General features: G+C 34.7%; 3 protein-coding genes and 2 non-coding genes across 6 annotated transcripts; 1 reads left to right on the plus strand and 4 right to left on the minus strand.

Annotated features, from left to right (window-relative positions):
* Positions 1-59,720: 59,720 nt before the first annotated feature.
* Positions 59,721-64,931, minus strand: LOC137835080 (ubiquitin-NEDD8-like protein RUB2). Its single transcript, XM_068643420.1, has 3 exons — positions 64,618-64,931; positions 61,215-61,474; positions 59,721-60,033 (listed from the first exon to the last, which is right to left on the minus strand). The coding sequence occupies exons 1-3, from the start codon at positions 64,708-64,710 to the stop codon at positions 59,922-59,924; spliced, it is 465 nt and encodes a 154-aa protein (XP_068499521.1). The 5' UTR covers positions 64,711-64,931; the 3' UTR covers positions 59,721-59,921.
* Positions 64,932-73,528: 8,597 nt separating this feature from the next.
* On the plus strand, positions 73,529-76,673 carry LOC137836237 (protein EPIDERMAL PATTERNING FACTOR 2). 2 transcript variants are annotated; one of them, XM_090302523.1, is made up of 4 exons: positions 73,529-73,738; positions 74,313-74,362; positions 75,288-75,395; positions 76,456-76,673. In XM_090302523.1, exons 1-4 carry the CDS (start codon positions 73,639-73,641, stop codon positions 76,480-76,482), a joined length of 285 nt encoding a protein of 94 aa, XP_090158649.1. In that variant the 5' UTR covers positions 73,529-73,638; the 3' UTR covers positions 76,483-76,673. The 2 variants fall into 2 exon arrangements, with proteins under 2 accessions (XP_090158649.1, XP_068501176.1); XM_068645075.2 differs by lacking the exon at positions 76,456-76,673 and having other exon boundaries at positions 75,288-75,692.
* An 18,380-nt stretch (positions 76,674-95,053) lies between these two features.
* TRNAK-CUU (transfer RNA lysine (anticodon CUU)) lies at positions 95,054-95,126 on the minus strand. The gene has a single exon. It is a non-coding gene; the product is annotated as a tRNA-Lys (tRNA).
* Positions 95,127-95,479: 353 nt separating this feature from the next.
* TRNAK-CUU (transfer RNA lysine (anticodon CUU)) lies at positions 95,480-95,552 on the minus strand. Its single transcript has one exon. It is a non-coding gene; the product is annotated as a tRNA-Lys (tRNA).
* A 5,947-nt stretch (positions 95,553-101,499) lies between these two features.
* On the minus strand, positions 101,500-102,343 carry LOC137835081 (auxin-responsive protein SAUR71). The gene has a single exon (XM_068643421.2). The coding sequence runs from the start codon at positions 102,161-102,163 to the stop codon at positions 101,741-101,743; it is 423 nt and encodes a 140-aa protein (XP_068499522.2). The 5' UTR covers positions 102,164-102,343; the 3' UTR covers positions 101,500-101,740.
* Positions 102,344-144,179: the final 41,836 nt, after the last annotated feature.

Consider the following 144,179-nt stretch of genomic DNA (forward strand, 5'->3'; position numbering starts at 1 on the left):
ATAGATTCATCAAGAAAAACCAGGAGGGGTTTATGTAGTTTAAGTAAAATAATCAACATCTCCACGGTTTTGTGTGTTAGAATATATGGCCTTAAACGAGAGGGGGGTGAATTGTTTAAGGGAGGTTTTTGAAATCTTTTTAAAGTTTAACAAAATTCTTTATATGAATCCAGAACAGAAATCAGGTTAGCCAAGAGCAAAAGCAATAAAACAGCAAAGCAACAGAAAAAACAATCAGTTGTTTCAGCGAAACAATTGGTTGTTTATACCAGTAAAACTTAAAACAAAATTTAAATGAGTTTAAGGATAAGAGAAAGATACACAAACAGTTTATACTGGTTCACTCTTAAACCAAGAGCTACATCCAATCCCCAGAAAACCATTGGGTAATCCACTAAGTAATCAAACCAGATTACAACACACAATCCACCAAAGTTTACCTTGAACCCTTCAAGAAACACACTCACTTTGGCAAATTACACACCAAAAGTATTGATCTTAACCACCTCAAGAGCACACAACACTCCTTGGTAACACAACACCAGAAATACAGAAGGTTGAGAAGAGATTACACTTGTTTACATAACAATCTGAAATCAATACAAATGCAATCCTATTCCACTCTCTTAGAAAACCTAAAGCTTTGATGTGAATGTTCAAATCTTGAATCAACTCTTTCACAACTGAAAAACTCAAATTTGTTTCTCTTTCTTGTTTGAAAACATAAACAAACTATTTATATTTTCCAAAGATTGGTCAAAGCATTTAATGAAGGAGCGTATTCAGTTGGAAATCATTTAAAGCACATTCAACCACCAAAACAGAATTCTGTTAGGATTTTCAAAGAAACAATCGGTTGAAACCACGAAACAACTGATTGTTGGTTTGGCAGTTAAGTCAACCAAACTTAAATAGTTTTCAACCTTTTCAAAAACTCCTAAGAGTAAAACAACCGGTTGATTCAACAAAACAACAGGTTGCTTTTCACTTAGTTGGAAAAACACTTTATTTCAAAAAGGATTTAAAACACATTAGCTTTTGATTCAACAAAGGAGAGGATTACAAATAAAACTACCCAGATCCCTCCCAAAACACAGCAGCAACACAGCCTTGCATCAAACACATAGGATTTGGATTGTAGAGAGAACCGCCTTAGCAGTTTTTTTTTGGATTTACCAGTCCCCTTAGGTGGTCTCCCTGATTTTCTTTTAGTGCGAACTATTTCCTCCCAAGTATCATTGGCATGCTCCTCCATCTCATTAGGATCAGCCCAAAATTTGGAGATGACCCGATTTTCAACCATGGTCAGAATTAAATTCAACAATGGCAATCGAAATAATTGATGAACCAATATGAGGATCACCTCCCACATTTGTAGTTTCCAAACCATCAAGAGATGAAAAGTGTTTTGCAAGACCAACGTATCATTATCGGGGAGTACATCCCCAAGAGATTTAGCCATCCGAAGGGAGGTATGACACTACAGAGATGGTACAATCACAATAGCAAAAACCTCCACATGATGACCATCAATAGAAGTCTTAATTGGTGCTTTAGTATCTCCAGGTGATTTAGCCCTCTGAGGAGTGGTAGGACGTGACGGAGATGGTACAACCACAAGAGCAAAGACCTCCACATGATGATCATCAAAAGGAGTCGTAAGTGATACAAGTTGTGACTCTAAGCCCTTAGCTTGCATAACCGCAAGTGCATTCCTTACCATCCCCAGTTCTTAAATATCTGAAGTGGGAGTGAACAACCCTTGCCTGGGTGAGGACCTATCATGATCCATGATTAGAGGCATCCTCGATAGGAGGCATATCTGTAAAATCATCCTCCCCTGCATCAGTTTTATCAGAAGCAAGGTGACCTAAGAGTCACCGTGCATTGGCCTTGCCAAGAGCATCAGTTGTTAATTTATCAATAGGTCCTTCCACGAGCTTCGGCTACGGATCTTTCTTCCAATACTTTTTACGTGCTTTAGGAACCGCGACCCTCCCCTGTTCCCGTTCATCAGGAGATGTCTTTTGAGAATGTTTATGTTGAGGTCCAGGATCATGAATCACGCAACAGTGAGCAAGCTCATGCCCAATTATCTTATAGTGAGAGCAAAATAGAGAGAGCCATTCATATTCCCCATTAGCTACAAAAGCAAAGTCTGGACGCTCAACCAATATGTGATCGGGAAGAGTGGAAAACATATCAATATCCAACAGCACTCTATAAAACAAACCCCTATTCTTTCTCAAGGTGTGATCATCCAAAGACAAAGGAGTACCAAAACCTCTGATGTTGGAAAATATCGCCCTTGGTCAATACTCCAAAGGCAAATTGTAGATTCTAACCCATGCCTGAGTTTTAGTACTCTTCATAGTAGATGGAAAAAAGCCTTTTTTCCAGGAAAACAATCTCAAGAAACCAGGATATAATTGCAATAAACCCATCCCGAGGGCCCATCTCATGTCTTCTAAAGAAGCGAACTCAAACTCATAGAAACCCTTCCCAAGAGGAATTATTTTCCACGGTCCAAGAGTCTTCCACACCGGCTGCAACTTTTTAGTTAAATCAAGGTGTGTGAGAGGTTTATCCCCCTTAGATAGAATAATCTGACCATGTAGATGAGTCTTACAATCCTCAAGACTAGCCAAGTAATCAGGCGCAACAATCCGAACAACAACCATGTCTCACTTAATACAAGGAGTAGGTAGCTCGGACAAAGGAATGTCACATGTATTTCCCAAAGCCTGAGCAAATGTCTTCCTTTGGCCTGAAATAGTAGACGATTTCTTATTAGGGAACACTTCTCGATCCATCAAACAAGCCCATGGGATGAGAAAACCCGCAAAGCTCCATCATTCCAAAAGGCTGACAAGCCCATGGGATGAATATTATTAATATTTTTACTAATATTATTAATATTGTTATTAAAATTATTAATATTATGATTAACATTATTAATATTGTTAACACTTTTAATATTATTATAAATAACAATAAATACTAATATTAATATTTTTATTAATATTACTTATAATATTATGATTAATAATATTAGTATTTTTATATTACTATTATTTTTAATATTATTATTAATATTATTTACATTATTATTATTAGTAATATTATATTATGACTAATATTATTAATATTACTCACATAAAGTATTATCTCTGAATTCATATCCACATGTATTACCCACAAATTCACATTCGTAGGTATTATCCACGAATTCACATAAGTAGATATTATACATGGATCCTCATCCGTAGGTATTACCCACGAATACAAATCTGTAGTTATTATCCATGGATCCACATTAATAGGTAACATTAAAATTTTTAATGATATTTTCAATAATTTAATAATTTTTATTAGTATTATTATCTATACCAATATATAAAGAGGATTTCCCCTCTTAACTTTTTCTCTTTTTACATAAATTACTTCTTCATTTTACCCTCATTTCAATATTTATTTTATTAATTTATTTTGGATATTTCAGTCAATTTGTCATTTTTTTAGCAATTACTAAATATACTACAATTTTTATGAGATTTGATTTTGAAAACTTTTTCTTTCTTTTTAAAATTAATATTTTTTAATTTTTAAAAATCAATATCGGGTAAGTTTTGTTTCTGCACATCACGTTCTTGGTTGGTTCTCTTTTATTATTTTATTTAATTATTTTGTAACTACTTGAACAGTTACAACAATTTTGAAATGGTAAAATTGAAAAATATTACTTAAATTGAAAATTGAGAAAAAAAAATGAGTCTTAATATTAAATTTGGAAAAAACTGATTGAGAAGCTAGAGGCTTATTTGAAGAGAGTGGAGGAGATTGAACTTTGGATTGAAAACATTCTCCTTTTCTCACTCTATACGTTTTGCTCCTTTTCTCTATATTCATGTTGCTCTTTTTTCTCTCTTTTGATTTTTCCAATCCTCATTCATTTGTTGTTTTATCAGGATTACATGTCCCCATTTCGTTCGAGCAGGGCATAGAAATTCATTCTGGAACGTAAACGTCAGATCTCGATGGCATTGGGGTTTCTTCTGAAAAATTCTCACTTCGCAAAAGACTTCCTTTCCTGTTATCTGTTTTTATCTTCTATTGGATGAAAATTAGTCACGCACTTTTCGTTGATTGTTGGTGGATTTTTGGGATTTTTTCAGTGGCTTTGGATCAGTGATTGGGAAAATCTCGAGAAACTATGGTGTTTTCGGTATGTTCTGGGAGCATCTCTCTGAGGCTTATTTGTTTTCAAGGAACAAAATATTGGTTTTTTCTAATGACTATGCAGGTTTTGTTGTCTAATGATTATGAAAGTTTTTTTGTCTAATGAGGGGTCTAGCCTATACTCGAGAATGAAAAAGAGATTGATGTAAGTTCTTCAGAAGAAGAATTTGTCGAAGACCTTCCTGACCAACATAACAAGATTGAGTTTGTTTTCTGATCATTAGTTTAACATCATCTACAATTTCTTTCTTCGTATTTGTAATATAATTTTCCCACTTTTATTTTTCAACTACCACTGTGAAGTCCAAATCAATGACATATGATCTTACCAACCTATCTTTGCAAACATTCTTTCATTGTTCCCTTTTCGTTTTTTTTTCTTTTCTTATTCTTTGGGCAATTCATTATCTACCATGAATTTGAATTATATACATATATATTGTAGTATGTGGATGTACACTACATTTAGTTGTTTTGTGAGAGAAGGATAATGCAATTTTGAGAGAAAGTTGGTTGCGAAACAATCCTGTTTTAATGGGTATAAAAAAAAGTGCAACAAATCTAATACATATACCTCAAATTTTTATATCTCAATTATAAAGCATTAAAGTTAAATACATATTAATTATTGTTTCTATGATCATTTTGTATTTCTTATTTGTTTTTAAAACTAATATCGGTTGTGATTTTCTTCTACATATCATAATTCTTTGGTTTTTTTTTAATCTTCTGAGTGAGTTTTCTCCTTTCTCATTGAATTTTCTCTCTCTCTGTAATTTGATAACATAGAACCTGTATTTTTTCAATATTGCATTACATTATGATTCAAACCTTTTTAACTTTTTTGCTTTGCTTTACACTAAATTATAAAAAAAATGGAAAGTGATAACTTCTCATACTCTAATTCCACCTCCCCAACCATAGAATAATGTTTTTTCATCATCACTCTAATTTAAATTTGGACACTAAAATTAGTACGTTAAATTTTTCAATTTTTTATTTTATGTATTATCTTTTTTTGGTTTATAATTTTCTTTATGAAGATCTGGGTTTTTTTATGTTGTCGAACATAATTTAAAGGGAGATCTTTTAAAATTATTGTGTAAACTAGAATAAACATAATTTTACTAAATTTAATGAGTTTTAATAATTTTCAATCAATATATATTTTAAAAAAATATTTTTATGACATAATTTCACAATCTATTTTAAAACCTTAACAAAATGAGTATATATATCATCGTCTATATTCTTGATTTAAAAAGTTAAATATTATTATAATCACTAAAAAAATTGTATTAATTAAGATCTAAGTTCCTTTTTAGTTTGAAATACTAATTTTTAAGATAAATAAAGTAATAAATTATTTAAACTAAAATAAATAAAAAATTAGTTGCAAAATTCATTCAAGTGATTTATCTAATATTAATTAAGATAAACATATCTTTTTTATTTTTTTATGATATCACAATATAAAAAAGTAGAAAAATAGATATAAAATTAAAAAATTGTTACAATTATGAGAAAAATGTGATAAAAATATTTTAATAGATTAATAGTTCTTAACAATTTCAAATTTTAAAAAGAAAATTTCATTCTAAAACGTTTCAAGTAACATCCGATATAAAAACCACACTAATTTAGGTTTATTTGAATAGCTTCATTTAGATATTAAAATTGTTGTTGCATTCGATAAAAAATAAAAAATATTCAAATAGGTATAAATGGAATCATATCATATGTGGAAGTTTTTATTTAAAAAAAATATAATTTTTTATTAAAAGTTGTGCATTAATCCTCAGAAATACACTTCTTAATCTCCTTTATCATTCTCTACTCTTTTAATAATCAATTCTACTCACAATATAGTGTTGCATTCATTTTTGTTATAATATTAGGTAATCATTTCATTAAAAAAATACACTAAAAAAATCAAAATAGAATTAAAAAAATGATAAAAATAAATTGTATATTATGTATTATAGTTTTTTTTACTAAACAAAAATACAAATGTGGGAGTGATAAAAATAAAAATACAGATATATAATAATGATAAAAATAAAAAAAATGTGAATACACATGTTAATAATTAAAAATACAAATACACATAAGTTTACGATGAATTAAAATATTACAATATGAATTTATGGATCATTTTAATAAATACAAATACACATATGATAATGATAAAACTAAAAAATATAGATATACAGTTGGATATCTAAAAAATACAAAAGCACATAAATTTATGATGAATTATACATATATGATAATAATAAAAGTAAAAAGGGCATATAAGCAAAAAAATCTAAATATCTTTGATCATCAAGATACATATAGAATTGTCAAATGTAGTAATTAATATTAACACAATAGAAGTAAGTGAATCAATCAAGTAGTCAAACTCTAAAAAAATATCATTATTTATTGTCCAAGACCATACATATTGAAAAATCAAACTACTCTAGATTTGATAAATAGACAAATCCGTAGAAATAAAAAATGTGGATATATAATAATAATAATAATAATAATAATAAAATAAAAAATAAAAATAAAATATAAATATATATTAAAAGCAAAAATAAAGAATGCACATAGACAGAACACATGTGTTAATAATATTAATATTAATATTGTAATTAGTATTATTAATATAACTAATATTTTTATTAGTATTACTATTATTTTTTATATTTTTTAATATTATTATTAGTATTATTAATAATTAACATTATTATTAACATAATTAATATTATTATTAACATAATTAATATTATTAATATTGTTATCAATATAATTAATAATATTATCAATATAATTAATAATATTATTAATATAATTATCATGGACCACATTGGCAAGATTAAAAAATTTAATGATATTATTATTTTTATTAATGATATTTTCAATAATTTAATAATTTTATTATTATTATTATTATTATTATTAATATTAATATTAACATTGTAATTAGTATTACTAATAGTAGCAATATTTTTAATATTTTTATTACTATTACTACTACTATTATTGTTACTAGTATTATTTTAGATATTATTAATAATTAATATTATTATTAACATAATTAATATTATTATTAACTTAATTAATATTATTATTAACATAATTAATATTATTATTTACTTAATTAATATTATTATTAACTTAATTAATATTATTATTAACATAATTAATATTATTATTAATATAATTAATATTATTATGAATATAATTAATATTATTATGAATATAATTAATATTATTATGAATATAATTAATAATATTATTAATATAATTATAATTATTATCAATATAGTTAATAATATTAATATAATTAGTAATATTTTCAATATTATTTTTAATATAATTAATATTCAATTAGTATTAGGTTACTAGTATTATTATGATTTATATTCATACTATTATTTATAAGTATTATTATTATTATTATTATTATTATAATTTTTTATATTAGTATTATTAATGTTTATATTTAAATTAGTATTTTTATAAAAATTATTAATATTATACTTAGATTTATTATTATTATTTTAATTATTATTAATATATATATTTTTAATATTATTAATATTTGTTTTAATATTATGAATATTTTTAGTAATATTATTTATATTTATATTAAAAATGGTTTTAATACTATTAATAACAATATAATATCATTATTATGATTAATATTAATATTATTGATAATATTACTATTAATATTGTTACTATTATTATTTTTAATAGTAATAATATTATTTATATTAACATTATTAATACTATTATCAATAATTTTAATATTATTATTGTTAATAAAATTAAAATAATATTAATAATATTGTAAAAATTATAATATTAGTAATATTAGTTACATTAGTAATATTGATAATATTAATAATACTTATAATATCAGTACTATACATAATATTAATAATATTTTTAATATTAAATAATATTGATTATATTTATAATATATAATATTAATAATAATATTTATTATATTCATAATATTAATTATATTCATAATACTGAGAATATTAAGAAAATTCATAATAATATTAATGATATTTGAAAATACTAATAATATTGATAATACTCATACTATTAATAATATGAATAATAAAAATAAAATAATAATATTAATATTAACAATAATATTAATATTAACAATATTATTAATATTATTAATATTAACAATATTATTAATATTAATATTAAGATTAATATTAATTATATTAATAATAATAATAATATTAACAATATTAATATATAAATCATAAGAATAGGTATAATCATAATAAATATAATAATAATTCAAATTTGACAATAAAACATTGTGTAATGGTTGAAGCTTGTTTTTCATTCGAGGAACTTAGGTTTGAATCCTAAAAAATAGTTTACTATTAATATTAATAATAATTATAATAACATGAATAATTTTTATAAATAATAATAATTAAAAAATAAAAAAAATGTAGGATTACTTGTGGACTGAAGTGAAGTGGGTGGATAATGCTTGATTTAGCGACGGATTTTTGTTGTAGTTAAAATCGTGTTTTAATGATATCTAATTATCTCTTTTGCTCTTGCCATTCCAAACAATACTAAAAAATAATTATTTTTTGTCAACTTCTTTCCGGCAAAACATAAAAATTTATCTCATGGTGTCCCTAACTCAGATTTGGGTCCTTTTTAATGTTAGCAACACACTTTTTTTTATAAAAACTTTTATATAAGGTATCATTGTGTAATTTGACATCTCAGCTAGATTGACATCTCTAGTAACAACAATCATCTGTGATCACATGAAAAAAGTATTATTAAAAAAAATACAAAAAAAATATGGAAGGACTAGACCACAACTCATATGTTAACAAAAATAATACATAGGTAAACTATACCTATTTATAAAGAATTCTAAGAACAGGCTAGATGGAAGTCTATTATACCAATGAAATGATTCTCTATGAATAAATCTTAAATTAGCCAACTTAATGTATTGTAAAATTCACTTTTTAATTAGTAAGAAATTGATGCCAAAATGTGTTTTCTACATGTTCTAAAGTCTTCATTAGGATAGTCACCTAATTAGGCTAAATCCTAGTGTCCCGACCAGTCCTCATAAATGGACTTAGAGGTTGACCTCAGACATCGCGCACCGATACTTGGTAATGGGAGGGGGCCACGCAAAGTGGGCCCCAGATACATACCCGGGAATCAATCAGTCTTTGAGGTTGCTATCCTAAGCCCGATGTTGGAGATCGATATCGGACCTCACCAGTAGAGGGATAAGATCGGACATCGACCGCCAGGATGAAGTGAAAGGCCCCGTAAGGTGGGCCCTAGAGTTTCATTAAGATAAACAGTTAAAGACAAGAGATGTAGGGGAAGCCTAAGGCACGAGGGATCCATGCATGTGGGATGTATGACGCATGAAGGCGCAACATCATGGATAATCCTAGGAGGCGTAAGGGCCCGATAGAATTAGGGTTTCCAGGGAAGTTGCATGCATGGCACGTGGATACTTAGGGCACCTGCGAAATAGATGGCGCTGATATTAGGTGCACCAAGTTGGGACCTAGGCGGCCAGTCTGATTATTCGTTGCACTCCAGTTAAAGGAATTTCATATGCCAGATACGCTAAGATTACACAATAGCGGCACAAGGACACTTCCCAAAGAACCCTAGACAGTGGTAACAGAACAGAGGTAAACCCTAGTTTCAATTTATATAAAGGGTGCTAAGAACCCTAGTAAGGGACGCAATTTTTGAGACTGAAGCTATTTTATACACTTGGTGTTCTTTGCCCTAATACTGACTTGAGTGTCGGAGTGCAAATGGCCGCTAGGGCGCCCCTTTGTCTTTGTAGGTGAGAAGTTCCTTGACGGAGACGACACAGTTCTCAGGCAAGGATAGAAGGGCCAAAGAAGTCATTGGAGTCGATCGACGAGGCGAGTCAACCGGCGAGAACACCTAGCCTCCTTCCTAGAAGAGTTTATTGACCTTCTCCTCTAGAAATTACTCCTCTCATTCTACTTCAAATAATCGAGAGTTTATCTTCTATCCACTACAAAAAAATCAGATTTACCTACAAATTTGTATCCTAAAGTAAATTCAGTATTATCCACAGATTTTACCCACAGATTTGTATTTGTAAATAAATTCATAATTATCCACAAATTTGTATCCGTATGTAAATTCAACTTACCCACAAATTATTAACCACATACTTGTATCCGTGGGCAAATTCAACATTACATATGGATTACTACCCACATATTTGTATCCATAGAAAAATTTAACATTACATATGGATAAATAATTACTCACTAATTTTTTTATTTTATTTTTTTATAAAAGCTTTCATGTTAGGCATTACTATAAAACTTGACATCTCAGCTAGGCAGACACCTCAAGTAATAACAATCATTTGTCATCACCTGAAAAAAGTATTATTAAAAAAGAAAAAAAAAGAAAATACAATAAAAAATACAGGGGGACTAGACAAAAATTCATATGTTAACAAAAATGATACATACTATACCTATTCATAAAAAATTCTAAGAACAGACTAGATGGAAGCCTATTATACCAATGAAATGATTCTCTATGAATAAATCCTAAATTAGCCAACTTATCAGCACACGGATTCCCTTCACGAAAAATATGAGTAACCTTAAACCTGATTTTCCCACAGTAATTAAGACAAGTATTCCATCGATTACGAAGAATCCACAAAATATTAGTCCTAACAATAAGCGCAACACAAACAAGGCAAAATCACATTCAAGCCAGACATTAGTAAGCCTCATCTTTTGAGCTTCCTCCATAGCATGTATAACTCCATAAAACTCAGCAACCATAGCAATCTGAACTTCAAGAAACGCAAAGAAAGCACTAATAAACTCCCTCATACTCCCACGGAAAATACTTCCACAAGTAGCAAGACCAAGATATCCCCTAGCAGCCCCATCAGTGTTAATTTTAACCCAGCCTAGTGAAGGAACTCCCGTCTAACAGGAAGAGGACAAAGAACTTTAATGTTAGTGGCACACTTTCTACCTTTGGGAATCCAAATATAATTCTCTCTTGGTACAACTTTTCTAAAATAAAATATATGAACAATATGCCCTTTCTTCATACAATAGAAGCAACATACTTGAGATGCAAATGACTTCTTTTTGAAATTGTTTATTTTTCTAACTAGTTAAAATCCTAATCCAATTTTGTAATTTACAAGTCCTCACAGTCTAAAAGTTTACCTTTCAACTTAGCATCAAAATTGCAAGAGGTTTTGTAAATTATTTCAAGACCTTCCATGTTTGTTTTTAAATTGAGATTTTCCGCTTCCAATTATTTCAAGTTATTTTTAAGTCATTTATTCTTACTCTTTAATCTATTGTTTGAGAAAGCCAAAATTTATTTTTCTTCATGCATTTCATTATATGCATCAAGAAGTTGAGCTTTATTATTACTTTGAGATGAATTATAGGTACTTACGGATTTTGCACCAGAACTATGATAAGTTATTAATTACAAGTTTGCCTCCTTTCTATTGCTACTTGGTGAGAATGATGCATTGTCCTCCCAGGAAATGTAGATCCTTTTCTTCTTATGTCATTTCTTAATTTTCCATTATCAAAACTTTTATAATCTAATAAAGGACAATGAAGTTTAATATGACCTAGTTTTCTCCACTCATGTTGAATATGGAAATATTTGTTTTGTTTGTCGCGTCATAGGTTTTCTCAATTTCTTTATCTTTTGGGAATGTTGATCTGATTTATCTTATGTTCCTTGAATCTTGTTCTTCATAGCTTAAATTACGTTATTTGCTTGGTCACATACTTGTTCTTCACACATCTTCTTAAATCATCTATTTTCAAACGTTGTATTGACTCTTCGTTATATTAGACACTGAATAAGGAAAATTTTGACTTGCGTCTTTAATGCTCATTCACACTTGTTCTCTTCTCAATTTAATCTATTTCAAGATTCTATTTTACTAGTTATGTGAAACATCTTGAATGTCACCAATGACTTCCCAAAAAATGCGCTTTGCAATAACTTCATTATACTTGTTAGACTTTCAACAAGGAGACTTGTCCTTGTTCTCCTTTGTGTCTTGATGGTTTCTAAAATCATATTCAGCATTCTTGTGGGTAACCCAAGTTTTTCCACCACTCTTGTGCTTGCCACATTGGTGCAGCTACCCCTTCCACAGTTAAAGAACACAATTTGTTGTTGATAAGGCACCTTGTGTGAAAAATGTTTTCCCTTTAAATTGCGTCAAAAGGCTTTTGAATGTGACCAAGCATGCTCCTTATCACTAACAAATCTCCCTCACATGGTAACTCACACTCTTCCTCACTTTGGCTTCTTGGAGTGGTAGGGGACCTAGACCTTTGGGAGCTATGGTCACTCATGACAACCCCCCCCCCCCCCACCTTTAACCATCATGTTTCTTTTTTAAGGACAATTGGTTGCTATATGCCCAAAACCTAAACATTTAAAACATTTTTTACTAGAGGTTTTGGTGGGTAACTTAGATGTAAAGGGTGAGGGTTTAGAAACTCTAGGATTATAAGTGGTTTCTTTTACTAAGTTGGAAGGAAAGGTTTTTGAAGAAGTTTGATTTTTGTCCTTCCATGATGTTTTGTAGAAACCATCACTATAAGTAGTTTTAAAAGAAGTTTTATTTAAAAATTGTGATTCAACCTTGATGGCTAGGTGAACCAATTTTTCCAAGGAGGAATACTCATATAATTCTACCATATCTTGAATTTCTCTTCTCAAGCCACTTACAAATCAAGCTATCTTTGACTCCTCATTTTCATGCATATCAATTTTAGTCAAAGTAGTTTCAAGATCTTTGAAGTACTCATCTACACTTCTAGGTCCTTGTTGAAGTCGTTGGAGCTTCAACAAGAGTTCCTTCCTATAATGAGGTGGAACAAACCTTGCACACATACATTCTTTCAAATCATACCAAGAGATCACGATTGGCTTTTTGTTTAGCCCAATGTCCATTACAACTTGGTGCCACCATTGCATGGCATAGTCTAAAAATTCTAGGGAGGCTAGTTTTACCTTTTGGTCCTCTTGGACCTCATACACATTGAAAATTTGATCAACCTTAGCCTCTCATCCTAAGTAAATATTGGGGTCACTTTCCCAACTAAAGCTAGACAATTTTACACAGGGAAAAGAAATTTTAGAAGGATGGTGTTGGTGGCGCCTTTCATCATATTGGTGAATTCTCCAATTTTCATCTTCCTCTTGGCTGTCGAAATGGTTGTAGCTCCTTGAAGCTCTCCTTTGCTCCCACCTCCTTCCTCATGGTTCTCCTTCATGTGTCGTTTTAAGTCTTTGAAGTCTTTCCTCTAAATGCCACATTTCTTCCTCTTTTTGGGTTAAAGATCTCTTTATTGCCGCAAGCTCACCCATAAAGAAAGCCTTTTGGGGAGATTGAGGTTTTGATGATTCCCCTGAAGAAAGAAGAGCCATAAAATTGCACAAAGAGTCAAAAAATTAGTGAAAGAAAAAAGTTAATAACCCCTCCTCACTTGTGTCACTCTTTTGTGTAGCAAAGAGGAGAAAAGATCCAAGCACTCCAAAAGAATTTTCTCTCAACAAAGGTCTATCTTGGGGTTTCAAGCTCTCAAATGAAAAAGGATAAAGCCTTTAACACTTGATCTCAAAAGAACCACAATAAAACTAAAGAATTTTAAAAGACAAACAAGAAAAGCTCAAAACAAAGAAGTTAAACCAAGTTGGGAAAAGAGATTATGAAAAAACTTTTAAAGAAAGACAATCAAGAAAAGACACACCAAAAGACTCTAAGATACTTACTTGACTTTTAACAATGAATTTTTACTCTTGCTAGAAATTGTAAAAGCAAAATGATCAAATTTGACAATGTTGAAATCAATTTTCCAAATAAAATGAATTCCCTTTTTAGAAATATTGGTCTTGCAAAAGAAGTTTGCGCAATTTGTCCTTTCTATTCTTTTTTTATCTTTGTTTATGGTTTATGGAAATAAGATGTCCGTAATTCTTGTCATGCATATTGTCATTCATTTCCAATTTTTCACAAAAAAAAAAAGTTTGGGATTCAAATTAAATGAACACTTGAAATCTATGTTCGGAACAAAAATCTACATCCACTCAAACAAATTTCTAATTACTTTTTATACCTCCACAATTAAAAGCAAAATAAGTAGAAGCAAAATAAGGACTCTTAGAAACACTAAAAAAAATATGACTCAAACACAAAGAGGTAAGAACAAAAAATTGGACACAAAATAACATTCAAAAGTGAATTGAAAGCTATTGAATAAGAGAATGCCGAATTGAAAAAGCAATAAAGTAAAGGCTGAATTTAAATTTGCTATAATGTAAAGGCGAGAATTTAAAGTGCCAAATCAACTCAAAGCAAATATGCTAAAAAAAACAAAGCTCTGATACCACATGATGTGAGTTGATTTTAGATTGTTCCATTTTAGAGGTGACACTTTCCTTATGATTGAGATTCTTAACAAGTATATGGTGAGACCTAGGGAAGATCCCCACTAGACACGAACTTAACCAAGTGGTTAAGTAAGTGTGAAGGTTCATATTAAAAGGAAAAGAAGAAAATCAAGATAAGGTGATAGTGATGATGCATTGTGGAAATTGAAATACATGAAAGGAAACAATTAAGATGGCCATGACCGAATGCTAAATGGAAGAACAACACAAGAACACAACGGAAAAATGAATTATAACAAGTATAGGAACACGAGAATAAAGTGGCAAAATGGAAATGAAGGAAAATAATGGAAGAAGAAAGCTTATCGTGTGAATTGAGAAGGGACACGCCACTTGGAGTATGGTTTCCTCCAAAATGAGTGTAGAGGGTCGCCACTTGAGAGGTCTTGATGTGAGTTGATTTTTAGATGTTTTCATTTATGGTGACACTTTTTATTACCGGACAAAATCATTATTAGACTTAATTACAGGAATATAATCACTATTAATGAGTCTATAATTAGACTTAATTATAGGAATATAATCACTATTAATGGGTCTATAATTAGTCTTAATTACAGATGTTATGTGAGAAAAAGAATCTGTACGGTTCTGTACGGTTCTAATGCTATGGTTATATATATGTATCATTGCTATAGATGAAAGACAGATTGAATAAAACAGGGAATATTCTTTCATGGTATCAGAGCACAAAACTCTGATACCCGACAAACACAAAGCAAAGGCAATGGTGCACAACCATGGCAGATGCACCAGAAAAGAATAATGCCAACAAAGCAGAGCACGAAGGAGGAGGTGCTAAGAAGACCTACTCGTCATATGATCTCAACGCGAGTGACAATCCCGGAAACATAATCACGCAAGTCCAATTGCGCGGAGAAAATTACGACGAATGGGCAAGAGCAGTAAAGATCTCGCTTCGTGCCCGGAGAAAATGGGGCTTCATTGATGGAACACATATCCAACCAGAGGATGAGGCACCCGACCTTGAAGATTGGTGGACCGTGCAGTCCATGATTGTATCTTGGATTCTAAACACCATTGAACCAAGCTTACGATCCACAGTAGCATATGCTGAGACTGCACATAACTTGTGGGAAGACATTAAAGAAAGATTCTCGGTCGTGAATGGACCTAGAATTCAACAACTAAGGTCGGACTTGTCAAGATGCAAGCAGGAGGGAATGGTGGTGGCAACTTACTTTGGAAAATTGAAGGTCCTTTGGGATGAGCTTGCTAACAGTGACAAAATTCCATCTTGTACGTGTGGTGGATGCAAGTGTGGGATTGGTGCTTAGTTGGAAAAACGAAGGGAGGAGGAGAAGGTTCATCAACTCCTTATGGGGTTGGATGACGCAAGCTACGGGACAGTAAGATCAAACATTCTGGCCTCAGATCCATTGCCGTCTCTGAACCGCGTATATGCTATGTTGGTACAAGAAGAAAGAGTGAGAATGATGGCCAAATCAACGGAAGAAAGGGGGTTGGTCGTGGGTCTCGCGATGCAGGCCAACTACAAAGAAAAAGGGCGTGGAGATATGGTAGAAAAATTAATGACGTGCAGTCATTGCGGTAAAAATGGTCATGACATGAAGGGATGCTTCCAATTGATCGGATATCCCGAATGGTGGGGTGACAGACCAAAAAGTGAAGGCAAATGGAACGGCAGGGGACGCCAAGGGATGCGAAACAAAGGTAACCCGACACGTGCAAATGTGGCACACGCTAGTGGAAGCAACAGTCAAGCCAACAATGACGACAAGAAACTTGAGATGGCAGGTCTGACCAATGAACAATGGAAGGTACTGGTTGATATGATCAGCAAACAAAAATCAAATGAATCAGAGAAAATGACTGGTAAGAGCATTTAGGATTTGTGGATTATTGACAGTGGGGCATCAAACCATATGACTGGGTCACTGGAAAATTTGAGTGAAAAGGAAACTATACAAAGGTGCCCCGTAGGGTTACCCGATGGTGAACGTGTTCTAGCTTGCGAACAGGGAACAGTGACTCTTGAAGAAGGACTTGAATTGAAAAATGTCCTTTATGTTCCCAAATTAAAATGCAATTTACTTTCAGTACCTCAATTGACGGATGAAGAAAATTGTGTTGTAACATTCACTGATAAATTGTGTATTATACAGGACCGCACTTCGAGGACGCTGATTGGAGCAGGTGAACGGAAAGATGGGCTTTATTGGTATCGTGGGGTACGGAAGACTCAAGCATGTCATGTCAAGATGGAAAATCAACTAGCACTTTGGCACCAAAGATTAGGACATCCGTCATTTCAGATTGTGCAAATGCTTCCTGATATAAGTGGGAAATGTACTCGTGATGAGTTGAATACAGTTTGTGAAGTTTGTGAAAAATCGAAACAAACGAGAGATAAGTTTTTCTTAAGTGCGCATCAAGCTTTGAATATTTTTTATTTAATTCATTGTGACTTATGGGGTCCTTATAAAACTCCTTCATCCTGTGGTGCTTCATATTTTTTGACAATTGTGGATGATTGTTCACGGGCAGTTTGGATCTATTTGTTAAAGGAAAAAACAGAGGTATCAGTGACTTTGAAAATTTTTTTCACACTCGTTGAGAGGCAATACAACAAATGTGTTAAAATGGTTCGCTCTGACAATGGAACCGAATTCATGTGTCTAAACCACTATTTCATTCAACAAGGTATCCTTCACCAAACTTCCTGTGTCAGGACCCCGCAACAAAATGGACGCGTCGAACGCAAGCATCGGCATATTCTGAATGTTGCTCGGTCATTACGGTTTCAAGGCAATCTTCCCATTAAATTTTGGGGGGAATGCGTTTTGACTGCAGGCTACTTAATCAATCTCACACCATCCTTCATTCTAAAAGGAAAAACCCCTTATGAAGTGATCCATGGATGTGTACCCAGCTACGCGCACTTACGAGTATTTGGTTCATTATGTTATGCTCATAATCAAAATAGACAGCGGGATAAATTTGATAGTCGTAGCCGAAAATGTGTGTTTGTCGGGTATCCATATGGCCAAAAAGGATGAAAATTATTTGATTTGGAAACAGAAACTTTCTTTGTCTCTCGTGATGTACATTTTTTCGAAAATAAATTTCCATATTTTGAAGCCAAAAAGATGGACACTGCACCACCATTGCAAAACCCAATTATTGCCAACTCTTTAGAAACTGGAACGGACCCACATTTTCTTCATGAAGTTGCCTCCTCAAACCTAGATGAATGCATCGTCAACCAACCCATTGCATCTCCCATCCCATCCAAGGAGGATGCTACCCTCACAGATGACTTCGACCACACTATCAACGACTCCGATCCGTGTATAGAAGCCTCGACGCTACCCGCGGATCCACCGCCGCGTCCGACGGAGACGGCGCCGTCGGTTTCTTCACCACCGCTGACGGCCGCGGTTCCCCTTGGGCGAGGGCATCGCGCGAAGCTGCCTTCCGTACGGTTACGCGATTTTGTCGCAGCCACCACGATACCGTCAAGCCCCTCTGTTCTGTCACCTCCTTCAACAGAATCCTCAGGTGTTTCGTATCCTATACATAATTTTGTGAATTGTGATTCCTTTTCTAACCATCATCAAAGTTTTCTTGCCTCTTTACACACCGAGCAGGAACTCCTGTTCTTTTCTCAAGCGGTCCGAGAACCCCGGTGGCGTGATGCTATGGCACAGGAGATTCATGCTCTCGAACTCAATGACACCTGGAAACTCACCGCTCTCCCTCCTGGAAAGAAGGCACTTGGGTGTAAATGGATCTACAAAATCAAATACAACTCGGATGGAACAATTGAAAGATTCAAGGCTCGATTGGTAATTCTTGGCAATCATCAAGTGGAGGGATTGGATTACAACGAGACGTTTTCTCCTGTCGTAAAGACGGTAACCATTCGCACAACTCTAGCAGTAGCAGCCGCAAAAGATTGGGAGCTTCATCAGATGGACGTTCACAATGCGTTTCTCCATGGTGATCTTGATGATGAGGTTTATATGAAACTCCCTCCTGGCTTCCAAGAATCTCAACCAGGGGCAGTGTGCAAGCTTCAAAAGTCTCTATATGGCCTCCGACAGGCCCCCAGGTGTTGGTTTGCTAAACTATCTTCTTCTCTCACTCGTTACGGCTTCCAACAATCCCCGAAGGATCATTCCCTGTTTACTCTCAATAATAATGACATACAGTTGGTTGTGCTAGTCTACGTTGATGATCTTGTGATTGCAGGGAATAATGGTACTGCCATCCAATGTTTTAAAGGCTACTTAAATCAATGCTTTCATATGAAAGATTTAGGCCGCCTCAAGTACTTCCTGGGGGTTGAAGTTGCTCGCTCCCCCAACGAAATCTTCCTTTGTCAGAGGAAATATGCCTTAGATATCATTACTGAAGTCGGATTGTTGGGTGCGAAGCCCGCCACTACACCATGTGAAGAAAATCACAAATTGAGCTCCGCTACTGGTTCTTTTCTTTCTGACCCGGCTACTTATCGTAGACTTGTTGGGAGGTTAATTTATCTGTGTTTCACTCGACCTGACCTTGCCTACAGTGTCCAAGCTTTATCTCAATTTATGCAAAATCCACGCTCCGAGCATTGGCAAGCTGCTCTTCGTGTTGTTCGATATTTAAAGGGGCATCCTGGACAAGGAATACTCCTACCTCGAGAGAACAACTTACAACTCTTTGGGTGGTGTGATTCTGATTGGGCAAGTAGTCCACTAACACGGAAATCTCTCACCGGATGGTTTATTCAACTCGGCACTTCCCCAATCTCTTGGAAAACCCAGAAACAACAAACGGTTTCTGCCTCCTCTGCTGAGGCTGAATATCGATCAATGGCTAAGACCACCCGAGAATTAAAGTGGATTAAAGACATTCTCGCTTCTCTACATGTTCCTCATCCTGACCCAATTCGTCTTTATTGTGATAGTCAAACAGCACTTCACATTGCTAAAAACCCGGTCTTCCACGAACGCACCAAACACATTGAAGTTGACTGCCACTTTGTTCGAGATGAAATCATTCACAAGCGCCTTCTTCCATCCTATGTGCCCACACATACACAACTAGCTGACCTTTTCACCAAAGCTCTCGGTGCTAAAAATTTTGGAGCCATCTTGGTCAAGTTGGGCATTCAAGACTTACATGCTCCAACTTGAGGGGGGATATTACCGGACAAAATCATTATTAGACTTAATTACAGGAATATAATCACTATTAATGAGTCTATAATTAGACTTAATTATAGGAATATAATCACTATTAATGGGTCTATAATTAGTCTTAATTACAGATGTTATGTGAGAAAAAGAATATGTACGGTTCTGTACGGTTCTAATGCTATGGTTATATATATGTATCATTGCTATAGATGAAAGACAAATTGAATAAAACAGGGAATATTCTTTCACTTTTACTTAAGATTTTGATTTTAACAATTAAAGGTGAGGACCTAAGGAAGATTCCCACTAGACACAAGGAAGATTCTCACTGGACACGAACTTAACCAAGTGGTTAAGTAAGTGTGAAGGTTCACTTCACAAAGGCAAAGATGAAAAACAAGTTATGGTGAGAATGATATGCAATTGCGAAATTGAAAATGGACACAAGGTTAACATCAATGGTTGTCCTGGCCTCCCAAATGATGCACCATACTCATGATTATGAGCGAAACCAAAGAGCAACAAAGAAGAGAAACTAAGAGACAAACACATAAAATGGAATGGAGAAAGGGAAGGAAAATGGAATGAGAAAACTTATGATGGTGGGTGAGAAATGTCACGCCACTTGGAGGGTGATGTGCTCCAAGATGAGTGTGTTGGCCGCCACTTGAGAACTTCCCAAATCACTCAAGATAAGACCTCAAACCTAAGAGGACATAAGCCTCACTAAGAGCTCACACAATTTGGCAGAATTTCTTTACTTCATTCAATTTCAACTTGGAAAATACAATGGTAGGCCTCCTATTTATAAGTGAAGGAGCCTTGGAAAACAAGAAAGAGGGGTAGGATGGGAAAAGGGAAAAAAATGGGCAGCCTTAGGGTTTGACTAAGTCAAACCTGCACCTTGGGCTTGTCCTTCGATAAACTAGGTCAAATTGTCTTCCTAAAGGGCTAGGAACAAGTTAAAATGATACCTACACCCCCTATTATGCTAAAGGCACCTTATTCTAGCCTATATTTGCTATTTGGACGCCTAAAGTGAGCCCAAATTATTTACAAACATATTCTATTTTTTAAGAAGACCAAAAGGATGAACTTCTAATATTCGGGTTTATAGCTTCTTCTTCTTTTGCTGATTCTTTCTCGAGGCTTGGTGGGGCCTGGCTTTGTATCTTGAGATGACTGACCCTTTTGGGAAGTTCTTTTTGTGTCCTTAGTTATCTGTCGGTTTGTATCAGCTCTCAACTCACTCAAGATAAGGCCTATTGCTAGAGCAAACAACCCTCACACAATTTGTGCAGAGTTTTCCTTCTTTTATAAATTTCAACATGCAAATACAAAGAGGAAGGCACCTATTTGTAGGAGATGGTGTCTTGGAAAACAAGAAGCAAGGGTAGGATGGTAAGTGTGTGAGGGGGTTGTCTTTAAGGTTTGACTAAGTCAAAACCACATCTTAGGCCACTTCTTCTAGAATTTAGGTCAAAAACAAGCTAAAATGATAATTACACCCCCTTATTATGCTAAAATGATAACTTTCTCTTTGGAGCAAACTCGCCAAGGACTTGCCCATACTCGCTCAGGCTCGTTTAAGCAAGTTTGCGCTATTGAAGTTGGTTTTTATTTTTTTTAAACTCGCTTGAGAGGTGTCACTTAACCTACATCCAAATATGTTAAATAAGGGCATGAGGGAGAGGGAAAAAAGGAGAAAGAAGGATAATCAGAAATAGGAAACCCTAAAGGAAACAACCGTCAAGGAAAAACACTTTGGATCTTCTTTTCCTGCTTTCAATACTTGTAATGGCAAACATGATTGGCTAAGTCTCCCCTTTGGGATTTGGAGTAATTTTTTCAAACTTTTATGTGTTGAGGTGATATTCATGTATAATATTATCTTGATTGATATTGGTATTATCATTTTATTCTTAAATCTTGAATCTTCATTCTTGATTTTGATCCATAGATTTCATTGGAAAGTACTTCTAAGTATTTGACCTAAATGATAATGCTTAACATATTTGAATTCTAGGAATAGATTTGAAATGTTAATTCCCTTATAACATAAGTTCTTAACAATAAGAATGATTTTATAAATATGTAAGGAATCAATATTTAGGACACAATCTTAAAAATTTTATATGTGCATCAATGTCAATCAAGTTAGAATGATATATGTTTTTATTCATTGAAAATACAGATGAGTGAGAAGAATTAATCTCATTCCCAATTTTCTCAATTGAATTATCTTAATCGTTTACTTTGTTTTCATTTAATTTCTCACGTAAATTTATATAACCAATGACCTTTCAATCAAACTTTTGCACATATTTTAATATTTAGTGAATACTATACATTGAGATTTTAAAAGAATTATTTCTTCTGGGTTCGATATTCGTCCTTAGGGACAATTTATTACTTCTGACTTGGTACACTTGTCAAAATAAGTCATCACTACCATCCTTCAATTGTTCCAAATGGTGCAAATTCTCCCAAGCATGTAATTGCTTCTTTTTACTCTATGTCCTATAGATAAACTTCATGAACTCTTAAAATCCCAAGTAGCTCATCTCAGATAACATTTTTAATATCTCTAGCCTCAACAATGGTGTTCTTTTTTAGCTCCTGAATCTTAGGCATGTTTTGGAGAAGCATTTTCCAAGGGCTTCTAAACTGTTTAAATAATTTGCATTCTTCTAAACATGATGTCCATGCTTTCTCCATCCTTCATGGTAAAAGATTCATATTAACAAGTAAGAGTGACACAAATAAGTGTATACCTCATTTTTTGGAAAATGCACAAACAAGTATATTCAATTTTGGAAAGTGCACAAATAAGTGTATACCTCGCTTTGTTGTTAATTTGCATCTTGTTGTAGTTTTCTTCATCCCATTTCTCCTCTGGAGATGTGATCTTTACGTCCAATTTGATGATAATTTTTCATAATTGATAATGTGTGGACTTTATATACATCTTTATTCTATCTTTCCAATATGGAAAGTATTCTCCAAGGAATGTAGGAGGTCTGGCGAGAGAAGTTCACCATGCTTGTAGTAGGATATTTTGCCTCTAATGTTGTGAGACACTCAACTCTCTAGAGGTTGAGCTTTGATACCAACTGTGAAAAATAATTAAAAAACATAAGGGAGGGTTGAATTATGTTTTAAAATTTTCTTTATTTTTCACAAGTATCATGTGATTTGTCACAATTGGACAATAGATTCAGATTTTAACAAAATGAAAGACTTCTAATTTTTTTGCAACTTTTGTTTTAACCATTCATCCGGTCTAAGTTAGTTATGCAAATAAAATGAAATATACAAAGAGAAGAAGGAAAGTGTTTACACAATGTTTTTAAATTGGTTCGTTTATTGCAACAAACTATATCTTGTTATTGACCAACCAGTCAAGTTTCACTAGGCAAACTACCACTACGAAGTGCAAATGAATATTATTTGATCAAGTCACTCTTGGCTAACACTTAATATTATTTGGGCTCGTAACCACTCTTGCCTAACCCCCCATCAAGTATTCTTTACTCAATCCACTTCTGATTGACCATTAAGTATTCTTTACTCAAGTCATTCCTAGTTAACACTTAGTATTCTTTGGACTCATAGTCACTATTGGCTAAACTCAATCAAGTATTATTTACTCAATCCATTCCTGGTTGACCACTAAATATTCTTTACTAAAGTCACTCTTATCTAACCCTTAGTATTTTTTGGACTCGTAGCCACTCTTGGCTAACCTCAATCAAGTATTCTTTACTCAAGTCACTCCTAGCTAACACTTAGTATTCTTTGGATTCGTAGCCACTCTTGACTAACCTTAGTCAAGTATTCTTTACTCAATCCACTTTTGGTTTACCACTAATTATTCTTTACTCAAACCACTCTTGGATGATCACTAAGTATTCATTCACAGGCCACTCTTAGCTCAAGACAATTACAAAGGTTAAATGATCCACATATAATTATTTTAACTAACTAGAGAGGGTAGTGTCTTTCGACGTATACAACGTTTAAGCTCCATCTAGTAGTACACGGGATGAACAAAAAATTGTGTTCTTGCAAAGCTTTTGGACAAAAAAAATTTCGCAAAATTCCAGCACATGCAAATTATGACTCATTAATTTTTTCTTCTTTTCGAAGTATGTCTTCTTACAGGCTAGGAAAATGTAGTCGTTGTATTCCATTTTTTTGGTCATTGAGTAGCTTTGAACTCTCTTCATTGTATTCTTCTTTTTTTGTTATCGTTTGATGAGCTTTTACGTTAAAAAGCATTAAATGTATGACATGCAACATTAATTTTTCTTCTTTTCTTTACATAATCTCTCTAATAGTTGGAAGTACTTATCCTCCTTAATAGCAGAACCTTTTACACCAAACAATGGTTAAAAGTGCACACCGTACAGGACATGTTGGTTGTCCAGAGTTGAAAATTGCTTGTGCCAGGAGAGTTGGTGAATGTTGCAGTTTTAGCTCTATCCTCAAGATATATTTAAACTTGTTTGTTTGGCACAAATCTTTTTAGGGCAGAAGTATATGACATTCTCTATAATACATACTCAAGTTTCAATAATATTTTTCATGAATGTGTTAGGTTGGTCTTTGACATCGCCTCATCTTCAATTTTTAACATACGCTATGGTTGGTGAATCTAGTGCTCTTATCACTCGATAGACGATACACTTGTATGATCTTATTTTCATATATCAGACGCAACTTCATTCCTTGTTGGTTTAAGCACTTAATCAAAATTATACAAGGTGTTAGACTTTTGCTCTAACAAAGCTCCAATCCACCACTCCTCCTCCCATCTCATCCTCCACTCCAATCGATGGATTCAATTTCTACCTACAAGTTCATCCATCAACTACCCTCTTAAACTTAACAATATTTTTCACATCTAGTCCTTGTTTAATCTTCTAAAACGTTTAATCTTAGTTTAGAGTCTTTGTCCAATTATTTTGTGCTATGAAAAGATATATGATATTTGGTAGACTTTTTTTTGTTATGAATGCCTATTTTTTTACTTTTACTTAAAATAAACATGATTAAGTTGAGTAAAATTTAATATTATTTTTATCATAAAAAAATATGGATAATTTGAGAAAGAATATAATGATTAATAAAAAATAGAGTGTCGTCTATTCATACATAAGATTTTTTTAAATTTTAATTATAATTACTAAAATACTATTTGAAAAACAGGTGATTAAAAGTTTCTTGCAATGGGATTGGGAATCCATTAACTAAAATGAATGCGAACTTTATGTTTTATTCAATTTTTTCCCAGCTGATGGGATCTTATAGGTTGAGTCACTTGTTGTTGGTAGATATCATGGTTTTAGCTTTTCCTACAAGCCAGTGTTCTTTTTCCTTTTCTTTTGTGCTATTTTTACTTCATATATAATAAAACCAAATGAACACTCTTATTGTCAATATCAACCCTCAAATTATATTAAAAATAATAAATCCTAATATTAATGCCTTACTATGAATATTGTTATAAAGAATTCAATATGATTACTGTTACAATTGTTAAATAACAAGGACTAGGTAAACAAATCAGTCCAATCCAATCAATTTACGACGTTTATACTTTAAATAAATTGGATAAGTTCACTGATCTTTTTAGTTAGTTTAATATTTCATTTTCAAAAGTTTGAACAAATGAATTAATCCACATACCCAAATAGTTATTTAAAGAATTGTTAAATATATTTTTTTCACTCTACTTTGTATGTGAAATTGGTTTGATTCAAACTTTAAATCTCTTTGATATTTTTATAAAATTATTAGTGGAATGAGTTATTGATAGATTTTTAGTAAACTGCATTAAAAATTAAGATATTAAAATATTTCATATTGATAATAATATACATATTAAAAAGTAGACTTTAGATCTAATTCAACTCTATAAAATCGACTTGTAGGATTGAGGTTTACACTCACTTATATACTATAAAAGGCTTTAATCTCTAGTCGACGTGGGATCTCCAACATTATTGGGAAAAAAAATTATTAAAAGTTCTAATAGGTTTAAAGTTTCAATTAAGAAAAAAAACTAATTCCGTGTTATGATAGAATAACAAAAAATATATTTAATTCTTTAAAAAAAATACCTACCGATATAAGAGAAACTTTCTAAATTTATTCATTATATTTTTATACAAAACTGAATTTTTTTTTCTTACTATAGAAAGGTTTCATAGACGTACGTGCGCGTGCTAATACAGGTGAAAACCGTGGCCATGAAATAATACTATATTTCAGTCTAATTAGTCTACCTGCATGAAAACGACAATGAGAACGCGACATTAAAAAAAAATAGCAAAAAACATTTAGTCTGTGTTAGGGAAACTAACATTACAAGGCTTTTGTAAACATTGGTACCTAATTTTGACATATTTCTTATGGGGTTAGTGAGGTTTACTTACCATTAATGACTTTAAATGACCACCCAACTTAACAATTCCAAGGAGACAGAACAAGAAAATTCAAGAAATTTGAAAAACTATAACAAAGAAAATTAAAGAATACACAAAATTAATATGTGATGTAAACAGATGATCATTTTGTTTACTCAACATGATAAACAATTATGCTATTGTTATCATTTGCCAAATTATATTCTCATTAAAATGTAATGTTTAAATATCAATTTAATATTAAAGATGTATTTGTACAAGTTTATTCATAAATAAGTTGAATAAAATAAATAAATAACTTCTTCATAAATTAAAATTAATCTATATACATAAATTAAAATTAGTTTATATACAAATTATAAAAAAAAAGTTTACATAAATTATGTAAAATACATTAGTTTATTTACGAACTAATTTTAATTTATGAAAAGTTTAATATTTTTCTTTAACGAGATAAAAGTTAAGCGTCTTATAATTGTAGAAAACAATGTAATTCACACACTTTTTACTTCATTTTAGAGTAAAACATATTTTTTTAAATGACTAAATTATTATTCGTTTATATTAATGATACTTTACTTATATATATATTACATATGAATGACGTGTGACTTATGTGTTAAAAGGTATTAGTCCATATTCCAATGTCTGAAGCTGTTTGATGTTTTTATCAGTTTGGTGGTTGTGAACACAACCTGCAAAGGTCTATTCAAGGGTGCTTGGACTTTTTTTATGCAAAGAGTTTAAGTTTGACAAGATGTTCATTGAACTAACAAAGCCATGTATGTTTTCACTTCTATTTTTTGTCTTTTTTAAGATAAACATATTTTCTTGTTGATAATGAAACCAAGCAGCCTACTATGCCATACCAGGTTTTGGGATTTTTCTTTTGGATTTTTAAAATTGAAAATCAAGGTGAGGTGAGTATGTATTTTCATATCGAAAAAACATTAACCCACAATTACGAATCAATTGCAGAAAATAAATAGTACAGAATTTAACGTGATTCGATCGTCAATTTATAATTTACATTCACGAGCAATTAATAGGTTTTCATTTTTTTTGTTACAATTTTATTACAAACACAAATATCTCTTAAATAGAGATCATAGAGGACACACAATAATTAAGCTCACTCACTAAAATATGGTGTCTAGTCAGTCCAACTCAAATAGTTCTGATTTCACACTCAACAATTTCTTTTATACCAGTCAAGAAAATTAACCACATTTTACTGTTCAATTATAAAATTTATTTATGAAATAAAGCATCAATTTGTAATAACGAGTAGTATATTTTTTTACCCAACCATTTAATAACAATAATTCCTTTTATTGTGACCTCATATCAGTGAACAGGATTATGTAGTGTATGAAGTAAATTATCATATTTGTTTCCGCATGTGAGCGACTTTAGGTTATAGTTTCTGTGTATTTGAACTCATTGATTTGTAAGTAAGGAAAGATGTTGAAATTTGATTTTGTTATTTCTCTATTACATCTGCATATTCATGAACAAAACAACATAGGCTCTCTTACATGTGGAGATTCATGAGAAAACAACATAGAATAGATTGAATTCACTTTCTTACCCTTTATATGTAGTATTTTTTCATTATAATTTCATAAAAATTGTTCACATAAAACTAAAAAATCATAATCAATTATTATTATAAATATTAAATCTTATAAAACAATAATAATATTTTAAATTAATTTATAAAATAATAATATTAATTAAAATAAAATTTTAAAACTATAATAATAAATGTAAATTAAAAAATTAATCATGATTAAATAAATTTAGTAATAGTAATTATAATTTTATTTTTAAAAATATTTAATTATATTAATAATAAGAAAGAATACGTATAAAATCAATTATACAGGTAAAATAATTAATTATATTACAAAATGAAAATACAAGTATATCTATAATAAAAATAAAAATATTGTATATATTTATAATAAAATAAAAATATTATATACATTAAAAAAAGAAAAAATAAAAATTAATTATCTTATATTATATTATAAATTTTATAATATAAATCATTTATGTATATATAATTAATAATATATTATACATAATTATTATAATCGACTATATATTATATATAATTGACTATATATATAACCGATTATATATAAATTTTAGGATATAATTAATTATAATAATATAATATAATAATAAAATAAATATATTTATATATTTAAATAATAACAATATTATTAATATTGATAATATAATTTTTAAATATTAAAATAATAATAATTTTTAAAATTAATTTTAAAATAATAATAAAATTATAAATAGTAATATTAATTAAAATGTATTTTTAAAATAATGATAATAAATATAAATTAAAAAATTAAATTGATTAATAATATCAATAATAATAATAATAATGTTATTTTAATTTTTTTGTATCGAATATTTAATAATATTATTAATAAAAATAAATAATAATTAGTATTATTATTATTATTAATAAAAATAAAACTATAATATAATAAAAAATATAGTTATTTATAAAATAATAAATAAATTTATATACTAATAATAGTTAGAAAAATAAATGTATGAATTAATAAATTATTTAATTTAATTATTTTTAAATATAAGGATAAATTTATAATCTTAATTGGTTTATTAATTAAAAAAATTAAATATCAATTACTCTCATCACATCTCTTACAAATTTATTTTTATGAGAACTTTTCATCTTCCCAGAATGTAATCCACTTCAAGTAGTCAATGGAATTAAAAGCAAGAAAAGCTCAATTTACAAAGTATAACTTAAAAGAGAGTAGATATGAGACAAACTCAAAAAGTGGTCGAGAAATACGATAAGCAAGAAATTAAAGGTAAGAAGCACTAGTGCAAAAAAGACTTTGTATGACAGTTCTACATGATTTTTTTATGACGGTTCTGATGGAGATATAGAATCAATATAAAAACTCGACACTTTCTATGTCAGTTGTGTAAGAAATGTAGGTCTTAAACAAGAGGGGTGAATTGTTTATGAAAGATTTTCGTAAACGTTGAAGGTAGATTGAAAGGCAATGAAGAATCAAAGAAGTAGAAATCAATTCAGGCAATTTCAAAAACTGTTTTTAATGTGATTCCAGAAAATCAACTGGTTGTTTTTGCGAAACAATCGGTTATTTTTATCACAGTGTTTAAAAACAAAGTAAAAGAAGATTTAAAAGAGAGTATGGATAGAAAGATCAATACCAAGAGTTTATACTGGTTCACTTTTTACCAAGAGTTATATCCAATCCTCAGAAACCTCTGAGAATTCACTAAGCAATCAAACACCTTGATTACACAAACCGACCAAAGTGGTGATCTTGAACCCTTCAAGAACACACACCACCTTTGGCAAAAAGACCACAAATCTCATAACAACCTCTGAATCCGCACAACACCAGTCTTTACAGAAATATAGTAGTCAAGAAAGAAAGGAATGAATACACTTGGATACAATCTCATATTGAAGTAAAACGAATACAATGCAATCATATTCCACTCTTATAAAAAGATCCAAAACCTGAAGCAAACTTTGAAAAACTATTTTGAAAGTGTTATCTTTTTAAACAATAACAACCAGAACCATATAACCACTTATCTATACTCCAAACAATTGTTAAAAGCATTTAATGCAAGAGTCAAAACAGTTTTAAATCAATTAAATCAGATCAAATCAACTTAACAGAATTATGTTATGATTTTCACAAAATCAATCGATTGAAAACACGAAACAATCGGTTGAATTGGCTTGACAGCAAGGTCAACCAATTTCAAGCTTTTTCAAATCCTTTTCAAAATACTCTAAGTTCAAAACAACCGGTTGAATCGAAATTTCAACAGGTTGATTTTCCACTTTCTTTAGAAAACATTTTTTTCTCAAAAGAACTTGAACCAAACAACATTGGATCATAACTTTGACTGGATTAACAAATTCAAACTACATAAGACACATACACAACCAGCAGCAGGGTCTTCAAGCAATCCACTTGGATTTGGAGACATCAAAGCCTGTGTTCAACAATCTCCCCCTATTTGATAAAGACAAATCCCTGGTTTGTTTGTGTTGTCCTTTTCGAATTTGAAAGCACCTGCAAAATAGAAATTGTGCATGTACAAGATAACGGAATAACTCAAGTTTTAAGAGTACCCAAGAACCGTTCATCAATAGGTTTCCAACATGAAAACTAGTAAAAATCAGTGTGAAAACCAGTGTGAATGAGGTTCAGATCAGAGCATTCAGCAGCAACACAATAAACCAGATTTAAAGCAATGTAACAGCAACAATACAACATTAAAAACCACATCATTCCCCCCTATTTGTCTTCACAAATAGAGTAAGACAAGTGATAAAAATAGAATTAAAAGTAATTGTTTAGCATACAAAAACAGGATAAGAAATAAAGCATTAAAATTCTTCAATCCTCTTTGTCATGTTGAAGCTCAAAGAGCTAATTCTGAACAACCTCAATTTGTTCATCAAGGTTCTGGAACCTTTCCATTCCTTTGGTCATCTGCAAAGTTGTCCATCCTGCTTAACATCAATCTCTCAATGGGTAACATAGAAGTGTTCACCCATGTTTCCAACACTTGGACTATCATCACCTTGCCCAGCTTGATGTCTATCATCGGCATTAACTCTAGTAGCAGCAACAACCTCTTCTCCATCATCTTTAACATGAATTCCACTTGAAGAACCAGCTTAGTCACCATCTTTGCTAACCCATTTTCCTCCAATTTTTGTGAATCGCATCTTGCTTAAGGATCCATTGTTGACTTCATGTGATGCCTTGACCACTTCAGTTAGCTCCTCCTCGATATTAATTTCAAAATAATGCAAAAACTTAGAGATAAGGATAGCATATGGATAGTGATAATCACTTAACCTCTTGTATTTTTTCATGTGTTCCTTGATAATGAGGATCCAATTAATCTTGATCTTGTTCATGATGCAGTAAATGAGGACAAGATCTTCCTCAACCAAAACAGAATGATTGCTTCCTCTTGGAGTCAGCATCCAAGATACAATGAAACCAATAATTCTTTCATTTTGCTTCAAGCCTCCCACCAAAAAGTTCCTCACTTTGGATTGCGATTCTTGAGACAGCTCCTGTAGTACTGCATTTTGTTAAACTCTTCTACAACCCTAATGTTTCCTTTCTTTATTCTTAGTCCAGCATATTTCAAACCAGCTACATCATATCAAACTTCTGGAGTTATCTCCATGTCAATGCCTTTCACGTGTGAGCAAAGATTGTCTTCAACCACATGAATAGAAAACCTTCACTAGGTCAACATAAATGTTTCCAAACAACTCCAAAAACCTTTTTAGTAGCTGCTCTTTCAAGACATTCCTCACTTCAGTGAGATTCTTCCTTTTCAGCTAGTTGAAGGTGATAAGTTTTGGCTTGTTGATAGCCTTCCTACTAGATTCATGTAGGAACTTCTCAATCTTTTCATCATCCCCTGAAAACTAGTTTTCAAGGTGCCCTCCTCGCTTTACAGCACGGGCCTTCATCCTTTTTTATGAGGGAGGAGTTGAGTCCATGATTAAAGGATGATATTTTAGAGATGGGAGAAAATCCAGCAAATGCAAGATGCAACCAGAGGAAAAATAATGGGTTAATTCTGTGAGAAAAAACAATTGAACTAGCACATGTATTGAAGCAGAAAAGGTAATCAACATGTATTGGCATTTAGTGGGTTGTTTTTCAACAAAGAAAGAATCTGTTGCAGAGAGAATATGACATACGTCATCCCCTAACAGATTAGCCAGTGCAACACAAACCAAATTTAACCATTCATAAAAGCTCTTAAGTTTCCAAGAAGTTAAGAAACATATTTCATTATGACCAAAATAACTCCCAATCAGATTGTATTCAAAGCCACAATAAATGTAATTTTGACCCATAACAACTTTGAATGAAAAGCAACAGTTGTAACAATGCACAGGTTTTTAAAATAGCTTTAATACAATGTTACCAGAGGTAAAACAATCGGTTGTTTCGTGAAAACAATCGGTTGTTTTTCTGTGACAGCAATTGTTCGTTTTCATAAACCAAGAAACTTTGTCCGAGATGAAACAACATAGTGTTGATCATATAAGCCTTTGAATAGAGATTTTTCACAACAGATTTACTCAAGAGAAAGAATCAATTAATATTTTATTTAATCAAGGAGAACCAAAATTACAAATTAAGAAGTAAGAATACAAAAGTTCTTAGCTTTTGAGGATTTTTCTCTTAAAACACCACAACACATGGGTCAAGGATATCACTTGACTTTCAAGAATTTATTGTGCAATTAAGAACTGCCCCCATGATTCCATATCAGATCACTTCTCTTAAGGCTTCATACTTCATATCAGTATGATTCTTTACTTCCAAAGGTGCCACATATGTTGATTTTCCATCAAATAACCCTACAAGAAACAAAATCAAGATGCAAGATTTGGTCCCCTTACAAATGTGGGTCCATGAGCATTAACAGATTAATTAGGATCCTTAGAATTCTTAGGAACCCATTTCAAAACACCCCTGAGAACAGAAAATTTTCTAACTCTGAAGAATCTAACAGAGTGGCCCTTCTTCATATAGCAAAACATGAAATAACCGGTTGTTTCGACTTTTCAATAGGTTGTTTTTCAAAAAAAACTTGAAAAATGCTTTGAAACAAATCTCATTTTTTTAATGTGATTGCAGAAAATCAACCGGTTGTTTTTGCAAAACAGTCTTATTTTTATCAGCAGTGTTTAAAAGCAAAATCTGATTTAAAAGAGAGTAGGGATAGAGAGATCAATACAAAGAGTTTATACTGGTTCACTCTTTACCAAGAGCTACATTCAGTCCTTAGAAACCTCTGAGAATTCACTAAGCAATCAAACACCTTGATTACACAAATCCACCAAAGTGGTGATCTTGAACCCTTCAAGAACACACACCACCTTTGACAAAAAGACCACAGATCTCATAACAACCTCTTAATCTAGACAACACCAGTCTTTACAGAAATACAGTAGTCAAGAGAGAAAATGAATACACCTGGGTACAATCTCATATTGAAGTATAAAGAATATAATGCAATCATATTCCACTCTTAGAAAAATATCCAAAGTTTGAAACAATCTTGGAAAAACTGTTTTGAAAGCGTTATCTTGTTAATCAATAATAACAATGAGCGTATAACCACTTATTTATACTCCACTAGTGAAAGAAAATGCTTAAGGAAATGAACTATAATAGATCACAAAATTAAAACAAAAGCTAAGATTATATGATGAACTTGTCCTTTATTATTTTTGGTGTTTATCAAAGTAAATGAACAAAAACTTGAAGGAAAATTTTCACTGGACACGAATTTAACCAAGATAGGTTATATAAGTGTGAAGGTTCACTTCCAAGAGTGCGTTCAATTTTAATCTCTTTTTGTATTTTTGTTTTAGGTTTTGGCTGAATTGATTTAGGTCCTTTCAGTCCAAAGTTCTACTCCTTCCTTTGGCTTTTCCTTTTGTTCAACTTTTATTGTCATTCAAGAGGAGTATTGCCTTTTCATTTAATGTTCAAATCGACTTTTGTAATGCACATACACAACCACTAATTACACTTCATTCGCTTTTCATTCGCTTGATATTTGAACTTGAAAGCAAAGAACAAGTAACACAACATTGTCAAATAACAACATAAGGAAGCAAATCAAAATTATGGATGAATGTAAGGAAACAAAATAGAAAATTAAAACTAGAGAGCTTGCTTATGATGCAGTAACGAGTAAGAACTCATAAATGAAACACAAAAGCATTCAAAGGCATATGATATTTGTGAATTCAAATTAACACTTCAAATTAAAATTCAAACGATTAACTAATGGAATTAACAACAATTAGGACTAAACAAAACTCCAGACAACATTTATAGATCTTAAAAATCAAAATGACTTCAAAGGAAAGTAAATGAATCAATTAAAAGTTGAGGCAAGATTAAAAAAATTCAAAAACATACTCGATTATACAATAGAACACCTAAAAATGCACGCATGGATGGTTCAAGATGGACAAGTAATTTGAACTGAATTTAAATACATATGAACACAATTCAATCGATGCAAACTAAACCAGACAAGCAAAAAGTTATGTAGAAAACTTGAAAAATGAGCTACTTATCTTTGAATAACCATGACTCTAAATACCAAATGATAGCCTTCTTCTTCACACATTGCTCTTTAAATGGATGTAGATGGAGGAGGTTTGCGGAAGCTTGGAAAGAGAAGTAACTTTCGGTGGAATGAAGTGGAAGTAGGACAAGAATTCTATATGCGAGGTGAGGTCAACTCTTTCAGGAATGAGAGGTTAAGGTAGTCGGATTTAGGAAGATCTCTTAAAGTCACTAAAGAACAAGTAGAGTACTAACTTTGCCAACATTTATTTACTCCATCAAAAGTGAAAAACTACATTGCATTAAGGTCCTATTTATAAGAACCATGTTGGTAATTTAAAGAAGCAATAAGGGTGGGATAATTTGAATTCAAAATTGTACTGGTTGGACGTGCTTGGGTCTCAACCCAAGCACTTAAGTGTAGTAGCTCGGATTAGACAGACCCGTATGAAAAATCCCTCGATCGACTTGAGGCGATCATGGATCCAATGACACGTCACGAGATCGGCCCAGATGATTGGCAGTCCATATTAAGAGGATAATTAAAAAAAAAAACACATGGTGAATAATTGAGGTAGTTAGGCATATATATACTTTCAATGTAAAATTTGTTAGGAATAATGTTGCAATGTACCCGAAAAATAAAGGTACACATTAACGAAATACTCGTGTTGTTAAGATTATATTCTTGTTGTTGAAATTATATTCTTGTTGTTGAAATAATATTCTGGTTGATGAAAATTGTTGAAGGAATGTATATAAAAGGGTTTAAGACCCTGGGTAAAGGTAAGTTTTTTTTTCTAAGAACTCTAGACTGAAACAAATTTATAGTTTGAATGTTCTCACTGACTTGATTGTCGGAGTGTGATCAACAGGTAGAGTCTCCTTTATCACAAACTATCGGCATTTCGGAGCATCACGTGAAGACGAATCAAAGCGGAGCTCACCACCAAGTCTGACCGAAGTCAACCGGCAAGAACAAAAACCCTAGAAAAGTGGCACATAGAGTGGATCAAGTGTCACTTGTCAAATCATGATTTCCACATTAGAACATATGCTAAAAACATGGGAAGCACGCACTTCTCATCAACATAGACCCACCTAGGGTTTCTCCTGGGTCTTTAGAAGCTCATTTAAAGCCCTAACTAGGTTAAGGAAACCCTAATCTAACCTTAATTTTCACAGGATCCAAAATACAAGCCCAAAATCATATACTACTTAGCCTAAATATTCTACATTACTTGGCTCAAAATAAGACCCATGAAATTCTATTCTATTATGTACAATGTCTTACATATTAAGGTGCATGATGATAGTAGCTTAGACTCATTGAAGTCGGTTGAGATTCAATCTTCCTAAGTCCTTGGAATCATAGCGTAGTTGTTATCCTCTAGATCAAAGGTCTTTCATTCATCTATTGTGTGATTTATCATACCTTGGGGTTGACCTCTTCAAATATGATCTTGGTCCAAAAAGGATAGGTGGAGCCCAATCTACTTGTAGGATCCTGGTTAAGACTATAAATCTTCGACCTCTTTATTTTGTGGATGTTGTGGTTGAATGTGTTTTCATCAGAATCAAACTATTTGGTTATAAAAAAATTAAAACAATTAAAAAAATTAGCTTTAATCAATTGTCTATTATTTTTATAAGTTTTTAGTTATTTTTTAAAGTTAGTTTGGTTAGGAACATTCGTATATTATATTAACATAATACAATAATAATAAAAAGAAGTTCTCATTTGTGACGGTGTCTCTATGAATTAAAATAATTTGTTTGGGAGTACTATGTATACGTGTATATTTTATATGTATACATAAATTAAAGTATAGACATCCTTTCACATACATTATTTACACACAATATCTAAATTCTTCAATCAATTCCTATATGTTAAGATATTATTTAATTTTGACTTCGGAACAAATAAAAGAATTAGCCACGACATGCTTGTGAAGTTTTCAAAGAAATGGAGAAATTAATATGATTGAGAGAAGAAGGATGAGATAGTTGACGGTAATCGAGTACCTAAATGAGTGAGGCATCAATGAAAAAAACCCTAGTGAGGTATGGTTTACGTTAGCCTCAAACATGTAACTAGGTAAAGTTGCTTATTCCTGCTATAACTCAACAGCGTGCTGCATGCAACACCTAACTTGCGGCAGAAGATGGCAAGAGTAAGGCAATGCATGAAGCAATGGTTGCAACTTTAATACTATACTTTGAATCATCAATTGGCCAAAGAAAAATAACACATGTATCTATGCATGAACACTGCCAAACTCTTTCTTTTTATTTTTCCTTCCTTTCAATAAATACCAACAAGAATTTCTAGTATAAGAGATACAAATTAGTAAGTAATGCAAAATTAATATTCAAAGTTAATGATAATATAAAATAATCAACCTTAATTATACCACTCACTGCGGAATCAACTTGCACGAAATTGTTAATGATTTTTTTGAATCTTGAATACGTAGATATCATGAATGAAAGGTTTGTCAACCTTATTCAATCTTGTAAAAGATGTATGTGATTAATTTTAAAATAAAAATTGACAAATAAATTTAACATATTCGGTTTATTAAATTAGCTATAAACTTATTTAATATTATTATTGAAGAATTAAAATTTTAAAAATAAAGTTATTAATTTTTTCATATACATATTTTCTCCATATATACCCTACAAGAAAATTATTAAATAGAAATCAATTTTAAATATCATAAATAATTAGTTACTATATTAACTAAATTTGATAATATTTTAAAAATTAAAAATATTATTAGTATTTAAAGTAGGTTGTAATGAAATTTATAAATTAGTTTCACTAATTAGTTATCAATGTTTTAGTTATCAACATTAGAATCTAAAATGTCTAAAATAGTTGCTAACTAATTAGATATTAATTTAAAAATTAATTTAATTTTTATAAATAATAGCAATTATTTAAAAAATTAATAATTTTTTAATATTTAATTAAATTAATATAATAATCATATTATCATATTTAATAATTTCTTATAGTGAAAATATAAGAAAAATGATGATCAAAATTTGATAGACCGGATATAAGATCACTTTTAACTAATTCAACTCTATTTAATATGATAATTTTAAAAATACCCTTAAGTTAATTTAAACGTAACCGTGATCTTTAATAAATATGTTGAAGATAATTTAGAAAATGTAATATATATAAAAAAAAAAACTAAATGAACTTATATAGCAATTTTAATCTCTATGAAATTAGACTCTTGTTTTTTACTTATCCACGAGTCTGAGTGAATAAATTAGAATAATTTATCTTAAATAAGAGTATTCCTAACCATCATTATTCAGCAAGACGGTTTTTATGAGTGCTATGTAATTTTTTTAAAATTATTTACATCTTTCAATATATTTAGTTATAACTTCAATCTTATATTTTATAAAGGAAATTATCAATACTTCAAAATAAAATTAATTATATTACAATACAAATTATTTAATCGAAATCCAAAATATAACTTAATAAATTTGAATTAATAAAATTTATATATTTAAAATTATTTATTATTATAGTTTTTTATTATATAAAATAAATATTTATTTAATTCCATGTATAAGATTAAAAATTTGTGTAAATATGTTAACATCGAGTCAACCTATATCAAGCAATTACTTAATTTCTTTGGGAAAAATTATATATCAGTATAACCCGAGCAAATACTTAAATAAAAATATTATTTTAATGTAGACAGAAAATCATTAAATAAAAATTAATTTTATATATAAAAAGTAATTAGTTGTTATATTAACAAAATTACATACTATTTTAGAGACTAAAAAAAATATTGGTATCTAAATTAATTTTTATTATTAATCAATGGTTTCTAAATTGATATCTAATTAGATATCAAGGTTTTACATACCAACTTTAGAATCTAAATAATTGATATTTAAAACTTAGGTAGGTATTTAGATATCAATTTATAAACTATTTATTATTATTTATTAAAAATAGAAACTAATTTAGATAAAAAAAATTAATTTCTAAAATAGAATCTAATTTTATTAATATAGTAAGTAATTATTATTTTTTTCTAAAATTAATTTATATTTAGTGATTTTTAAAGAAAAATACTTATAAAATATAGAAAGTTTTATAAATGTTTTCCTTTAATTTATAAGAAACAATTCATATGTATAGAACTCATATTAAAATAATACTTTTATTAATAATCAATTATTTATAAATAATATCCAGTGCTCTTAAATAAGTAAACATGTGAATTAGTGCTTGATGACTTCATTTGTTAAAATAAGTCAAAGTCTGGCCAAAGTCAACTTACACTTGACTAAATGTAACTTTTTATATAAAATAAAAAAATGTAAGAGGACATCACAACTAAGGTGGGAACACGTAATAGGGTCCGGAATACAATTTTTTATGTATTATGATGACACAAGTGTTAGGTTTTAGTCTTTATCCTTTTTATTCTACGTAGATCATATATTTAATAATTTGTATCTAGAAAGCACATAGTAGAAAAAAATATTATTAAACAAAAATTGATTTTAAAAATAAAAAATAATTAATTATTATATTAACTAAATTAAATATTATTTTATAAATTAAAAAATTATAAATATTTAAAATAATTTTTATTATTAATTAAAATTTATAAATTAGTTTATAGTTGATATTTAATTAAATATTAATCACTTTAAATTTTAAAGTTAGTACCTAAAATTTTATAATTAATTAGATATTAATTTAAAAATAATTTATAAATTTCGTTTAATAATATAAACTACTTAGATATTAATAATTTTTTTATTTTATAAAATTGTACCGCCCTGGTGGTCGGATGCGATGACGTGGCATCCTGTTACAGTGTAGGCGTGTTGACAAGGCGCCAGGTTGACAGTTGGGAAGGAAGTCGGGAGGCACGTGTAGTCGCCGATAGTTAAGTTGGCGTGTTCCGATCTCCAGCTTACCAGAATAGGCGATCGCCAGGTTGAGGACGAAGTCGCCAGATGCAGACTCAGGCGACCAGGCAGTCGGAGATCGCCAGAACAAGCACATCGCCGAAGTTAAAGGAGAAGCAGATTATGAAGGCGGCCGGCGAGACCACAGGGAAGGTGTATGAAGGCCCTACCTCGCCAGTTTCAGTAGAGATCGCACTCCTGAGTTAGCTATGCACTGGGCAGCACCATGCATAGGTAACTTAGCCAAAATGAGAGTAGAAGTAGCGCCAAGTCAGGGAGCCTCCAGATGATGGCACGTGTACAGTTGGATACGAGCCACGTGTCCAAGTCTGTAACTGCCAGGAGAGAGAGAACCACCAGGTATATAAGAGTTCCTAACAGATTTTCTAAGGTACGCACGTTCAGTTCATACACTTTACGCTTGCGAGTGACAGAGCTGTTTGTGAGAGAGATTTGCACGGTTCCAGTTCTTAGTATTTGGTGATACCGTCACTGACTTGAGCGTCGGAGTGCGATCGGCCGCAGCGGCGCCGTATCGTTTCTTTGCAGGTTCTTGAGATAGATCCAGAGGAGGAACGGAGGTGGGAAGCGGCGCGCACGTCGATCCTTTGACGAGGCATTCTCCAGCGCTCCGGTCAACAGGCAGGATCATCAGGCGCCCACCGTGGGGCCGTGTAAAACGTGCTCCCATCCGCAGCGTGAGTTCGCGGAGGTTTTCGAGGTTTTCTGCGCGGTTGTGTGCTGGTGCAACCGTCGTTCTTAGTTTCTTTGAGTTTCGTTCGGTGAAGTTTGTGTTTTAAACCGTTCGTTTGGCTTTTCGATCGGTGGATTCAAGTTCTTTCGAGTGGTTGTTTGGTTCGCGGGGAAACGGTGGTTTTTGGTGGAGCTGCGATTTTCTTCGAAGGTTTGCGGTGTTCTTGAAGTTCTTACGCAGTTTCTTGAATCTTCTCCGATCGCTCGCTGATTTGTTCGTGGTTGAAGTGTTATTTGCTGTACTTCTGTGGTTCGCTGAAGTTAATGAGAAAGATGAGAAGCAATCGTTCCAGTCCCGTGGCTCCCGTCGCAGCTGAAGGCGACGCCGCCATGACCATGGCGCAGATGGCAGAAATGATGCGCTCATTGCAGGCCACTGTAGAAGCTTCGCGCGTCGAGCAGGCAAGGATACATGAAGACCTGGTCGCCTCTCGCGCCAGAAACGAGGAGCTCGGCAAGGTAGCTGAGGAGCTACGTCGAGCTCTTCAGGAGCAGCAGGTTCGTTCTTCCGCTGAAGAGGTGGCACCGTCGACGCCGCCTCGTGTTTTCCCAATGCCTTTCACTCAGGCGATTACCGACACGCCAATTCCCACGAGCGTGGTCCCGGTTAAAGCTGTTTTTACTGGCGTGGAAGATCTAGAGGCTCATCTGACCACGTTCCACACACAGATGATGCTGTCAGGGGGGTCGGATGTTGTCTATTGTAAGATGTTCGTGAGCACGCTCCAGGGAACGGCGATGGAGTGGTTTGTGAGCCTGCCTAATGGCCACATAACTAATTTTCAGCAATTCTCGAAAATCTTTGTCGAGCAGTATATTGTGAACAAGGCACCGCCCAGAGTGTCCTACGATCTGTTTGATATAAGGCAGTACCAGGGGGAGTCCCTCAGAGACTACCTTAATCGCTTCGGAGCGCAGATGGTCAGATCGCCAGCCAAGGATGAAGAAATGCTGGTTTATGCCTTCAAGAAGGGCGTGCAGCCGGGGCCATTCTGCGAAGCCTTGATCAGGGCTCATCCAGCGACGTTTGCTGAAGTCAGGCGACTTGCGGTGGCTCACATCGCCGACGAGAGTGAGGTCGCCGAGAAGAGAGGCAGTGTGGCTCCCGTCAGGCCACGCGCCCAGACCAGGATCCAGCCACAGAGGGTGCTGGAAACGGCAGCGGCGGCCAGAAAGGATCAAAGGACTCGCTATCCTTACGATAGGAGAAACAAGGGAAGAAGCCAAGCGCGCCAACCGCCAGCACGCCAACAACCAGCACGCCGGGAATACAATCGCCTGCCTAAGCACAAATTCGTCATGGGACTAGCGGACCTGATCGCTATCCCTAACATATCTGCTAGGTTGAAGGCGCCCGAGAAGGTGGGCGACAAGGTGTTAGGGTCGAAGCCGGATGTCTGGTGCGAGTTCCACCAGTGCTTTGGCCACAACCTGGACTCGTGTTTGTCTTTAGGGTACCAGCTCGACGATCTGGTTAAGAGCGGGTTCCTAAACGACTATCTGCTGGACAGAAGGACCGGAGGAGCGTCGAGTTCCCAGCCGGCAGGGGGAGAAGCCCAGCAACACGAGATGCCTATCCATGGGGAGATCCACGCCATTGCAGGGGGTTTCTCAGGTGGTGGATGCACCGCATCGCAGAGGAAAAGGTACGCGCGATCGGTGATGTCGGTGGACATGTTTGAAGATCACTCGCCCGAAGTGGACATTACGTTCACCAAGCAGGATCTTCGGGACGTTGTGCCTCACGACAACGATCCCATTGTTATTTCGTTGATCACGGCGGGGAGGAAGGTTCACCGAGTTCTGGTGGACCAAGGAAGTTCGGCAGACGTGATGTTCTGGCCGACTTTCACGCAGCTAGAATTGCCCCTTGACCAGCTGAGGCCCTATGGAGGGTGCTTGTATGGGTTCGCTGGCGACCAGGTGGAAGTCAGGGGGTACATTGAGCTGAGAACCACGTTTACCGATGAGGCTGGGTCGAGGACGGAGAAAATCAAGTACCTCATCGTAAACGCCCCTTCAGCATATAACATCCTGCTGGGAAGGCCCACCCTTAACAGGATAGACGCAATTCCATCGACTCGGCACATGAAGGTGAAGCTGCCGTCCATGGAAGGGGTGGTAATCACGATAAAGTCTGATCAGAAGGAAGCGAAAAAGTGCTATGAAAATAGCCTGAAAAATAAAAGATCAGTGAGCTATGTCACAACCACCCCACCGCCCGGTGTGAAGCCCAGACCGCCGATAATGGAGGAGGCCGCCGGAAGGGACGTAGAGATGGTAGATGCTGAGCTGGGGGAGAGGAATGCTGCCCTGGAGGAGGAAGAGGCGCGGAATCGCCCGGAGGAAGCAAGGGAACTCGGAATCGCCAAGGCGGTGATCGCCAGAGAATCAAGGCCCAAGCCCGTCGAGCAGTGGCTCGAGAAGGAGATCGGGGGGAAAGTTTTCAAGCTCGGAAGATCTCTGGAGGTCGATCTCCAGGACCAGATCGCCAAGGTGATTGAACGGCATCTGGACGCGTTTGCCTGGTCCGCTTCGGACATGCCCGGGATCGATCCCGACTTCTTGTGCCATCATCTGGCGATGGACAACATGGTGAGACCGGTGCGGCAAAGAAGGAGGAAATTTAATGAAGAGAGGAGGCAGGCGATCAAGGATGAGACCCAGAAACTCCTCGCTGCAGGCCACATCAGGGAAGTCCAGTACCCTGAGTGGTTGGCGAATGTCGTACTGGTGAAGAAGAGCAACGGGAAATGGCGCATGTGCGTCGATTTCACCGACCTGAATAAGGCTTGCCCAAAGGATTCGTATCCTTTACCAAGCATTGATGCCCTGGTTGATAGTGCTGCAGGGTGCAAGCTGCTGAGTTTCCTGGACGCCTTCTCGGGTTATAATCAGATCAAGATGCATCCCATGGATGAAGAAAAAACAGCCTTCATGACGGAGAGGTCGTGCTACTGCTATAAGGTGATGCCGTTTGGGCTGAAGAATGCGGGGGCCACGTACCAGAGGCTGATGGACCGAGTACTTGCACCAATGCTGGGAAGGAACGTGCAAGCTTACGTCGATGACATGGTCGTGACCTCGCAGGAGAAAAGCAAGCACGTTGCAGACTTGGAAGAATTGTTCACGACGATCGCCAAGTTCAAGTTGAAGCTCAACCCGGAGAAATGCATTTTCGGCGTAGAGGCTGGAAAATTTTTGGGTTTTCTCTTGACTGAAAGAGGGATAGAGGCCAACCCGGACAAGTGTGCCGCCATCTTGGCGATGAGAAGCCCGACTACAGTGAAAGAAGTCCAGCAGCTGACGGGTCGGATGGCGGCCCTATCCCGCTTCGTGTCAGCGAGCGGAGAAAAGGGACATCCCTATTTCCAGTGTCTGCGGCGCAATAACAAGTTCGCTTGGACGAAAGAGTGCGAGGAAGCTTTCGTCAAGCTGAAGGAATATTTGGCGAGCCCGCCGGTTCTGTGCAAACCACTGGCGGGAATCCCTCTCAGGTTGTATTTCGCTGTGACTGAGAGGGCGGTGAGTGCGGTGCTCGCCCAGGACCAGGATCAGGCTCAGAAGCCTATTTATTTCGTGAGTAAAGTGTTGCAGGGCCCAGAAACGAGATATCAGGCCCTGGAGAAGGCTGCATTGGCTGTGGTGTTTTCGGCGAGGAGGTTGCGCCACTATTTCCACAGTTTCACAATACTGGTGATGACTAACCTGCCCATCCAGAAGGTCTTGAAGAAACCTGACGTTGCAGGAAGAATGGTGAAGTGGGCAGTCGAGTTGTCAGAGTTTGACATTAAATATGAGCCTCGAGGCCCGATCAAAGGGCAAATCTTTGCAGATTTTGTAGTCGAGCTCTCTTCAGAGGCGACGCGGGTTGAAGGAGATGATTTCCGTTGGGTACTCTCGGTGGATGGATCGTCAAACCAGCAGGGTAGCGGTGCTGGAGTCATATTGGAAGGACCCAACGGCGTGCTGATCGAACAATCGTTGAGATTCGCCTTCAAAGCCAGCAACAATCAAGCAGAGTATGAGGCGCTGATCACCGGGATTCTGCTGGCTAAAGAAATGGGAGCCAGAGTGCTGATGGCTAAGAGTGACTCGCTGCTAGTCACAGGGCAAGTAACAGGTGAGTTCCAGGCTAAAGATCCACAAATGGCGGCTTACTTGGCGTATGTGCAGGAATTGAAGAGTTCCTTTGCCTCTTTTGAAGTGGTGCATGTGCCCCGAGAACAGAATGCCCGAGCTGACTTGCTTGCTAAGCTCGCCAGCTCAGGCAAGGGGGGTAGGCAGAGGACAGTGATTCAAGAAACTTTGAAGACGCCGAGGGCATTTGTAGCAGATCACCTGGTCCTTCAGATAAGCAGGTCGACGGAGAGAGCAGCGAGAAGCCATAAGTCTTTGACGCAAGAAACTCTGAGATCGCCAAGAATTAGAGCATGTCGAGGAGAGAAGGTGGACGTGATGCAGGTCTGCGCCACCCATGAGCCAGACACTTGGATAACACAGTACAAGCGGTGCCTGGCGGATGGCCTCCTTCCGCTAGATCCAACAGAAGCTAGGAAGGTAAAGAAAAATTCCAGCAAGTATACGTTGATTGATGGCGATCTGTACAGGTTTGGATTCACTCACCCACTCCTGGAATGTATACACGGCGAGAAGTGCACGAGGATTATGGCAGAGCTCCACGAAGGAATATGTGGAAGTCACGTCGGGGGTCGAGCTCTGGCCGCGAGGACTCTCCGTGCAGGCTACTATTGGCCATCCATGAGAGAAGATTGCAAGAAGTACGCCCAGTGCTGTAAACAATGCCAGCAGCACGCCGATTGGCACAAGGCACCTCCCGAGGAGTTGAAGTCGATCTATAGCCCTTGGCCGTTTCATACTTGGGGAATCGACATCCTGGGACCTTTTCCACTGGCGATCAGGCAGATGAAGTACTTGGTGGTGGCGATTGAGTATTTCACCAAGTGGATTGAAGCAGAACCAGTGGCCCAGATCACCGCGCACAAGATCGAAGGCTTTGTATGGAAGAATATTGTGTGCCGGTTTGGAGTGCCTAAGCGCCTGGTATCAGATAATGGGACTCAGTTTGCGAGCCACCTGTTGAAGAAGCTTTGCGAAGGGGTCGGAATTCAGCAAGTGTTTGCATCCGTCGAGCACCCTCAGACTAATGGCCAGGTGGAATCAGCTAACCGGGTGTTGCTGAGAGGTTTGAAGAGAAGGCTCGAGAAAGCCAAGGGAAGTTGGGCTGAGGAGGTACCCCGAATAGTTTGGGCGTACCACACCACCGAGCAGTCAGGAACCCATGAGACCCCGTTTAGCTTGGTCTATGGGTGTGATGCCATGATTCCAGTCGAGATTCAGGAGAGCTCGCCGAGATTCCAGAACTTTGTAGAGGAAGACTCGAATGAAGAGAGAAGACTAAACCTGGATCTGCTGGACGAAGTCAGGGAGGAGGCAAGGCTGAAGGCTGAGGCGGTGAAGAGAAGGGTCAAGCGAAGGTACAACTCAAAGGTGATGCCAAGGCAGTTTAGAGAAGGCAATCTGGTGATGAGAAAGGCCCACCAGTACGAGATGGAGAATAAGCTATCACCCAAGTGGACTGGACCGTTCAGAATAACCGAGGCACTCGGGAACGGAGCCTATCGCTTGGAGACGTTGGAAGGGGGGGCGATCCCTCGTACCTGGAACGCCACACACCTGAAGTTGTACTATAGCTAAGAGCTTTGTAAGTAAAGACAAACACAAATATTACATTGCAATGTCTCTGTTAAAACAGTTTTAAGGGGGCACTCTTTTTTCCCTAAGGAGGGTTTTTAATGAGGCCACCCAATAAAAGAAGAGTTTTCGAAGTATAAGGTGTTTTCAGATTGCATATGTGTTATTTCCAAAAGTTTCGAAGAAAGACCTTGTCATTCGTACATGATTTAAGGCACGAAAAGATATGTCGCGTGTTTTCTAAAGTTTTAAAGTCCTCATCGTTTTTCGGCGATTAGAGGCACCAGTTAAGTTTTTGAAGTCCTCATCGTTTTTCGGCGATTTGAGGCACCAGTTAAGTTTTTAAAGTCCTCATCGTTTTTCGGCGATCGGAGGCACCAGATGGAAGACCTCAACGCCCTCGCGCGTTTTGAGGCAAGGTAAAAGACCTCCTCGCCGTTGAGCGAGTGCAGGCGAGAAAGAGAAAAAGTCCTCCGTGTTTCTGGGAGCGAGAAGATGTAACTCCCGGGGCAACGTAGAGGCAAGTTAAAGACCTCCTCGCCGTTGTACGGGCGCAGGCGAGAAAGGTCCTCAGTGCATCCAGGGGGGAGGAGATGTACGCCCTGGGCAAGTTGAGGCACCGGATAAAGTCTTTATCGCCGTTGTGCGAACCAAGGCCCATCAAAGACCTCCTCGCCGTCGAGCGAGTGCAGGCGTGAAAAAGAAAGGTCCTCAGTGCATCCAGGGGGGAGGAGATGTACACCCTGGGCAAGTTGAGGCACCTGACAAAGTCCTTCTCGCCGTCGAGCGAGTTAAGGCCGTTTAAAGTCCTTCTCGCCGATGAGCGAGTTCAGGCGAGTAAAAGTCCTTCTCGCCGATGAGCGAGTTCAGGCGAGTAAAAGTCCTTCTCGCCTGTGCGCGAGTATAGGCAAGATAAAATCCTTCTCGTCTTGAACGAGTTCAGGTATGGCGAAGAGGGTGGAAGAAGCTTAAAAGGTGGCTAAGGTAGGTTCGAAGAGAACGCCTAGCCAGCCAGTCTTTAGCTCTGGGGTTTAGGGAGGTAAAGGAAGATCCCAAAGGGCATTTCTGCCTCAGATAAAGAAATGACTGCCAAAGCCTGAGGCTAAGGAAAGCTGGTGTTGCCAAGGGGTCTAGGTGATCGCGAAAAGTTCAAACACGGCGAGAAGGTTGAAAGACTTGTTTGATAAAGCGGGTCAAGTGGGACGTTGTTTGAACCAATGATTGAATCACAGTTCATTGCTTGGAACTTTTCTCGATCAGGTTAGTGCCTCAGGGGTACAAGTTGTTTAAAGCGATTATTGCTTAAGTTCGAATCGGCTCGAAGCGGTTACGCCAAAGGTCATGTTTGCAAAATCGCTAAGTTAAACGCAGCAGAGTTAAACATACAAAGAAAGTAAAGCGCTCAAAAGGAGTCAGAAGAAATGTCCAAGTTTCGCTATTGAAGTAAGTAGCTGTTCAAAATACGTGCGCAAGGGTTTTTACAAAGTAAATACAAGTGAATTCATAAAGAAGCAGATGAGGTAGAATTGGTTGAGCCTTCGGCGGGAACGACCTTTCCATCTACTACTTCATTGTTTAATGACACCATGCTGAGGTCGAGATCAGGGAATAGGCATGCGAACTGTTCTCGAGCGGCATCAAACCCGGCAACCAGAATCTGAGCGGAGCTTAGCTTAAGTTCTTCAATTTGCTTTTGAAATCCTTCAACCTGCTGCTTAAGCTCCTTGTTCTGCTGCTCCAGCTCTTCGACCTGTTTTCGGAGTTGTTTGTTGGTCTCTTGAGCTTGAAGAAGGTCGTCAGCCACCTTCTTGGATTCTGATTGAGCTTGAGCCAACTCGGCAGCCATCTTCACCTTCTCTTTGTTTGCCTCGGAGAGATCAGCCATGGCGTCGTCTCTTGCTTTCTCTACTTGCCCAAGTAGCTTCTCGCGGTCGATCGACCTTTGCTCCAGCTTCTGTACCTTATCGGCATTGGCTTGAATTTGAGCCTCCAGGTCGCTCGCCTTGGTACGCAGAGGCACGATTCTGCTTTCAAGTTCGACCTTTTCTTGGGCAAGTTCATGGACTTTGCGGCGAAGGTCAACAGCTTCCTTGCGCGCAAGCCTAAGCTCGGTGCTTAGGGCATCCTCCACTCGAGAATGTTCCATTTCCGCGAGCGTTAGGCTGAATGACACCTTCTCCACCTCGACTTTCATTGTGCTGTTCTCGGTCTTGAGGTTGTAGATGTCATCCTGTAGCCGCCTGGTGGAGCTCTCCACAGCTTTCGTTATGATTGATGGGATATCCTCTGCAATGGTTTTGAGTTTAGCAGTCAGAGGTTCCCACATCCTCGTGACCTCGAGGGAAAGATTTGCAGCTTGGAGAGGCGCCAGGGGGGCTTGTTGGGGGTTCTCGTCGCCACCTTCCTTAGCAATGTTTTCGGTGGTTGCTTCTTGGCGTGGCGACTCAATCGGGGACTCGGTGATTAGGATTGGAGAGGTGTGAGCGACCTCATCCCCGATTGGAACGGTTCCTGCAGCTGAGGTGTTGGAAGGAGGGCCCCCTCCTGCTGATATATGTGGTGTAGAGGCGCTCGGGGGGTCCTCTAAGAAGTTTGGCTCTTGGGCCCCAGTTGCAGGTGGCGCAGTGGCCAATGGAACTGCTTGGACTGGTGGTGAAGGGGCTTGTGGTGCTGGTGGTGAAGAAGGAGGAGCGGGTGTTGACGGTGGTGTTGAAGCTGGAAGAGGGGGCGGGGCAGGTGGAGAAGATGGTGCCACCCTCTTCCTTTTCGTGACAAGGCCATCCTCTGTGACCTCGTCGTCCTCTTCCTCATCCTCTTGGACAATTTGGGGGGCTTTCCGCTTTGGCCTCTTAAGGACCAGTTTCTTTCGTTGGGTGGGCGCCTTAGGCGGTGATCGCCCCTGGATGATGGCCTTCTCGACCGCTGAGTTGGGAACCGTCTGGGAGCCGGTCGCCAACCCATGATTGCGGGCGAGCGCCTTTAAATCGGCGAGCATGTTCTTACCCAACATGGTGTCTGCATGAAATGAAAGTGCATAAGTTAGCTCAAAGGAGAAAGGGGTAAGTATACAAGACAATAAGACAGCAAAGCAGGCATATGCAGAAAAGATAAAACCAAAGTCTTGTGTGTATTGCACAAGACGCCCAGAAACAATATCAGAAGCAATGTCAAGACAAAGATGTAGCGTCCTAACCTATTTGAAATTCCAACTGGTTCTCAAAGAACTCGAAGGAAATCAGGGTGGGGGTCAAGAATGTTATGTGGGCATCTGCCACCCTCTTCCAGAAGAGACAAAGGTCTCTGTCCAAAGCTCCCATGCTATCAGGACTTCTGGGCCTCCTGAAGCAGCTCTTGGACTCCTTTTTCCCCTTGTCCACCCAATACAAGGGGAAACCGTCGAGAAGGGAAGGGTCTTTGTCGTTTGCACGAACCTGGATGAACTTCCCCTTCCAATCCTTGTACGACTGCTGGAAGATGGTGAAAATGGATCTCCCAGCAATGGCGTTCAGGCTGACCCACAGGCGATCTCCTGGGTGCTTGGCCTCAAACAGGAATAGAAACACGTCCACTGACGCGGGCAACCCCAGGTGGGCGCACGTTACCTCGAAAGCTCGGACAAACGCCCAGCTGTTGGGGTGAAGCTGGGCGGCAGCGATGTTGAGCTCGGTTAAGAGTTCCCTCTCAAATCGAGTGAGAGGGAACCTGAGTTTAACCTTCTTGAAGAGAGTGGTGTAGACGAAGCAGAAGGGCCCGTCAGCGCTCACTTTATCATCGACGCACACTGGCAGAGTGGCTGGGCAAGGCAGCACCATCATTCTCTCATCGTGCTCCTTGTGGAATGATTGGTGGGCCTCGTCCCCATTGGTCAATCGCAGAACCGCTCCCGCGGTGTTCACCGACGACGTTTCCTTTAAGAGGGTTGAGTTAGCCCATGAGTATAACGTCTTGAAGTCTGGCAGTGGGGTGGGGGCTCCTCCAGCGTTTGGTGGAGTCGCCTGGGCCAGAGTGGCTTGAGAAGACGCGGGCCTCACAGCCTGCGAAGAGGGAGCACCACGAACTTGCGTAGAGTCGTGTGCTTGTGAAGGGGGGTTTCGCGCTGACGGAGGGGGGTTCGGGGTGATCTTCGTGCGAGTCATGGTAGCAACTGCAAACGAAGGAGGAAGGAAAAATAATCAGGAGGGTTACAAAGGCTGACTCAATCATGAATGGAAGGTGAAAGACGAACGAATGTGAGTTCGTTGCGACAATCGGCAAAGCCCTAAGTCACGCAGAAGGAGAAATGGAAAAACAGCCCACAGCGTATGCACCAGACAGTTACAGGATGATGCAAATCGGTAAAAATGCAAGAAAACCCAGCAGATGAAGGAAAGTAGTTACCTTTCGATGATCGGGAGAATGTTGAAGGGAGGTGGTGATCTAGAGCGTCGATGAACGTCGAGAGCTTTCGCAGAAAGGAGTGAGAGCGTATGCGAGTGTGAAGAAAGTGATGGAACAGTAGGAGCGTAAGGGGTTTAAGGGTTTTCGAACGGTTTTGGGAAGCGCTAACGGCAGATGAAGATGGCCGTTGATGAGAGCCACGTGTCGAATGATGCGCGAAGAGTTTGGTGGAGCATCAGAGCAGCAGAAAGTACTACCGCTTGGAATTCTGCGCCCATGCCACGTAGACCGGTGTTAACGAAGGCTTTTTCAGTCTTTTCGCTAGACAAGTCTTCGCTTAAGACTGGGGGCTTGTGTACCGCCCTGGTGGTCGGATGCGATGACGTGGCATCCTGTTACAGTGTAGGCGTGTTGACAAGGCGCCAGGTTGACAGTTGGGAAGGAAGTCGGGAGGCACGTGTAGTCGCCGATAGTTAAGTTGGCGTGTTCCGATCTCCAGCTTACCAGAATAGGCGATCGCCAGGTTGAGGACGAAGTCGCTAGATGCAGACTCAGGCGACCAGGCAGTCGGAGATCGCCAGAACAAGCACATCGCCGAAGTTAAAGGAGAAGCAGATTATGAAGGCGGCCGGCGAGACCACAGGGAAGGTGTATGAAGGCCCTACCTCGCCAGTTTCAGTAGAGATCGTACTCCTGAGTTAGCTATGCACTGGGCAGCACCATGCATAGGTAACTTAGCCAAAATGAGAGTAGAAGTAGCGCCAAGTCAGGGAGCCTCCAGATGATGGCACGTGTACAGTTGGATACGAGCCACGTGTCCAAGTCTGTAACTGCCAGGAGAGAGAGAACCACCAGGTATATAAGAGTTCCTAACAGATTTTCTAAGGTACGCACGTTCAGTTCATACACTTTACGCTTGCGAGTGACAGAGCTGTTTGTGAGAGAGATTTGCACGGTTCCAGTTCTTAGTATTTGGTGATACCGTCACTGACTTGAGCGTCGGAGTGCGATCGGCCGCAGCGGCGCCGTATCGTTTCTTTGCAGGTTCTTGAGATAGATCCAGAGGAGGAACGGAGGTGGGAAGCGGCGCGCACGTCGATCCTTTGACGAGGCATTCTCCAGCGCTCCGGTCAACAGGCAGGATCAAAAATAATATTTCATTTAATTAAATATAGTAATTAATTATTTTTTTAAAATTAATTTTATTTAATAATTTTCTACTAATGATATTTTATTTTTTTTTTTATCAACTTGTTACTCTAGTTATATAGTCAAGAGAAGATATAAACGCGAAGAAGACATAGAGAAATTATTCAATTTATTTAAGTATATAGGATAGAAAAATACAAATAAATATACCAGTATTTGTCAAAATACACTTATATTCTTTCTTTCTTTTTTTCATTGAGTGACTTTTCTCATTAAGTGTGGTAGAAAAAAAGTATTCCTACTTTTCTTTCCTTTTTTTTACTATCGAGTGACTTTCCTCATTAAGTGTAGTATAATGTTTTTAAACCTTAATATATAGTATCGATATAAAAGAAAGAGGAGTTAAATATAATGTTCTTTTTTCTAAAGATAGATTTGTGTAGAACGTTGAAAAAAAATAACTATTAATATAATTGGAATGTATCTATGGAGTTGTGTTTTGGTACTGCCAATACAGTCTCACGTCGCTCAGAAGTTGAGGTCAAGGGTAGTTTAAATACATTTTCATCCCTTAATTTACCGAGGTGCCTTTTAAGGACAAAACCGTGACGGAACACCGACCTCCAAAGCAGACAATACTTCAGATGCGGTGATTGACCCTAGCGATGTTATCTTTCGGACTTGAGGTCGGCACATTAGCGTCATTTGTGGGAACGAAAATGTTCCTTAGCCCTTCAACTAGGGAGAAACCACTCCCCTTAGACCTCGACTGGGGACTTGTTCCACTAACGTCAAATAGTCCCATATCGCTTAGGAGTCGAGACAAATGGCAGTTTAAATACACCTCTAACCTCCAAAATGGACAATACCTCGGATGTAGTGATTGACTCTAGCGATGCTATCTCTCGACTTGAGGTCAGAAGAAGTCGTGTGGGTAATTTCCTTAAAAAAATATATTATTTGCATATAAAGGAAAATTTTATCAAACAACCATAAAATGTAGGAATGACTAGACGGGTCGGGTCCGGTGGGCCAGTCTGCCGACTCGCCATCATTTAAGTGGGGCAGACTAACTTTTTGAACCCACCAACTCGTATTGGTCCGATTCGTCTAACTCGTCAACTCGGTGGGATGAAACGGGCCAGTCCGCCAACTCACCCTTTTTTTATGTTTGACACTTTTAAAGAGAGATCTCATACTTTTGGAATAAAGATGAGTAGTGGTCAATGTTTTATATAGAACTTTATTTACATTAATTTCTTTATACATTATTTGATTCATTAAATATTTTTTATATTTACTTCATTTTGTTAGGTATTAAACTTTCTTTCATTAGAATTTTAAAATTTGATTTAATTTTATTTTTTATGTCCAAAAAGTAATATTAATGATTATAACAAAGTAAATAGATTTAAAACAAAATAAATTAAAAAATAAAAGTGGCGAGTCAGCCTGTCCTGTGACGAGGGAAATTACTATTTCCAGCCCGCACAATTTTGACGGACCAGCCTATCCCACCTCGTTTTTGGTGCGCCAATGATGTGTTAGGCCAAAACAAGCTGAACTAACTTATTTTCCACTCTTAATTAAATGTGTGTATTGAATGATAACTATAATAAAAAATCATAACATATTAGAGCGTTATGTGGAATGAATTATTCAATAACGAATATAAGAATAAATAAATATGAAGATTTGTTATCAATGTAATTTTACACACTAATTAACAAAATGAGTAAAATTTTAAAAATTTATCAAAATGGGTAAGTCATATTAACGTGACACAACCTCGTTATGAAAAGGTTGTATCAAGTTAATAAGAGTATAATTTTAATGTAATCATATTTCAATTGAAATTATATCACCTTATCCGTTACGATAATTTTTTAAAATTTTATCCATTTTAATAATTTTTTAAAATTCTACACGTTTCAACGGTTACATTTCACAACTGTTAAAAAATCCAAAATATTATATTAGTTGTTGAGCTAATAATAGAATATGTTGAGGTTAATAAAAAAAGTAAAAAAATAAATAAAACGTGCGAAGAAATATCAGCGGCTTGCGAACTTCGGCATCTCCTTCCGCAGCTTCATTGGCGACTATTTCCTTAACACTTCCGTTAACAAGATATGATTTCAAAGTTTCTTAGTCTAAACCATTTAATTGATTTTACTTGTGCTAATTACGGAAGCAATCAGAAATATATCCTTTTGCAATTAAGAATATTGAATATTTATGTACACATTTATATTCGGACCTAAATAGTCATTTATATAAGATGTGATGTGACACCACTACTTGTCCAACAAAATGGTTCCTAGATATCATAAATAAAATGGGTAGGTAATAAAATTAGTATGTTACATACAAATTTTACATATAGATTAAAACATATTAATTATTAAAAATATTTTTTTATTATTTAGGATTTTTTTATACGAATTGTTAAAAAATAAGTTAATTTTTTATTAATTTTGTTCCCTAATCCAAAATAACAAATTAAAATTACAAAATCCACCAAATTGTCGTCGAGCGCAAGTAGAATCTGAAAAGAGAGGACATTGTTTGTTGGAGAACGACGTTTATTGTGTCTCTTTCTAAATACACTATTTATTAAATTCTTATCTAATTTGTAAAATAATATCAACAGAAATTTCCCAGACGAAAGTGTAGTATATAATAGTTGATTTTTTTTATGGATACAAAAATTATTTTCCATGACATATTTCTCACGAATATTTTTAATTTTTTTACGCATATATTTGTAGGAAACTTAAATAGTACATTGAGAAAGATAAGTATTGAAATTAATTGTGGGTGATAATATAATTTCCCACATATACGAACTCATGACAATATTAAGTAGTTTTATATTAGAAAAATCATTTATGGGAAATTAAACTTCCCACGAATTGGATTTTGTAGGACTTCCACGCTTATACTAGAACATGATTTCATCACAAAATTCATAAAATTTAATTAAGGTAAGTGTTTCACTTATTCTCTCAAGGGATGACAATGCAGAGTGGGTCATGCAGACTGCTTCACGATCTGTTACCAAAAAGTGTGAAACAGACTCATTAATCTAGTTTGTTGATCCGTTTAGACTTGTTCCGCATAACTCGCAGTCCGTGCGGGCCAATAGTAAGACATGGTGGATTGGCCTGCTGACCCGCATAAATAAAAAGATAATTATTTTATTTTTTCTGCAAAAAAAATCATATTTCACTCATTCATTATTACAATGTGACCTTTATTTTATTTTAAGTAAAGTCTTCTATTTAAAATTTGTTAATAATTTTAATAAGATACTCTTTAAAAAATTAATAAGAAATTTCAATAAGATATTTTTAAAAAAATTAGTCATGCTCATTAAAATATTTTGTAGCAAAATTTTGATAAGATACTTTGATACGTTTACATACATATAAAGAAAAAATAGATGCAAAAAAAAACTTCAATTATTTTTAATCAAGTCTTCTAATACTTAAATAAAAAATACTTGAATTCATATTTTTATCTTAATTGAATGAATTAAAACATGGATAAAATTTAATTTTTCAATAGGAAAAATCGTTTTTTTTTATAATTAATGAATTTCTTTTTTTAAAAATAGTTTCCTTATGCAGGTTGGTCCGCAAGCCCACAAGCTACATCTTATACAAGATTGACCTAAAGGAGCAGACTAGCCTGCATTATCATCCCTACTCAAGTGGTTATCATAAAAACACATCACGAATGCAAGTATTCTCGTAGGCTTGAAAAACCTCTAATTTCCATTGCTTGAAAAAAAAATGCAGCTCAAAATTTTCTCATCAATTGTAATTTAACTGAGATAATTGAAAGTATTCAAGGCTTAAAAGGAAATGAATAACAATGTGGAAAAGTTCAAAGATAGGTAGTAGTCTAATCAACTATTATACCAAAATTTTTCTTTTTATTTAACTTCTATTTTCTGTTTTTATCCTCTTTATTCTACTTTTCTTTCTTTTCCATATCACTATTATTCTTATTTTCTTTTCTTCCTTTTCATCTTTTTTCTCTTTTTTCAATCTACTTTGGAACCCATTTTTACATATTCAGATTTATTCCACATCTCATAAAGTTAAAGGTAAACACCCTTACACTTATCTTTTCAACCAATTTCCAATACAATTCAATAGCTCAAAATTCCAAGGCTAGGTTTATCATGGTTTTTTAGGATTAAGGCTTGTAATAAGCTTCAAAAATTCTCATAGATGCTTGAGTATGAAAACTCTATATTTACTTGTGTGCGAATTGATATTCTAAAATACATTTAAAAACATTTTTGAAACTCAACAATCAATATAATTTCTATATTAAAGCATAAGTATTGTTGAAAACAATATCTTAATATTTCTATTCTCATATATAAATTCATAAATATTATCAACACTTTCCATATTAAACTTAAACTAAAATGTTTGAACATAACTAGATTTAATCTCGTTTTATATTCTTCTTGACATGTTATATATTTTTATACTTTGTTTTCTGAAAACTTTCCTATACAGCCTTTGAACTAATCAATAATTATATAGTTGTATACAAAATCAATTTGTAAACCCTCAGAATATATATATATATATATATAAATTTTTTTTTCATAAACATTTAAGCATAATATATTCATGAACATAGTTGTGCCCTGTATCTTTTCTTCAAATACATTTTATTTTTGGATTCAGCTATTCGTTTTGATTAGAAAAACATTTTCAATAGTTTCATAATATTAAAACAAGTATAGAAAGGATATAATAATCATTTGAGTAATATATAGAATAGAAATTCCAAGTTTGGAAACTTCACTGTTAAATCGCGCATCACTGTCTATCATGTGCATGACTTGATCATTGTTTGGTGCATTGTTGATGCTCTCTTCGTCTTTCAAGTGTACCGCTTAATAGCATAGTTCATCGAGTTCTTTTCTAGACATCGTCTACTATCTTGATGAGACCTTTCAAACAATTTTTTCACAGTATGACTATCGTTTGACTAGTTCATTGAAACATCGTCTGATATTTCTAACTTAGTATTGTACTCATTCTTGTCATTGTCTGTTACTTTGTGTAAAATCATCTTTATTCTTTCTTAGATAGTATTTGATGTGGATTCACTATATATTCTAGCACATGCATTCATTGCATCGTCTGATCTATAGTTTCTAATAGTTTTGTAAATGAGTGAGCATGGTTATACATCACAACACATCTTATAATATTTATTATCATCAAAACTCTTAGACTTTCAGTTTGATGGGTAAAAAATGGTCTGGTATCTTTACAAAATCATCAAAGAAAAGGTTAATGAGGCTCAAAGGATGTTAAAAGGAAAATTATAAGAGGTGAGTCATTTTCGTCAAGTAAATGAAAAACAAATATTGCTTAAATCATTTCAAGAATATATAAAGATCAAGTATTTCAAAGGAGTCAGATCAAGTTTTAGAAAACTTACAAACATGAGTGAATCACACAATAATAAAACAAGCCCTAGTCTCTAGTCTCACTAAGATTAATTCTATCAAAAATTAATCCTAACATCTAACTTTTTTATGAAAAGCTAGTTAACTTCTATGTTATGAATAATTCAATCAGGTTTAAGATTTCAAACTATGATTGCTAAATAAAAAACTACTCACAAATGGTTTAAAAACAAATTTTTTTCCAATGAAAACAGTGAAAAAGAAAAAGAAAAATTGTGTATCCAAATTTAGACAAAAATAGCAAATTAAAACAATAAGCTATTATAAAATAGCAACATAAACTTATCTTATAATTGAAGAACAGTTTGCAAATGGTAAGAACAATTTGTAAATGGTAGGTAAACTCAAAAAAACAAATTAAAAATGGTAAATCAGAAACTAAAGCTAACTTAAAAGAGAAAAACATGACAAGCTTAAGTAAAATTGGAACATCAAACGAACCAAATTAGCAAATCAGTAAGGTTAGAACAAATAGATAATGCACAAAATCTAATCAGTACAACTATAATGATTACTTAAAACATCATTCTAAAACCAGTACACAAATATTTGTTTTCAAAATAAAAAATATTACAAAATAGAAAACATAAACTAAAAGACTGAAACCAAAACAAAAACTAAAAAAATGAAATAGAAACTAAAATCCTCCCCCACACTTGAGTCAAATGGTGTCCTCAATGTGAGAAAGAGTCAAAACATAAATAGAAAAAAAAAAGTTTTAGAAATGTTTCTATAGTGTTGTTGCACTGGTCTGGTGAGTGGGATGCTAATTGTATCCGAGAATGCCGCCATAGATATTTGTTGAAAAAAATTTAGTTGATAACCATTAACTTTGATGTGGTGTAAGTAACTGAAAAATTTGGATGTAGTTCTTATATAGAAAAGTGAACTAGTATAAAAAAAGTGTGAATTTTTTTTTGTTCTAATTTTTTTTTTTATGTTTCTTGATTGAACGAATTTTTAATTAATTAAAATTTTGATAAGAAAAATTTAATTGATTCATTTTATTGGTTTTTAAAAGTGTAATTGGATTTTAATGTGTTATTTTATATTTTAAAAATATTTTAATCAGACATTTTTCTGAAAACTTCATTCTAGGCTATTTTTTAATAAAATTTTGAAAGTTAAATTCACCATTTTAAAGTTGATCTATCTTTTAACGATGTGAAGTTCATCAATTATGCAGAAGGTATCTTCTTTCACATAAAAATGTGGATGTGTAAAGACATGGAAACAAATACACTATAAAAATGCATATGAGAGACAGCCTCCTAACACTAAAATTTAAAATAATCTCCAATTACCACCATTTCAAAACGAAACCACAAACATCAACATTCCTTTTCCTTAAGTCACCGAGACAGGTAAAATAGACTTCCATGTCAAAATTGGACCCGACAAATTAATCCGTGAAACTCACTTATGAGTTAAATTGGAAAATTCAACGATCAACCTGCGCAACCAAACCGGTCAAAAGTTGCATGGAGTTGTGTAAACTCATCAACTTGGTCACTTTTCTTCTTGGAAAATTTCTTCCTGCACTTCCTATACTTTCTTCCTACTCCTCCATAAAAGAACTGAATAAAAGATGTGAGATGACAATTTTGCTTTTTTCTTTATCCTTTTTCACTGACACTCATCTTTCCCTTTTTCTAGATTATAAAATTTTGAACTTTAGAATTTATAATACAATTTTGTATGCAAAATTTTAGAGTTCAGAAAGTATTTTCTAAGTTCAAAATTGTATTTCAAGTTCTAGATAATAGAATACAAAATTGTATTCCAAATTTTGGAATTTGAAATGTATGGAATTAAAGATTTATGGAGGTGCAGGAAGAAAATATAGAGGTGGAAGAAGAAATTGTTTTTTTCTTGAACTAAATTGAAGTTCAGTCTTAAAAAAGAAATCCACAATTTTTTCTAACTCGTTACTGTTTAAAATTGTAAAGATCCATAAAAAGAAAATTTTTATAATCAGCTATTAAGTTTCAAAATTAAATTTTCTTGATTTACTAATTTTGTAATACTATTTAAAAATGGATTCATTCCTAACCCATATTTCATTGGGGACCGAGTTAATATGTTGGGTGCTTTCTACCTGCACCTCGGGTAGAAATGCCCTGATGTTAACATAAGGCTGATTCTTCCACACCTCCCCGTAACTTCTCCTTACACTTTAGAACAGGAAGAAAAACATTTTGTCCTTAAAAATTACATTCTAAAAATTACATTCTGAATTTTATAATTTAAAAATATTTATTTTCCTATTTATACCTCCCAAATTGTACAATCCAAAAACAGCATATTCTTAGTTATACAATCCAAAAAAAAAATCTATTAAAAAATACATTTTAGATTACAAAATTTGAAAAGTATTCTCAAATCAAAAATACTTTTCAAATTCTATAATTCAAAAATACTTTTCAAATTCTGCAATCTGAAAATATCCTGAAAATACCTTCAAAATTCTATAATCCAAAATATATAAAAGTTGAAAGGCATTTCCAAACCAAAAATACCTTCCAGATTCTATAATATAATTTTTTTCCAAATCACCCATTCTAAAATAAAATTAAAAAATCAATAAAATAAAGGGTATTTGTGGTATTTTAAGAAGTATAGGATGCCAGAAGAAATTATGGAGGTGCAGGAAGAAAGAAGCTTAACATAATCATGTTCGAAACTAGGGTTATAAATCATTGGTCCAGATACTCATTTTAAAGGCCAACATAGGGTTTTGAAGAGCATACAATTCGAAAGATACCGAGTTACTGACTACCAATAGTAGCCTCAATTACAAAACCAAGCGCATAAAAGAAAAGTGATGTCTTCGGAGAAGGACAGGTATAGAGCTTCCTTTCAAGCCTTTAGGTTCTGATATGCATCTACATTAATAAATACCACCCCTCAATGCAAGCACCAAATGAAGTACTGAACCACCCTCAATGTTGTACTCTTTAGCTGTTTTGTCATCAGCAAGCTGCTTACCTGCATATATGAGTCTGCAGCAAAATGCAACTCATAAGATTCTGATGTTTCCAATACAATAAAATACTTTCTCTATTTATATAGTAGTTAAAGTGAAACCTCAGATATAATCAAATACTTCAGATAAAAGAACGAGGATAAAATTTCACTGGTACCCTAAACCCTAATTTCACTGATACTCTAGAATATCAAGCAAATCAAATGCAACTGATATACGACATTGGCAATTAGGCATTCACCAGAAGATTCACCGTCATCAATGAGTATGCAAGCTTTACAATTTGACGGAACTTCTATGAATATAACAATGACAAGAAGCAAGCAATGTACTATTAACAATAACTTTCAAATTCAGCTGGGGCATAAATTTATGGATGAATAAGGATAAGTAAGCATTTCCAACTTTTTTTTTATATAATACACTAACCTAGGCTTAGCGTTTGTAACCCAACTTTTGTTTAGGATTCTCTTTTCTATAAAAGGAATGGTCAGGCTGAATACAATCTTAGAAATTTTTTAGAAGAACCTTCGGAAACTACTACAAAAAAGCTAGCCAGTCTAGTTGAAGAGTTCAAGGCATACACCAACACTAGAGTCCCATGTCTAAGTGAGACTTGAATTCCATACCTTACAGTTGAATGCAAACAGTTGTTAAAAATTAAATTAAATTTTTCAATGTACAAAGCCCCAAGAACAAAACAAAGACCTCTATAGAAGCTGATTCGAGGAGCTTCTACTTCAAAGCAAAATCTGGAAAAAGCTAAACAAAATACCAACATTGGTGTCCAGAAATCATATTAATATAAACAAAGTGATAAATGAATTTTATTAAAAAGCCGAAAAGAACAAGGCCAAATATTTTTTTTCTTTTTCTATCATTTCATTTCATCGGTGGCAAGATTGCTTATAAATCTATTTCACTAGACCATATGATTGTCAATCATAACCCTTCTACAGGAAGCTCAAAATAACGTACGCCAAGATATTGAATCAATGATGTCTACATGCATGGATCTAATATCTATCTTTATGTATCAAAATAATTGACAGGTAATGATTCAAAAATATAATCAGAAACATAAGCATTTTGTAGTTTACAAGTGACATGCACGTTTCCATGTAAGAGTTCAATCATGTGCTGTTGAATTACCAAAGGCAGTTAAGCTAAAAATAAATATACAGAAAGAGAGAAAACCTCTGCTGCACAGGTGGAATTCCTTCCTTTTCTTCTACTCGTTCCTTGATCCGATCAATCGTATCAGTTGGCTCAATGTCGATTTCAATTTCTTTTCCAGTCAGAGTCTTCACTTTAATCATGGTTCCTCCCCTGAGCCTCAAAACCAAGTGAAGGGTTGATTCCTTTTGTATGTTATAATCAGCAAGTGTGCGACCATCTTCCAGTTGCTTACCAGCAAAAATCAACCTCTGCTGATCAGGAGGGATACCTTCCTTGTCCTACAAAACATATTCCACCCAAAGTTATTAGAAACTGATGATATAACTCACACATAAAGGCTCCCTTGGAAGAGAAGCTCAAGTGTATTTGGACCTATCCATCTGCAATACATATTTATCAAGTATTTTCAGTCCAGTCAAGATGAGTTTATCAGCACATAAGGGAGAACACTGGAAATGGAACGGGCAAGGGTAAAAGATTAAGCCCAAAAAATGATTAATGTTGTTGGTAATGAGTGGAAGGACAAATTACACGGTCATGCCTGTCAGTCAATGACTGAAAGAAAGAAAAATTTGCAGGCAAATCATCCCCCAAAAATCTTTGTTGGAACTCATATATTTCAAGCCCAAAAGACTACTATTTCCAGGTAAGTCATAGTTGATAAATCCAATATCAATATATATAAGCAAAATTTCGTTTAAAAAATCTATTTATTCAATTAGGTTAATAATGAAAAACTTCAGATAACATTGGATAAAAATAATGATTATAATTCCATTTGGAAACTTTGATTAAAAGAATCCAATATCTAAATGCATGAGATGTGACCACCTATAAAAAAAGTTCTTAATTGTGTATAAATAAATTTTGGTATGATTATTAAAATAAATTAAAAAAATAATTTATAAGCATATCATATCTTGAATTTGATCATGCATACATATATTTTGGGAAGATTATTAATCTTTTTGTTGTGTTATTTAATAATGAATTGTGATTTTACACGTTGACTATGAAATTATCCTTAGTAAGATATTATTTGAAATTTGGGGTAGATTAGTCAAACTATGTCAGATACATATATATTTTTCTTTTCTATAATATAAACCCGGTTAAACTGTACTAAGGACAAACAGTCCAACCTCTAACTCATTAACCCATTCCCTCAACCAGGTCAAGTTTCACAACACTTATTAAAACAACTGTATAGCTTTTGCATTCATAGGATTCAATATAATTCTCTTATATTTGATACCATGAAGCCTTTATCAATAAGCTGTCCAACTGGATTAATAGAATACTCTATTTATCCTTCTTCAGTCTAGATTTTTAGAATGCTTCTGTTGTAACACTCATTGTTTAATGGTAAATGTTCACAGAAACTACCACTTTAGTCAAAGTAATTTTGCTGCATGCATTTGGATATGAATTCCAACATATTATTTGACTGCAGTACTGTGTAACCATTCAGACTGATTGATTTAATCAATATCTTGGTTGATTGATACTGGTTTTAGCCAGGAACAACAGTGTGCCCTTAACTTTCATTCTTCCTCTACTGCTTTAGGATAATATCCTTAAAATATATCAATTTGATAGATGCAACTGTGTCAAATTAATTTTAATCTATATTTATATTGCAAATATTTCCCTAATTCATTTGGTGAAAGTTCCAATGCTTATACATTGGTTTTTTGGTTCATTTCAGGGAAATCAAAATGGCAACGAAAGACTTAATAGACATAGTACATATAAGGTGCTGCCATTTTTGTAAGGAATATAATTACGGCTGAAATAATGGAAACAAAAGTAAATGCAATAGGAAAATGTTGTAGAAAGTTTGTATATGAATATATAGTGTACTTAGGGTACTGCATAGCTAGAAACTAGAAATAATAAGTTTTAAAAGACCCTTACTGATCTGACCTAGTTACTTAACAACAAACCAGATTACTAGATGATTTATATTTTATAGTATTCAGAACCACTCATGCCATTTTTTCTTATGTCATACTGTTACTATTTCAGTGACCATGTCAACAATAAAAAATAGCTCTATATGTTATCTTTCTTTGGCCTGGTTTGTCCACATTTCAAAAAGGCAATGTTCAAGTGAAGAAAAGGAAAGTCTAGTATATACTTCCAGAGTTGGAGATTAGGTATAGACTAATTGCAACCTCTAGGGTCTTGCAAACTTTAAAACTAGATAACAGGATACAAACTGGTTCTATATCAGTGGTAAACTGGTTTAAACCCAGTATGTAGAATAAAACCAGATTTAAGGGTTCAATTTTTTTTTTAAATGGGTTTGAAATGGATACAGGTGCTTAAAACTTCTAAATTTTGTGACTTTCATAAAACTGTGGGCAAAATATGAAATGCATTTCATCTAATCTATTAAGTCTCATTATTTTAGATTATTTATTTCTTCAATTAAACTCTGATATTAGTCCCTTTGATGGGTTTTTCACACTTTAAAATCATTCACAAGTAAAAGATAAGTTTTTCACTAATTCAATATTGGTTCATCGTCAGCTACTGAACACCCAAAACTCATTTGCCAACAATTAATCAGATTCAGTCTTAAAAACCACATGACATTTAGCAGTTTAGCTTTCCATACTAAACTCAAGTCCAAACATGTCCAGCCTTATTCAGAGAGTTACATACTACCCAAATTTGTCAAATGCAACAACAAATAGAGGAAACACGCAGAACACTTGCAAAAAATTGAATTAAACATATCTAAGTCTACTAATGTGTATCAAAAAACTTATTTACTGAGATCTGGATACAAAAGAGATCATTCCCGGGTGATGGTGATTCTGACATGCTTTCCAGACTACCTAAATTCTTAGCAGCGTGCAAGTTCGCTTATAATTGAGCATCAAGTATATCAACCCGTAACAGTCATAGACTATTACAAGCCTTTAAATAAATAATATCTATAGCAACAGAAATCAACAAACATAGTGTCATTCAACTTCAAATCTCTGCAGACAAAATACAACAAGTATCTTACAATCCTTACATAAAACTGTGTTAAGGTTTAGCCACTCATACTTTTTAATTATAAAGACACTTTTTAAACCTGTGCTCCTGCACACACTTTTCAATTTAACCATTTACATTCTTATAATGGCACACGGACTACATCAAATGGTTTCTAAAACATACATATTGTGCAGACATAACAATCAACCCAGTAATTAGGCCATTTTTAGAATAAACTAATCCAATAGTACCCAGAATTCAACTCCAGACCTCCCACACACACGCATACTGAAGTTGGAATTAGAAACCCTCGAATTGAATGAGTGCAAAAGAAACGCAGAGAAATGAAAGAATAAAACTCGTAAAACCCTAGGCCAAAGGAATCAAAAGCTGTTATCAAGGAAAGAAAGTGAGATAGAGAGAGAACCTGGATCTTGGCTTTGACGTTGTCAATGGTGTCGCTGCTCTCGACCTCCAGCGTGATGGTCTTTCCGGTCAAAGTCTTAACAAAGATCTGCATGTTGATGGAAGGGGAGAGAGGGGGAGTGAGAGAGAGAGATAGAAGGGGAATGAGAGAGAGAATGAGAGTGAGAAATTGTTTGGTTAGTGCCTCTGAGAGGGGTATTTGTAGTTCGTAAGTTGTAAGCAATGTTTGTGTTGTGTGTTGTATGGGGACGGGGAGAAAACAGTAAGGAGATCGGATCCTCAATTATACACTCTTTGTTTGGAAGCTCACACAACTTGTTCAATATTTTTATTTTTATTTTTTACATTTTTTGTACTTAAGCTAAAAGACTTCAAGCTTATTTAATTTTGAGTTATGTAAAGTCCTACAATTTCATAAATATTATTAGGTTTTTATTTTTTTTTAAAATTTATATAGAATACATTTTTTAATTAAACCATCATTAATAGTAGTTTTATTATATAATAAAAATATAAATTAGTAACCAACAATCTTCTAAAAAATAATAATCTCATAACATCTTTTGACTAGTAACCACTAAAAGTTTTAAATAATTTAAGAGTAGATAAGGATATTTTGAACTGTCAAATTGTTTACTATTACATGCAATCATTGCACATCATCCTTACAAAATTATCATATTTTAAAGTTTTTTTAAAGCAATATTATTTGATGTAGTATAAATTTATTATTTATATTTTATAAATTTATTTATGTTTAAAGATATAGATTTTATAAAATTTATTATATAAGTTACTAAATAAATCATAAACATATATAACTTTAAAAATTATTTCATAACAGAATTACTCAACTTTATAAAACTTACTATAATTATAATTTATAAAATAAATTTAATATAAATTCTAAAAACCTTAATTTTTTTATAAATTATAAAGTACATATAAATTACATAATTATATATATACATATATTAATTATTTCTATAATTATGTAATAAACTATATAAATTTTTATAAGAAATAATAAATTATATTATATTATAAAATTCTTATTTATCATATAATTATAAATTTGGTACTGGACAGAGTGCTCAGTGTTCAGTAGTCGGAGCTTGGTGCACGGTGTGGGTAGGTCGGCTTGACTGTTGGGCTTATAAAGTGGGTCATGAGTTTGACTTAGTTATGTTAGTAAGCCCGTTGGAGAATAATTGAAATAATATTTTGATATGCTAATATAAGGTTATTAGTAAAAGATATTTCTTAACCTAAAGGTGTGTGTTAGTGCACATAGTGGTTAAGTCACGTAAATATTTTAACCTAAGTGAGTGTTTAAGGCACATAGTGGTTAAGTTGCATGCATAGTGAAAGATAATGTTGCACTATGAGTAAGAGTGCCCACGTAAACATAATGTTTTCCTACAGTTAGCAGCTAAAGATAAGTGGTGCCCCGTTAGCAGGTGGTTTTTCTATTGTTATTTTATATTCTCATTAGAGATAAGATTATTTTTTGTTGTAGCACCCTGAGTGGAGGTACCCTTAAACATAATGTTTTTTGTTACGTATGCTTTCGGTTGAGATTAAATTCTCATGAGGGAAAGTTGTTACAAGAGATAAGCTATAAAAGGGGCTTGAGACCCCAGGTAAAGGTACGTTGCTTCTGAGACTGAAACTGAATACTTATTTGATTTTAGTCTCACTGACTTGATCGTCGGTGTGTGTGATCAACAAATAGAGTCTCATATGTTTCAACGAAGCCATGCTCCAATGCAACAAGACATATAATAGATTCCAGAGGAGACAGACTGAAACTAGAACTTGTCACTAGAGTCAACCGACGAGAAAGTCAACCAGCGAGAACATTTGGCACCCATCGTGGGGCTCGATAAAACTTAATCCCATCCACAGTTGTGTTTGAGTTTTCCAGCGATACGAGGAACACTAGGCAAGGACCGTTGGGATCTAAAGGGAATGACGCCCCACCCTACAACAACTCATGGACACTATGAGAGCTCTCCAAGAAGCCAACGAGTAGTACAGGCGAGAACAGGAGTGGATCCAACAAGAGGCCAAAGCCGAGCAGGAAAGGCTGATGGTAGAAGCCAAAGCCGAGCAGGAAATGCTAATGGCAGAGGCTAAAGACGGACAAGAAAGCTTATTGCAGAAGCTCGAGCCGAGCAAGTGCTTAGGCAAGGTCAACTGATGGCGGAGATAGATGCGTCATGAGCAAATAGTGAGGAATTGCGCAAGGCCAACGAGGAATTGCGCAAGAATCTACTGCAACTTGATCAACACTCTACAAGGGAGCGAGGTTCAAATGCGCCCCTGAGATCTCGTCTCAAGCTATTTCGTAGGTAATCATGGATGCGCCTATGCCGTCACACTACATCATGCCTAATATCGTTTTCACGGGAGTAGAAGACCCTGAAAACCATCTTACAACGTTCAATGCCCAAATGATTATTTTTGGGGGAACAAATGTTATCCATGCAAGATGTTCATAGGTACATTCACAGGTACAACCCTCCAGTGGTTTAGTGGGCTTCCTGATGGCCACATCACCTTCTTTGACCAATTTTTTGAGTTGTTCAGGGAACAGTTCTATGTCAACCAAGCTAAACCTCTGATTTCATTTGACCTCTTCAACGTGAAATAGAGACTGTGAGTCTCTTAAAAGCTATTTAAACGAGTTCTAGGCATTTACAGTGAAGCTCCAAACCCATGATGAGGCCCTAATGGTCAACGCCTTCGAACAGGAAGTCATGGTAGAACCATTTAGTGACTTATTGATCAGGAATCCGGCAGAGACATTTGCTGAAATACGATGATGGGTTGTCACCCATATCAACGCGGAGGAGGCAGTGTCCGTGAAGCACAACAACTTGTATCTAGGGCAGACCAAGACCAATGAGGGTAGTTGATCCCGATCTCTAAGGGTCAACAAAACCACAATCGAGTAGAGGACAAACTCGAGGTGCGCACCATACCCAACCAGGAAAAACGTGCCCAAGGCAAGAGAAGATTTGGCATTTCGACCCATGTTTCGAATGTCTTACAAGGAATTTCTTAGCATCTCAGGGGTCGTGGAAAAGCTAAAATTCCCTCAAAAGTCTGACAGGAATCTAGGGCCACGAAAGGAGGTTTGGTGTGAATTCCACAAGGAATTTGGGCACGACGTTGAGTGATGTATAGCTCTGGGTTACCAATTGGCAGGTTTGGTGAAGGACGGATTCTTGAAGGAATATCTTGAGGGGACCAGGAAGGGTCGAAGGAAGAGGTTGCTCCTAGGACCTAAGTGCATGAGGTACCGGTCCATGGAGAGCTGAACACCATCTCAGGAGGATTCTCGGGAGGAGGGTGCACTACCTTCAAACGTAAGAGATACGCGAGAGAAGTGATGATAGTGGAGGCGAGGAGACCTGACCATTCATTAGAGCTCACCCTTTGCTTTACAAGCTCTGACTTGGAGGACATGATCCCTCACGAAGATGATCCGGTGGTGATATTTGTCATCACCGTTGAAAGAATGGTACATCAAGTTCTCATCGACCAGGGGAGCTCAGCTGATGTGATGTTCTGGTCGACATTCAAAAATTGTTGTTGTCTCCTGACCAGTTAAAGTTGTACGATGGTTGCTTGTTTGGCTTTTTGGGAGATCAGGTGGAAGTACGTGATATGTCGAGCTGAGGACGACTTTTTCAAATGGCACCTCAACTCGGACGGTTAACATCAGGTACATTGTAGTTAATGCCTCTCAACTTATAATTTGCTTTTGGGGAGACCCTCTTTGTACAAAGATAAGTTATAAAAGGGGCTTGAGACCCCACGTAAAGGTACGCTGTTTCTAAGTCTGAAACTGAATACTTATTTGATTTTAGTTAGTTCTCATTGACTTGATCGTCGGAGTGTGATCAATAGGTAGAATCCCCTCTGTTTCAACGGAGCCACGTTCCAATGCAACAAGATGTAGAACAAATTCCAGAGGAGACAGACCGGAGCTAAAACTTGTCATTAAAGTCAACTGGCGAGAAAGTCAACCGATAAGAACAAATTATGTTTTATATTTTACTATATAATAAATTATATTTATATTATAAATTATAATTTATAGAATAAATAATAAATTTTAATTTTAAATTATATAATGAGTTATAAGTATTAATTATACACTAAATATAATTATATATTTATATGAGAAATTATTTAATTATTACTATAAATTATACAATCATAAATTATATAGCAAATGTAATTATATAACTATTTAAGCATAATTATAAATTATACAACTACACCATTTGTTATATAATTAAGAACTAAAATATAGCCCATAAACGAAGTGTGGCTATTTGTATAACCGCCCTCGTAACTCAAAGCGTTTTGATTTACAAGAGCGGTTGTACAAATAGCCGCCCTTGTAAATCCAAACGCTTGATTTATGAATGCGGCTTTACAAATAGCCGCATTCTTAAAACCTTTTTAACCCTAATTCAGAAACGCGCCACTTACGTTTTAATACTTTCCTTTCTCTCACGCTTCGTTTCTCTTATGTGCTTCCTCTTTTCTTCCTCTCTTCTTTGCATTGCCTTCGTGCCATCGGTAAGCATTATCTTCCTCTCTTCTTCTTCACCATTGATTTTTGTATGTTTTGTGATTCTCTTATGTTTTCTCTTATGCCATTGCTAAGGTCATGCTTGGGAAGGTTTTTGTTTGCACTTTCTGCTATGCTTTCCTCGTCGTTGTTGTCGTCTTGCTCCGTCATATATTTGCGTTTCATTGGAGAATTTTTATTTGCGTTTTTTGGACTTCCATTGCGATGAAATACGAAGATGTATAATATGCACCAAGAGATCAAAAGAAATGCTAAAATAATGACCATGTTTTTTCGGAAAAGATCAAAGTTGAGAACTTTGATTAGAAACCCAAACAACAGCGAAAAAGAAAAGAAACCCTAAATGCCTATCGTAAATGCGATTTATAAATGCGGCTATGTAAATAGCCGCATTTATAAATCGAATTTACGAATGCGGCTATATATATAGCTGCCTTTTTATCTCTTCCATTTACAAATGCGTGCTCATCAAATGCGGTTATATAGCCGCGCTTATAAATGTAAAATAGCCGCACTCGTTTTGCTTTTCTGCACCAGTGATTGTTGATACAGGTACTTTTGTTAATTTCTAAAATGATAAATGGTGTTCTACTACTTCTTTAGCAAATATTGCAGGGTTATCTGATGGTGCTAGCATTCCAGATACAATATCTTAGTTTTGGACTGGTTGTGATTGGAATATTCTCTTGTCTTTACAACACATGCCTCATTTTTTTAATCATATCATGGTTACGAAGAAACAGGATATTCCTAATTGGATTCTAGATGAGTCTGGTCGTTTCACTCTTAAATTGGCTAGGACTTTTTTCATGGAACCAAGAGCTCCCTGTGGTTGGGGTAAATTCATTTGGTCTTCATATATTCCGCCTTCAAAAAATGTAGTACTTTGGAAAGTTTTTCACGGGCGGCTTCCTACAGATCAACATATTCAAAATAAAGGTTTACATATATGTTCTATGTGTACACTTTATGAAAAACAATAGGAATCTATTCAACATTTATTTTTGAATGTTCTAATGCTTTGCATATTTGGAGTTGAGTTCGACAGATTTTTCTTACTTCTCATTTCTCTAATAAGGATGATCTTCTTTGTTTTATTAAGAGTGATGATAGTCCTTTGGTTAAATTGATTAAGCTTGTTGTGATAACTTTTTATGTTTGGAAGATATGGCGTATGAGAAATTATGCTAGATTTCAGGATAAGATTGATGTTTCTAGGACTATTTCGGTAATTAAAGATTTAACTTGTCTAGTGGGAAATTCGTCTGAAGCTTCAATGAAGAATGCATGTTGGATTTCAACGTGATTAAGTTTTTTGGTATTAATACTCGTATTGGTAAAGTTCTTCATCCTCTTCCTATTAGATGAGAGTTCCCTTCACTAGGCTGGGTTAAAATTAACACTGATGGGGTTGCTAGGGGATATCCTGACCTTGCTACTTGTGGAGGTATTTTACGTGGGAGTATGGGGGAGTTTATTGGTTACTGAGTTTTATGGAGTTATACATGCTATGAAGGAAGCTCAAACGATGGGGCTTACTAATGTATGGTTTGAATGTGATTCTGCCTTGGTTTGTGTTGTGTTTACTGCTAGGACTAATGTTCTATGGATGCTTCATAATCGATGGAATACTTGTGTTAATTACCGTGGGAAAATCGGGTTTAGGGTTACTCATTTTTCGTGAAGGGAATGCATGTGCTGATAAGTTGACTAATTTAGGATTTATTCATAGAGAATCATTTCATTGGTATAATAGGCTTCCATCTAGTCTACTCTTAGAATTCTTTATTACTAAGTATAGTCTACCTATGTATCATTTTTGTTAACATATGGGTTTTGGTCTAGTCCCCCCATTTTTTTTTCTTTTTTATTAATAATATTTTTTTTCATGTGATGGCAGATGATTGTTATTACTTGAGGTGTCAGCCTAACTGAGATATCAAGTTGCATATTGATGCCTAACATGAAAACTTTGATAAAAAAAAACTTCACTTTAAGAGACCTTTTAACAGTTCTAATACTACATGATTGTATAAAAGATTTAATCTTAATAGACCATCCAATGTATTTTCGCCTTATTCTGCATGTTTAGTAAGATTGTTAGAAAATATTTCACACCTTATTACAAAATTGTCTAATGGGTCTTAGACCGTCTAGAAGGTACTGAACCGTTTAAAGTGTTAATAGAAGATGAAGATATCGTATATGTGTCTAAAATGTTTTGGCTTTGTGTGTAATTCTTATTTGAGAAAACATAAGATCACCACACAATCAATTTAATGAGTTAAAAGTTTTTGAAAAGAGAAAAAAATTTACAAGATTTTAGAACAAAATAGTCAGTTACATTTTTTTGTTTAAATGATTAAGTTGTTCCTGATGAGGTTTAGAATATGATATAATTCATTATCTCATGTTTAATCGATTAAAATAGAAAGTTGGAAAATATTGTCTTAGTGGTTTAATTGATTATCATACTTTTTAATCAATTAAATTAGAGAATATTTTTAATTGAGTTTCAGAATATAATCGATTAAAAGTATCAGATTCAGTTTTAGTATGAGTTTTCGAAACTCTAAAAATAGAGCTTTTTGATCAATATTTTTACACAATCATATTATGATTTTAAATCACGATCAAAGCTTTTAATCTATTTTCTAATAGTCAGCTTGTGCTATAAATATTTACATAAAGGTTGTGTAAATTATTGATCTTGAGACTACTTCTACTATGAGAAAGTTTGGTAACATTGTTCTTTGTATTGTAACTGAAGTGTTCTAGTGTTGTTGTATGCAGAGTTCATAATATGTATATCATCTTATAGATTTGTAAGAGTTGATAAAGACTAATATCCTCTTCGTATCAAGGGTTGTAATGTATCCTCTTTGAATTTGTTTAGGAGTTGGTTATTTGTATATTTGTGAAAGTTAGTGGAACCAATAATTTTAGGGTTGACTTTGTTGAGACTGGATGTAGGATATGATCGATGGATCTAAAATATTATTTTCTTGTTTATCTTGTTTTAGTATTACTGCACCAATTTTTAAATAAATCTTGCTTCAAAATAACTATATTCTATTTTCAAGTCTTAAAAGAATTTTGAAAAATAATCTCTTAAGAAAGTGAAATTTTGTTAGAAAAATAAATTAAAACCAAATCACCCCTCTTAATTTAATTAAACCATTCTCTTTTTCCTAACACTTATGATACATCAACTGAGCTACTATTAGATTTCCAAACAACTCAATAATTCCATAATTTTCTTCTACTGCCTCCGAAAGATCAAATATGCTTCAAAAATAATTGATCATAAACTCATATTCCTCACCATCAAAAATTGGTGATGAACTCATTGTGTATATATCTCCCTCCATTGCTGTTTCTCTCAACTCACTGATCTCTCAAAGATAAAGACTCTAATTTAAATTTATTATTAAAATAATACTTAATAAATTAAAAGAAGAAGATATATAATATAATTGGAGAAAATGATTTATACTCTATTGATTTTCTCATTTAATAGAGTTCCAGAGTTGAAAAATAATAACATATCATAATATCACAAGTTTCTAGACATAAATATAGGTAAATTATGACCAGATCTTCAACAACTAAAAAATTCAAACAACTAATAAATATGAAAAAGATGAATAAAATATATCTATATTACATTTATTCTGCGCATAGTTTCAAAGTAACTCTGTTTACATTTCAAACCTGTGCAATAATAACACCCTTAGTTGAATTTTGTTGTTGTCTCTCGTGATCAAAATACACAAATTCATTGATATCATACAATCCCAATCAATTTTTAAATCTTGTAGAATTGATGACATTAATTATTATTCATATTTCAAAAGGTTACTGTTTTTTACTTGAACATCTAGATTTCTGTCCTTTTGGTAGTTTTTACCCCTTCTGTTTTTTCATGTGTGAATTATGGCTAATCAATGCCATCTTTCAAGAGATTTTTCTGAGCTTCTTCTCTTTTATCTGATAGGTGAAACCGTGCGTGCGTGGCAGAAGACTTTCCAATATGCTTGGTGTAAACCAGTGTCACAGTACACACATCAAAAAGGTTAGAATTCATTTACTGAAATTCATAATCAAATATCCCCTTCATTTATTATCTGATAAATGCTTTTTCATTTTTGCTTCTGCAGACTCACCAAAACTTGTGAAATCTTTAATACAAGCCCGTGCATCATGTGAAATGCTGCAGAAGTACTACACTGAACATTAAGTATGCACCCTTTCAATCTTCTTATATATTTTTATAAAGATTCTCTTGACTCATCAAGGAACCTCTTCAAAGTACACCTTCTTCTTCTTCCTTTTTGTTCACAAACCTTCTTTTCCTCTACTAATGAAAAACCGACTTCAAGTTACTTAGGTTTGTACACTGATGCAAATATGACCACTTTATCTCTTGGAACCCACAAATGTTTCCTCATTCTGATTTTCTTCACTGTTGTTTCTATGACTTGGAGCCTTAGGGTGATTCCAAATCATTGTAAGTAACATGCATTTTAATGTTCTTTTTCTTTAATTTCATAGCTTTATGCTTATGCACATATTATAATATTGAGCATAGCTTATTAACATTGCCATATATCATGTTATATCCAGTATTATACATCTAATTTTTATTCTAAAATCACAAGATTCTATATTACATTTTTTTTTAAGTTGTTCTCACATATATTTATAACAAAGTAAGCCTCTTCACACCTACAAGAGAGAGAAAGGTAAAACGATGTTACTTTCGTATATTAATATTATTTTATAAGAAATTAATTTCAGCTGAAAATAAGTTCAGTTCAAATTTTTATTAGTTTTAAAAAAGTATTTGCAGAAAAGATTATTCAAGAAAATTAGAATGATATAACTTTTCAAGAAAATGACAATTCGTTGTCTTTCGGTTAATCTCAGCACCAAAGAGTTTTGAGATTGAAATTCAAGTTGGAAAATCCATTCAAAGATTATGTTATCTCATAAAAATTGGCTCTCTTGTATAATTGAGTTACTGGTGAAAGGTTAAAAAGGCTAATCATTTTTATTTTTTTTTGCGTTTTTCAAATTTGCAGCCGGGTTGGCCAGCTTACAAGAAGAAAAAACAACAATTAAAGATAAAAAGGTTAGAGAGTTAAATTCTTGTCTGAGGATAATTAATGTTGTTTTTTTTTGGCACCATTCCTTTATGTTTAAAAGGAGTAATACCGAGAAAAAAAATGGTTAAAAGGAGTAATGAGAAATTCAATTGCTCCTTTACCTTTATGTTGAATCTGATTTGATGTAGTTTTTCTCTCATTGTCAACTAAAATGTGAATTTCTTAAGGATTATTATAGTTCGTAAAAGTACTTTCTATATATTTTGAGTTACTATCTTTAATTATAATTAGAAAAATATTACTTTTTTTTCTTATTGTTAAATGTTTTTATAAGAAAAATTAACAAAATGGCATGTTTTTTAGCAACCTTTTTTTTTCTATTTATTACTTCATTGTTATTTAATGATGCAATTTCTACCTCCATTGTTCTTCAAAGGGGGAGTGAGAGATTTGAATTTTCACTACAAGAAAATCATGAAATAGAAATCAATTTTAGAAACAAAAAATAATTAGTTGTTATAGTGACTAAATTAAAGACCATTTTAGGGACTAAATAAATTTTTGGTTTCTAAATTAGTTTCTATTATTTTTTAAATTTTTTATAAATTGTTATCTAATTAGCAATTAAGATTTTTGCTACCAAATTTAGAATCTAAATAATTGGTAGTTAAAACCTTGGTAGTTAATTAGATACCAATTTAGAAACTATTTCACAATAATAGAAACTAATTTAAAAACCATTTTTTTTTAGTTTCTAAAATGGTCTCTAATTTATTACTATTACAACTAATTATTTTGATCTCTAAAAATTAGTTTCTATTTGATGATTTTCTTGTAGTGTTTCCTCTTCCATAAAATAAAGAGTTAGAGTTAGTTGTGACATGTTGGTTGTGACATGGAAATATAGTTGGTATCTAAAAAATGAATGATTAATTAGTTGTGATCTTATAGGAAGAAGTAAAGGAAGAGAATATGGGAATGGAACTCTATCCAACAGGCTCAACTGTACCAGATTGTTCCCATGCATGTGGACCATGCTCTCCCTGCAAAAGGGTGATGGTTAGTTTCAAGTGCTCCATTGCAGAGTCTTGCCCCATTGTTTACAGATGCATTTGTAAAGGAAAATACTACCATGTTCCCTCCAATTGATCACTATAATTTTCTTTTTCTTTTTCTTTTTGAGTTAGTCTAGGATGTTGTAATATTCTTAAGATGATTATGTCGTTTTTTCCACATTTTTACCATTTGGATTGGTTTGGTACGATCAAAAGGAGGCATAGTGTGAGTTTTCTAGCTCGTTTTTGCATCTGATTTTAACCTCTTCTCTAGTAAGAAAAGATTTAGATGCAACATTTATTCATAGGCCTAACAAAAACATCACGTTCATGCTTTTAGTGACTTGTTTACGACTTTCATATCAAGATATTTATAGTATATACAAAATACGTTTTAAAAATCAGATTGGTCGGTCTAACTGAAATTATTGAATAAGAAAAGTCAAAAAATTGGTAAAAGGAATTACCTAGTGATATTGATTAATGACTAAAAATTAATAAAAATATAATGAAATACTAATTAATGAACAATGCTTAAGACGTCATTTTTAGTCTACGTATAGCCAAACTTGTTATTAATTGATATTATTGTGTCTTACCAAAATTCTTTTCTCACAGAAGTATACTATTAAAAATTAATGTGTACTTAAACATTAATAATTATATAATAATCTTGTCTTTTAATGTTATAAAATTATAATGTTATTTTTCTTTAACATTATTTAATTGTATTATTTTATTAATATTGGATTGCCTAACATTTAAAAGAAATCAACTATTAATTAATAAGTTGATTAGCTCAGTAACTTATCCATTTCTGACAAAACTATATATATTTAACTATTACACTTTTTACTTATTTTTTTTATAAATATAGTAGTATTTTTCTTCTTGACAGGTAAAGGTCTTTGTCTGTTTTTTTGGAAGCTTTTGATTTTCTCCTTCTTTCCTTTCATTTTCTAATTAAGTTTTTTCTTTTTCCTCACGCATCTTGTTCCTTGTACCTAGTCTTGATTGTATTTCTAATTCTTGAATCGTGATCTCATTTTTCTTGTTTTTCACAGTTGACGCTCGCACCATGTTTCCTTTGACTTCTCCTAATCAACAATATAAATTTTTCGTCCAAATCTTGAACAAATGTATGTAATATCCCCCTTAGTCAACTTCTATTGCCTAACATGAAAGGTGAATTAGTAGCAGTGTCTATATACTTTGGAGAGGATGGTTATTAGAATCTTGCATTTACTCTTCTTGTAGTTTACATTGTACATTACTTTTCTTGCCCTTTATATTTTAACTATTTATAGTTCTTGTAATTTGAATTTTTGTCATTTATTTTCTTATATTTACTTTTAACGTTATTGTTTTTTTTTTCTTGTTCTCTCTTTATAGAATCATTAGATAGTCTAACTTTTGTACATAGATTTTTTTTTTCTTAAGTATTTTTACTTTCTACCCAACTCATTTTACTTTTTGCATATCAATCGTTAAACGGTCTAATAAGCTATTGTAGACTAGATAGTCTAACAATTGTAATTCATTATTTTTGTTCCATTTACCTTGTCTTTATTTTATGCTACAATTTACTTTCATGTTTTTAATATATTTTACATCTCAGTCTTTACATTCTCAAGTGTTGTTAAATGATTCATTAAAAATAGTCTATAAACGATCTAGTCTTCATTTGGCTTTACTTTCAATTCGTTTTAGATTCCAATTTCAATACCAACTCTCCCCTTGTTAATTTGTGAAAGAACGAATACATACAATGATCTCACATGACATTTATCTTTGAACTGGCCTATGTTGACCCTAAACCACATTAGGAGAAGATTTAGTTTTATTTTGAAAACCTGACATGCCTAAAGGTTCATCAAATTGGCATTGTTGCCAAGAAAATTTATTATATCATAATCTTTTTTTCTTCGATTATTTTTATTTTTGTTATTTCATCATAAACTCTATTTGGTGTTTGTTTTACCATGTCTTCGTAATAACTTGTACTGATTAGACAGTCCAAAAGAGGTGTATGACAAAAAAATAGACAAAATTCATTATACACTTTGGATCAAAAAATTGAGAGAACTTATAGGTGATTTAATAGTGAGGTTGAGGATAACCATTTTGATTTATTATACTACTTCTTCGAGTTCAGAAATTGAATACCTAGAACCTAAAACAGTGTCGTTGAACAGAGAGAGAACTTTGAAAGAGCTTGTCAACCCAGATATTGGATACCAACTATTGTGCATCCAAACACCAATAAGTTTTATGAAGTGGTTGGAGAAGATCCTCATAAGCATTTTATGGAATTTCATGTTATATGCTCAACCATGAGACTAACTGATGTCCTTAAACATTTCGTAAAGATGAAGGCATTCTCATTCTCACTAAGTGGCACAACGAAAGAGTGACTATATTACAATGAAACCCAATTACCACTTGGACTTAAAAAGGAAAGAAAGTTCTTAGAAAAATTCTTTCCAGCCTAAAGAAGATAACTGGAATAAGACAATTAAATTGGGAAAGTTGTATGAATATTGGGAGAGGTTCAATAAAGTTGTGCTACATGTCCCAATCATCAAATTCATGAACAATTGTTGATTCTGTAATTTTACGAAGGTTTTATGCCAATGGAATGAAGTATGATTGATGCGGCTAGTGAAGGAGCACTGAAGTATAAAACTCCAGCTGCAGCTAGATATCTTATCTCGAACATGGCATAAAATTCACAACAATTCAATAAAAGAAATTCTAGGAGATTAGTACACGAGTTAACTTTGTGTCATATTGGAGAAACTGAGGTAAAAAGGCTAGATGATAGAATCATTGAGTTAGATGAAATAGTGAAAAAAAATGATGTTGGGTCAACAATCAAACGTGATACAAAAAAAGTTGTGGTATGTGTCCTTCCATAGAACATTTTACAGATTATTTTCCTAAACTACAAGAGACAGTTAATTCTTCTGTGGAGTGACTAGTTGGAATTTTTCAGGGATAATCACAATAGCCACACAAATCCTACTCCAATACATACGACCCAGGGTGGACATACCATCCCAATCTGAAATATGGTCCATCTTCATCCCAGCCATAGAAGAATCAGTACTTGTAATAGCAAATGAAATATTAGCCATCTCCAACATAACAAAAATTTTCAACAAAAATACATGTCACCTCAAATGAAATGGTCACAACGGGTTCAATAAAATCAGCAGTAACAACATATACAAAATAATTCTTTGAAAGAGATGGTAAAACAAAACAATTTGCAGATTTAGAAATAACAACAATAGACTAGACAATTTCAACAACATATATATGCCATAGTGAATGATTTGAAGACTCTGGTGGGACAAATTGCTACTATAGTAAGAGAATTGAAGTAGAAAAATTCTAGAGTTATTCCTTCTCAACCATTGATGGACCCGAGAAGTAATGTAAGTGATATAACCCTAAGAAGCAGAAGAGTACTACTAGCCTAGAGAAATGAGAATATCTCAACTGATGAGGCAATTTCAGCCAATCAACCAATCTAGAAGGAGTAGACAATTTAGAAAGTTACATTACCATTTTCTTCGAGAGCTACAGTAGCATAGAATAAACCAGAAGCTAATAGAGTTGTTGGAAATTTTTCAAAAAGTGGAAATCAATATACCTCTTCTAGATGCTATGAAATAGATAAATTTATGAAAGAACTATGTACATTTAAAAGGAATTTAAAAAAGATAAGTGTTCAAACCATCTCATTGTCTCAACCTAGAATACCTAAGAAGTGTGAAGATCTAGGCACTTTCACTATACCTTGCACTATTTGAGAATTAACCATTGTTAATGCTTTATTGGATCTCGAAACATCTATCAACGTAATTCCATAAACCATTTATAAAGCACTCAAACTGGGAGACTTAAAACCAACCAATGTGAACAACTTGCAAAGTAGAAGCATTGTTCAACCTTTAAGTGTGCTTGAAGATGTTTTGGTGAAGGTCAACCAGTTGATTTTTTCATTCTAGATATTTAGGAAGAAGCTCCACTCAAAGGTTAACACTAATTCTAGAAAGGTCATTTTTAATGTCTGCTATGATAAAGATCGACGTTTATAGAGATAATCTTTACACTTTGGAGATGACTTAGTTCAATTTAATATTTTTAAGGCAATGAAACATTTAATAGAATATCATTCCATGTTTAAAGAACAATTTTCTTTTCTTTGTGATATCATTAATTGTATAGAAGTAGAAGATGACATTTTTAAAATTTTGCTTGAAAACAATATTGACAATGATTTCGAAAGGTGTACTTGTGAGGATGATTCATGTGCCATATGCATGGAAACTAATGTTGTTTTATTAAATGTTAACCCTTTGTAGGTACAGACGAAACGTCTAACCTTCCACCAATAACCCAAGCATCTACCCCTTCCCTCCAACCGTCTAACGTAGCGTCTAGCCCAGTAAAAACTAGTGATGTATCTTCTAACCATCCATCCACCATCTTTTGACTACATAGAGCCTTATACACCTGTTCCAATTAGGGTCACAACAAGACGACAAAAAAACTTTAAAAAAATAGAGGGAGTTGTCACCATAGTTTATTACAAAAAATACAAAAAAAAAAAACTAAAAAGAAAGGTTTGTGGAACCGAATTTAGGATCTGAGAGTTGTATATGTTTAGGGGATGTGTTAGCATCCTACAACACTCGTTCTAAGTTGATACTTTAATTAAATATGTGAAATGAATGTGATTTTTTGAAATATTTATTTTTCCCCGAAATAGAATTAAAAATGCATGTAAAATAAAGAAAATATTTTTGACATATTTTATTTGGGCTCGACAAGGATTAATATCGGTCCTATGTATTTTCATTCGCAATGAAAAATCAAGGCTACGTATTAAGGTCAAAGATGTTTTTGAAGCCTGTGCTAGTGTGAGTTGAACTTTTCAATTGAAACTGGGCTTTTGAACAAGTAAACCCGATAAGAATTGACCTTTCTCCTACATATTTACCTTCATAATGGAAAATAAAGGATCACGTAATTCTAAAATTCAAATATGTTTTTTAATAAAATGAAGTTTATGCCAATGTGGTCTGGACTTTCTGAAACTGTTTTTTTAAGAAGTGAAATTCATAAGGATTTACCTTACTCCTATCTATTTTCATTTATAATGAAAAATTAGGAATCACGTAGTTCAAAAATTCAAAGATATTTTGGTTGGTGGTGATATTTTTAATTTTTGAAATGTTTATATATTTTAAGATTTTAATTTTTTTTATAATTTATGCTAATTAGAGAATAAAATAGTGCAAACAACTATACTTAATACTCTTTATAAATCATGCGGTAAGCAAGATAGTGTAAATTATGCATTGACACCATATTATTTCAGATTGACACTCAATATGTTAATGTGCATTGACTATCTTACCATCAATGAAGTACAAATTAGGTTAATTTTAAGATGCACCCAACATTGATGCAAAAAATTTTGTGTTCCAGTATATCCGAAAGTGTTTTTTATGTTCTAGATATGTATATCCATAAGTGTTTTTTGTGTTCCAAAAGTGTATATCCCAAGGGGTTTCAGATGGTTATGTCCATAAGGTCTTTTGTGATTTATTGCTTTCAGATATGGATATCTGTATGGGTTTCGGATGAGAAAATTCAGAAAGTAGTGTTGAAAAAAAAAGCTCTAAAGTCGGTTCAATACAAAAGAAGTCTTGATACGACTCTTTAAGGTTTAATTTCGAGTGTTAGAGGCATTGCTAACATAAAAAATGAATATGCTGCAGCATATTATTTAGTATTAAAAAAATTCATTTTGTTTTTGTTGTTGAACCTAAGAATAGTTACACAAATGCACAAGTTTTTTTTTTATTATCTCAATTTTCGCTAGCCTAAGCCTTTTATGAATATTAAAGTGGTTAATTTGGACTGCAGGTTTCAATCTCCTAGTCAAAATATTGATGAATTAGGACAAGTGGGATTTGGTTATATGGTGAGAATTTTTCTGATAAGGTTTCATAGAGATATGAGTATAATTTAAAACTGATGTATAAGTTTTCTTGAATTGACGACAAGGAAACTACATATCTATTATGGGTGGCCATACATGTCAAACATTGTAGGAAACAATACGATTTTTCCTAATATTACGAGTAACCTATCTATACTTAATGTTAAAATTTTCAGAATTAGTATTTGAAGTTTCTAACCTAAGACATGTAGAGTTTAATATGGTTAGGATGTTATAAGAGATAACATGATTTCTACTATGCACATCAAAGTACCAAAATCATCACACTACCAAAAAAAATACTGAGGATGATTAGTTTCCGGATATGTATATTTGGAAGCATGATGATGCCTTATGGATAAAGATATCCGTAGTCAAAGAGTACAATTCCGGATGACAATACCCATAGGTAAACATGACATTTTCGAATACCAATATCCATAAGCAAAACTGACACTTCCGGATACCAATATCCATAAGCAAATATGTGACTTCCAGATATTAACATTGTGGTGCATATAAAAAATATATGGTGCATGAAGAAATTGCCATTAAAATAAGGTACAGAAACAAAAGATTCTAGTGGTATATAGAAAAACGTTTGAGCCCGCTAAGTACATCCATGCTTTTTCAAAATGGGTAGTGACGATATAAAAAGCGTGAGTGTCAAATAGTAGAACTGCTGGACCGAATAGATCCAGACTTTTGTAAAATGATGGCGCAGATATAAAAGCGCGAGTAGCAAATAGCAAAAGTATCGTGCCAGCTGAGTTGATCCAGGCTTTTATAAAAAAGATGGTGCATATACAAAAAGCGCGAGTGGCAAATATGAAAACTGCTATGCCAGCCGAGTGGGCCCAGCCATTGTAAGAAAGGTAGTGCGGATAGGAAAATCGCGAGTGGCAAATAAGAAAAGTATTTGGCCAGATGAATGGATCCAGGCTGCAGATACAGTAAATGCGTAGTAAATAGCAAAACTGTTTAGCCGGCTGAGTGGATGCAGGCTTTTGAAATGTGATGGTGCGGATATAGAAGGTGGAGTGACGAATAGTGGAACCTATGGGCCAGGTGAGTTGAGCCGAGGCATTATAGAAAAGGGTGTGGGCCGGATATGAAAACAGGAGCTGTAAATAGCAAAACTTTTGCGCCAGCTGCATCCAGGCTCTTGCAAAACTGATGGTGCGTATATAGAAAGCGCTAGTGGGAAGTAGTAAAACTGTTGTGCCAGCTTAATTGAGTAAGGCTTTTGTAAAAAGTGTGCAGATATAAAAAACGTGAGTAGTAAATAGGAAAACTGTTGGGCCAGCTGAGTTCACCGAGGCTTTTGTAAAAGAGATGGTGTATATGCAAAAAGTGCGAGTGGCAAAGAGAAAAACTGATGCGCAGCCGAATGGACCTAGATCTTTTAGAGAAGGTATTGTGTATATAGAAACCGTGAGTGGCAAATAGCAAGAACGTTGGGGTAGCCGAATGAGCCAAAAAATGGATGGGGTGTTTATGTAAAAAACGTTAAATGTAGTAGAAAGGTTGGGGAAAGTATGGGTGCATATAAAAAAGACTAGTGGGGTGTGTATGCAAAGAAAAAGAAGTGACTAATAGTGAAAGTGGTCGCCGACATATTATCCAGATTCATTTCAAGAGAAAAAAATTGTGGAGTTGGGAATATCAAACAGTGGGGGGCCTAAAAGCAAAGAGGCCCAGGTAATAAAAGCTAAATTCATAAATGCATGGAAACAAATGGAAATGCCAAAAAACGTTACAAGGCAGAGAAAGCAAATAATAAAAACTGCGCAGATCAAATAATCAAATCGGAATAAAAAAGTAACGGCCCCCACAATGGAGAAAAGAAAAGAAAAACTCAATGAGTTGAAATTCACATCACTTTATACTATTCCTCCAATCAGAACTGAATTTGCATTTCAGCCAATGAAAACCTGCAAGCTACAAAGAAATTCTATACATGAAGTATTGATGGTAGAGATAAAGTGGTAATTTCTTGTGAAACAAGCGGTGGCGGAGATGAGGAGGGGATGGGAGTGAAGGAGAAGGGGATGTGGAGGAGGACTACGTTGGAGATTGTACCGGTCAAACCCTGGACGACTGAGGATATAAATTAATAATATCACATGATAAATACGTGGTAAGAAAGCAGTTACAACTAACGTTGAATGAGTCAATGACACATCGCGAAAGACTCGCGAAAGACACTTCTGCGATATCAGGAAGCCACTACACACGACCTGGAGACCACTACAGATGTCTGGGTGAACTAATTATCTGGCCCACACAGATGGAGGCCCAAGTCAACATATAAGTAAGACTTATGAAAGGGGGAAAGGTACGTTTTTTGACATCCTGAGAGAACAAACTAATCACTAGCACTGACTTGAGCGTCAGAGTGCAATTGCAGGTACCCCCACCGACCTGTGGAGCATGCGCGTAGGAGAGGAAGAGCTTTGAAGAATTCAAAGACCACCAGCACGACAACGAACTGTGTATCAAGTGGATCAGCATTACTCAGGCCCTAACATCCACACAGGTACAATTGGCACCCACTGTGGGTCCCGAGTAATTTTTAGCCTTCATTCTTAAGGACTTCAACGAGCAACGATGGTATCTGCCATGAACAACACGAACAATAACAACACAGCAGAAGAACAAATGTCATGCTACAGGCCCTTCAAGCCCAGATGCAGGAGCTACAACAGAAGGGAGTTGCAGATCAGCTACGGCACGAAGAGGAACGACATAAGCAGGAGGAAGAGCGGCGCAGGCAGGCAGAGGAGATGGCTCAATTGAAGGAGAAAAACAAAAGACTGCTTTAGCGACTTGAAGAGTCCGAGCGGGAAGGGCATTCCCGCACGCCGACATCAACACCGCAGACGCATCAATCCAGGACGAAGCCACAAGCTCCTCAAACTCAGTTGGTGCATCACACTTCACTTACGCATCACACACACCAAAGCGTTAAATACGCCGCTCCCGGCAGAGTAGCAAATCCAAGGGGTCATCCTTTCACGGATGATATCATTGTTGTACCCCTCCCTAACAAATGGAGAGACTTAACGATGAACCTTTATGATGGCTTCGCTGACCCGGACGAGCATTTGAAAATTTTTAGAACACAAATGACTTTATACACCGTAGATCAGACAGTGTGGTGTAAGGTTTTTCCCACTTCACTAAGAAAAGAACCCCTGAGATGGTTTACCGAGCTTCCGCCAAACTCTTTAACTAGTTTTGATGTTTTGGAAACAAAATTTACCACCCAGTATGCTACAAGTAGACCCCATCGTACGTCCTCAATGTCAAACAGGAAAAAGGAGAATCGTTGAGGGCTTTTATGGACAGATTCAACAAGGTTTGCATGGGAATTAGGAATTTGAATCCAGACATAGCAATGCACCATTTAGTCTCGACCATACTGCCAGACCGGTTCACTGAGAGCCTTATAAAACAACCACCATACAACACGGATGAATTAAGAACAAGAGCAACCAAATTCATGAAAATAGAAAAACACGTTGACTAGCATAGGAAAATGTTGGTGGAAGCTTCTGAAAAAGAAAGAGAGAAAAATAGGGGTATCCATCCTCCCGCAATGGGGACCGAACGAGACCGATATCGTCTGAACAGAGGTCCTCGTTTCCATAACTACACTCCTCTAACGGTACCTAGAGGGAAGATTCTGGATGAAGCCTTACAAGCTGAACTCATCCCAGCGCTCAAACAAGCACAAACACCACCCAATGCAGATACGGCTAAGCGTTGTCAATATCACCGCAATTAAGGTCACACGACCGAAGGCTACCAAGCATTAAAAGATAAAATAGAAGAACTCGTTCAAGCCAGCCATCTCCACAAATTCATTAGAACGTCTGCCGCAGTGCCACGATCACCCCAACATGAGGTCGACTATCCCAGAGATAAGGAACGCCCTGGACGAAGGGATAACCGGAATCGTGATGGTTATCGTCGCACCACTCGGTAGAAACGAAGTGAAAGTCCGGTCAGACCCGACCATGGAGTGAAAGCCATGAGAGGAGAAGTCGGACCAAACAAAGAGTTCGTGAAGTTATTAACACCATTGCTGGCCCAGTTTCACTCGGCATACCACCTCAGGAGGTTAATTACATCGTAGGTGGCTTTGCGGGCGGTGCATGTTCTAACTCTTCCAGGAAGAAACATTTGAGGGCGATTCAATCCATCCATTCAGCTTCTACGCATAAACGTCCGCACATACCGACAATCACCTTTACCGACGATGACTTCACCGCGATCGACCTCGCTCAGGACGACCCATGGTCATTACAGTAGAAATAGACAAATTTGCAATCACTAAAGTTCTGGTAGATCAAGGTAGTTCGATAGACATCCTCCATAGGGAAACATTTAAGAAAATGCGAATTTTGGAGGCAGAGATACAACCTTACGATGAATAGATAGTTGGATTTTTAGGAGAACGAGTAGACACCAAGGGATACATTAACCTATTCACCACCTTTGGTGACGATTCTCTCAGAAAAACAATTAATATTCGATATCTGTTGGTTAACGCCAATACATCTTATAATATACTACTCGGACGACCTTCCATAAATAGGTTAAAAGCTATTGTTTCTACCCCTCATCTGGCCATGAAGTTTCCCTCCATTAATGAAGACATCGCCACCGTGCATGTTGATCAGAAGACCGCGCGAGAATGCTATGTAGCGAGTTTGAAAGTTGAGCCAACTAGACAATTGTACACCACGATGAACGACCGATCTCCGACCAATAGAGGACGGTCACCTGAGAGGCGGTCTAAAGGAAGAGGCCCAAAAGGCACTTAGTTGCGCTTGTAGATCTGGATCCACGATTGGATGATAAGTTGGTGCAAGCTGGTTTCATCCAGAATGACCGCTATACCACATGGTTAGCCAACATTGTAATGGTTAAAAAGTCAAGTGGTAAATGACGAATATGTGTAGACTATACGGACCTTAACAAAGCTTGCCCGAAAGACTCGTATCCCCTACCGACTATTGATTGGTTGGTGGACGGAGCGACTGGTCATCCAATTCTCAATTTTCTTGATGTGTACTCATGTTATAACCAAATCAAGATGCACCCACAAGATAGAGAAAAAACAACTTTTAGAACAGATTCAGACAATTTTTATTACGAAGTCATGTCGTTTGGCCTGAAGAATGCCGGAGCCACTTATCAGCGTTTGATGGACTACGTCTTTAACGACATGATTGGAAGGAACATCAAGGTATATGTTGACGACATCGTTGGCAAATCTGACTCATGTGAGCAACATTTTTCGGAACTGAGGGAAGTTTTTCAATCTCTACGCAAGTATCGCATGCGTTTGAATCCTGACAAGTGCGCGTTCGGCGTGGAAGGGGGAAAGTTCTTAGGTTTCATGCTCACCTATCGAGGCATAGAAGCAAATCCTGAGAAGTGTAAAGCCATTGCGGAAATACGAAGTCCTCACAACCTTAAAGAAATCCAACAACTAGTTGGCCGACTCACTTCCCTGTCTCGGTTCGTACCTAAACTCGCCGAACGAATGAGACCCATTATCCAGCAATTCAAAAAGACGTCTAGGTTTGAGTGGACGGCCGAGTGCGAACGAAACTTTCTTCAATTAAAAGCATTTCTAGCATCTCCTCCAGTTATCCAAAAACCAAACACACGAGAGCCTATCATTATTTATCTTGTTATTTCGAACGAAGCAATAAGTTCAGTCCTGGTGCAAGAAATAGAAGTGGAGGAACGACTAGTATATTTTGTTAGCCGAGTATTGCATGGCGCAGAAATCAGATACCAAATGGTAGAGAAGGTCGGATTAGCCTTTGTCATCACCGCACGACGAATGCGGATGTACTTCCAGAATCATCGGGTCATAGTTAAGACTAACTACCTCATTATGAAGATTCTGACTAAACCAGATTTAGCCAGACCGATGATAGGATGGCCAATTGAGTTGTCAGAATTTCATATTCAATATCAACCCAGGGTGCAATCAAATCTCAAGCCCTTGTCGATTTCGCGGCAGAACTTACTCTGCAATCAACTGAGGAAGGGGATTCCGAATGGACATTGTATGTAGACGACTCTTAGAACAGTCGCTCGTGCAGAGCGGGGGTGGTATTGGAAGGACCAGACGAGATTGTTATTGAACAAGCCATGAAGTTTGAGTTCAAGACCTCGAACAACCAAGCTGAATATGAAGCCATTATAGTCGGTCTCCACCTGGCGACTGAATTAGAGGTAACAAAGTTAGTTTGTAAAAGTGATTCTGGGTTAGTGGTAGGACAACCCATAGAGGAGTACGAAGTTCAGGAAACGTTGCTTCAGCAATATTGTCATTTTGTGCGAAACCTTTTAACCAAGTTTGAAGGGATCTCATTCTAGCACGTCTGGCGAGAAAATAATACTCGTGCGGATGCGCTTTCGCGATTGGCCACCACCAAGCATAAAGGAGTTCACCGGTCGGTTATACATGTAACTTTGGCTAAACCTAGCGTTAGTGCAGAGGAATGTATGACGACTAACACCCAACCCAATTGGATGACTCCCATCAAGCAGTACTTGACTGATGGAATGTGTGACCCGCATTTAGAAAAAACCATGAAACAACAGGTCGCTCGGTTCATACTTGTTGATTAGGATCTTTATAGGCGGGGATACTCTCATCCACTCTTAAAGTGCCTTACTCCTGAGCAGGTCACATGCGTCATGAGCGAGTTGCACGAGGGAATATGCGGAATCCATTATGGGGCACAAACCATGACTGCTAAAGTGTTGCGGGCCGGGTACTATTGGCCGACCGTGCAGGGAGATTGCACAAAATTCGTCCGAAAATGCTTAAAATGCCAGGTGTATGACACCTTGACCACAAGCTTGAAAATTTACATTACATTTTGTCTCATTGGCCATTCGTACAGTGGGGAATGGATATAATTGGACCCTTTACACTTGGCAAGGGACAGTGTAAATTCCTATTGGTCGGCATCGATTACTTCAGTAAGTGGATCGAGGACGAACCCTTGACAGCGATAACAGCCCGAAATGTCCAAAATTTTGTATGGAAGAATATCGTTTGTCAATTCGGATTACCTCAAGTCATCATCACTGACAACAGTCGACAGTTTACCGACCGAGGGTTAGCAAAATTCTACGAAAAGCTCAATATCAAGCATATTGCGAGTTCGGTCGAACATCCGCAAACCAACGGTCAAGCAGAGGCCACCAATAAAGTCATTCTCAATGAACTCAAAAAGCGGCTCGGTCCGGCCAAGGAAAATTGGATCAAAGTGTTAATATAGCCTTAAACGACAGAGGGGGTGAATTGTTTAAAGGGGGTTTTCGAAAACTTTTTCAGCTAGAACAAAATCCTTTGTATGAAACTCGATCAGAAATTCAGTTAGCCAAGATAAAAAGCACAAAACAGCAAAGCACCAGAAAAATAATCGGTTGTTTCTTCGAAACAATCAGTTGTTTATACCAGCAAAGCAATAACAACTAAATTTAAATGAGTTTAAGGGAAGAAAGAGATACACAAACAGTTTATACTGGTTCACTCTTAAACTAAGAGCTACATCCAGTCCCCAGAAGCCACTGGGCAATCCACTAAGCAATCAAAACAGATTACACACAAACCACCAAAGAAGTGACCTTGAACCCTTCAAGAAATACACTTCCTTTGGCACAGCAGACACCAAGAAGTATAGTTCTAAAGCTATCTTTAATATGATAACATCAACTCCCTATGGATTCAACAACCCTCAACTGTACTATAGTTCACTCGTTTCGTTTGTCGAGTAAAAGAAGTAGGACTTAAACAATCCTACCCCCAATAGCCAGGAAGCCTTGCAGAGGATAGAGATGTAGTTTTTAAGAGAAACTTAATCCAATTCATCAATCCTTGTAGCAAGAGTATAATGAGAAGTTAGAGTCTCTTCATTCTTAACAATAGACTCAGGGAAAACCTACCATTTTTTGAGGTTGTTCGAGTGAGCACAAAAGGGAGTTGAGTTGTTGTTGCAAATCCATCAGCGAATCATACTCACATTGGACAAAACCAATGCTAGTAATATGTTGAAGATAATCTACCACATCTAGTCGCACTTTGATGACAAATAAAGGGAGGGTTAACCATTCATGGTGTCCCTTTACAATCTGATTAGACGCGGGTGGTGGTTGATAAATCTCGAGATGCTACTACTTGAGTACTCTGCTCACTATAGAGGTTTAATTGTTGGGGGATGTTGTAGGCACGTTTTTGGCATGGCTTACACATCTAGTCAAACTAGTCTCAACACAACTATATGTATTAGATTGTGTTATTTTCTATTTAGTTATTATTGCTATAATTTCTATCAATGTTGAACTAATATTTTGCTTTTGTTTAAGACCATATCTGTCATGGTAAGAACATTATGGAGAACCTACTAGGGATGATGATGTCATGGTAGAAGTTGACGATGATCCAATATCTTAGCTTCTAACCATATTACCTAGGTTTTTTAGGAAATCATTGCAGGTACATTGGGATAAAAAAAAATTTGAATTTGATACTAGTGTTGTTCCTTTATACATTTCCTTACCAAACACATTGGAGGTTGTTGGGAGAACCTCCATGTTAAACATTTCAGTGATACATCTATGTGCTATGTAAGTCATTTAATGTTGTATATGTTTTCCATATTATAGTAATAACATTTAACTTATAATTCATTGTGTTAGGTTCATAGATAAATTGAGTGTGGACCAAGACAAATAAGAAATATATGGATTTCTTGAGCCTCAATCCATCCAAAAATCTTGGAACACAAAGGTTCAGGACAAAAAATACATGCAAACATGGATGAGTGAGTCCTAGAGACATATTTACTTGGCTCCATACATTAAATGGTTACTTTTCTAACTTGTATTTTTTTAATATTGGTAGTTATATAATTAATTGTTTGTCATTCACTATAGGTCTCATTGGCATTTGATTGTAATTACTCTTAGGGATTACATAGTAGTGTGATTTTTTTTGGTCCACCTAAAACTCAACCAAAAAATGAAAAGCTTATTGCAAGGATAAATTTTACATTTTTTATTACATTGAAAGTATAAGTATATTTGTACTAACATTGTCTTTTCTTTAATTAGAGTTGTGGTTGGCATGAACATTTTAAGTGGAAGGAGTAGAGCAAGGTCACTACAATTGATCTACCGTAAGGTTAGCCATTTTTTAATACATATAATAATTATTTTATGTTCAAATTGTACAAAATTAACTTTTATCACTTCTTTCTTCTTGAATTTGACTAATACGTGATGTACTAGAAGAGAGACATTATGTGTATGGGTATTATTGACTCCTAAATAGAGGTAACACATAGGATAATTTATATTTTACCTTTATGATGACAATACAATCACGTGCATGAAATGTTTCAGGTCATCAATGAGCAATCTCCACTATCCCAGGATGACATCTAAAAGCTGAAAAAACAATGAACTATTTTCCTTCCCCAACATAGATAATATAGTTTTATATTCTTGTTCCTAAAAATTTTAGGTTAGATTAGATAATTTTATATAGAATTTTTAGTTTAAATATTTATCTATTGTTATTAAGTTGAAACATTTATCTATTATTATTAAGTTGAAATCCTTTTCCATTGTTGTTAGAAATTTTCTACATTTCAGGTTTTGGTTTGAAGCTAAAACCTATAATTTTTTTTTAAAAATGCAAAATTTATGTCAAATCATACATTATTTTACGTAAATTTTGGAGTATTTGTACTTGTTATTTTTATTAGAAATCTACATCTATTGTGTGATAACTCTTTATTTGTTAATACTTTTCTAAACTAATTGTATATCTTAAAGGTTTCTTTTGTTCTTATTTCTTAATTTTAATAGATTTGTATTTTCTTTGTTAAATAGTCATTTTGACAAAATCTATGTTAATTTTGTATCATTAGATAGAAATTTTGTTTTTAAGATTAATATAGTTGTCTTTTGCTTTGTAGAAAATAAAATTCAAGATGGAGAGAGAATGAGTTTTCAGTGTCACATTGAATTAGGGATGGCAAAGACGAATGACAAATGGGGTGGGCCGTGTGGGTCGGCCCGTGGTCCACTAAGAAAAATGCGGGGCGGGTTGCCTATTCCAACCCGCTAGCCCACTTAGGCCCACCCCACATAACCAGCAGCTTGCGTGGGTCAAGTGCGGGGCAGGTTGCTGACATGATCCGCATAACTTAAAACTCTAGAATTTTTTTTCTACACCCCCATATTTTCTTCATGCAGTCTCATATTTCACATTCCAAAAATTTTACTCACTTTTTATTACGTATCGTGAGAATAATACTGTGAGACCATTTACCTAATGTCTAAATAAAAAATTATTTTTTATTAATTTTAAAAAAAATATTTCTTATGCAGACTATCCCTCAGACCTGCAAACCAATCCTTTTGTGGGGCAGGCTAGTAAAATCAGCTTGCATATTCTATGCGGGGCAGGCCAACTCGACCCACATTTTGCGAGCCATATGCGGGGTGGGCCAGCCATCTCTACATTGAACACAAGAAGTGAAGGATTCAAGGGAAGTAAAAGCTAGAGTTTTAGCAGTAGTATAGTTTAGTAGAAATTTTGTTTTAAGGTACTTTTGTAAATTCACTTACTTAATTGGGCCCTACCCAGTTCAGCTTCCTTTACCTGTGGCTTAGCTTGAGTTAAAGTTTATAAATAGGCTTTAGATAATTCAGTTTTTAACACAACAATTAACAAAAGTTTTAATTTCTATTTTTTTTTTAGTTTTGATAGTTTTACAGTTTTCACGTTCTTCTTTTTCAAAGTAGTAGACACTCAATATAGAAACATTTGCTTTTATGCAATTTGTGCGCCTTTAACACATATTCAAATTCTTCCTTTATCTATATGAATTTGAACGTTGATGCTTTGATAGATCTTGACTTGAATCTTTTTCTTTTCAATAATATTCATCATCTTCTTTATGATATAATCTCGAATAGGAAAGTTCATATATAAGCCTTTAATGCATCATACCATTTCTTTGAATTTCAAAATATCTTTCTCTTTGCAAATATTTGTTCTTAATATCTTGAAATTACTTTAATCTTCATTAGTGCAAATATTGCTTTTCTACTTCATAACTCATAAGGAAACTTCAGATATTTTCTACTTCATAACTCACAAGGAAACTTCATATATTAGCTTCATACACATCTTTATGTTCCTTTAAATATTTATGGAAACATTATAAGTGTTAGTGAACAAAATAATCATTATAACAAATCATGAGTATCACTAAAACAATATCTTCTAATATTTTTGAATTATCCATACCTTCTATCATCTACCACCACATGAAAAAAGTATTATTAAAAAAAAGGAAAAATAAAGAAAGAAAGGAAAAACAAGCAAATATGGGGGGACTAGACCAAAACCCATATAAAAAACCTAAGAAAAGGTAATTTATACCTATTAATAAAGAATTAAAAGAAATACTAAATGGAAGCCTATTATACCAATGAAATTATTCTCTATGAATAAACCTTAAGTTAGCAAGCTTGTCAGTACATGCATTGTCTTCACGAAAAATGTGACAAATCCTAAACCTGATTTTCCCAAAGTAATCAAGGCAAGTATTTCACCTTTTACGAAGAATCCAAGTAACTTTAGTCCTAACAGTAAGTGCAGCACAAACCAAGGGAAAATCACATTCAAGCTATAAACTAGTAAGACCCATTTTTTTAGCTTCTTTAGTGGCATGTATAACTCCATAAAACTCAGCAACCAAAGCAGTCTGAATATCAAGGAAAGCAGAGAAACCACCAATAAACTCCTCCATGCTCCCACGGAAAATATCACCATAAGCATCAAGACCAACCTTTAGCAGCACCATCAATATTAATTTTAACCCAACCCAGTGAAGGAAACTCCCATCTAACAGAAAGAGGATGAAGAGATTTTTCACTATGAGTATTAATATCAAAGAACTTAAGCACATTGAAGTCAAACATATCATTCCTCATAGAGCTTTAAGACGAATTACCCACTAGGCAAGTGAAATCCTTAATGGTGAAAATGGCCCTGAAAAGATCAATTTTAATCTGAAATCTAACATAATTTCTCATACGCCATATCATCCAAATAGAGAAGGTAATCACAACAAGTTTAATCAAATTAACGAAAGTACTGTCATCACTCTTAATAAAAGAAAGTAGATCATCCACATTAGAGAAATGAGAATTAAGAAAAATTTGTCAAACTCAGCTCCAAATATGCAAAGCATTAGGACATTCTAAAAGTAAATGTTGAATAGATTCTTCCTGCTTTTCACAAAATGTACAAATAGAACATATATGCAAACCTTTGTGCAGAATGTGTTGATCCGTAGGAAGTCGCCCACGAAAAACTTTCCAAAGTTCCATAGTTTTGGAAAGAGGAATATATTGAGATCAAATGATCTTACCCCAACCACAAGGAACTCCTGGGTCCAAGAAAAATTTCCTAATAGATTTGAGAGTGAAATGATCAGAGTCTTTTAGAATCCAATTAGGAATATCGTGTTCCTGCCTAGTCATGATATGCTAAAAAAACTATTCCCCTGTTGTAAAGTCAAGGGAATAATTAAATCACTACCATTCAATAATTGGGAAACTATAGTCACCAGGGTTCTAGAACCATCAGGTACCCCTACAATGTTTGATAAACAAGTAGAAGAACACCATTTATCATTCTAGAAATTAATAGCAGTACTTGTATCAACAGTCTAAGAGGTATGTTCAAGAATAGTGTCATAAAACTATTTAATCCCAGGACAAATAGAAGATGATCTATAAGCCAATTTGAGCTGGTACTTAGATTTAAGAACTCTAGCTTTCAAGAGAAGAGACCAAGGCTTATTACTATAAGTAAAGTTCCAAGTAAGCTTGAGAAGGTAAGCATTATTTTCGTACTGGAGGTTATTAATCTTCAACGCTCAATTTTCAAGAGGAGAAGAAATAGCCCAATTAACTGTAGACATGCCTTTCTTCATAATATCACCAGTCCAAATAAAATTTTTGCTCCACTGCTCAACTTGCTTAAAAATATAAGCAGACCATTTGTACACATTATAACTATAATCAAGGAAACCAATAACCACAATGTTAACCAATTGGGTCTGACACATCATGCTAATAGATTTCCCTTTCCAAGACGCAAGCTTCAATTTGATTTTATCAGTCAAAGCTTAAAGAAACTTGAGCTTGGGAGCACCAACAAAGATAGGCACCCGTAAATAATTAAAAGGTAAAAGGCCATGACGGCAAGAAATATGGCGTTGAATTTTTGTAATGAATCTTGTAGAATTATCCATGGTGGAAAAGCTACTTCTAGAATTCTTAACATACTAACTAGAAAAATCACCATATGTTTGAAGAAAAATCACCATATGTTTGAAGAAAAATACTCAAATTTTTAAGAGACTTATTATCCATCCTAGAAAACAATTATATCATCAACATATAAAATGTGAGAATGAGTGATATAACCTTTAGGACTAGCCATATGCAAAATCCTCTTATCATTCACAAGTTGTTGAACAACTTTGCAAAAAAATTAAAAAAAAAATTATGAAAAACACCCATCGTGGGGCTCGAACCCACCACCACAAGGTTAAGAGCCTTGCGCTCTACCAACTAAGCTAGACGGGCTCTTATCATTCATAAGCTTAGAAATACCTCTGTTCGGAACCTCCTCCGCAAGACAGAAAAGGAAGGGAGATAAAAGATCACCTTGTCTCACACCTCTACTATAAGGAAAAAAATGTCCACAAAACTTTTATTTATCCTAATAGAAAACATGGATGATCGAAGAATTGTACTAATTCAACTAACAAATGAAAGATGGGATCCAAAATGTTTCAAAACTAGCAATAAGAAATTGCATCTCAGGGTGTCCAATGCTTTATGAATATCAACTTTATAAGCCACATTACCTCCTCTAACCTAGTTTTGTTTAAAAAACTATTGAACAACTTTGCAAAAAAAAAAAAAATTATGAAAAACGCCCACCGTGGGGCTCGAACCCACGACCACAAGGTTAAGAGCCTTGCGCTCTACCAACTGAGCTAGACGGGCTTTTTATGAAGCAAATTACACCTTAATCTATATATACGTTCCCAAAATATATTTTAAAAAACCATTTAATATGGAAAATATATGTACTCTATTTTTCGAAAACTTTCCAATTGAAACACTATTTGTTTAAAAACTTTTTAATACAATCTTAAACTTGATCATTAAGGCACATTTTTATTCAAAATAATTTATAATCAACGAGGAAAACATTTTACATTCAAAAGATATTAAAGCACATAATATTTCATATTTCCAATTATGAAAACTTTCTAAACTTATTCAATCATTAATCTTATTTGAAAATTGTGTTTTATATGAATTAATATCAACAATTAAGATTTGAAACACAATCACACAGTGCAAAAAGTAATCTAGGCATGTAAAAGTTAAGTATAAGCACTCCTTGATATGATAGACATAGAAGAAGAAGTGATCATCTATCACGTGCAAGCTCTAGTGATCGTCCAATGTGTCCATGAGCATTGTATTGTTAATCTTTTCCCATGATTTGAAAGAATCTACCTTTATATAAGTTTTGAGATTGTATGACGAGATTGTTTGGTAATGTTCTATTACTATGAGACTGTCTATCATGTTTCTTCAAAGTTTGACTTTCTAGTTGGTCAAGTTTTTCACTTTGAATGTTCTCTTTATAACATATAAGTACTTAGAGATTATCCATTACTAAGATGAAGACTTTGTTGTTAGTGTGATTATACTAAATTGTCTAATGTATCTTTTACTATGAGATCGTCTAGTAAGTCTCGCTCATCTTTCTTATTTAGAGTGACTTTTGTTCATCTTTCTTATTAAGATCATCTTGTGCTGAGATAAAGACCAGATTGTCTGATGCTTTCAAGATAACACTTCCTTCTTAATCATTTGGTATGTAGTGCATCAATAAATCATTTATTAAGATCTTCTATTTTAACCATGTGTTATAGAATCGTTTGTCGAAATATTCTATTATTTGTACATAAGTGAGCTTCATTATAAATCATAACATAACTTATAAACTCTTGTATTACGAGATCCTCTAGTGGGTACTAAAACGTCTAGCTAGTTATAGATTGTCTAGCGACTTAACAAACCTTATCAATAAAACAACAAAAAAAACAAATTATAGAGCATATATTGGAACAAAATCTCTTGAATACAACCACTATGACAACAACTCCATTATAAGAAAAAACATGCTTATTTCTATTATGAATTGTTTTTTAATGATGCTTGAATTTCGATCTTACAGAAATTTTTACAAAGAAAACTATTATAAAGTATTTTTAGCTTGTGAATTTTTGTATTTCCATTTTGTTAAAAAAAAATAATGTATTTAACCATAATCTAATTGGTTTAGATTCAATTAGTTGAAAGACATTATGTTAATATCTCTTGAACACACCTTTTATTAATAATTTCAATTGATTGATTTGTGTTTTAACAGATTAAAACACAAGCTAACTTTTTTTTATAAAGATTTGAAGATTTTAACAAATTGAAATCTCATTTGAATCGATTGAAATGTTTAAGTATGTGTTTTCACACATTTATAAACAGTTTATTAAAATATTATTTTTAACTTATTAAAATTATTCATCCTTCATTAAAAACAATTAAAATCAGTTTAAATTAATTTCAAAGCATGCATTGTTAGGGGTAACAAAGTGGGGTGGGCTGGCCAGTTAGTCCGCAAAAAAAAAGGTTGTGTGTTGACTTGGGTTGGGTTTGGCAGTGATAACTTGGACTGAAAAAAAATATTAACGTTTTTGAATTAACTATGTTAATTGATGTGATGTTTATGTTTAATGTTTTTTAATTAACTATTTTTAATATTTTTGAAATGGAAGAATATTGATATTTGATTTTTATCTTTTAATTGAATTATTGATGTTTGACTATGTTTGAAATAGAAGACAAAAAATATCGATGTTTGATAGTCACAAATATATAGGTTCAATTTGGCAATTTCTCAAGAGCAAAAGGTAAAAAACATTTCCATTGAATTTCTAAAAAAAAGAAGAAAAAAAATCCAAATGCGGGCTGACCCGCAAACCCGCGGGCTGACCCTTATGCGGGGTAGGGCAGAGAATCTAGCCCGCATTCATTACGCGGGGCGGGCTTACCCGACCCGCATTTTATGGGTCAAGTGCAAGCGGCCTATGCGGGGTGGGCCAACCCGCTTTGCTATCCCTATGCATTAGGGGTGGTAATGTGGGTTGGCCTACCTCTCATAGACCCGCTCCGCATTTGGCCCGCTAAAAGTGGGTTGGGTTGGCCCGCCCCGCATAGAATTTGTGGGCTGGTTTTTCTAGCCTGCCCCGCATAAGGTTTGGTCCACGGGTCTGCGGGCCATCCCGCATAAGAAATATTTTCTTTTTAAAAAAAAATTAAATAAATTTTTTTGAATTTTTGTTTTCATTTAGATGCATTAGGTAAATGGTCTCACAATATTATTTTCATGAGACATGCGTAGTAAGATGTTATTAAAAATTTCGAAATCTGAAATATGAGGCTACATGAAGAAAATATGGGAGTGCAGAAAAACATTTATACCTTTTAATGTTATACGGGTTATGTGGACCAACCCACCCCACCCCACACTTGATCCGCGCAAACTACGGATTATTTAGGACGGGTCGGACGACTTGATTCACTTTGTCACCCCTACTATGCATTATTAAAATCAAACATTTCCAATCCACTACCTCCCTTAGACAAAAATAATATAAATAATTAAATTTTCTAGAGACATTCTTCTAGGAGAGATAGTCATCAAATCAAATCTTGAAACTTCAATAAATATAAATTTTTTAACCAAGTTTATGGGATTATGTCCCTTAATTTTTCATTTTGGTAATTTTATAATATGATATAAAATTTCCTTGTATGTTTCATAAAGGTTTAGAAAAAAAATATTTCACTTTTCAGCTATTTTTTCTATCAACAATACGTTATTTATACAAAAAATAGATGTTTGCGACATTATCTGAAATATAGTAAAATTATTCTAAAAAATAAAGTCGCTTTTGAAGATATAAAAAAATATTATTTGTAACTGTTTTTTAGTAACTTATTTTCAGTTTTTATAAACATACGTATTTTATAAGTAAAAATTGATATTTTAAATATTTAAACAAAATTGATTATCTTTATTTAAATAAAAAACTAATATGATTATAATGAATAATAAATAAAATGAAATATAGATGTAATAATTATTAAAATAATATAGTTTATGCAGTTTTTGAGAGACCTAAACCTTAAACTCTCTTAAGTCTACATCATTGCTTTATTTTGAATTTGTTGACTAATAGGTGAAGAGTGGAACATGTAGCAGACCCTTTTTTCCAAGCAGAAGACCGCATGCCATTGTTGATTTATGTAGAGAGGGTACACACTGCCAAATGACAAAAACACCCTTAATTGACCTAATCTTAGTGGACCGGATTTGGATTCTCAAACACCATCGAATATCACGGCAATTACATTGCAGACCTGCCACTCCTGCCACCTTCAATCATCACTTTAATGCATCCAAACAAACCTTCCCATTTTCTAACCCTCTTTATTTCCTCTTAGTTTTCCGTTACTCTACGGACATATTATTATTACCAAAAATAAAATAACATTAACTTTTTGGTTTATTAAAACTAGCAATAAAATAACATAAACTTTTAATTAATACAAAATGTAATTTTTTTCTTCTACAAATTTGTATGAATTTTTTTCTCCAAATAAAAGTTTCTTTAAACTATTAGAAAATCCAATAGATTTGTGTATTCACATATTAGAAATAATTCATCTTATAAATATGTGTTTGATCTTAGCATATATAGACCATTTAAAATCACATAAATGTATTAATATTAAGGATTAGTCTTTATCCGATTGACGAGTGAAAACTTATTACCAGAAAAAAAAATATTAGAACTTTATGTAAATGGACTCACCTTTAAATGGCTGCCAATTTGATTAATTGAATAAATCCAATCATGCTGAGATCCTTGTTTAACTTTTAAAATCGTTGCTGGTTTGGATTCATACGTTTAATTATAATAACAAATTACGACCATGAACTGCTGCCAATAATTTGGTCCCAGTCTGATGGTATCAACTACAGTTATTAAGAGGTAATGCAGAATTTGTGAAAGGTAATAATAGGAGTGAAAGAGGTTTTTGTAATTCTGATTTAATTATGTTTATGTTTAATAAAACTAAATAATTGTTTTTGTATCAATTTTTAAATATTTTAAAATATATATTTATGTTAAATATATTTTTCGTCTTGTAACTTGAAATTAAATTTACTATTTGGATCAAATTTTAGACCATTCACGTATTTTAGTGTTAAAATAATTAGAATAAGTCATTTTATAGGTAAAATTGATTCAATTTGAGTTTTCAATTCATCGACACATTGGAACACATTAGAAGTAATGATCTTTGAAAAATTTAACAATAATTTTGCAATACTCATTTTAATTATTTTCATACTACAAATATCTGAACGGTGTAAAATTTTAATCAAAAACCAATTTCGTATTATAATACAGGAACCAAAACCATATTTAACCCCTTTAAGAAACCAATACCATATTGAATATGATTCTGCCTTGGTTTGTGTTGCGTTTACTGCTATGACTAATGTTTTGTTGATGCTTCGTAATCGATGAAATATTTGTCTTAATTACGATGAAAAAATCATGTTTAAGGTTACTCATATTTGTCCTGATAAGTTGACTAATTTAGGATTTATTCATAGAGAATCATATAGAGAATCATTTCATTGATATAATAGGTTTCCATCTAGTTTGTTCTTAGAATTCTTTATGAATAGGTATAAGGGTAGCAAAGTGGAGCGGGTCAGCCCGCGGCTCGCTGAAAAAAACACGGGGCGGGTTGCTTATTTCAACCCGCAAGGACCAAGTGCGGGCTGACCCGCATAACTCGCATAACTTTAAATGAAGAACTTTTTTTTTTGCACTTCCATATTTTCTTCATGTAGCCTCATATTTCACATTCTGAAGATTTTAATAACATCTTACTACGCATGTCTCGTCAAAATTTTTATTTAAAATTATTATTATTTTAAATATTTCTTATGCGGGCACACTCTTATGCGGGGCGGGCTACAAAAATCAGCCCGCAGATTCTATGCGGGGCGAGCCAACCCATACCGCTTTTTGTGGGCCTATGCGGGGTGGGTCAACTCGCATTGTCACTCATAAATAGATATAGTCTACCTATGTATCGTTTTTGTTAACATATGAGTTTTTGTCTAGTCTCCTCATATTTTTATATTTTATTCTTTTAATAATACTTTTTTTTCATGTGATGACAAATGATTCTTATTATTTGAGGTGTCAGTTTAGTTAAGATGTTAAGTTGCAGTGATATCTAACATGAAAATTTTTATTAAAGAAAAAAAACAATGCCATGATATTACATTTAGTTTGGATGTTACATTTAGTTTCGTGTATTAAGTTAATCAGTACATTCTAAAACATTAGAAGTTAAATACACATTGCTCTTTTAGTTTTTAAAAAAATCTATTTACCTTTTAATAACTCAGCTATTCAGCTGGGGAAGGAGAATGAGATTCATCTTACCCTATATTCGCCACAGTTTTATTCATTATTTATTAAAAAAAGAAGTTAAAAGACACGACAATGCGTATTTTCCCACAGGTAATAACTAACTGTATAACATAACGGAAGATCAAGGTCCTAATTCGGTCAAGGAACATTTTCATCCGACTCCCACTTAAACCACAGTTAACTAAAAGAGAAATTTAATTCATTTCCATTTTAATTTAATTAGAAAGAAATTAAAACCGCTGCAAAAAGGACTGAGCGGTTAACATCCCTGACCGTAAAAATAAAAAGTCACAGATTTTCTTTTTCCGTCTGTTTACTTAGAAAGTGACCAAGAATGAAAGTAACGGAAATTTCAAAAAGTGATGATTCTCATTCTCCGGTCGCAAACAACAGCGTTAAAAATATCTTCGCCTTTACAGTGACAGAGCAACAACAACCAGAAGAAACCGAACCCAAGAAAACAAAAATTACAAACCCTAAATTTCGGTGCCTCTTTCTCCTCAATTTCCTAATGTGTATTTACAGCGCAACAAAACCAGCAAAAGATCCGGCCAATTCACGAGCTACGTGTTTTTTTTTTCGTTTTTTTTTTCAGGAGAATTCTTCCGGCGAGAAGCTAACGAGCTCGGAGACGTCAGGCGCGTCGAGGCCAAGACGGAGCGCGTGGAGTACGCGCTCAAAGTCGAAAACGCGGCACGGTAACCGGAGCACGCCTTTCTGTTCGTAGCCGTATTCCTGCGCGGATTCGTTGAGCAGTTTCACGAAGACAGGGTGGTTCAGGAGCTCAGCGCACACCACGAACCTCTCCATCTCGTCGCCGACGTAGATCGGCACGTGCCCCTCCGGAACCACCGCGGAGGAGCGTCGGATCTTGGAAGCGCGGAACGACTCCGCCCGGAGGCGCCGGCGGCAGCCCCTGGACGAGGAGGCGTCGTCGGAGGAGGAGTCGGAGCGGAGGAGCGTGTAATTAGAGGAGTCGGCGACGCGCGAGAGGCGACGGATCAAGTGCTTCATATCAGAAAAGTAGAAATAGTGTTGAAGAGGAGTAGTGTGAGTGAGTGGTGGAACAGAGGAAGATGTTGGTTGAGGTTGTGGTTGGAGTGGTTAAGGATGGATAGAAGAGTGTGTTTATATATGGGTGAAGGGTGGAATGGGGATTCTAATAAGAGTGTACACAATGAAAAGGTGATGATGCGAGAAGTCTGGGAGGTACAGGTAAGCGTACTTGGCAGGTACAATTGGTAAGGGAGAGAGAAATGAGTAAAAATATTAAATAAAATATAGTAAAGTAATTGATGGAAATAAAATGTGGTTTATTAAATGCTATGAAAGAAAATGAATGAGGTGTGGTTGGGTTTATTTATTTGTTTATTGTGGTGGCCATGAATTTATTGTTCGGTTTTTGCCTTTGGCTTTTTTCAATGTGTGTGCAGTGAGTGTTGGATTACCACGCGAGTGAAGCGTGCGGGACGGGGACCCGTATCGGTATTATTGATTGTTTGGCTGAAATTTTGAATATGTTTTTACGTTCATAATTTTTTATTTAGAATTAAATAAAGGCTTTCAACCTTCAAATTCACGATTTTTTCTCGGAATGTTTTTAAAAAATCCCCAAATGAACAGGTGGCATCATATTTTTTCAAATAGAACCTTCTACTATGGTGACATTCACATATGCTCGGAAATCCAATTGAAATGAGGTAAGGAGACAAAAAAAATTAATAGTAGAGAAAACTAAAAGAAAATAATTAATTAAAAATATTCAGAATAAAGTTAATTATTTTAAGAGAGGGAAGCAAATAAAAAAAATTTAAGGTTAAATAAATTTTAGTTTTATAATATAATTTTGAATTAAATTTTTTATTAGTGGTTTGTTGAAAAATAAAAAATAACATTTTGATAAAAGGAAATATAACTATAATTTTGGACTTTTGAATAAAAAAAATAAATACAGTGGTTTAAATAACATAAATATTATTTTGGTGGTGTAAAAAATTTGAAGTAAAAGTTTATTAATTCTTTTTTTATCTACGATCATGATAATTATTTTTTTTATGTTCAAAAATATTTCAGAGGAATTTTTAATATGTTTAATAATATATTGAAACAATAAGATTGATTGGAATTATTATTAAAAAATATATTTGATATTATAAAATTGTTGATAAAAATTGAAAATATTAATAATGATTATAGGATTAAAATTGAAAATATTAATATGTATTGACCAGTACTCAGTTCTCGGTAGAACGTTTGGATGTTTGGTTCTTTTGTACTGTGGGAGGTCAGCTCAATTGTTGGGTCAGGGTAAGACCGGTGCAGATGGCCATTTTTTCAGGCTAGGCCCAAAACGCGTGATAGGGTCGATTACGCAAAGTAATTTTATATATACACCTGCTTATAGATATGTTTGGGGACGATGAATATAATATTGTTGTTATTGTGTATATTTGTTGTTGTTAGTATGTGGTAGTATTTTTTCTGTTGCATGTTTCTGTTGCATATCTGTTGCACATGGTTAGTTGTTGCTATCCCTAATATGATAGGGAGATGCATTGGTAACAGAAGTGGGCCTGCGGATAGCACCTGGAGATCATTGGTGCCCGTGACAGATGGTTTTTCTGTTAGAGATAAAAGATTAAAGTGCTTAGTACATTTTCAGTTAAGATTTGCTTATCTCCAAGGAGAATGGTTGCATGTTGCATGTGCAACAATAAAAGGAGAGTAAGTCTTTAGGTAAAGGTACGCTGTTTTTGAGATACTTTCTTAACTGGTTACTTTTGGTGAGCCCTAGCTGACTTGATCGTCGGAGTGTAATCAACAGGTAGGGCGCCCTCTGTCTCAACAAAGTCTTATTCTGGTACGACAAGGAGGCACGCACTCGGTTTTCAGAAGAGGTAGATACAAAAGGGGGTATTCAACCTAAAGTCAACCGGCAACCTAGCCAACCGGCCAGAACATTTGGCACCCACTATGGGGCCTGCTAAAACTTGATCCCATCCACATTTTGGTTCGAGTTTACAGACGAAGATGAGGAATACGAGGCAAGTGCCATTGGGACAAGAAGAAGGTGAGACTCCCACATTGCAGCAGCTTATGGAGACTATCAGGAATCTCCAAGAAGCCAACGAGCAGTCCAGACAGGAGCAAGAGAGATTACGAGACGAATTACGCAAAACCAACGAGGATTTGCGTAGAGACCGACGTATCCCGAGAGAACGAGAGTCAAATTCGCCAGAAAGAGACTGCCTCGAGCCTTTCGCACGAGTTATTATGGATGAGCCAGGTGGCACCCAAGATTACTTTCACAAGGGTAGAAGACCCTTAAAGTCACCTCACTGTGTTTAATACCTAGATGATTATCTCGGGTGGTTCAGATGCAATACGGTGCAAGATGTTCATGGACACCTTCACAGGCACGACAATACAATCGTTCAGTGGACTCCCAGATGGCCACATTACCTCTTTTGCACAATTCACCAAATTGTTATGAGAGCAGTTTTATGCCAACCGGGTCAAGCTCCCATTCTTATACGATCTCTTCAATGTGCGCCAGAGGGAAGGGGAGACATAGAAGGATTATCTGAACCGATTTTGGGCCCTCACTGTGAAACTCCGAACTCATGATGAGAACGTTATAGTGTCCGCCTTTGAGCAAAGGGGTCGCTCTAGAACCGTTTTGCAATTCCCTTATCAGAAGCCCTGCATAATCTTTTTCCGAAATCAGACGAGGAGCGATCACCCACATTAATGCCGAAGAAGCAGTAGTAGCTTCAAACAACGGTTCGCATTCCCCGCTGGCTAAACCGAAGGAAGTCAGCAAAGCGTCTCGGCCTATGAGGGTTAATGAGACCTCTACAGGCAAGAAGGAAAAAGCCAGACATCACCCTTACAGGAAAGGGGAATTCAAGGAAAGAGGCAAAGAGGAGGAAGTCCGTCCCAAGTTCCGCATATCGTACAAGGAGCTGATAGGTATACCTCTGGTTGCTGAAAAGATGAGATTGCCCCAAAAGGCTGACAGAAATTTGGGAGGAAGAAAGGATATCTGGTGCAAATTCCACAAGGGATTCAGGCATGGTATTGAGAGGGGCATGGCTTTAGGCTACCAGTTGATCGAGCTTTTGAAGGAAGGTTTCTTGAAAGAGTATCTCGAAGTCGACCAAGGAGAACCACAGGAGGAAGTTGTTTTAAGGGACCAGGCGCACAAGGTCCCCGTGCATACCGAGTTAAATACGATCTCGGGTGGGTTTTCTGGAGTAGGTAGCACGACTACCAAACACAAAAGATACACAAGCACAGTGATGTCACTAGAGGCAAAATGTCACGATGACATGCCAGATCCAGACCTTTATTTCACGAAGGCAGACTTGGTAGGTGTGGTTCCTCACGACAACGATCTAATAGTGATATCTGTTGTTATGGTAGGGAAAACGGTGCATCGGGCTCTTATTGACCAAGGGAGTTCGACTGATGTACTGTTCTGGTCCACATTTTTCAACTTGCGGCTATCCCCCGATCAAATGAGGCCGCATGACGGATGCCTAGTTGGTTTTGCAAGGGACTAAATGGAGGTTCGAGGCTACATTGATTTAAGGATGACTTTTTCAGATGAGGAAGCTGCCATGATTATCGTCATCAGGTATATTGTGGTTAATACTCCCTCTGCTTATAACCCGTTGTTAGGGAGACCCTCGCTAAACAAGTTAGGAGCGGTAACTTCTACGAAGCATATGAGAATGAAGTTACCATCTGTTGAGGGAAATGTGATTACAATAAGGTCCAACTAGAAAGATGCTCAGAAGTGTTATGAGAGCAGCTTAAAGAACATAAAGAGTTACAACTCTACCACTATTTCTCATGAGGGAAAAGTGGCCGAGGTCTTGGAAACTGAGTTAGGCCATAGACAACGACCGAGACCAGTTGGTGATGTCTGAGAACGGGAAATCAAAGGGAAGTTGTTCAAGCTCGGTGCCTCGCTAGGCCAGGAGTTATAAGACCAGATAGTTAGGGTGATAGCCAGGCACCTGGACGCGTTCGCGTGGTCCTCTGCTGACATGCCTAGGATAAATCCTAATTTCCTATGTCACAGGCTCACTATGGACAACAGGGTCCGACCAGTGGTTCAGAAGAGGAGGAAATTTAATGAAGAAAGGCGCCTAATCATCAAAACGGAGACTCAGAAGCTGCTGAACGCCGACCATATCAGGGAGATCCAGTACCCTGAATGGTTGGCGAACGTGGTACTGATTCAGAAGGACAATGACAAGTGGAGAATGTGCGTCGACTGCACAAACCTGAACAAAGCATGTCCAAAAGATTCATACCCGTTGTCGAGCATTGACTCCTTGGTGGACAACGCCTCAAGGTGTCGACTACTGAGATTCCTGGATGCATTCTCGGGGTACAATCAGATTCGGATGCACCCTAAAGATGAAAGTAAGACTGCTTTCATGACGGAGCTCGCCAACTATTGTTACAAGGTCATGCCCTTTGGCTTCAAAAACGCTGGTGCCACTTACCAGCGTCTGATGGACAGGATTCTCGCCCCATGCTTGGGCGAAATGTACAGGTAGACAAGATGGTTGTTACATCCAAGGAGAAAAGAAGGATGTGACAAACCTTGAGGAACTGTTTGCGACCATAGGCAAGTATAACCTGAAGTTAAACCCTGAAAAATGTGTGTTCAGGGTAGAGGTAGGTAAGTTCCTTGGATTCGTGCTAACTAAGAGAGGCATAGAAGCCAATCCTGGTAAGTGTGCCGCCATCATCGAAATGAAGAGCCCTGCCACTATCAAGGAAGTCCAACAGCTGACTGGACGGATGACAGCTTTGTCTCGTTTCCTATCGGGCTAGTGGAGACAAGGATTACCCGTATTTCCAGTGATTAAAGAACAGTAATCTCTTTGTGTGGACCTCCAACTGTGAGGAGGCCTTCGTCCAGTTGAAGGAGTAATTGGCTAGTCCTCCTGTTCTGGGTAAGCCATTGGCAGGCGTCCCCCTCCGCCTATATTTTCCATCACAGATCGGGCGATTAACTCAGTGATAATGCAGGACCACGACCAGGTTCAAAAGCCAATTTACTTCGTCAACAAGGTGCTACAGGGGCCTGAGGAGCGTTACCAGGCGATCGAGAAAGCTGCACTGGCAGTAGTGTTCACAACTAGGACGCTACGACACTACTTTCACAACTTCGCCGTGATAGTGATGACTGATCTGCCTATCCGCAAGGTTTTACAAAAACCTGACATTGCAGGGCGTATGGTGCGGTGGTCGGTCGAGCTGTCAGAGTTTGACATCCATTACGTGCCAAGAGGGCCGATTAAAGGACAAGTATATGCTGATTTTATGGTTGAGTTGATGTCTGGGGGCCCTCACCCAAATCCCAGTGGTTTTCGGTGGATACTGTCAGTAGATGGTTCTTCCAATCAGCAAGGCAGTGGATCTGGGGTTATCCTAGAAGGGCCTAGTGGTCTGCTGATCGAACAGTCTTTGAAGTTCACATTTAAAGCTATCAACAATTAGGCCGAATATGAAGTGTTGATAGCTGGGATGCTGTTACCCCAAGAGTTAGGAGCTCAGAAACTGTTGGTGAAAAGTGACTCGTTACTTGTTATCGAGCAGGTAACAGGCATATATCAAGCCAAGGATCCACAATTGGCTGCATACCTCAAGTACGCAATGTTGCTGAAAGAAGCCTTCATTGAGTTTGAGCTCGTGCACGTGCCAGGAGAGTAGAATTCCCGAGCCGACCTCTTGGCCAAACTGGCCAGCTCGGGAAAGGAAATCGTCAAAGGTCGGTGATCTAGGAAACCTTGAAGGTCCCTAGAATGGCGGAAGAGAACCTGCCTAGGGAGGTCTTGGTGGTAGGTGCCCAGGGAGGAAGGAGTCACCGATCGTTGACCTGGGAAACACTGAAAGTTCCCTGGGTAGTGACATGCGAGGCGCTGGACGAGGAGGTGATGACTATCTCCCAAGGCAGCACGAATGATACCTGGATTACTCCTTACCAGTGTTATCTAGCTGATGGATTACTTCTTAGTGAGCCCGCAAAAGCAAAAACGATAAAAAGAAATTCGGGAAAGTACACGTTAATTGATGGCAAGCTGTTTCGTCATGGGTATGCTCACCCTCTCATTTGCATTAGTGAGGACTAGTGCACCCGTGTAATGATCGAGTTGCACGAAGGCATCTGTAGGAGTCATGTTGGAGGCCGAGCACTATTGTTGAAGGTCATCTGAGCTGGATACTAATGGCCGACGATGAAAGAAGACTGTGGAAGGTACACTCAGCGATGTGAGCAGTGCTAGAAACACGTTGATTGGCATCATGCACCAGTAAAGGAGCTGCGGTCAATTTACAGTCCATGGTCATTCCATACCTGGCGAATAGACATCCTAGGTTCTTTCCCCTTAGTCGTACGTCAGATGAAGTACCTTGTGGTAGCTATTGAGTACTGCACCAAGTGGATTGAAGTCGAGCCCATTGCCTAAATCACCGCCCACAAGGTACAACATTTCGTATGGAAGTACATAGTATGCCACTTTGGGGTTCCCAGACATCTAATATCAGATAATGGAACATAATTCGCCAGTCAGCAGTTAGGAAAACTATGCTCGGAGCTCAAAATAAAACAAATATTCGCCTCAGTGGAGCACCCCCAAACGAATGGCTAAGTAGAATCAGCCAACAGGGTCTTACTCAGAGGCTTGAAGAGAAGGTTAGAGAAGTCAAGGGAACCTGGGCAAAGGAGGTTCCCCGAGTTCTATGAGCTTATCACACCACGCCCCAGTCCACCACCAAAGAAACACCGTTCAGTTTGGTGTATGGGACAAATGCTATGATCCCCGTAAAGATTCAGGAGAGCTCTTCCTGGTTTCATAATTTCGTTGTTGAAGAATCCAACAAGGGGAGGAAAGTAAATCAGGACTTACTAGATGAAGTCCGTGAGCAAGAACGTATTAAGTCTGAAGCGTTGAAAAGAAGAGTCAAGTTGAAACAAAAAACCAAGGTCAGACCTCGGCAGTTCCAGGTCGCTGACTTTGTAATGCGGAAAGCTCATCCTTACCAGTTGGAGAATAAGTTGTCTCCAAAGTGGACATGACCGTTTTGTATAGTTGAAGTGCTTGGGAATGGTGCATACAAGTTAGAAACCTTGGAGGGAAGACCCATCCCTCGGACATGGAACGCTGCTAAGTTTTCTTTCCTTTTTGTGCTTTCTTCTTATGTGTTTGTATGCATCTAGGGATGGTAATATGGGGCAGGCTGTTCAGGGTCTTTACACCTCATGCATGTATTATATATACAAGTTATGGAAAGGTATAAAACAAAGACTTTTACCATAGTCGCCTTCTTTGTTTGAATCTAACACGGTGGCTAAATAACCACCTTCTTTGCTTGAGGAGAAAAGACTATGCACTGAACAACATCGATCATAAAGCTGTCGTTTTACGGCTAAAATGATCACCATTTCTCACCTTTTCTGCACCAGTGGTTTGAGCTTGAAAAGTAAACTAAAAACCCTAAGAAGCATAATCAAAATTTTACCAAGAGAAGGATAGAGCTTAGGAGCTAGAAAGTCTCTAATTCCATGGAATAAGCCTAAAATAGGCTAATTTTGGGCGCTCATGAATGGAGAAGATATGTGGTCCAAATTGCTCTTATGCAATCTCATTTTTTCCTTTTTTTAGTCCCACGTTCCCAAGGATATAAAGTAAGGGGCTTATTCATCTATAAATAAGACCACTTTGTTGAACCAAGTGGTGTTCAATGTTTTGAAGAATCCAAATCCTTTGAAGGATGATGAAGCCTCTGCTTTGCTTGATGCTGCTGTGCTGGTTTAAGCTTTGTTTTGGGGTAGTTCTATGTTGTAATCAACCCTTAGATTAAATCTCAAAGCAATTAGCATTTCATTTTTATCAAAGCAAAATGTTTTTCAAACTAAGTTGAAACAACCGATTGTTTTGTCGAAACAACCGATTGTTTACACTTAGATGTTTTGAGAAAGTTTGAAAACTGTTTTTGAATGGTGTATTTTGTTAAGTAACAAAACAACCGATTGATTCGAGGAAACAATCGATTGTTTGTTTTAAAACCATAACAGAAAAACTGTTTTCTTTGACTGAGCTTTAAATGCTTTAACTGAATACGCTCCAGTCATTAAATGCTTTGACCAATCAATTTTAAATGCAATTAAGAGTTTGTTAAGATTTGATAACAAACTATATTCTTAGATATATTCTGAAAAACTGTTTTAATGTTTTTAAGGATCTTGAAACAAAGTTTTGATCTAAGAGTTTTTCAAAGAGTTCTGAGATTGCTAAAGAGTTAAGAGATTGATCAAGGTGCTGAATAGGATTTTACTTGTATTGATTTCAGATATTCATCTGTAACAAGTGTAATCTTTGTAAACTGCTGAACAATTCGTCTGTGTGTGTTGCTGAGATTGGCTGTGTGTTCTTGAGGTGTTCAAGATCAGCAATCTTAGTGTTGGCCAAGGAGAGTGTGTGTCTTGAGGTTTTCAAGGTCATTCTCTTGGTTGTGGTGTAAGTGATCAAGTGGTGATTGCTTAGTGGATATCCTCAGGGTTTCTGAGAAGACCGGATGTAGCTCTTGTTTGGAGTGAACCAGTATAAACAACTGTGTACAATTTCTCTATCCCTATCTCTTTAATTCAGTTTTGTTATTTTGGAACTGGTATAAACAACCGATTGTTTCGCTAAAACAACCGATTGTTTTTCCAGCTTTGTGCTTTTGTTGTTTTTTTTGAAAAAACTGAATCCTTAATCAAGGTTCTTTCAAAGTATTTTCATTCTAAGGTTAAAAGTCTGCGAAAATATTTCTTAAACAATTCACCCCCCCTCTCGTTTAAGGCCATATATTCTAACACACTTGTCCCCTTGTACTACTCAACTTTGAACTTAGTAGATGAGCATTTTGCATTCTTCTTGTTCTTTGAGAGTCAACATGAGAGTAATCTTCCCCTTTTATCCTTCAAGAATCCTTCCTTGAAGAGAGGAATACCAGGTTTCTTACAAGAAACTTGATAATTTTAAGAATTTTCTCGTCTTCCACTATCGCTTGAAGATGCTTCCATCATTTTGGTAATAAAAGTCAGGCCTGGAGGTCTACATGAGATTAATCCTCCATTTTATTTCCTTGTGTTTTTTTCTCGTCTTGTTCTTAGATCTTTGTATTTAAGTTAGTTAATTTCCTTTTTGTAATCCATGTCAAATTTCATTTTTAATTGATTTTAATACTAGTTCCATTTTTCATGAACCAATGCCATGTTCTAAGAATCTCTATTACATGTTTTTAGCTTTATATTTATGAATTATTTAAAGTTTTTTAAGTCTTATTTATTCCAAATACTTGTTCATAAATAAAACATAATTGTTTTGTTGTTTTCTTCTTGATTTGAACCCTCCTTTGCTTTTAGTTCATAAGCAAAGTTCTGAACATGACTTGTACAATTTTCTTAGTTTTTAGGTGTAGTCCAAGACGTTTTTGTACATTTCCTTCAATTTTTAAGTTGAATATTTTTATTGCACATGACTAGTACAATTGCTAGCTTATTTGGAATAGAATTTGAACCTAAGTTTTAAATAGTTTGCAAAATTGAGTATAAAAAGTGAAATTCAAAGCCTTTTGATTTGAAAATAGCAAGAAAATTATGAGAAAAAAAGTACATACTAAAGGCTGAAACATATAAAAGCTAGAGAAAAAGATTAGGAAAATTCACACTTTAATCCATACTCTTAAAGTCTTATGCTTGCTTTTCTAGTTGAATACTTGATTTGTGTGTATAACATCTTTGAGTGAATTTTTTTTTCCTTTCCAATTGATATTGTAGTTGTATTTTGTTAAATGTTCATTATTCAACTTGCTTTAATTTTTGTTTCAATACTCATATTTGATAAATGGTAAAATATAATTCAGTTTTCCCTTATATTTTGACCTATTTTCACAAATAAATATTCAATTTTTTTGTCTGGATTTTAAAAATATGTTATTTTTATTATATTATCATGGAAAAATAATATCAAACCATTATTGTATGAGCTTACAAAACCAGAGCTTATAAACTAAGAAAGCAAGGGCAACATGCTATATCATAAAATTTAGTATAATTCCGCGATTAAAGGTTTTTCTCAAAAAATAAGAAAATATGATATCTTTTGTTGATTTTAATAAAATATGTGTTTACCTGAGCTATTTATATATATATATATATATATATATATATATAAATTAGGTAAAAAGACGGTTGTAAATAAAATACAATTTTTAAAAATATGACGATACAGAGAAAGAAGGAAGAAAGATAATAAATGTTGGAACTGTGAACGTTTTTTATAAAAATAAATAAAAACTGTACATATAATAAATTATATATATATATAACTAATTAGTTCATTATATATTACTATTTTTTATTTATGTTTTACTTTTATGCAAGTTTTCTTTTACATTTTTAATCAAAATATCGATTTCAATTTTGTTTCTCAGTTATATATTTTTTTTACCTGCTTACTTCCATTCTTTTTATATGCTAAAAAACATGAAATTTGATTAGTCCTATTTTATAGAGCATTAAATCAAACTTCATATATTTTTTTATTTGGAAAATGTATGGATGACAGAAAGAAAATGTTATCCTAATCCCACATGGAGTAGAGATGAGAATATTTCTTTGTATATAAGTGGCTAGAAATCTCAACGATTTTATGGAGTTGAGTTAGGATTAAAGTCCACTTTGTAATATGACATTAGAGTCATTTAAAGTTTATCCTAACGAGTATTTATTGGATTTATCGTGACTATTGCACCGTTATCGGATCACCCATAATATATTGTCCCACACACGAACTGTCAGTCTCGGTGTGAGGAAGTGTATTAGGCTACACTTAATAGAACAAAATGGTATGTTTTTATTCATCTTTTATGTATAAATTCACTTCATCCTCTTACACATTACACATAGATTGAATAATAAGTGTAAAAGTATAAGAAGCTAAAAGTGAATTTAACATAGATAGCAAACACATGTATGGTACTGATCGCTACAAACTCCCACCGCTTTCTCTGATTTGAAATGTGATCTGCAAACCCAGCCACAAGGATTGTTGAAAGGTTCACAGTGTTGAGAAATGCCTTGTACTACACAATTAGGTTCCACCACTGATTCAACTTCATTTCCTACACAACCACATCACCAATCACCAATTACATACAAAACATAATTAATCTTCTCAAAATTCCTTCATCACACACAAAACATTAAAACTTAAATTAGTGCTTACCAGAAGAAATGAGGAGAACAAGCACAAGGAGTGAGAAAAAAGAGGTTTTCATTTTCTTTATTTGGTTTGACAGTGTTTAGCTTTCGATAGTGATGGATCTCATGGAAGATCCACATGCATTTATATAGCCCAAATCTAAATAATAATAATATTTGAAATATACTGAACATTCAAAGCAAACGTTGGCACACGTTACGACGAGTTCAGGTCAAACTACTTAGTACTTCATCTTCATAAACCTTTTTCCATTCTTGTCTTCTTTCAAAGATTATTTCAAAGATAACGTATGACTCATAATTTGTTTTCCCGATATACACTTTTTTTTTTAAATTATTGAAATAAACCCCATCACACTTTAATTACCTAAATATACCTGTTATGTTTAATATTTATGACCAGAACAAAGAAGCTAAACTATAACGTATATTTTAATCTATTAATAGAGTCAATTATGTTAAAAAAAATCATTGGGAATTGTACTTTCTGAACATCCAATTCTAACTTTACTTTTTTATGTTTTTTTGAAAAGTTTTGAAAAAAATAGAAGGAATTGGGAAATTAAAAATTAAATAATAATAAATATTTAATATGATTTCTTTTAGAATTTTTATATAATACCATAAACTAAAATGTGTATTGGTCGGACGTTGATGAGAATAAAAAAGATGCTATTAATAGGAGGAATGGACAAAAGCCAAAACATATGTCAAAAGATAAGGCCCAAGCCCAAGAAGGTCAAAACCAAGAAGTCCAAGCCCAACCCACGAGGAGCAAGGCCAAGTATTAATAAATGAGCATCAATGAATGTCTCTTTTTGTAATTACTTTTGTGTAGTTTTTAGTAGAACTTTAAAAGGAAGGTGTAGATATTAAATAAGGGGTGCTAATGTACAAAACAAAGTTACACCTTCCATGTGATATAAAAGAGTAGGTGTAGATATAGTTTTAGGAGGTGCCAAAGTAGGAAAGCAAGTCACACTTCTCATGTGACTTGTTTTGGCTCCAGTTTTGAATAGTCTAGTTTTTGAATTGTGTCTTTTCATTTTCAACCCTCTTCTACTATAAATGGAGAGACCATGCTTTTGTAAATTCATAATTTAGAAATTGAAGAAAGGAAACTCTACTCAAATTGAGAGAGAATTGTGAGAGATTTGATCTCATTCACTAAGTCTTATCTTGTGAGCTTTGGAGGGCTTCAAGTGGCGGCAACTAGCACTCATCTTGGATCATCATCTCCAAAGTGGCGTGTCCATCTCCTTCAAGTCTTCATCCAATTAAGTTCCTTCTTTCTTCCATCTTCATTTCCATGTTTTTAGCAATTCCAATCGGTAGTTTGTCTTTTTAGGTGTTGTTCTTTAATTTCCACCGATTATTCTTGTTCATCGTGTGTTCTACTTTCAATTATGTACTTGTAGCTTAATTTGATTATGTATTTGTATCGCCAATTCCTTGTGTTGTTTCAGTTCATTGTGAAATGACACTCAATCTTGAGTTTGATTCATCTATTAGAAGACTTTGTACTTCAATGATGATTCCTTAAGTTCCTCCACTTGTTCCTAATTGTTTGTCCTTGTTTTCAACTCTTAATTGTTGTCTTTTTTCACATATATTGTTGTGTTCATGTGCTGAAACTAAAATGTGTATTGGTCGGACGTGTTCGGGTCCTCAATCTAAGCACTTAAACGTAGTAAGCTTGGTTGGATAGGTTATGTGCGAAATACCCAACTTGGAGCAGGTACGGGTCCAATGACACATTTCGAGGTCAGTCCAAATGTTGAGTAATCTATACAAAAAAGATAATTAAAGTAAAGTTAACAAAAGGAGCATCTGAATTAGTAAAAGTATATATATCTTTTAAATACAAAAAAAAGGTTGTTAGGAATGATGTGACATTGCACACGAAAATAAAGGTGCACGTTAACAGAATGTTCCTACTGTTGAAATTATATTCTTGTTGTTGAGATTATATTCTTGTTGTTGAGATTATATTCTTGTTGTTGAGATTATATTCTTGTTGTTGAAATAATATTCTGGTTTATGAAAATTGTTGAAAGAATGTCTACAAAAGGGGTTTAAGACCTCGATTGAAGGTAAGTTTTTGTGAACCCTACATTGATACAAATTGAAAGTTTGAATGGTCTCACTGACTTGATCTTCGGAGTGTGATCAGCAGGTAGAACCCCCTTTTTTGTCCCAAAATATCATCATCTCGGAGCAGCACATAGAGACAAGTCAAAGTAGAGCTCATCTCAAAGACCGCACAAAGTTAGCCAGCGAGAACATTTGGTGCCCACCGTGGAGTTCGATAAAACTTGATCCCAGCCACATTTGCAACTAAGCATTCTACGTAATGAGAAACATGAGACAATGACCGTTGGGATCTGAAGGAAGCGAGGTCCCTGCCTTGCAGAAAATTATGGAGACCATGAGGGCTCTCCAGGAGGCAAACGAAGAATATCGACATGAGCAAGAGCGAATTCGAGAAGAAGCCAAGTCCGAGCAAGAACGGCTACGAGCAGAAGCCCGAGTCAACCAAGAGCGCCTTCGAGAGGAAACGCGATTGAGCCAGGCCTGCCTTATGGTAAAGATTAAGGCCTCTCCAATAACTATGGAGGAGCACGCACAAGCTAATGAGAAGTTGCGCAAGACCAACGAGGAGCTACGAAGGAGCTTGCATTGACAGGGTCGACGTCCCACCTAGGAACGTTCCCCAGACTTGTCATCAAGAGATGATCCCAAGTCGTTCTCTCAGCAAATCATGGAAGAGCCTGTGTCGCCCCATTATATCACACCCAATATCTATTTTTTCTCTGGGATAAAGGACATCGAGAATCATCTAAAGGCGTTCAAGGCTCAAATGATCATCTTTGGTGGGTCGATGCAATCCGATGTAAGATGCTCATGGGTACCTTCATGGGAATAACTCTGCAATGGTTTAGTGGAATCCCGGATGGTCAGATCACCTCTTTCCTTCAATTCTCTAGAATGTTTAAGGAGTAGTTCTCGACTAATAAGGTTAACCTTCCACGATTGTATGATATTTCAATGTCAAACAGAGGGAAGGGGAATTGCTTAAATAATACTTGAATAAATTTTGTGCAGTCTCAGTAAGACTTCAAACTCAGGATGAAGAGATGGTGGTCACTGCTTTCGTGCAAGGAATGGCAGCCAGCGCGTTCAGTGATTCATTAATGAGGAATCCGACAGAGACATTAGCCGATGCGTGAACGAGCTACCGCTCATATTGAGGTCAGGGAGGTTGTGCTTAGGAAAAATGGTAGCTCACGTTTGAAACAACCCAAGTACAAGGAGAACATCCAAGATCGTTCAGTCATGAGTAGTGAAGTATCCATCGAGAAAAGAGCGGACCAGATGTACGTCCCGTATCTCGCTAAGAAGGATGAACCTAAGGTAAAGGACAGGGAGGAAACATTAATCAGACTTAGATTCTGGGTATCTTGCAAAGAACTCATCGACATGCCCGGAGTGTCAGACAAATTGACGTTTCCTTTTGCTGTCAAGCCAATTCAACCAGTTGTTTTGAGAATTCAACTGGTTGTTTTTTTGAAAACCTTAACAAAATTATGTTAAGTTGTAACAATCTGTTTTAAATTGGAGTATAAAAATGTTGTTTTACGCTCCTGGTCATTAACTAAGAAAGAGAGTTTTAATCAAAATCAATTTTCAAGATTCCAAAGTGCTTTTGGATCATTCTCAAGTGTGGAATAGGATTCTCTGTATTCACTATACTTTAATCTTTGATTGTATCCAGGTGTATTCTATTCCTTTCTTCCTTAATCACTGTATTTCTGTGTGACTTGGTGTTGTGCAATTTCAGAGGGTTGTTCTGAAAATTGTGTTGTTGCCAAAGGTGGTGTGTGTTCTTGAAAGGTTCAAGATCCTCACTTTGGTTTGTTATTCAAGGTTTGATTACTTAGTAAATTTGCAGTGGTTAGTTAAGGACTGGATGTAGCTCTTTGTTAAGAGTGAACCAATATAAACATTATGTGTGAATGTCTCTATCCTTACACTCATTAAACTACTTTAGCTTTGATTTTCTAAACTGCTGGTATAAACAATCGGTTGTTTCGAAAAAAACAAATGGTTTGATTTTCTGGAATCAAACTAAAAACAGTTATCTAATTAGCTGAACGGTTTTCTAATTTATTGATTTCTCATTGTCTTTCACCCTACCATCAATACTTGCGAAAATATTTCAAAAAAAAAAATCCACCCCTCCTCTTGTTTAATGCCTCTAATTCTAACAATATATAGCCAACCCATTCAAAAAAAATTCTTTGGTCAGTGCCATTTCTTTAGTCTCAATGTATTCAATTTCAGAATTGGATGAAGTTGTACCAAGAATTATATGATTCTCTTTAATCCCTCTACGTAGTCTTATGTATGTCCTTTTAATTTTGAGGTCCAAAGGGTATAATAAGTTTGAATTGTTCCTAGCCATACACCTTCTCTAGACCATCTAATGAATACTAACTCGAGCAACAATTTCAATTAACGCACAACAATCCATAGTGTGTAACATTGAAAGAAAATAAAATAAAAATATACATATAAAAGAAGGAAAGATTATCAAACAATAAAACTCTATGCCATGTGTTCCCAACAACGGGCCCAATTTGTTGAACCATTTAGCTTTGCATGGTTTACAAAATAAATCTATTTTTCACCTAATGTAATATAGGGCAATCTAGGTTGAATATTGAGAACACATATGTTTCTGGAATCCATTGTTTGATATTCTTTCTTTCATAAATTAAAATGGATGGATTTGAATTGAAATTAGAATTAAAAACATACAAAAATTTAAAGTGAAGTAAATTGTCTAAAGATAATAGTCTAATAGACCGTTTACTAACAATTAAAATGTAGAATCTGAAATATAAACTTGAAATCTAAAAGGGTGCAAGAAAATTAAACATAAACTTGAAATGTAAACTAAAAACTAGAATCAAATGGACAAAAACTAAAATTGTAGTGAAGAACCAAAAAATGAAGTATGCATTAGACGTTTAAAGGAAAAGCTCTCTAAATGATTCAATGAATACATTAATGTGGTGCCAATTAAAGCTACAATCTATCTCTAAAGAAAAAATTAAAGCCCAAATAAATTTGTGCAAAACGAAAGCTAAGTACACTTTTAAGCCATCTAGTTGACAATCGTCTACCAGACTGTCTAATAGTTCTACTAAAGAAAAATGGAGCGTCGAATAGAATCATGAACAATAGAAATGTAAATTGGAGAATTACAAATGATAGAAATGTAACTTGTGGAAATGTAAGTGACAAATATGTAAATGACAAAAATTGATAAGTGTAGAAATGTAAACATGAGAAACGAAAAATAGAGTATGATTGGAATTAAAAGTGCAATAAAAATGAAATGAAACTGATTGAATTGAGTGCATAAACTACAAATGTAAAATACATAATTGTAAACAAATAAGAATTAAAATGAATTGTAGTAAAGAAAAGAAAATTTCAATTCCAAAAAAGTGAAACAAAGAAAAAAAAACCAATAGTGAAGTTGTCTTCAACTTCGAATGAAAGAAACCAAAATATTGATTCCTTGTTAATGATGAAAATACAAAACCAATCTATTTATGTGTTCCAAAGAAAATGATTTACTATAAAAAAAACAAAATTCCAAAATGATTTCAAAGAAGAACATAACTCATAACTTGAAGAGAGCATCATCTAACATATTTTGTATTCATTGTTACATATTTTCATAATTCAATCAACTTCAAAGGTAAATTGGCATAGTGTAAAGCAATAAGGAAATTAAAGCATAAAAAGAAGAAGAGGAATTGTGAGAGGAAAAGAAGAACTTGAATAGACAAAGTTGTAAACTGAAATAAACTGAAAACGGAGAAAACTAAAAGCTTTAAAACTAAAATGTAAAAGTGATTACTAAAACTACTGAAAAGCATATGTTTCTCTTCACCTATTTCTTCTTTATAAAGAAGTTCTGAATCTTTACAAATGGATGGGTCTTATCTAAAAAAAAATTGGGCCCATAAAAAATCTAATACAACATTATCATATATTAAATTGTCTTGAGTTCTTAGGTCGTCTAATGTTTCTTCAGCTCTTTGATCGTCTAATACTTTTTATCAGCATATTCGGTGGTTTTAATCCTTAAAGTTCCTTTCTTTTCAATCGTTATGATCCAAATATCTTCATTAAAGTTCCATAAGACAAAAATCAACTCGAAAATGTTTCTACAAAAATCATAAGCAACAAATCAGACAGTTTATGCAAAATTTTAACTGAAAAAAAATACAATTTTTAAACCATATTTATTACAACTCTAATTTTCTATAAAAAATGCAAATGAATACTAAAAAAATGAGAGTTATAAAAGTCCATACATTCGGCCTTTGACCAAGACCATGGCTAGGAGAATGGAAAAGAAAAAATTACCTTTGAAAGCTCTTCTTTTATGTAGTGTGAATTATTAAAACTTATTTTTCATTTCCTTAACCTTGTATAAAAAAGTGGGAGTAAAAATTTTATATTGGAATATTAGTTTTCCTCTTCTAAAAAGTAGAAGCATAAAAGGGTCTCTAGTTAGGCTATTGGTAGTCAAAATCCTAATTCCCAAAGTAAAACTTGTCATCCCCAATTAGGCTTTAATGGGAGAGTCAAAACCTTAAAACCTTTGAAAGGGCCAACAAATATGCATGTAAATGGAGGCTGGCAATTATAAACACCTGAAAATGCCTTGATTTGCTTTATCTGGGACTCCATGTGTGTGCACTGAACCCATTCCCTTTTGTAGATGCATTTTTTGTCCCCTTGATGATAGTAAGGGGTTATGCATCTACAAATAAGAACCCTTGTCCCTCTCGTCCTTTGTCTCATTTTGAAATTGAATGAGAATTGAAATTCTAATTGAATGCATTTTTCTTATCCTTTCCAAGTCTTAAAAATTGGAGTATTCTCTTAGGTCTTCAATAAAAAAACCTTTCTCAGGAGAGGAACCTCAAGTTTCAAGTTTCTTTCTAAGAGATTTGGAAAAAGTTTTAAAGAATTTTGTAAATGTTGTGCTTCCATAAGAATGCTTCATTCAAGATTATTCTTATGAAAGCCAATGAAGTTGCTACAGACGATGCTTTAGACAAGTCAGAGTCCAAAGATGATGAAAAGCTTTCCTTTTTTACAAACAAGTTTAAGAGAACTTTGAAGAAACATGGAAACTTTGGTAGGAACAAGAAGTTCAAGCCTAGGTATGAAAAAGAAAGTAAAGAGAAGGTCATCTGCTATGATTGCAGGAAACCGAGTCACTTCATAGTAGAATGCTCACAACAAGATAATAAAGAGAAGGATAAAAAGAAATGGTTAGCACAATGTAACTTTCATATGTTCTACATTACATTTCTAGTTAGTACAATGTAACAATAAGAGTATCTTATGATAAAATTTAGAATACTCTCACTAAATATAAATTTTATTTTATTTTAAATGGGAACAAATAATATAGCTCAGAAATTGGTCTCTATTCTTTTTTTTTTATTTGTCTTAATTTTATATTAAAAAAATATCTCTCTTTAGAATTTCAATGACACATTTTTTATTATATCTTTAACCTGTATAATAATTTACATGTTCAATGAAAAGAGAAAATGAGTAAAATATTAAAATATATAACTATTTTATTACAACTACAAGAATGAATATATGTTATAATTCCAATCAAATAACTTTAAAAGACTTCTATTAAAGAATAGATGAGTCATAAATTATTATGCTATTAAAGCATTAAATTGTAATTTTTATATTTATCTCACGGTTAATTAAAAGTTATTTTTATTGCAAAAGTCATTATGATGTTTTAATTTTTTTTTGTCTTCATGCATCATATTACTTTTAATATTTGCTTCCAATTTTTATTCTATTGAAATAATTTTATAAGACTCGTACATTAACTAATATTCTATTTGATTGTTAATATTTTCGTAAAAATATTTTTATTCCTATAAAAATATTAAATTTTATGTGATACTAACCTACTCAAATGAAAATCTCTATGTAATCTTGGCCATAACTCCTTAAATGCTCTATAAAATATCTTGTTTTCAACCTTTTCAACTCAACTTGTTTTCAACCTATTCAAGTCAACTTGATAATGACCCATATTGATTGGTAACACGAATTATTGTCACTAAAATTTTTATTATAATTATGTATAATTGTCAATATATTAATATTTTTTTATAAAATAATAATTAATAGAGTAACTTGGAAAATTGAAAGCTTAAACACGTCATAGTTGTGACAAACTTAGAAATCGTTATCTAGGTAGGTTTCCATCATATAAGGACAACCAAGACATTAATAAACAAGATACAAAGAAAAACAAATTCGTTGTTGCACCTTCCGCGAACAAATTACCAAGTTTGGTTCAACAAAATGTGAAACCAATTAGCCTATTTAATTTCAAATAAATAAATATACACTGTATTTTAAAGACATGATATAGGGTTTTTCTTTTAAGATTTGAAAACAGAGGAACAATTTTCCTTTCTACATTTTTCTTTTGAACTCGTGAATATTTTAAAGTTATGGTGAAATATATAAAAGAGTAAAATTGTATAAGAGGTATATATACATAATTAATTAAAGTAAAATATAATATTATTAACTAAAGATATTGAATTATTAAAAAAAATTAATTGTTTTAAAACAAGCTATTAATTTAGCTGGCCAAATTAAGACTTTGATATCGAAAATATTAGTATTGACTTTTATGTTAATCGCTGTAACTAGTATTTTCTAATAAAAAAATCATTACTTAAAGTTTGTCATGTGAGGTCAACGTCAATATTTCAATAATTATTGTCGTAATTTGAAAATTAAGTATCTATGCAACGAAGAAGCTAAAATTGTAAATTTAAAAAATACGGTGATCAAAACGGTGATCTTAAAAATCGTGTAGTAGCACGTAATTATTTATTTCACAATTAAAGGAATTTTTATATGAAATATAAGAGATAAAATAAAATAAAATAAAATGTGAATTAGTTTGACAAAAAAAGTGACATAAAAGTAAAAAAAATATTTTTAAAAAAAAATATAAATTAAATAATTATATAACTAGAACGTTACTCAGGTTTTTTAAGAACAAAATAACTTTTTAAATTAACACCTTTATGTTTCAATTGTATCTAATATATTTAATATATTTATACTTTGATATACAATTTTAAATACCTTTACTATAATTTTTTAAAAAATATTTGAGTTACTTAAATTAATTAGACAATATCAATTTGAAACTAAACCCTAAACTCTATCTTAAAAAGGACTAAATAAGGATAATTTTTTTTAAAAATATTTAATTTACGTTTTTATTCTTTCTCTAACTTCAAAAAAATAAAAACATGTCACCCACTATAAAGTCACATTTATTTATTATCATAAAGGAGGGTAACTCTTTTTTAAGATGCAAAAAAAAGTACTTTTAGAACTCCAATTTATACATTCGATTATTTTGTCGAGTTGTTGATAATATTTGATGAGAATTTCAGTTGTGTAGATTCTCTAACACTAAGTTAGTAAGTTATGGAGAGAAATGGTAGAATATATGATTATAATATTGGATAAGAGAATTAAGTGAATAGTATGAGATTGATTTGTGTTTACTAAAATAAAAACATTAAATAACAATTATAATTTAGATAAAAAAATAATTAGTCATTATATTGATTAAATTATATATTGTTCTCGTCGATTGATCTTGGTTGGATTGAATGAGCGAGCTCCACTTCTAACTTGTCTCCACTTGGTGCTCCGAAATGTCGCTCCACTGGGAGAAATGTGACTCTATTTGTTGATCACACTTCGACGATCAAGTCAGGGAGAACATTCAAACTATAAAATTGCTTCAGTCTAGAGAAAGCGTACCTTTACTCCGGGTTTCAAACTCTTTTTATAGACATTCCTTCAACAACTTTCACCAATGCGAATATAATCTCAACAAACATAACATGATTTGAACGGAAAGAATATAATTTCAACAGAGAGAATGTAATTTCAACAATTAAACATTCTATTCACAAGCACCTTTATTTTTTGGGTGCTATGCCACATCATTCCCAACAACTTTTATTTGCATTTATTAGATATATACATTATAACTAATTCAGTTATTCCTTCTGGTACTTTTAATTATCTTTTTCGCATAAACTGTCAAACATCGAGGCCGATTTCATAATGTGTCATTGGGCCCATACTTGCCCCAAATCGAGTTGGGTACAACCTTATCTAACTGAATTTACTTCACTTAAGTGCTTGGGCTAAGGACCCGAACACATCTGACCAGTACATATACTATTTTATAAAATAAAAAAGTATTGGTATCTAAATTAATTTTTATGAGTAATAAAAATTTATAAAGTAGTTTTTTAGAGTTGTATCTAACGTTAGTTACCAAGGTTTTAGCTACTAATTACTTTAGATTATAAATTAGTCACTAATTTAATTATATACCAATTTAGAATCTAAAGTAGTTAGTAAGTAGATAATATTAGAAACACATTTGGAAACTACTTTATAAATTTTTATTAATGATAGAAATTACTTTAGATTATCAATAATTTTTTAATTTATAAAATAGTATCTAAATTAATATAATGACTAATTATTTTTTTTCTCTAAATTAGTTGTTATTTAATTATTTTTTAGTGATAGGCTCTTAGACTTATGCTGAAATATTCCAAAAAATATTTAAAATAAAATATATGATTCATTACTGAATATTTTATCATTCAATCAAAAAAAATATATATATATATATATATATATATATCCAAGTTACTTTGGCGCATTTGATTTGGTTGGATTTTATATTATTATGATGACATATATCTCTATATATGTTAAATATGATTAGGTACATAAGTCCTCCAAACTTATACATAGATGTGATTACGCATATGATTTAATTTGCAAGATGAACAACTTTTATTGTATCGGTTGATTATAGATAGACTAATTATAGTTGATGACTTTCGATCATTTTTTTTTTCAATCATTTATATTTTTTTATAAAAGCTCTCATGTTAGGCATCACTATGAAACTTGACATCTCAACTAGGCTGACACCTCAAGTAACAACAATCATCTGCCACCACATGAAAAAATATTATTAAAAGAAGAAAAAAGTAAATACAAGAAAATATGGGGGAACTAGACCAAAACCCATATATTAAAAAAATGGTATATAGGTAATCTATACTTATTAATGAATAACTCTAAGAAAAGACTAGATGGAAGCCTATTATACCAATGAAAATACTCTCTATGAATAAAGTCTAAGTTAGCAAGCTTATCAGTACATGCATTCCCTTCACGAAAAATGTGAGAAACACTAAACCTGATTTTCCCACAGTAGTTAAGACAAGTGTTCCACCTATTACAAAACATCCATGGAACAATAATCCTAGCAGTAAATGTAGCAAAAACCAAGGCAGAATCACATTCAAGACATAAACTAATAAGACTAATCTTTTGAGCTTGTTCAATAGCATATATAACTCAATAAAACTTAGCAATCAAAGCAGTCTGAACATCAAGGAAAGCATAGAAACCACCAATAAAATCCTTCATACTCCCACGAAAAATACCACCATAAGTAGCAAGCCCAAGAGAATCCCTAGTAGCCATCAGTGTTTATTTTAACCCAACCTGGAGAAGGGAACTCCTATCTAATAGGAACAAAAAGAGGAGATAAAACTTTACCACTACGAGTATTTATACCAAAAAACGTAAGCACCTTGAAATCAAACATATCACTCCACATAGAACTTTTAGACTAATTACCCACTAGACACGTGAGATCTTTAATGAACGAAATGACCATAGAAACATCAATTTTAACCTGAAATCTAGCATAATTCCTCATAGCCATATCATCCAAATAGAAAAAGTTATCACACCAAGTTTAATCAAATTAATAAAAGGACTGCCATCACTTTTAATAAAAGAAAGGAGATCATCCACATTAGAGAAATGAGAAATAAGAAATTTTTTTCGAACCCAACTCCAAATATGCATAGCATTAGGACATTCAAAAAATAAATGGTGAATAGTGTTGAACCAAGTGGTGTTCAAGCTTTGAAGAATCCAAAACCCTTTGAAGGATGCTGAAAGGCTAGGCTGTGCTTGTTGTTGCTAAGCTGTCTTAGATAGGATCTGGGGTAGATTGTGTTTGTAATCCACTCTTGATTGAATCCAAAGCATGGGCATTCTCAATCTTTTTAAAAGAAAAGTGTTTTTCAAACTAAGTGAAAAACAACCTGTTGTTTTGTGGAAACAACCGATTGTTTTATACTTAGGTGTTTTTAGAAAAGGTTGAAAACTATTTTTGTGGTTGACTTGCTGTCAAAACCAAAACAACTGATTGATTCGTGGAAACAACCGATTGATTTGTGGAAACAACCGATTGATTTGTGGAAACAACCGATTGTTTTTTTTGGTACCATAACAAAAAAATGGTTTGTGCTTTGACTGAGCTTTAAATGATTTTCTAACTGTTTACGCTCCAGTTTTTAATGCTTTGACCAATCTTTAAATGCAATTAATAGTTTGTTAAGATTTGATAACAAACAACATCTTTGAATATATACAGAAAACAGATTTGAGTTTTTCACTGATTTTGCTTAAGAGAAAAAGTTTGAGATTGCTTAGAAATTGAGATTGATCAAAGAGTGAGAGATAGGATTTTCTACTTGTATTGATTTCAGATTTGCTTCTGTAACAAGTGTAATCCTTGTATGGCTGGAAAACAATCTTTTGAGGAAGGTGTTTCAATCTACAAACCACCTTTATTCTGTGGATTGAACTACAAGTATTGGGAGGCCATAATGAAAATCTTTGTGGAATCTATTGATCAAGGAATTTGGGATTCAATTGAGAATGGTCCTTACATTCCAAAGTTTAAAAAGAATGGTTCTTATATTGCAAAACCTTGGTCTCAATGGACCAATGATGAATGTAAAATGGCCAAGCTTGATTGTACTGCTCAAAACATAATAGCTTTTGCACTAGATACTAATGAGTTTTTCAGGGTATCAAAATGCAAAACTGCTAAGGAGATGTGGGACACACTCAAGGCTGCTCATGGAAACAATGAACCAAAGGAGGCAAGGTCAAAGAGTCAAACAAGAAGGAAAAGAAGGCAAAATAAGAAAAGCCTCAACCTCTGCTTCATGGCCAGAAAGGAAAATGACTCAAGTAGTGTAAGTTCATCTAACTCCTCAAACTCTGAAAATTATGGTCAATTGCTTCAAGCCTTTAAAGAAACGCATGAAGAAGCCAACCGATTGGCCCTCTTGAACAATCGGTTAAAGGGAATGAATAGCTGGCTTGAAAACAGAGTCAAATCAATGGAAGAGGAATTAGAAAACTCAAAAACAGATTTTGAAAACCTTGAAATTGTTTACAAAAACTCCTCTTGCAAGTGTGATACTCTTGTTTGTGAAAATTGCGAAAATCTTGAAAAGAAGGTCCACTATTTTGTTAAAACTGTGGATAAGCTTTCTAAAGGTCAATCCAACTTTGAGAATGTCTTAGCATCTCAAAACTGTGTTTTTGGAAAAGCTGGATTGGGTTTTAACCCACAAAACAAACAAGATAGATTTTCAAAGTCATTTTCGAAAATGCCAGAAAAACAACCGATTGGACCATCGAAACAATCGATTGTTACATGCTTCTACTGCATGAAAAGAGGCCATTCTATGAGGTTCTGTAAAATCAGAAAATATGTTGTTCCTAGGGGCTTTATGAAGTGGATTCCTAAGTGCAGTAAAGGTTCAATTGATGAATGTAAACTAAATGGACCCACATTCATAAGGGGACCAAATCTTTGTACTTGAAAATCTTCTTTGTAGGAAATCTTGGAGGAGAGCAAGCAACAATGGTACTTGGACAGTGGATGCTCCAAGCACATGACAGGGTACAAATCAAAGTTCCTGAGCATCTCCTTTAAGCAAGAAGGGCATGTCACCTATGGGGACAACAACAAGGGAAGGATTCTTGGGAGAGGATCCATAGGAGACAAAGACATCTTGGTAATCCATTATGTGCTCTATGTAGAAGGTCTAAAGCACAATCTGTTGAGCATTAGCCAACTATGTGACAAAGGATATCAAGTGATGTTCAAGTCAAACACATGTGAAATCTGTCTACCCAACACCAAAGAGGTAATGTTGGTAGGTAAGAGAGTCAATGATGGATTTCCTATGAGCTCTTCTTGGATGTTTGCGGAAGCTTAATGGAAGAGATGAACAAGGTCCTCCTAAGAGGTGTGGTGACCTTGAAGGTGCATGAAGAGTGTGGAAATAGGGAGGTTCGGCCAGCCCCTTTGAAGGTGGTGAAAGGTTTGAAGATTAAAAGCCTATTCCTAAGAGAGTTTAGGCAAGGAGTGAGAATGGCACAATTTTGGCAGCATTTCACTATTCAATTAATCTTCCAAATACATGAGCCAATCCCTCTTATTTATAGTGTTTAGAGGGCTGGAAATTCAAAAGAAAGTGTAGGGAAATTCAAATGAGAAGCATTTGAATTTGGAGCCAATTCCTAGTCACAAGGGAAGTGTGACTTGGTTTCTATTTTTGACACCTCCTAAATCTATACCTACACCTTCTTCTTTTGTGTCACATGGAAGGTGTGACTTAGCTTTATACATTTGCACCTCTTATATTTATATCTACACCTCCCTTTATGTTCTACTAAAAATACTAAAAAGTAATTACAAAAGAAAGACATCCAATGATGCTTAGTTTGCCCATATCTTCTATTTGTTGGGCTTGAGTTGAAGCTTGAACTTGTATTTGGGCTTGGGCTTGGGATTTTTCTATCATGGGCTTGGGCCTCTTCCATCATCCCCTCCCTCTTTAAAAGGATTTGTCCTCAAATCCAATGCTTTTTCTTCATCATCATTATGTGGATGTATGTGGCTGGATGGTTTCCATCATCCCCTCCTTCTTGAGAGGATCTGTCCTCAGATCTACAGGTTTGATCTCAAACAACAACCTTATTCCTATTTTGAAAACTAGGCTCGTCCTCCAGGATCAAATGTCCATCTCTGTGAGTCATCAAACAAATCAAATGTGTTAGTTTGAGCAGTTGTGTAAACATTAATTTTAGGAAGTTGCCATTCCTTCTGTTTTTCTATTGTTTTTGGCAACTTCTCATAATATTTCTCTATTTGTTGTTGTATTTGTTCTTGAATCCTCTCATGCATTTTCTTAACAAAATCATCTTTTGTAACTCCTTCCTTATGCACAAAGGTATGTGGATTAGGAAGGGGTAATAAATCTAAAGGAGAAAGAGGATTAAGTCCATATACATCTTCAAATGGGAAAATATTGGTAGTTTTGTGAACTACGCTATGGTATGTATGCTCATCTCTATAGTTGTGTTTGTCCTTTATGATTATTCTAGGCATAGTAGAAAGAGCTAGATTTTCAAATGTATTTTGACCATGCTTTTGAGGATGATAAGAATTTAAAGTGTACAACTTAGTTGCAAGCTTTCCCAAGAGAATCCTCAAATCATGGTTTGCGAAATTTGGAGCTCTATCCAACACTATGCTTGAAGATAAACCATGAGGATGTATCACTTCTCTAGAGAAGAGTTTATCCATATCCATGAAAATGGAATCAAAACCTTTTGTTGTCCTAGGAAGCTCTAATATGAAATTTGTGTCTTCCCAAGGATTATTTGCAAAAGGTGAAGGAGTATAGAGTTCTTGAGACATTGCCTTAGGTGTAGTTTGAAAACAAGAATTGTACCTAAGGTAATGTCTTTGAACCTCTTTTCTCATGGGGGACAAAAGTTTTCCTTTTAAAAGCGCTAGAGTTTTATCAACTCTAATTTGACCCATGAGTTCTCCTTCATGAAGACTTTCTCTCTTATGTGTAAAGATAGTCTCATTGTTACAATCATTGTTTATGAGAATTTGTACACTTGGCAATGGTTGTCTCAATAAGACATGACAAGTTTCTTTAGGCACTACCTCACATAAAAATTTGTTTTTGTAGATGCTTATAGATAACTTGACATTCAATTGGTGATATCCTATCACATATGAGAAATAATCTACTTTATCTTTATCTATGCAAGTTTCTTTTAAGGACTCTTCTTTTTTGCTTATGCTTGCAAGTGTTCCTTTACAAGAGGTAAGGCTAGGTTGTTCAACAAGAAGCATGTTTTCAAGGGTATTTTCAATGTGCTTGCCTTGTTGAATGACCTCGTGGGAAGGAACACTCTTCTCCCACGCCTTTTGTTTCACAAGGTTCTCTTGCTTTTCTATTTTTACATTTTCATCATTCTCACTAGCTTCTTTTTCTTGGCTACTATTCTCATCTTTGTCCCTTAAGATCATAGATCTTTCATTGGAACATTGAGATGCTAATTGATCATTGCCAAGGTATTCTAAACATGGAATTTCTCTAGCTTGAGTGTGAGAGATATGCTTGGTTGGGTTTTGGGAAATTTCTAGAGATGTTTCTTGTATATGTTCTTCCCCTCTATGAAACTCATCCTTGTCATAAGATACATAGTATGAACTTTGTTTTTGACTTGATTGTTTTCTCAAATTTTTTTTTTCAACTTTAATGCTAAGTTGAATCAAGTCATTTAAATCTCTATAAGGTAAAAGTTCAACTTTGTTTCTTATCTCAAGTTTGAGACCACTTAGAAACCTAGCTATGGTGGTATGGTTGTCTTCGTTAATCCTTTCCCTCTCAATATATGATATCATCTTTTGCCAATATTCTTCTACACTCATATCTTTTTGATGAAGTCTTTGGAGCTTGTCCATCAACTTCCTATTGTAATGTGAGGGAATATGGCGACATCTCAAGGCTCCCCTAAGGTCATTCCAAGATGTAATGGGAGGGTCCTTGTGGAGATGTCTCTCTCTTTTTAAGGCATTCCACCAATACATAGCATCACATTGAAAACTTAAGGTAGCTAAGGGTACTTTCTTTTCTTCACTCACATGGTTGTAAGCAAACAATTGCACTACCCTCATCTCCCAATATAGATATGTTTCTACATCTTCTTTTCCATAGAAATGAGGTAGCTCTACCTTAACCTCCTTTAGGTTTTCTTGTCTCTCTTTTCTAGCTCTCCTAGGGGGTGGTTCATTTATCCCAAGACTTTCTTCCTCAAAGGAATCATAAACTTGAGAGTTATATGCATGAGAATGTAATTTCTTTGAAATTTGAGACTTCTCATCCTTTGCTTTAGTCAATTTATTAGTTTTGGTCTCATTCTCCAATTGTTTAGATGAAATTGATTGAATATCTTTGGAAAGTTGTTTCAAAAGGGATTTGATGGATTTCATATCACTTTCCATAGACTTTGAAGAATGAGAAGACATGACTAGAGCTTTGTGTCTAGAAATGTTTTACTTTCAGAAAAATAAGGGAAGTTAAAGAAGGTAGTTTTCCAGGTAAGAGAGGTGAGTCACAATGGACTACTTAAATACCAAGTCATGCCTTAGCCAAAAACTATCCCTCAATGTGTTCACACAAATCTTTCTCTTGGTAAACCACTTAAAACACAATTAAGTTGGAGAAATCAAATTTTTAATGCAAGAAAACAATGCAAACTATCTAATCAACCAAGCAAAATTAACAAAGCTTAAACAAGACAAAACAGTTTGATAAGCGTAGCTAATTAAAGGTAAAAATATGCAATTAAAACAATTAACAATTGCTAAGCTAGATAGTTCTAAACTAGTCAGTCCTAGGTGAGGCTTCTTGGACACTTGGAGCCCTTGAAGACACACTCACCGTCTAATTACGTAATTAAACAAGTAATTAACAAGATTTAAGTTCAAAAGAAATTAGATGAACTCCCTTTTGTTGATTTTTCTATTTGCACTTCTTTTGTTGTCTCTTCTTTGTTGGGCCTTCCAATGTATGTGGTGTATACTCAATCCCAAAGAGTAAAATTAGCCACACATGATGATTGTTACAAGGAGGGAGAGCAAGAAAAGATGATCCAAGATGTTTCTCCTTAACGGCTACCTCCTTAGTGTTTCTCACACCTCTTATTCCACCAATTGGGTTACAATTCACTCAATGGTGTTTTCCTCTCAATCTTGCACACATAGGGTTGTGCCTCTAGCCCCTATTTAACCTAAATGACTTGGGTTAAGTGGATTCTCGTTCAAGCGAGATAGAGCTCACTTGAGCGAGTAAAATGTCGAACACCCAACACTACTGGAGCAATCTCGCTCAAGCGAGAATGAGCTCGCTTGAGCGAGATGCCCTGAGGTGGGCTTGTGTGAGCTTGGTGCATGTCAGGGCATTCCAGCTTTCCCTTTTTAGCTTATATTATTCTCCTTTTTCCCAATCATCTCCATTCTCCCCTAATATCCTGAAATTAACAAAAAATTTGGGAATAAATCGTTCTTATTCAAATAAAAATCATGAAATATGTAAAAAGATATAAATTCATAAATTAGAGCTTATTTTATACTTATTTTATCAATTAATACTCACAAGTGCCTATATTTTAATATGAAATATCACTGAAATTTGACACCTATCACTAATATCACTAGCATTTTCCTATGTCTCACTATAATCCACCCAAAATTTAGATACCACATTTTTTTTAACATATATATGCTCATTATTAAAGTCAACAACTGGAGTCGAAACAATTGGCTTACCAGTATTACGACCACCTGCCTCATCTGCTGTTTCCAAACCATCCAGGGATGAAAATGATTTTCTAGAGCCAACGCAAGTGAATGTGTCATCATAGGGGAACTCTCCCTTGGTGGAGACTAAACAACAGCATCAGAACATACCAGCACATGATTAGCATCAATAGGAGTCGTAACTGTTGAAGATGGTTGCTGCCCCTTTCAAGACATGTGTTTGATGAAGACTTTTATGTACAATTCTTGTATATTTCCTTTTGCTTTAAGAATGTCTTAGGTAGTGTTTAGAGGTTGTTTAAGAGTAGGCTTTTTATTGGGTAACTCACCTCCTATCAACTAACCATGTGATAAGAGCAAGCACAAAATTTCTTAAACTGTTTTTCACATGTTTTACAAAAAAACACGTTTACTGCATAAAAATAAATTTGTTCTTTTCCAAATAAACAAATTCATTTTTTAAACTGATGCCTTGGCTAAGTCTTGTGAAAATTAGATTTTGTGCATCAAGTATTTTGACTAAGTATTCTACCTTTCAAAACGACTGTGTTCTAATTGGTAAGCTTTTTCTGTTATCGTTTTGAAAAATAAATCTGTTCATCTGTAAATGAATAGATTCTTTTTTACTCTGGTGCCATGTCTATCTTAAACGGTTTTCAGTTTTGTCTCAACACCAGAATGGCTGACTAAGTCTCCTCACATAACAAATTCTCTAACTGTTTTTGAAAATAAATCTGTCATTTTATTTTCAATCTGTTCATTTTATAACAACTTTATCTGTTTTCAAAAATCTGTTATAAGTTGGTGTTCTATAAAATGAAAACTTATTTATGAGTTTAAACTTCGATCATACAATAGTAAAAACAAGTTTTGCATAAGAGAATTGAGGATTTACAAGGAATTAGCATTTGTTCTTAAAAGATTTCGAAAATAAAAAAGTGTTTGTTCTTGTTTGGTTCCAAAAGCTTGGTGAGAGGTGCTGCTACTGTTCTAGCAATCTGTTCTACTGATTTAAGGCAAATTTCTGCATCCTCAAGCAGGTGTAGTCGTTTCACATTTATTTTCTTGTAAAAGTTTGGTTGTACACTCTTCTTGATAGGGTTTCTTGAAGAGTGTGTGTGCTGAAATAGGGTTTTTCAGCAAGTGTACCTAAGTTCTTGTAGGTTTCAAGAACAGTGGGATTTGTGTTTGTTTGAATTGTGATTTAGTGAATTTCACCTTGGTTTAGGTGAAGACTGGATGTAGCTCAGTTGAGTGAACCAGTATAATTGCCTTGTGTTCATTCTCCCTTAATCTCTGCACTTAAATTTCTGCATATTTGTTAAACTGTCAAGAAATAAATCTGTTCAATCAATAATAAATTTGTTCTTTCTGGGCTCGGTTCATACTGTTCTTAATTTCTGGAAAAACTGTTTGATTCTGAAAAGAACATCTATAATCTGTTAAAAGCCACTGGAACAGATTGATTGTAATAGGTTACTCAATTAAGTGTCAAACTATCAATGGAACCTTAATCACTTGTTTAAAATTGAAGCTTGTTGTTTTGTGATTCACTGTTTTCTTTCTAATATCAGTGTGTGTGTGACTTCCAAATTAATCTGTATAACCTTGAAAATAACTGGGCTGATATAATCGTTTTTCAAACATAAACAATGCCAAAATAAATATGTTCAATTACAAATAAATCGATTTATTTTCAGTAATCTGTGATAAATACTGGTTCTGCGAGAAACTTTTAAAAGGTCAATTCACCCCCCCTCTTGAACTTTGGCACTATTAAACCCAACAATTGGTATCAAGAGCTAGGACTTGTATGTTAATCAAGTTTGTTTGCAATAATGTCTGAGTTTAAAGTGCTTTTTGCTGAGGGATCTGCTGTTAATAGGCCACCTATGTTCAATGGAATGAATTATGCTTTTTGGAAAATTAGAATGCGAATTTTCATGGAATCTATTGATGCATTAATTTGGGAAGCTGTGGTCCATGGACCCTATGTGCCAATGCAGGTTGTCAAGGATGAAGAAGTGGTAAAGCCAAGATCGGAATGGAATGAGACCGAAAGGAGGAAGGCTCAACATGATCTTGTGGCCAAGAACATCATAATCTCTGCATTAACAATGGATGAGGTCTTCAGGATATCCCAATGTAAGTCAGCTAAGGAGATGTGGGAAGTCTTAGAAGTCACTCATGAGGGTACTGAAGATGTGAAGAGGTCAAGAAAACATTCTCTCATCCAAGAATATGAATTGTTTAAAATGCAACCCGAGGAGAGCATTGCTGATGTGCAGAAAAGGTTCACTCATATTGTGAATCACCTTACTGGTTTGGGAAAAGAATTTGACAGAGAGGAACTCAACATAAAGATATTGAAGTGCCTCGACAGAAGCTGGCAACCAAAGGTGATATGATTCCACTAGATAGATATGAATGATTCTTTGGCATTCTATGGAATCAACTTGAGTTGGAGATAGCTTAGGCACTTTTAATAGAATTGGATCAAGGTTCTATGTTTCAAGAACTCATCAAAACTTGCACCAAACACCAAACTCATATGGAAGATCCATTTATTGCCAATTGAACCGATTAAATTGTGTAAAAAGGCAAATGAACCGATTGAAACTCTTAAGAAAGCAAATGAACCGAACAGAATATGAAAAGAAGCTACAGAACCGAATCAAAACAGAAACAATTGAAAACAGCTGAACATAAGTGCAAGAAAAGGAAGATGAACCGAACAAAAGAAACTAAGACATGTTTATGCTTCATATGATATTGGAGATGAAAGAAAGAAGAACTTATGGAGATGGATGCTTTGGTTTGATGATCTCGCCACTTAGAGGATGAAGGCTCCAAGATGAGTGAGCTAGTGCCGCCACTTGAGAGAACCAAATGCACTCAAGATAAGACAAGGTGAAGGAGAAGACAAGTTCTCACAAATTCTCTCTCAAATTGAGTAGAGTTTCTCTATTGCTAATTTTCAATCTGAATTTTACAAAGGCAAGCACCATTATATATAGCCTAAGAGGTGCTGAAATGAGAAGCTAATTAAATTCAAAATTCCCCCCAAATGACATAAAAGTGGCGCCAATCCTAGAGCATGAGGAAGGTGTGACTTCCTCTCTTAGTTTGGCACCTCCCTATTACGCCTACACCCCTCTACTAAGCTCACACCCCCTAAGCTTCCTACTAATTTTCCTAAACTAAAGACCTAAAGATGCTTTTACAAAAGAGGTTTCTTATGTTTCCCTCTAAGCACATTCTAACAAAGATATTACAAAAAGAGAAAACAACCTTCCATTATTTCCTAATGCTTTGAATTGACTTCTTGTAAGCCTTTGAGGTGGGCTACCAACTCCTTGAGCGTCTAGCACTTGAGCCTCTTCCTCTTCTTGTCCTTGAGTATTGGCCTCCATTTGGTCTTGAACTTGATCTCCATCAAAAGGTGACTGCCATATCTGAAAGTCGTGATCTGTCAAAGTTGGGAACTGCTGCACTCTTTGGAAAGCTAATGGAGCACGAGCTAGAGCTCAAGAGACTCAAAGAGCAGGAAACAGCAGAGAGAAAACCCAAAGGTCTTGCACTGAAAGCAAGTGAACAGAATGGGATCAAGGAGGAAAAAGAAGATGCTGAAGATGATGAAACAATTAGTCTTCTTACAAAAAGATTCAGCAAATTCCTGAAGAAGAAAAGCAGAGATAGGAACCAGCAGAAAAGAAGGTATCCTAAACCTAATGATTCAAATTCCTCTACCTTTACTTGCTTTGGCTGTGGCAAAACAGGGCACATCAAAACGGATTGTCCAAACAATCAATCAAAGGATAAATCTGCCAGCAAGAGAGTTGAAATGAGCAAGGGAAGAAGAGCTTACATCTCATGGGAAGAAAATGAAGTATCTTCAACCAGCAGCTCTTCAACTGAGAATGAGGAAAACAATTTGTGCTTCATGATGAAGGATGAGGAGTCAATCTCTGATTCAGTAAGTGAATTTTCTGTGGATTCTGATAACTATGATCAGTTGCTTGCTGTTTTCAAGGAAACACATGATGAAGCAAATAGGCTAGCTGTAATATGCAATAAGTTGCAAAAAGTAAATAATGTGCTTGCACCTAAAGTAAAAACACTTGAGGAAGAATTGCATAAGGCCAAAACAGATTTGGTAAGCCTTGAACTAACATGCTTGCATGCCTCTATTAAAACCTGTGAAAACTGCAAAAAATTGGAAAAACAAGTGGAGTATGTGCTAAAAACCCTTTCCAATTTCACCAAGGGAATAAAGAACCTTGAGTCTCTTCTTGGCTCACAGAATGCTGTTTTCAATAAAAATGGACTTGGTTATACCCCTGGAAATGTAACCAATGTCAAAAAGCTTTCAAGTTTTTTTGTTCCAGCAAAATCAGGTTTTTCAGCTTTTAACAGTGGCAAAAAGGCATCTCATGTAACCTGTTTTTACTGCATGAAATTTGGTCATATCTCTAGGTCTTGCATTGCTAGAAAGCATCTTGTTCCTAAGAATTTAGCAAAATGGCTACCAAAGAGGAGGTTTTAATCTATGCTGGACCCTATACTGAAAAGGGTACCATTTGTATCATTTTTACTCTATTTTGCAGATGAGCAACAAGAAAAATCAGTGGTACTTGGACAGTGGCTGCTCCAAGCATATGACTGGAGATCTTACAAAATTCACTAGCTTGAAGCTCAAAGCAGATGGACATGTAACCTATGGTGATAATAACCAAGGAAGAATTTTAGGCAGAGGCACTGTTGGAACAGGGAACTCAACCACTATTGAGAATGTTCTTTATGTAGAAGGACTCAAGCATAGCTTTCTCAGCATAAGTCAGCTTTGTGACAAAGGATACAAGGTGAATTTTAAGTCAAATGGCTGCACAATCTCAAGTGATTCATCTGGTAAAGTGCTGTTTACTGGTAAGAGAGTGAATAACATATACCTGTTGAATATCATGGAAACTAACTCTTCAAATGAGTGTTTGCTGTCTATAAGTGATGAGTCTTGGCTGTGGCACAGGAGGTTAGCTCACATACACACTAATCACTTAAATAAACTGAAATCTAAAGATTTAGTTTTTGGTTTACCTAACATTAAGTTTCAGGATAACAGGCTGTGTGATGCTTGTGTGAAAGGTAAACAAATCAGATCCTCTTTCAATTCAAAAGATATTGTTTCTACAAAAAAATCCATTCGATGTGTTACATATGGACTTATTTGGACCATCTAGAGTTGCTAGCTTGGCTGGTAGTTGTTGTGGATGATTACTCTAGATTTACATGGACTTTGTTTCTTGCACATAAAAATGATGCGTACATTGCTTTTAAGAAATTAGCAAAGATTCTGCAAAATGAAAATGGTTGCTGCATAAAATCAATTCGAAGTGATCATGGGGGAGAGTTTCAGAATGCTAGATTTGAGAGGTTCTGTGAGAAGCATGGGATATCACACACCTTTTTAGCCCCTAGGACACCCCAACAAAATGGTGTAGTTGAAAGGAAAAACAGATCATTAGAGGAACTAGCTAGAACAATGTTAAATGAATCTAAGCTCCCTAAGTATTTTTGGGCAGATGCAGTCTATACTGCAGCTTATGTGTTAAATAGAACCTGAATTAGACCAATTCTTAAGAAAACTCAATATGAATTGTATAAGGGCAGAAAACCTAGTGTGAGCCACCTTAGAGTTTTTGGGTGTAAATGCTTTGTATTGAATAATGGCAAAGAAAATCTTCGTAAGTTTGATGCTAAATCTGATGAAGGTGTGCACATTGGTTATGCTTTGAATGGTCATGCATATAGAGTCTTCAATAAAAGGTTGCTCATAGTAGAAGAATCAATGCATGTTGTATTTGATGAAACTGATCATAGCATATCTAAAACTACTGTTGATGACCTTGACAGTAATGAATTTAAATCTGTTTTAAATCAAAATGAATTGATTCATTTTGATACTGCTGATACACATGCTATGCAAGAATCTACTGTGCATGCAGGTTTGCCAAAAGAGTGGAAAACCCCTAGAGACCTAACCCTTGATAATGTCATTAGGAACATTGAGAAAGGAGTATCAACTAGAAAATCCTTGAACAACTTCTGTGAAGCAATGGCCTTTGTATCTCAAGTGGAACCCAAGAATCTGAATGAAGCTCTCAAGGACAGCAACTGGATTTTAGCCATGCAAGAGGAACTGAATCAATTTGCTCTTAATGAGGTTTGGACTCTTGTTCCTAGAATTCCTGAGATGAATATAATTGGAACAAAATGGGTATTCATAAACAAAATGGATGAGCACGGGGTGATTACCAGAAATAAGGCTAGGCTAGTGGCTAAAGGGTATAATCAAGAAAAAGGAATAGACTATGATGAGACATATGCACCAGTGGCTCGGCTAGAAGCAGTCAGATTGCTACTTGCCTTCTCCTGCATCAAAGGGTTCAAGCTATTTCAAATGGATGTGAAGAGTGCCTTCTCGAATGGTTATATAAATGAAGAGGTATTTGTTTCACAGCCACCAGGTTTTGAAGACCATCAGCATCCAGAATACGTGTTCAAACTCAAAAAGGCTGTCTATGGGCTCAAGCAAGCTCCTAGGCAATGGTATGAGAGGCTAAGTGATTTCCTGACCTCACAAGGCTATGACAGAGGCACATCTGATAAGACCTTGTTCATTAAGAAGAAAAGGAGATGACAAAATTCTAGTACAAGTTTATGTGCATGACATCATTTTTGGATCAAACAATGGAGAATTGTGTGAAACTTTTGTGAAAGTCATGAAGAGCGAGTTTGAAATGTCAATGATGGATGAGTTGAACTATTTTCTTGGCTTGCAGGTCAAACAACTCAAGGATGGCATTTTCTTGAATCAAGCTAAGTACTGCAAAGATCTGCTAAGGAAATTTGAAATGGACAAGTGCAAACCAATCAGCACACCCTTCTCAACAAGCTGTCACTTGGATCATGATGAAGCTGGAATTGTTGTTGATGAAACCAAATATAGAGGACTCATAGGATCACTACTGTATCTCACTGCCAGCAGGCCTGACATAATGTTTGCAGTGTGCATGTGTGCTCGGTTTCAATCTGCTCCTAAAGAATCACACTACAATGCTGTCAAAAGGATTTTGAAGTATTTGCAAGGAACTAAAGAAGTTGGCTTGTGGTATCCAGGTAACATCTCATTAAGTTTAACTGAATATTCTGATTCAGATTTTGCAGGTTGCAAAATTGATAGGAAGAGCACCAGTAGAACCTGTCACTTGCTTGGATCAAGCTTGATTTCATGGCAATGCAAAAAGCAGGCTTGTGTAGCTCTCTCCACGGCTGAAGCAGAGTACATTGCAGTAGGGAGTTGTTGTGCTCACACCATATGGCTAAGACAACAATTGAATGATTTTGGTATCTTACTTAACCATATACCTCTGCTGTGTGATAACACAAGTGCAATCAACTTAACCAAAAATCCTGTCATGCATTCTAGAACCAAACACATTGAAATTAGGCATCATTTCCTAAGGGAACACATTTCAAATGGAACATGTCATATTAAATTCATTGGTACAGATTTACAGCTTGCTGATTTGTTCACTATACCATTGGCCAAAGATAGGTTTAATTTTCTGCTTAATGAATTGGGTATTATAAATGTCAATTGTGCCTAGCAGTGAAAAATTAAATCTGTTTATTCGTAATTGAATGTGTTTATTTTTGGTACTGATATGCATTGAAGACTAGGAAAGAGAAATTCTGATCTTTGACTGCTTGACTGACTGAGTGGGCATTAACCTCTGTACCTTTGACGGTTTTGGTCATGGTTATGTAACCGATTTGATGGTTTGGGTGCTTAATAAAGGTATGAATTGTGTGCATCATGACCCCAAATATTTGCTGCATATTTTCAAAGATTCTCTGCACAAATTCAGAGCATAAAATCTTCATGCATATCCACTCATAACTGCCATATCAACCTATTCATTTCTCAATATAAATCTGTGTGAAAATCTGTTACCCACATTGGCTACCTATTTTCGGTTATCACCATTTGAAACAAGAGAAAATTCTGGTTCAACCATGGCTTCTTCTTCAAGACAGAAACAGAAAAATAAGGGCAAGCAAAGCACCTTTCAAGGTGTGCTAGAAGGTTGGTTCGCTGGAAATGAAGAAGGTATCAATTCCTACATCCACGAGACAAGCAGAAAGCAGATTAATATACCCAAGGTGTTGTATTTCAACTGGCTGAAATCAGAAAAATTGACAGAAACAAGGGTTGTATTGAAGCATCAAAAACTGAAAAAGATGTTGGAATTAACGGGTAATGTATATCCTGATTTAGTTAAGGTGTTTTACACTAATCTAACCTTGGATGGAAAGAGCATTGTCTCTTATGTGAAAGGGATCAAAATGAATATCACAAGTGATGTTTGGAATTATGTGGCTGGAATCAAGTATGCTGGACTGAAAGTAGGAAAAGGAAATACTGGTGGGATTCAAGAATTCAATAAACTGCAATATTACAAGAGCTGTGTGAGGAACCCTACACACAGCATAAGCAGGTTCCATGCAGGACATTTGAACCCAACACCACGTCTTGTAGCCTACATTATAGCATGGCAGCTCATCCCAAGAGGTACAAATCATGCTGTTTTACATGAAGGGAATTTAATCCTTCTATATTGCATCATGAACCAGATTAAGGTAAACTGGGTTTTCATTATCAATGAACACATGCTGAAATCCAAAAAGTTGGCTGATTATCGCTTTCCTTATGCTATACTTGTTTCAAAATTGATTGATTTCTTTGGTGTTGATACTTCAAATGAGAGAAACGACCCCATCAAGGCTGTAAGTGAGATTGACAATTCAACTCTCACAAAGATGGGATTTCACAAAGAAGAGGACAATTGGGTGGTTTTCAAAGGCAAGAACCCTCAAACAGAACATGGAGCCTCAAACCTCAACAATGAGGATGAGGATGAAGCTGTTCCCATGAAGGATGACACAGTTCAAGCAGCAGAACAATCTGTTAAACATGCTAGAAATCAAAGGATAAGTTCTCCATCTATAGAAGTCAGAGGAGACTCACCTGCTCCCTAATCTGTGCATGAAGAAGCTGTTGCAACTCATCAGAATGTCATTGTTGCCTATCAAACTCCAGAATACCGAGGTGAACCATTGTCCATGTTTGAAAGGCAAGTTCTGTATCACCTTGATGTCATGAAAGCAGAACAGAGGGCATACTTTGAGACTACTCAAGCAAGGTTTCAGCAACTTGATAATCAAATTGAAGGAGTTCAAGCACAGCTTGCAGAGCTATACTACAAGGATTAGAAGTATCTTGATGCTTTCATCTATCAGTTTTTAAATTCTGTAATGCTGAACAATTTGTCTTTATTTTTTGGACTATTATGGTTATGTTTCTTGTTTATCTTCCCTTATGCTTAAATGATGTTTAATGAATCCAAAGGGGGAGAAAAATAGCTCACCATGCTAGGTGAAGCTAGCTGAAACAGGAAGTTAAATTCTGCACCTTAAAACCATTTTACATGTTATGAAATGTTCTGTTTTTCTGGTTTAGTATTTGGTGCAGTACAGGTTCTTAAAGCAACAGAGTTGTGGGGATTTGTCTCCATCAAACAGGGGGAGATTGTTGAAGATGGTTGCTACCCATTTCAAGACACGTGTTTGATGAAGACTTTTATGTACAATTGTTGTATATTTCCTTTTACTTTAAGAATGTCTTAGGTAGTGTTTAGAGGTTGTTTAAGAGTAGGCTTTTTGCTGGGTAACTCATCTCCTAACCACTGACCATGTGATAAGAGCAAGCACAAAATTTCTTAAACTTTTTTTCACATGTTTTACAAAAAACACGTTTACTGCATAAAAATAAATCTGTTCTTTTCCAAATAAAACAAATTCATTTTTTAAACTGATGCCTTGGCTAAGTGATGAGAATCAAATAAAGGAGGCTTTTATTAATGAAGGGAGAGGTCATTCACCTACACATTTGAAGTTCTTCCTTCTAGTCTTTTCAAAATTAAAAAGAAGACATAAAATAAAGAGAGGATCAAGCCATAAAGCCAAATAAGTCTACAAGTTTTCAAGAATAGGCTTCATTTAAATATCTCTCTTTATAGTTTCTTTTATAAATTTGTAAATAATATAGAATTTTTAAAAACATAGTTTTTAGGAAAGGTGCTTAGAGGGAAACCTTAGATACCTCTTTTGTAAAAGCATCTTTAGGCATTAGTTTAGAATTTTCTAGAAGGTGACTCTTCATGCTTCACTTTAGGTGCTAGAAGTGAGTAGCATGCAAGGGACTTTTGGTTAGCTTGTTTTGTAAGCTTCATGACCAGCCCTTGCTCCTATAAAAGGAGGGCTTAGGTCATTCACAATTCAGATTTTGGAATTTGTAGTAAAGAAACTCTCCCAATTTGGTGATTGAGTGAGTGAGATTTGATTTCTCCTCTTCCTAGTCTCATCTTGAGTGCCTTGGTTCTCTCAAGTGGCGGCATTGCACACTTATCTTGGAGCATTCACACTTCAAGTGGCGTGTTCATCAACCAAGAACTACAACCACATAAGTCATCTTTCTTCTCCATCTTCTCATTCCATTTTCGTGCCTATTTGAATTCCTAAACATGTCTTAGGTTCCTTTCTTGCTTTCTATTTGGTGTTCTTGCTTATTTTCATGTTTCAATCGGTTCATCTTCTTTCTCCTTGGATTTGTTCGGTGCATTTCAATTTTGAAGCATTTTAATCGGTTCATTTCATTTGTTAAGCAATTTAATCGGTTCATTTGCATTTTTACATCTTTTAATGGGTCAATTGGCAAGAAATGGGTCTTCCATGTGAGTTTGGTGTTTGGTGCAAGTTTTGGTGAGTTCTTGAAACTTAGAACATTGATCCAATTCTATTAAAAGTGCCTAAGCTATCTCCAACTCAAGTTGATTCCATAAAATGTCAAAGAATCATCTATATCTTGCTATTGGAATCACATCACTAAGTCTTGTGAAAATTAGATTTTGTGCATCAAGTATTTTGACTAAGTCTTCTACCTTTCAAAACGACTGTGTTCTAATTGGTAAGCTTTTTCTCTTATCGTTTTGAAAATTAAATTTGTTCATTTGTAAATGAATAGATTCTTTTTTACTCTGGTGCCATGTCTATCTTAAACGGTTTTCAGTTTTGTCTCAGCACCAGAATGGCTGACTAAGTCTCATCACATAACAAATTCTCTAACTGTTTTTGAAAATAAATCTGTCATTTTATTTTCAATCTGTTCATTTTATAACAGCTTTAACTGTTTTTCAAAAATCTGTTATAAGTTGGTGTTCTATAAAATGAAAACTTATTTCTGAGTTTAAACATCGATCATACAATAGTAAAAACAAGTTTTGCATCAGAGAATTGAGGATTTACAAGGAATTAGCATTTTTTCTTAAAAGATTTCGAAAATAAAAAAGTGTTTGTTCTTGTTTGGTTCCAAAAGCTTGGTGAGAGGTATTGCTACTGTTCTAGCAATCTGTTCTACTGGTTTAAGGCAGATTTTTGCATTCTCAATCAGGTGTAGTCGTTTCACATTTCTTTTCTTGTAAAAGTTTGGTTGTACACTCTTCTTGATAGGGTTTCTTGAAGAGTGTGTGTGCTGAAATAGGGTTTTTCAGCAAGTGTACCTAAGTTCTTGTAGGTTTCAAGAACAGTGGGATTTGTGTTTGTTTGAATTGTGATTTAGTGAATTTCACCTTGGTTTAGGTGAAGACTGGATGTAGCTCAGTTGAGTGAACCAGTATAATTGCCTTGTGTTCATTCTCCCTTAATCTCTGCACTTAAATTTCTGCATATTTGTTAAACTGTCAAGAAATAAATCTGTTCAATCAATAATAAATTTGTTCTTTCTGGGCTCGGTTCATACTGTTCTTAATTTCTGGAAAAACTGTTTGATTCTGAAAAGAACATCTATAATCTGTTAAAAGCCACTGGAACAGATTGATTGTAATAGGTTACTCAATTAAGTGTCAAAC

Source organism: Phaseolus vulgaris, chromosome 5 (assembly GCF_051622355.1).
Source record: "Phaseolus vulgaris cultivar YP4 chromosome 5, ASM5162235v1, whole genome shotgun sequence".
Classification (NCBI taxonomy): Eukaryota; Viridiplantae; Streptophyta; class Magnoliopsida; order Fabales; family Fabaceae; genus Phaseolus; species Phaseolus vulgaris.

Coding starts and splice junctions, on each gene's coding strand:
- LOC137835080 (XM_068643420.1), bottom strand. CDS start 64,710: ATGCAGATCTTTGTTAAGACTTTGACCGGAAAGACCATCACGCTGGAG. Junction 61,475..64,617: donor ACGTCAAAGCCAAGATCCAG/GTTCTCTCTCTA, acceptor TATGTTTTGTAG/GACAAGGAAGGTATCCCTCC. Junction 60,034..61,214: donor ATTCCACCTGTGCAGCAGAG/GTTTTCTCTCTT, acceptor ATTTTGCTGCAG/ACTCATATATGCAGGTAAGC.
- LOC137836237 (XM_068645075.2), top strand. CDS start 73,639: ATGACCACTTTATCTCTTGGAACCCACAAATGTTTCCTCATTCTGATT. Junction 73,739..74,312: donor TAGGGTGATTCCAAATCATT/GTAAGTAACATG, acceptor TCAAATTTGCAG/CCGGGTTGGCCAGCTTACAA. Junction 74,363..75,287: donor CAACAATTAAAGATAAAAAG/GTTAGAGAGTTA, acceptor GTGATCTTATAG/GAAGAAGTAAAGGAAGAGAA.
- LOC137835081 (XM_068643421.2), bottom strand. CDS start 102,163: ATGAAGCACTTGATCCGTCGCCTCTCGCGCGTCGCCGACTCCTCTAAT.